This window comes from Momordica charantia, assembly GCF_013281855.1.
Source record: "Momordica charantia cultivar OHB3-1 chromosome 4 unlocalized genomic scaffold, Mcharantia_2.0 BLBB01000004.1, whole genome shotgun sequence".
NCBI classification, from domain to species: domain Eukaryota; kingdom Viridiplantae; phylum Streptophyta; class Magnoliopsida; order Cucurbitales; family Cucurbitaceae; genus Momordica; species Momordica charantia.
In genome coordinates, this window is record NW_028275162.1 from 20,109,569 (window position 1) to 20,243,066 (window position 133,498).

Genomic DNA, 133,498 nt, shown 5'->3' on the forward strand with positions numbered 1-133,498 from the left:
GTCAACGAAAATTGGAAAAAACTTCCAATTCATGAATAGTATCGACAAGTTCAAGGCCCAAAACCAGTGGCAGGAACCAAGCACTAAAATCCAGAATTAGATCAAAAGCTTTTGGTAGAAGCCCTGTGCGTTAGCAACCTTCTCATTTTTAGCCATTGATATACAACGGTCTTGTGATAACGACAAGCGACAAGTACTCTCAAAACAAAGATCTTTACACAATTATTCGTCTTCTGTTTTGAGAGTGGGGGCCATTGTTATGGAGAACAAAAACGACCCGAAAAGGGACAAGGAGTTAAAGTCTGAGATCATTGATTGGGGGAGACCGGCCCGTGACGTAACGGGCCGGCCCAAAGAACGACCTAATGCTGGGACAAAGAACGAGGAAAGCGACTGGCGGAGAACTAACCTGGCCGAGAGGGCTCGGTCCCGACCTGGGGCTCGGTCCCGACCCGGGCCTCGGTCCAGACCCGGGGCTCGGCCCACGGTCCAGCCAACGATCCCCCATCTTCGATCGACGATTCCGCCCAGGCCCTACAATGGTGAATTAGGGTTAGCTATGGAAAGTTCTGGAACAACTACACGCTATAAGTAGCGATCCAGCCTTAGAGTTAAAAGGGGCGAAGAAGTGGTCTGCATTTACCTTGTTCTCTTACTAACTTAAGCATCGGAGCCCGTGTGACTAGAGTTACACCGGTTTAGCTCGATTTGGTTTTGCAGGTCTTAGTCCCGGATCAACAAGTTTGGTGGGTGCGAGGAGGAGAACCGGAGGACCGAAATCCACGCATCAACACCGTGTAACTAATTTTGAAACGGTGGTAACAGACCAGAGAAGTGGTTGACCAATCACCCTCTGCTTATAAATATGAAAATCACTTCTGTAAGCAGGTATTTGATTCTAGTTCATCGTTTGGAGAGCTATATAGATCGAACCCTTGCTAACTTGAGTGTTGGACTATTTGTTCTTTTTGTGCATGTCTTTCCTCACATACCTCGCTTCAAATAGTTTGGTCCATCCATTCCTTATGTGCTCTCTTAATGATTATATTTTGGTATAAACAATAGTATAATTTTAGCATTAAAAAAAACATTAAGACAAGTTATTAAATAAGCCCTAGACCTTGCTTTTTTTAAAAAAAAAAGGCAATTTCGAAATCTTTAACTAAATTTTAAAAATGCACACAATTATTTTTTTCTTTTTCAAAATTATTTCTCTTTTTTAACTTCCAAAATCTCCTACATGCTTTTAGAACCCAAAAAAAAAAAAAATCATTATCAACCAGACTCAAAACTTAAATATTGAGTTTATATATACACAAGGAAATTGGGAGTATTTTTTGTGGTAGCTAGCTAGTTGGGCCAAGATATAGAATTTTTTTTTTTTTTGAAAAAAAAAAACCTAATCATTTGGGTAAAACTCTTTTCATAAAAGCAAAGAAAACAACGAACAGAAATAAAGGTAGAGAGTTAGTTGTCCTGAAAGGAATTTAGATCTCATATCATTTTAATATAGTACTGATGTGGTAAGTAGTGAATCGAAAGGAATATAATACTTAATACTTCCGGTAGTAGTAGAATTTTTTCTCGAGCCAGTTGGCGAATGAGTCCGTCAATCAAATTGAGAAACAACAAAGAGGCATTGAGAGGTTGTTGTTTGGAGTGTTGGGAAAGTTGATGGCAGCAATCAAAGAAATTACAAAGTAGAGGATGAGTATGAGTATGAAGATCCCCATGCACACGTGACCCAACCAAGGATTTTGAAGCTTGGGGGCCTCCGTCATGTGCCTGTGAGACCCCTAATAGGTTCTTTTAGAATCAATGGTGGTAGTGTGGTGTGTAGTTTTGTGCATCATTATTGCAACCTTGTGGGGGACTCCAAAAAGATTAGAAAAAGAGAGAAGAAGGGAAAAAAGGACTAATATTATATACATACTTTTCGGGTTTTTTATTTATTTATGCAAGAATTTGTACAAGGTCTGACCTGTTTAAGGTCGGACTCGGAAGCTTGCTGGCTTGGTATGCTACGGAATGATTTGCACGGTCAATTCTCCGACGCTCAAATCAGTAAAATAGATCGGACTCAATAATAAATTCGATCCGAGTAGAAATTTGATACTTAGTGTAGAAATGGTGTCCTCTATTTATATGTTTGGAATCCGTCAAATCCTCCAACCGACAGTTATTCATGTCGGATGACAGTTCAGACATGTCATGAGGCAGCTCGAACCCTTAATAAAGAAAATGGAGAAAAATGATTAAGTGATCCACCTCGGAAGGTTCGAGGTGGACCTATTCCGAAATTGCCCCTCTTGTGGGTGGTTCTCTGTCCTCCACGTGGAATGGTGATTTTCCTTTCCAAAAAGTATTTATACCTCCTGTTTTTATTCGTTTTGGTCTATGTAGTTTCATTTTTGTTTATTTTAGTTCCTATACTTTAAAAACATCTATTTTGTACCCTTTACTTTTAAAAAGTGAATGACTATTTTGAAATGTAGTCGTAAGTTTGTATTAATTAAAATATTTTTATTTTGTAAACAATGTGTTAAAATTTTACAAATAACGACCTAAGATGGAAGTTGCTAAGGACAACGGTAGCTCAAGGTATGATATTGTCGGTTTTGGGCATAGTCGTCAGCTTTGCTTTTGGTGAAACTTTGTTTGCATACACCTTACGAACCCAACAAAAATTTAAAAATTAGTAAAGATATTAAAATGAACAAAACTTAAAAGAATACTGCACTAAAATAGATATTGTGAGAGTACAGCGACTAAAATAAATCAAAATCAAAGTTGAAACTAGGATCCTCAAAATTATATTTAAAGCTTTCATCTTTAATGTCTCCGCGTCATTTTGGTGTTGGGTTCACTATTTGATTTGGTTGGAGTTGATGTTGCATATGCTTTTTGCATTTTATGCTTGTTAATTAGAAGACATGTGTGCTTATTTATTAACAATAATTTCCTTTATGGTCTAAACTACTTTCGAAAATCTTTTTGAAATCTTCAACTAAAAGTTTAAAAGTAGGTTTTTCGAGAGTATATGTATCTGACTTTTTTGATTTAGGAATTTAACTAAGATTTCGAGAGTCTTCTAAAGGAACCCTAAAGATTCTACATTAGGTAAAAATCAATGTTTCTACTAATTATTATAATATTCATTCTGTCTTCTTCATTTTACATGTTACCGAAAAAAAAAAAAGTCATACATTTTATTATTCAACAAATGAATATCGTAATAGAAAAACTGATGTCAATATTGTTGATACAAAAATTTGCCACAGTACGGTAAAGCGATGAGTCCTGACGAGCAATCCAACGCTCAAGTTAGTTTATAATTCAAGCGACTAACTTCAGACAGATTCTCATGCTGGAAAATTTAAAACAAATCCTATTTCATGATTATTTTAAAATAAAAGACATAATAATCAAGACCAAGGATCTAAGCACGGAAGAAAATCAAAATCTATAAAGAGATTATAATTACCTTAAATCATTAGATAGATTGACCATGATTTGCAAGAAGTTGTGGTTTCACTACAAGAAATTTGGGATTCGGCAACAAGTCTTCGGTGACGACATCCAGATTCGTCGCCGGAAGTAGTTTTCGGCGACGAAACAAATTTTCGCCGCTGAAGGTCTCGCTTTCAGCGACGAAACGACATATCGTCGTCGAATGTTCAGCTTTCAGCGACGACAATAGAAGTGGTCGCCGAAAGCTAGAACTTCGACGATGACATTTAATATGGTCGCCGAAAACTAGACCTTCGGCGACGATTTTCTAAAATCGTCGTCGAATGCGTACGTTCCAGAACCTCGACAAAGGTTCTGGATTGACCTTCGGCGACCAATTACATATTTCGTCGCCGAAGCTCAGCTTTCGGCGACGAAAGACAAGTTTCGTCGCTGAAACCTAAAGTGGTTTCGGCGACTAAACATATAATTGGTCGCCAAAAGCAACTTTCGGCGACCAATTTTCTATTTCGTCGCCGAAAGTAGTTTATTTAATTTTTTGGCGGGTCTTTTCAGTGACGAAATCCTGATTTCGTCGCCAAAGGGTAAATTTGAATTACCTTTCGGAGACGAAATGTGGACCTTTGGCGACCACTTTAAAATGCGTCGCCGACCGTCGCCGCTTGCTCCAGCCCCGCCGTCCGCCCGCTCCAGCCCACCGTCCGCCTCTGATCCGACCGTTTCTAGACTTTTGGGTTACTCCTTTTCGGTTCCACCGCCTGCTACCGCTGCACCTCCGTCCGCTGCGCCCGCCGTTGCCCGCCTGTCGCCGCCGCTCGTCCGCCGCCGCCTGACACCCTAAGGTAATTTTTCCACTTTATTTATGTTAATTTTTTAATATTATAATATACTTATTTAGGTCATGTATAATGTGGTTTTGGATGATTTTGTTGAATCTGTGAAATGAATTGGTGATTGTTGATGTTTTACATAATAAAAGCAAGTTTTGAGAATTTGAAGTTTGAAGATTAGTTTTTCTTAACTTTGTGGGGTTTTATACGTACCTTTCCTTTAGTTTGTATAATTTGAATTGAAGTTAATGAGAGTTATATGGACATGAGAGAGTTGTGTGTGTGTTTTGATAGTGAGACTAAGTTTTGTGCATTTTAAGTTTGTTTGGGAGAGTTTTTATTAGCTTTGAATATTTGAGAATGTTGGGGTGGGGGGGGGGGGGGGGGGGGTCCTTATTAAGTGTGTTTGGATAACGTTGTTGAATTTTAAGTGAATTGTGATCGAGTTTGTGAGAATGTTTTTTAGAATTGGTGAGAGTAAGCTTTGTGAATTTGAAAGTTGTTTTCATGAGTTTTTGTTAACTTTTACTACTTACTTTGAGTTCATGCATGCAAAGCTTGAATAACATTTTTGGTTCATGGCATGTGCAAAACTTGAATTTTTTGTTTGACATGTGGAATGAGTTAGAATTGAAGGTTTGTTTGAATGGGAGTGGTGAGTTTGTTTGAAGTGTTGAGTTATTAAGTGTTTTTGGATAACGTTGTTGATTTTTAAGTGAATTGTGATAGAGTTTGTGTGCATGTTTCTTAGACTTAGTGAGAGTAAGTTTTTGTGAATTTGAAAGTTGTTTTAATGAGTTTACTTTTAATACGTACTTTGAGTTCATGCATATGAAGTGAGAATAACATTTTTAGTTCATGACATGTGCAATTAGTTTGTTATGTGGAATGAGTTAGAATTGGAAGTTTGTTTGAATATAGGTGGTAAGTTAACTTGTGGAAGTATTTGTTAACATGTATATTTGTTATTTATTTTTTCAGGTTCGTTTGATTTCTGTATCGAAAGCTTCTGAAAAGTTGATTATCTCTGGTGAAGAAGTTGATGATATAGGGTCATTATGTTTATGTTTTTTATTTTGAAACTTCTTGTATGTATGAACTTCTTGTTGTTTAATTTTTGTTTGTATGAACTTCTTATACTTTTTGTAAAACTAAATTTTATTTAATATTATAAGTTTTATATATTTTTCAATCTATGGTATTTAGGTTTATTATTGAACAAAAAAGAAAAGAAAAGAAAATAATTTAAAAAAAAAATACACCTTCGGAGACGAAAACAGATTTGGTCGCCGAAGGTTATTACCTTCAGCGACCAGAAGAGATTTGGTCGCCGAAGGTGTCTTCGGCGACCAAATTTAAGTCGTCGCCGAAGATGCCTTCTGCGACCAATTGAATATCTTCGCTGAAGATATCTTCGGAGACGACTACGTATTTGGTCGCCGAAGATGTTTTCGGCAACCAAATCTATTTTCGTCGCCGAAACCCTCTGGCGACAGGACAACGGCGACGATTTTGGCGACGACACGTTTTCGTCGCCAAAGACTTTCGGGGACGAAATTTTACCTTTTAGCGACGAAAATTGTCGTCGCCGAAACTCTAAATTCTTGTAGTGTTTGTGGTCTTTCTCAACTGATGGGGAATAGGAGGCTAAAAAAGCATAGTGTTCAAGAAACATAGTGTACTGTGGATTATAACCATATATTTATAGGTTAATCCTAGGGTTTCCCATAATCCTTAAGATTAATGGGTTGGTCTCTACTTAGCAAGTCACACCACTAAATGAGAAGTTATGGCCCATGATCAAGATCACTCATATGCCCATTAAATAATTCAAATATAATTGCTCTTTAATTTGTTACCCACATATGAGTTAATTATTAAATTAATTCCAACAATCTCCCACGTGGGTAACAATTTTATTTACTAGCAAGTATATTAGTTTATTCTTTAGTGCACAACTCAATGCTATTAAAATAAACTTCCCTTTAATAGCAATCTGGTCCATCTCGCATATCGATAAAGAACCAAAGTGGCTTCTGTCACATGTATAGTTGCGACTCAACCTTCGAAGATCACCACACCAAATATACTCAATGACATGGATCAAGTGTGAAAGAGCAGCATGAGAATTACATGTAATGTGATCTAAAGATGTATATTTTCAACTGGTCCAGCTTTATTCTTTAAAGAGATCAAAATTTATGTTTTATAGCTTTATGTTAAACTACATTTAGAAATAAAATCATTCATAGTAATAAAATAAATCATCTTCTTTATTCTGCAGAAAAGAAAACCACGTGTCTAATTTAAGAAAACACAAACTCTCACTCAACTGACATACCATAATTTTCACATCTCAATGAGCACTATGCTTGTAAAACTTTTGTGAAAGTCCTTAATCAGCGGATTCGCAATGATGGAGTTGCATTTCTTTAAACAAAAATACTCTGAATTTTCTTTATCAATTGAAACTTAAATATTCATACAAAAGCTTTTATTGCTGTAATATGGAAAAATACATATTTTTGTCAAAACAACCTAATGACAAAATTTGCAACCATATTTTTAAGTTCGTTGCCACATACAAAATGCTATAAACACAAACTTTAGTGGTTAAAGGGACTAAAGTGACTCTTTACCAAATAGTAGTATCCTTTAAACTCTTAGTGAATATAACTTCAACGGTGGATCTAGATGGCAACTCAAATTATCAAAATCAAATAGTCTTATGATCTTTAATCAATATGATTTTGATGAGTGAGCATGTAACCTTTTTTTTTTTAACACATTATAACTCTTTAGATCCAATTAAAAGTTATCAAGACTTGCCTTTCATTCTTGATATGAATACTGCAACTGAAGCATATAGATTTGAAGTATGATTTTTTTTTTTTTTTTTACTTTATTATTCAAGGGATCTTTATTGAAAATGAGCTTGTCTCCACTAGTGATTTCAATATCCATAAATCTTTATGTTAGAGAACTTGCAATACCTTTCAACATGGTTCTTTTGTGAATTCTCAATGTTACTTGAGATTGATCTTACAATATCATTTCACAATATAAAAGAGATATGTTCATGCAAGTTTTCATCCTCTAACAAAGCCTTTATTATGTCGCAGACATATTATACTAGAAAAATAAATGTACTCCCACTAAACCTGTAATTCATAATTATTATTCTTATTACCGTCCAATATTACATGTGATAATATCACCATGTAATGAATATTATGAAATCACATATAAAAAATTCTTCATTGAGATCACAAATAAATATAAAACCTTTTGAAACTTTGTGTTACTAGATCAAAAGTCTCCAAAATATACAAGTTTATTGATTTCATAAATTATACAATTTAAGAAACCAATCTTTATATTCATCTGACATAACTCAAAAAAGTTATAAGTATTGTAATTTATTTGAAAGAACCTTTCGAGAAGTCATAGATCTCTAAAAATTAATGTCAGCCTTAAGAATTAAAACCATAACAACTAGATGAGCTTTATATTTGTTAACATTGCATTCTAAAAGCAATATAACAAACTGAAAAATATTTTCGTTGTTTGTTGTTTCAACACATTCTTTATGACATTCATTTTTCTTTTTAAGAGATAAGACTTCGTTTGACGGTAGAGAATATACTCTTTTATAGAACTTAAATCTTTACAATCATATTTCTCATATCTCTCCTACTTAATTTAATGACATTTTTAATGATGCTGAGTTTATTTTACTAAAATGGGGAGAATTTTTATTATTTACTACTAGTATTGTTATAAAGAGAAAATAACTAAATTTCTCTTAAATACAACATTCTTTACTTTAGGTGGGAACTAACTTTAGAAATTATATATATTGAAAGACTAGTGATCTAGAGCGACAACTAAAACCCTCAAGTCCAAGTCTCGTAAAACCTTGAATTGCAACTGATTTTAGTTGATTCTTTATTTGGTACACCACTTAAACTTTTTTATAACAATCTTGAGTGCTTTCTCCAAATAAACTTAGGGTAATGAAAAATGATTTGTCATATTTCTTACCACACTTTTTTGAGTTTTGAATCAAGCAACATATATCCCAGGTTTGCCTGAAAATATACCTTACTTATTAGCTCTTTAAATCCTTAAAGGAGTTAGCAAGCAGTTTTCTCTCGCACAACGTGCTAGCTAGGCATGCCTAGCGTCCTTCTTTAGTGAGACAGCTAAGCCTTCCAAAGTTGGTGTCTCAGCCTCCCAACAAATATATTTATACTTAAATTATTTTTTTACAAATTAAATTTGTGACACTAACCTGAAGTTTTGGATTTGCCACTTAATAAAGTTTAATATATGCGCAATTTCATAACATGAGAAATCGTAAATCACATTTATAAAATGTATTGGATTAATAATTTAACTAATCTAGGAATTTTAAAATTGTATACTGCTGAATTATTTTCTTCTAAATTTTAACAGAAATTGGATAAATGAAAATTCGACATCTGCCACTACCATTAAGCTTACCCACCTCACAAGTCTCATCTTCAAATGGAGTAAAGAAAACAAATTCATTAAAACCTTCTTGTACTAAACTTTCACGTAATCATGCTTTCTAAATATCATTAACAGTAAGAACTCCACCCAAAAAACTTTACATATATAAACAGGTAAAAAGTTGAAATTTTAAAAGGAAAAAAAAAGATAATTGAAGAATGAGATATATATTAAAAACCGAAACTATATATATATAGCCAATCAAAGATGTTGTAAATGATAAAGTGTATTGAAAAAAGTAAAATAAATACCTCTTTAATGTTTTTGGAAAAACGTTTTATTTCTTATTAATTATTTGAACATTACTTAATTAATTAATTAATTTTGTTTTGCAATATTTTAATTAATAAAGTTAAAACGTTTTTTTCTTTTCCCTTTTTAAAATAACTCGAGTTTTCCGATGCTAACAATGAAGATTATGCTTTTGAAAAAAAATTTGAGCGTGTTCTTCAATTTCATCCGACTCCGACAAGTGCACGCCTGAGTTTCGAATTGTGTTAATTTTGGGGAGCAAACCGGCATACATATGATTTAGTACTATGGTCGTGTCGAAATTGTTCATAGCTCAACCACGACACAACAATCGTTTTCATTTAATTTCTCAATTAATTCCAACGAGAGAGAGATCGGAACGAAAGGAAGAAAGGGATAGGGATCAAATCCTTATATAAATTCTGCAGGCTGCATCAGGTGGGGACTTGACCCAACTTTGGCAGAGTGTGTTTGGATTTTAAAGCTCAATCTCTTTGTTCATCTTTTTGCTTTGAATACAGAAGAAAAAGGTAAGTAATTGGAGGGAGAGCCCCAAAAATGGAGTTTTTTGTACACCCATTTTTTCTAAGGTCCCAAGTCTTTTAATTTAATTTAATTTTCTTTTACCTTTGTAAAAGTAGGGTTTGTAACCCCACTCACTGTTTTATTGGAAAGATGAATGGGGTTATAAAGCTGAGCAATGGTACCTTTATCTTTTATGTGTAAATATGATTCATCAGTGTACTATTAGAAATTATTCATCATGATTTGTTTTGTTCCTTTCTGTGCACAAAACTCTTTCTTATTTGACGATATCGCGCTCTATGTACCATACTCTCGTTACACAAAAGCCTTTCTTTAGTATTGATGATATCATGATGCTCTCTCAACAAAATATATACTAGTTGCAAAAGATCTATTGTATTTTATGGGTTTGTGTTGTTCTATGTACCATAGCACGAGTACACCTTTATTTTATATTCGTTAGATTCGTTAGATGCTGATTTCTGGACAATCATTGTGTAAGTGTCACGTATGTGGTGCTAGCACTGATGTGGTGCTTTACTGAATGCACTCGAATACTCAAGTTAAAACTCAAGTTGAGAGTATACCGACCGTATGGAACAAATAGAGTAGAAGGATAGTAATTTTGAGAGTGAGAATCTGCTTAAAATTGTGTGCGTATTCTCACGAGGAGTTGTGTAGGAAAGTCAACTTACATTAATTAGGGTTGCTCTCTTCCTTATATATGGAAAGAGAGACTTCTCCCTTAAGTGTGGGGTAGGCACTTCAGGTAGGTATGCTGCACTTAGGAGTCGTGGGAATCACCGACATCCTTCTTTTTCTTGTGTGTCGTGGGTGGGAGATGTGACGGCGTCTTGGCCAATCTTCTAAAATGTATCATGGTTTTGGTACATGGTGTCAGGACCCTGCTCGCTGGCTATCTTTCATACGGATCGTCCAAGGTACACTCAACCCCAAAATCGATGCGCTCAGCTTATATCATAATACGCGGCACCTTAATTTTACCTCATAACAATATTGATAGGGTGATTCGTAAACTATAAATAGTCACATGGAAACATTTTCTTTATTGATGATTTTATGCTCCATATGACATGCTAGTTGCATCAAAACATTTCTTAACTATTGATAATTATTAGTCTATGCGATATGTACTATTATTGACTTGGTATGAGTTTGGATATTTAGTTGATTTTACAAGCTCTAATACATAATCTCCTAATATGAAGAAGCGGACAACTTTAGAATGTCGTGAACTTAAAATTTTCTAAGTTGATGTGGAGGATCAAAATCACAAATTTCTGGATGAAGATATATATCAATTAACACTAAACTATGCTCGCTTTGGTAATTTTCTATGTTCTCCTATCCACTATCATGTAAAATAAATATGAGACCCAAAAGATTAAACTATTAGATTAATGACTCGTTTAAAATATATCTTCAATAAAAGAAGAATAGAGAGATTTGTTGATGAAATAATATCCGAACATAGTAACATAAATTATATATGAAATTTAAAAAGAAGAAAAAGGCCTTCACAAAGGAACTTGAATAATGAATTATGTGTAACAAAAGGTTGTGGAAAAAAAATGGGGCAACAAGAATGAGCATCCTATGTCGTCCTCGTGCGGGTGGATATATTCTGTATTCTATTATATATACACACACGCATGAAGGACAATTGTACCATTATATACTTAGCTAATTTGATTAATAATAATAATAATAATAATAATAATATATTTTTTATTTTTTTCTTGATGAGGTGCAGTTATCGGATGCTTTGACTAGTTGAGTTGGTGTTCAAATTAGCAATGAGATTTCAATACGATTGTTTGTATGAAAGTTGTGGAAGAAACTACAAAATATCGATAATGTATCCCTTCTATGTAATTAATTCTTATTCAAGTATGATTTTTCCTCGGTTTTAATATTTTGTTTTCTAATACTGATACTTGTTATAGACCTATGCTTTTTTTTTCACTCGCTTTTGTTTGCTTTGTTGGTGAGGATCAATTTTCATTCTTAATGTCTAATGTTCTAAATCTTAGGCTTTGAGATTTCTTTATTTTATAATATACTTAACTAAAAAAAAAAGGAGAGCCAGAAAAAATCTTCATTAATTAAACTTAAATCTATGAAAGGCAATTGATATTTTGTTCTTTCTATTTATAGGAGAAAATTCATTAATTGTTTTATAAACTATTTTACAAATTTTTTCTTTTAATTGGCTAAAATATGATGATGCGTTGGGGGCAAGATCAATATAATGTGAGCAAAGCTAATTATCTTTTTTATTTGGATAATATATTATGTGTGTTATGTTAATATCTTACTTGGTGGATTTTTTGATTTATCGAAACCCATGTCAAAAAATAAAATAAATAAATAATCAAGTTCGTGGGTAGATATTTTCACATTATATTGAAAAAGGTTCCCCTCGTGTAAAAACATTCACCAATTTACCATTCAATTTCAACAATGCTACCAGTGAAATTATCATCATTTGAAATGAGGCCAAAGAAGCAACGTGAATCGAGTCAATGAGGTTGAACCATCGGATCCAAACTAACCAAGCTGGACCACCCAACGAGGACCGATCCACCTAAACTAAACTCAAGAAGACTTCCCTATAAATGAGAGGAAAAAAGTCTGAGATGCGAGTTATATTTACACAACCTACTCTTGGCTACTCTCAACACCACATAGAAATTTGGTTTTCAAACAAGCATCCGATCGAGAAATAGGATGTGGTCACAAATGGCTCGTTTGGTAACGTTCCCCTTTCTTATTTCTCGTTTCCAATTTTCTTGAAAATCTAACCATTTTACAACTAACCATATTTCTTATTCTCATTTTGGTTACATTCTCAAAATTTTATATAAATTTTAGAAACAACCAAAACAAGTTTCTCCTTTCTTGTTTCCATTTCCAAATTTGTTTCACAACATAAACAAAAAAAATTGTTTTATCATACTTGAATTCATGAATGTTTGAGCTATGCAAATCATTTTTCTTTATTAAAAGTGAAGAAACAAAATTATGAACGTTACCAAACGAGCCCAAACATTAGTGAGCCCAAAAGAGCCACTACCTTGATCGGGGGCATGTTAAGGATCCCACATCAAGATTACTACTCCTCTTATCATCAATTGATTTTGAATGAAATTCTATGAATATTGGTATAGTAATAATATTATCATTAGCCCATCGAAAAGAGGAAGAGGTTTAGTTAAATTGATACACAGTTCAACTTACTAAAGCATATATCCTTTAGAGTCGAAGTTTAAACAACCATGTTTGTTAAACTCAAAAAAAAAAAAGATACAAATCTTCTTCCTCTCCATCTCTGTTTCTTAGTTAGATTCACGAAACGCTCCAGTTGAATTTGGCTACTCGCTCATTAATTTCTTTCTTTTACTATGTTTCTACACTTGCAAGCCAGGTAGAATGATTGAATTAGACCAGAAATAAAGTGGTTTTAGTTTGAAGACAAGATATATGGACAAAATAAGGATAACAATGCATGTGAATATCTTGGATGAGGACCAAAACTATTCAAAGCCATTGCAGCTCATAAATAATACTTCCATACAAACAACTAATCAATCCCACATTCTGAAAAAGAGAGCAAGAGAGAGAGAGGTGATGGCTCGTGTAGGGTGAACCACTGACACAAGCTGGGCCAGGTCGAGGGACCAAAACACACACTCACCATTAATGGTGGATTAGGAGAGAGAGAGAGAAACATAGTGAGAGATCCCTCGTGACAAACTAAGTCATGACAACACATACTATAATTTTACTCTTTTTGATTTTCCACATCTCAATGAGAGTTTTCGTCACGTCCAGATGCAAGAAAATTTATTGAGTGATGTTGGAGGTGATTTATCGCTTGCTGCATGTTGATATTATAGGTAATCTTTTACAGAATAATAAGAAGATTTAGCCACACCTTTTCAGGGAGCATACAAGTATTGGTAGCTCGGAAGTTATTAACCAAGTCGAGCTACGTATTGTCTATCGGCCCGATTTTTACCAGGTACGAGCCGACCTTCAAGAACACTCGCAGGCGCGAATACAACAAAGATGTTCTCCAACAACAAACCACATTTCCTGAGATATCGCAGAGTCGTTGGAAAGCTGTCGGAGTTCATCTCTATAAATAGAGATTCCCACCTCCCACGTATGACACACGAAACTATTTTCTCGGTGAGTAATAGATCAGATTATGTATTGACTTGCTTGTCGTAGTATTAATCTTGTTTTCAGGTGCTTCAAACTTCGGTATACCTCATCCGAACTTTACGGATTCCAAGCTTGATCAATTCTGCGATCAAACAAATGAGACCGTCAGTTGTCGTAAAAGATTAGATGTAACATTGTATCCCATCAACTTCACTTTTTTTTTATTAATAACGTTAACATTACCAAAGCAAGAGATTATCATCATGTTTTTAATTCTTATAATGTCATTTACTCCCCATTTAATATTGATTCCCATCTAACCCTAAGATTTCACAACAATATGGTTGTGAATGCAGATTCGAAACACTTTTGTAGTTTCTCTATTGCATATCCAATGAGTATAAAACTACCCGGAACATTATGGCAGTCTCCTCCAATAATTTTTTTCGATAGTCCTACTTCTCATTTCTTATTGGCACCACTTTTTTTTTTCTTTTCCTTTCTTTTTGAGATTCATGATCAGCTCCCTTTTCAATCTCTGTTGAAAGTGGCCCTCTTTAAACGAAACTCTCCTGCCCACATGCACACACCATACCTTTTTCTTTACATTCACAAAACAAGTTACATCAAATGCCTGTATCAACTGTACAAACTTAAAGTCCTCTATTATTAATTCAACAAATCCGGTATAAAATATTAAATACGATGCATGTCGAAGTTTATGTTCGATACTTTTGAATTATAATTTGACATGATCTTCCGTTGATATTTAACCATTCATATATGCCTGTATACTCCAACTTATTATCAAGTTAAGTTTTTCGGGTATGAGGTAATTTAATTCGATAAACTTATTTTGTTGACAAAAAAAGTTCGAACTCACGTACAGCTTGTTTTAGGTATTAGTTTGATTCGACGAGTTGATTCAAATGGTGGATTATTGATATGAAATGAGATAATTGGAAACAATATTTGTAAATGAAGCTGACTAAAACATCCAACCAAAACCAAACCAATTGAAATAGTTTCTATATGAAACCGAATTGATTGACATTTTGTGCACAAAGTGATTAGAATTGACTTGGTCTATGTGATTTCTTTCTTTTTATTTTATTTTATTTTAAGTTGTACTCTTAATTACAGGGATACAAAATTTTATGATCACCTTAATTAACTCTTTTATACCATGTTAAATTATTGTTATACTTAAAAATTTTAAACTATCACCATTAGAAAAAATCTAATTAATAATAATTATCATATTTTTTTCAAGAAAATTTTGATTGGACAGCTTTTTAATTTTAGAAAATATTTCTAAATATGTATTTCTATTAAAGTAATTACGAATATTGCATTAAAAAAAAGTAATTGCAAATATAAAATTTCTTTAAAAATTCATTAATCACTGGACTATAATAATAATAGTCCTACATTCTATTTTTGTAATTAGTGTTAATAGTTGATAAGATACTCGTTCATTATCTTCCATAAAGTTGTCGAATGTTCAATCTCCCACTCTACCGCCTATCGTTGTAAAAAAATTGTTACTAGATTGATAGTCAGACCCGTAATCCCGACCAATTCGAACAAAACCCCACATATCTAAAATGGACTGAAAAAAATATATTCTCATGAAATGGAGTTTAGGTTTAATCAATCAACTTCCAATGAAAGATCTACAAAAACTTGATTAAATTACATGTTCCAATCATGAAGTTCCTTTTTTTTTTATTGGGTGTGGAAATCCAAATGCATTGCATAATTGAACCACCACAGCATAGCACGTGGGAGAGAGCAATAGGGTGATGGGTGGCCAAGCTGGTCCAAATACAATCCAACAAATTTGTGGGTTAGAAAGGAAAAAGAAATGAATTTGAAAGCATTTAAGTAGATTTTGCTTCTCTTTTTCAATTGTGGGCCATTCTCAATATTGCTATTAGTTTCACATCTTTTTCATCTACTTTACTCTTGCTAGTCCTTTGTCACACCCCCTCAATATTTAATGTTGGTCTATCATCAAATGTTGTAATTTTCGGTCCTTGATTGAGGATGAGAAATGATCAAAAATAAGTTCGGGGAAAAATATACACTATATATATAGTTTTTTCTTTCCCGTCAATGTCCTTGCTATCAGAAATGTAAAAGAAGGATGACATGTAAATTTTAGGATGATACTTTATTGTTAGTGGTTAGTATAGCAGCATTTCTACTTATTTCATTTTATGGAAAAACGAGTCGTTTTAGGTAAGATATAATTCAAAGTTAGGTTATAGGAAGTGAGTAGGTCTTTTACTTTATGAGTGGGTCGGGCATTATCATTAGACCTAAAAGATAGGGTATTTATAGCTTAGTTAGTTAAATATATTTCACGCCACATTTATAATTTTGTTGGTGAAAGTAAGGACTTATTTAAAAAATTCAATGTTTTTCAATCTGAGCATAGCTATGCTTAGATATGGCATTTATTATCATCTTAAAAGTCAATAGATCGATTTCTTATTGTGCAATAATTGAACCAAGGAGAAGAATACTTAAAAAAGGAAGTTAAAAGTAAAAGATACGGATAAAATTGAAAATGATAGAAAGCTTTAGGAACAAAATTGGGAAAATTGACAAAATAACTACTCGCATCACATACTTTGTCAAATGACATTTCATGCCCCTCCTTACTTTTTTTTCTCTTCCAGACTCCATCTCTCTTCTCTCTCCTCCTCTCTCCTCCTCTCTCCTCCATTTCTTAAATTTGCTTGATCTTCTCTGTGATTTCTACACAACACACACCAGTTTTTGGCGTCTCCGCTAGGAATTCAACGAGTGGAGGTCCCGTTCGGTTGTCGTCCGCTGCTTCCATCCCGAGCTCTTGCGCCTCCCTGGTGGCCTCTCCGGCGACATTGTTGAACGATGACAACATTGCCGGCGGCGAGAAAGAGGGAGAGAATAATTTTCATATGAAATAAGATAAAAATTTCCTTATTATTTTTCCCAACTCTCTCATCCTCTTTTCTAAAATCAAATTTTCAAGATTTCAAAAACTTTCCTTCTATATCTCTTGCACGTCCCTGTACGGACTATCTTCTTCTCCATGAAACCAAAACCAAATGCGTCGAGGAGGGAGGGGAGAGAAGAGAGAGGGACAAAGCGAGAACGAGAGTGACGTCATCGATAGAGTGAGATCGAGAAGGACAGAGCGAGATCGAGAAAGACGAGAGCGAGATCGAGAGAGAGGTAAAGAAGTGGTGATAATAACGAAAAAAATGGGGGATGGTTAGGAAAAAACGGATTGTTTTCTTTTTCTTTTTTTTTTCTTTACTCCACCAAATTGAGTTAAATTAAATTTTAAATTTAGGATTAAAGGAGCAGATTTATGAGGAGGAGATTAAGGAAAAAACATGATTTTTTTTTATACTTCCACGATTAAAGGAGGACTACCTAATTAAATTATAAATTTGAATTTTAATCCTAATCAAAATTAGGAGAGATATTAAAGGAGAGATTTATGTTAATTTTTCAAATGATTCGTTCAAATAATTAAAAATGAAAAAAACAATTAAGAAAACAAATCTAAATTAAATTTCAAATTTGAATATACTAAAATTAATCCATTATAATTTTAAATTTTAGTTAAAAAAATCTTCAATGCTTAGTATTTTAAATTTGAGATTTCTTTTATCTCCACTCCAATTTTTCTCGCTCAATCTCGCTCTCGCTCACTTATCTCTCGTTTTCTCTCTCTCGCTCAATTGTCTCTCTCGCTCAATTCTCTCTCTCTCAACTTTCTCTTATTCAACTCTCTCTCTCTATCTCCTTCCCCATCCCATCATAACTTTCTTCCTCTCCTGAGCCTCTTTCTTTGACGAACGACCCCCTCGTCGGCTTTGATGCATCCGTTGCCGGCGATTGTTGAAGGTCACGCGAACTATGGAGGCTGCTATTTAAAAAATGGTGAGAGATTTAGGTTTCTTTTTTATGGTAGAGTAAACAAGAAAAAACTCATGTCTTCTGGAGGTAGACAGAAGAAATAAAGAAAAAGAGAAATAAGGGAGGAAAACCTAAAAGGGTAAGGAGGGGCATGGGAGGTCATTTGGCGTAGGTGATGTCAGCAATGACTAGAAAACTTGTGTTTTGAGAAGAGCGATTAAAAAACTTGAGAAGGCCTTACAGGAAACTTATTTTGTCAATTTTCCCAACAAAATTATATATTTAGCAAAATTATATAAATTAAGAGGATAGATCGGTAAGATTCCCATTTCCTTGTGTACTCGTTTCTTGTATTTTTAAGAAAAAACAAAAAAAAAGGTGAAAAATGTATTTGGTAACAGTGTCTTGTATCTTTTTTCACTCAAAGTTTAAACTACAAAATCAAGATTTTACGTGAAAATTAATTTTTAATAAAATAATAGATATTGTTATTTTATATTTTTTTTAATTTTAATTATACGTTTTGTTAGTATAAAATCTATCCACAAAATAAGAATAAGAAACAAGAAACCAAATTTTTACATTTTAAATTTAATTTTTTAAATATTTTCTTTAAAACGAAAGATAAGAAACATGAAACAACGAAACAACGAAAAACATGAATGTTACCAAACAACCTCAAATATTGTTTGTGGTGATTCTTCTCTATTACATGTATTTAATTAAACTTTATATCTCACACCAATACTTTTATGTATTAGAAAATAATTTAACGGTCATACGGTGTTTGATCACGAAAATAATCATTGTTGGAGGGAAAAATACACCATGACAGGTGGATTAACAACTCAATTTGATATCATCTAAGGCGGTTAGCAAAGCTAGTAAGGAAGACCAACCTGACTTAGTACCGAGCTAAACACCAGTATTTGTGAAGACTTGCCCAAAACTGTGCAAGCCAACCTGAGGACTCTGACCTCAAGCCCGACATTCGACTTGGGGGCTCGACAGCCATAACTGTTGGTCGAAGCGGTTACAACGACCTTGTCCCCCCTTGCCCTCCCACCTATAAAAGGAACACTCCACCCCTTGCGTAAGTCGCAATTCTGCTCCGAGACTGACTTATTGTAGCTTACGTTCTTTCTAACTTCAGTGTCGGAGTGTTTGTTCCTTTTGTAGGTCTCTCTTGCTGAAGGTCGCACCTCATCGACTCGTCCTCGCTGCCAGGTGGCCAACCTGCTATAGCTCGGCTGAATCCTACATCAACAATCGTCATAGAGCTCAGACTAGAGAGACCGATCAACACTCAGAACCTGCACATAGAGAGAAAAAGGTTGCAATGACGTTCAAGTCAATCTAAGTTTGATCTATTCTCAAAGAGAGGAATCATATAGCCTAACTAAAAAGTGAGGCTCAACTCTCCATTTATAAGTTTCAACCCAAGAATGTCACTTTCTCAACGATTACAGTTGTTCGAAAAATCACCATGTGTTGTCAAAAAAATGGCTAAGAGCACCAAGGAGTGGTGTCATATCATCGGCTCATCTTTTCGAAGGTTGGCCGTTGAAATCTATATTGGTTGGCTCGAACCTTTATGAAGGCACGTACGACTATCAGACGTGTATTCGTCGGCTTGGCCAAGAAAGGTGGCAGATCTATATATGTTGTTGAATTCTCTAGACTTAGTATCTTTACACTCTCATCAAGGTGACATGACACTTTTTGACCTATGATTCCAACCTAAGTAATATAGTTATAGTATTTTAATGGTATAAAAAATAAGTTCATAATGTTTAGTTATTTTACAAATAAAAATATTAATAATCACACAATGTTAATAAAAATCTCATTATTTACAACATCATATTGATGGGAGTTTGAAATGGAAAATCACCTTGATTAACTTTGATATTGTAAATCGGTTAATTAACATTCGAAAATCTATTTTCTTCCAAAATTTGAAAAATAATTACTCCCGTGTATCCCTGGGAAAAGTAGGTAATGGGCTTAAATCTCAATGCCCAATTCAAATTGGGCCTGAAAGTTATGCAGATAGAAAGTCGGCCCATAATTTGTAAGCCTACTTGAGGGCTCTTGTAAGCCCAGTGGATCTTAACGAAGCTTTCAAAAAAAAATGCAGCCCAATAGGACATAGCACAGTTCAAGTGGTATCATTCATGTAAACGTTAAAACATTGAAAAAGTCAAGTAATTAATATCTAGAATTTTAATTAAAAAAATGCCTTAGAAAAATTTTATTTGGAAGTTAGAATACAACCCCTTTAGTGTGTAATGCTATTTCTATTACCCTAACTTCTTATTAATTTAAATTCATTGATTTGGTGACAACATTACGAGACGAGAATCAAGTTCGTCCATTGCAATTATCTATTTAAATCTTTCTAATGCTCTAGTTTTGTTAGTTAAAACATAAACTATTTTTGTTATAAAATATTTTAAAATATATGTATATATATATAGGAGAATATAGCTCCCAACAAAAGTTATTTCCTTCGAGGAGAACCTCTCCCCCACAAACCCAAAGTACAAAAAGATGATTCCCAAACTAAAAGGTTGGGATGAACAAAATTCTATTTCATCTTTTCCAAAGCTTAAAAGGAGATGATTAATTTGTTAGCTAATAAAAACATGTTGAAATTAGGAAGCTCCCTCATCATTCAACAACTAATAGCGAAAATCTTCTCTTCTTTCTAGTACAATAAATGTACGGTTTAAACATCTGACATAAAAGGAAGAAGTAGTTGTTTTACCTACTGGGCAATGATCATGTTGGCAGAAGAAGTTCTTATCTTAATATTAGATAAGATAAAATTTTACTATAATATTAGATTTCTTTTTTTTTCTTACTCATTACTTTTAATTTTTGAAAGGATAGGTGTGTTTTTATTAATGTTCATGTTTTTAACTTTTAACATATTTTTAGAATTATTTACAATTTTTTAAGACAAGGAACTTTTAGATATTTAAGCATTCCATTTTAAGTTTTCTCGTTTCTGTTTCTTTTTCCAAATCAACTATCACAATGGGTCAACTTTCAACTACTAATTCAACATATGAATATACGCGAATCCGTATCTTATCTATCTTTTAAACTTAAAATTAGGATTTTTAAAAAAACCACAATATGAATTTTGAAAAAAAAAAGATCAATCAAGTATTTTTTTTTTTTGTAATACATTACAAATAAAAGAATAGGTTGAACTTACAACTCATAAACAGAGACATTGATTCAGGTTGGTGAATATTAAAGATAAACTAAAAAATTATTTAAACATCGTTGTATAATCAGGATTTTAAATGGGATAAAATGATAAACATTTCTCAATTTTATTATTTTTATTTTGCAAAGTAGTAAAAAAATAATTGTTACTAATTCTAAAATCAAGTGGTCTAGAAACTTCTAACCCATTTTAAATGTCCAAAACTAACCAAAATAAACACAAACACAATTACAAAAATTAGCCCCCACAAAAATTACCCACCAAGTTATAAGAATTTAATTTAGTCACAGAAAATGAATTAATCTAGAATACTTAATTGAAGCTTCAATTTATTAAAAATTAAAGCATTAAAGTTAAATTTGACTGACTCCCTACAAAAATTAATCATTTCCCAAATATCAAATGCATGTGCTAAAAGATATTTTTATACACTCTCATAATCTATTTGCCATCCCAATTTATCTCTCCATTAATAAATAATAAATGGAGTCGATTTATTTAATAAAATTGACAGATTTAATTCAAACTACCGATATATTACAAATCAAATTAAAATTTTAATAATAAAAAATGAGACCGAAAAAAAAGAGACAAACAAACAAACGACTTAAAACATTTCTAGAATGTAGGAATATAATCCTCATAATTCCTTTTTTTTTTAGTACATTCACATAATTCACAAACTAAGAAATAATATTTATTTAGCCTTCCAAATTTAAGAAAGAGGGAAAGGGAAGATAAAAAAAAAAATTAATTCATTAAATTAAAAAGGGAAAAGCAGCTAGCTTTCCATTACATCAAACTAAAGAAGAGAGAGATAAATACAAATGTTACGGCGGCGATCACGACCCCCGATTTGCGTCCGGCGACGGCGGCGCCACCGTATTCATCGGCCCATTGGTGAGGAGGCTTCTTGAAATAGTAAGGAAAGTACGGCAGAATCGGGTCCGGCGGCGGCGGAGAGACGCCGTAGAAGTTGTTGCCGCCGGACGGCGGCGGGTTGTACGGGTAATATGCAGCCGGCGGCGAGTAGTACGCCGGAGGAGAGTAAGAGCCGGAACCCGTTTGTGACGGCGGAGATGGGATGGCCGGAGCGCCGGTGCCGGTGCCGGTGGGGGGAGGGTAGCAGGGATATGGGCAGGTGTCGTCGGAACTAGTCGCCGGCGGGAGGACGGCGAGGATTAAGGCGAAGAGAATGGCGGCGACGGCTGTGATCGGCGGTGAAGCCATTTTTTGGAGGAAGAGAGGAGGAAGAAAGGAAAAGTGGAGAGAGAAAATTTGGAAGACTGAGAAATGACTGATGAGAAGTGTCAAATTGGGTTTTTGTCAAGAGAGGAAAGGAAGTGCAAAAAGAGGATTTTTTTTTTAAAAAAAGTATTAGAAAAAGGTAAAATAAAGAAGATTATTATTAATTTAAAAAATTAAAAACTATATTATGAAAAGAAGGAGAAATTCATCTCCTTGTAGACAATCTAGGACAAATTCATGTTTTTTATCTTGTTTTTTGATTCATGTATCAGATTTTGACTTACAACTTGAATAAATTTAAAAACTTAATAGCTTCTTAAAATAAAATTTAAAACTTATACATAAATCGACCCATAATAACTCTAGTAGATTAAACAAGTCAATTTAAACATAACTTAATTGGTTAAGACATCTATATCGGAATACAAGGTTGTGAATTTGTCTATATATGTCGTATTTAAAAAAGATAGATTAGGCACATGTTTGTAAAACTAAAAAAATAAAAATCTTACGAATATAACCTCCTATACAGCAATGCACACAATTAGATCAAGCCCTTCATTAAAATTGGGATCTCAATCAAATGAATGACACTAATTTCACCCCTTTCAAATTTAATTGGATAAAATTAAAATTTTAAAGTTAAAAGTTAACGAAGTGAACTAAGTACACAGATTTTTCTAAAAAGAAATGAATCTCTTCCTCTTCTTAATTTTCATTGCATGTCTATTGAGAGATTCTATAAGGAATTATAAGAAAAGAAAAAAAAGAGGAAGAAGATAGAAAACATATTTTAGTTGCTGACTGGTATCATTTTATAGGTTAAACAATTATAGATCGAAGAATCAACCCATCAACCTTTAGAATTGTAACAAATGTTTTATATTCATTTAAACGACGTTGAAATTGACTCCATATTAGTATATTTTATATGTAAAGATGGTGACAACAAAGAAAATCATACCCTTTTGTCATAATAATTTTTAGGTGGAAATTAATAAATTCTAGGGCAATTATAAGGTGGAACTATAAATTTTATTGAATGACAAACGATTGATGTTTCTAAAATGGCTAACATGTCACAATCACAATTTGTCAAAAATCATGAATCTTAGAATCATTACCAAAATAGCATTTTTAATTTAATTTGTTGACATAAAAACAAAACACCAACTTAAATTTTAAATGGTATATAATTCATTCGATCTTCTTTCTATTACATTTTAAAATAAAATTTTGGTATAAATTTATGCAAAAAATATGTCGAGATATCTGAAAGATATTATATGAAAGTTTTTGTTGATAATTGATATTCTTTCCGTCTCCTTCATTAATTTAACTTCCATATCATGTTTTGGTCTTTCAAAATTTACACCTGCTACTTTCAATTTTAAATATTTTATTGATTATTCTTCCGGAAGTTTAATTTGTAACGATTTAGTTACTATACTTTTAAAGTAGTAACAATTTAGTCCTTAATTATAAATTAAAATTTGTAGCAATTTAGTCCTATCATAAAAATTTTCATCAAATTTAAGTGTGTATTTTTATTATAAAACGATTTAGTTTTTGTAGTTTATAAACATATTTAATCCACATCGGTTTAACGATATACATATATAAGAAACTTAACAAAAAAATTATTAATATAGACTAAATCGTTACAAACTATAAATTAAAAGGACTAAATGTTATATACTAAAATCTCATAGACTAATTTGTTATCCATTATTGAATGTATATAGATTAAATCGTTACAAACTAAAGTTCAAAAAGACTAGATCGTTTGTATCATTGAAAGTATAGAGACGAAATTGATCCTTATGTTAAATAATTAATGTGTGCGCATATCCCAGGTGTAGGGGCATAAAGGCTAAAAGGTCGTCGGCTCGTCGATAATAAAAGAGGAAAAAAAGGGTTATTTTAGTTTTTTTTTTTCTTTGACCCAATGACTAAAGCTTCCACTTATAAGTCCCTATTATTGAGGTCTCTTCTCACCAAAATAATGAAGCCTTGATAATCAGTCTTACCTAAAGATTCCATTTGGAAAAGCCCCTCCAATTGATATAATTCTATGTTTCTAACAAACTTTTATTATAAAATTCACCCGAGCTTTGATTGGGTAGCTTTCTTTTTCCCTCTCTCTCCAAACTCTAGCTTGTTCTAGAATCTTAATTCATGGGTTTGAAAAGTAAATAGGTATAATTATTCAAGATTGAAAAATTTAAAGGTATATACTTAGATTATGTAAAAGGAAAAAAAAATGTATCAAAGTCAGTGTTTATACAATTCGAGTTTATTTTATGAGTTTATGATTTATAAGAACTAGTATGTACTATCACACGGAAGGAAAAAAAAAAGCATGACATTTATTAGTTTTTTCTATTTAATTAATTTTATATTATATTAGAAAAAAAAAGATTACATTAACACACGCATGTTGATGACTTTTTTTTTTGTACATGTTGATGACATTTATAACTTTAAATAATAACTTTTGATTGAAAACTTAGATGTATTAACAAAACAAACAAATAAGTGAAAATAATATTTTTAAGCTTAATTTTTAAATACAAAAAATGGTTATCAAACAGAACCTATTCATATTACTTTTTTTAATTTAATAAAAATAAATAACGTCAACTCTAAACTTTCCACCTAAAAATTCCATCAAAACCACTTGTTCTCATAAAATCCATCATCTTTATTATGATCTACAATTTATTTAAAAACCTTAGTATCATTAAAGCCACACTTTTATCCTAACAATTTTCTTTAATTTTCTTGAGTTCAACGGATTTGGAACGGAAAATTGTACATTCAACCTTAGAAGATAATTAAGTATTTTATCCACTAAATTATAGTCCGATTAACGTGCAGTCACAATCAAATCTGTAATTTAAAACAAACAATTCCTCCAACTAATTACACATTTAGACCTAACTTTCTAACTTCCAACCACAAATCTAATAAGTGAACAAAAAAGGTGTAAAAGAAGCCCCAACCCAGATGAACTTTTGAACCAAAATCAAACTCATCATTAACAGAAGGCAATGAAAGGTGCAGTTTGGTTTTTACAACTTTTTTTTTTCTTCTTTTTTAATTAATTTTGCTGAGTTTGGAAGGGTAATTCAATTCCCAATATCCCAATTCTCACGCAAACACAGCTGGAAAGTTGAGTGATTTAGACGTGCAAGGTAGGTTAAGTTTAGTTTAAAAACCATCCCTTAACTAATTTCAGTTAATTCACCTAATAAACTTTAAATTATTCTATATTATAATGATAATTCAACTGTTAAGACAATTTTTTAGATAGAAAATTATATATATATAATTTAGACGAAAAAAATAACAAATAAGGACAAACGGAACCAACGCGAGCGTAGCTCCCACCAAAATGTTGGAAATTCGATCCCACATCCCATAGTGGAATAGTGGGATTTTAATAATTATAAAGTTTGGAAGTTTTTTTCAGAGGAAAAATTTTTATACAAATTTAAAATTAGTAAATAGTTACATTTTCAGTTTTCATTTTTTATTCTCGAAAGTTTGGATTATGATTTATTTGGTCTACCTATTTCAAAAGTAATGGTTTTAGTATCCAACATTTTAGAATTTGTAAAAAAAATATACTTGTTAGTAGTTTTTTATTTTCATTTTTTAGTTGCAATTATGTATAAGTGTATGTGACATATTTTTAAAGATATTTATTAATTCTATAAATATAGATGTGACACTACAATAACTGATATCACATCCATTTAAAAGGAAAGAGTTCGACCCTTTAAATTTAATCAAAGGAAAAAAAAAAAGACAATGGAAATTCGATAATAAAGTTTATTTTAAACTCAACGACATAATTTCCATCTTTCCTTCATCTTTCTGTTTCTCTTACTTCGTTTTCAACGGGGCGAACATGACTTTTAAAATATCCATCAATATCTTAAATAGGAAATATTTGAATCAAATTAGGAAAAAAAATGGAATCAATTTATCCTAATTATATTAGATTAGACATCATGTTAGTGTCGGTGGGAGGAGCATGATTTTGGGTATGAAATTTGTATAAAGTGCTTTTGTCTTCATGATGTGTATAGGAGTTGTTATATCAACCATTGATTCCCCAATTCTACAAAATCTTGTCTTCTTCTTCGAAGTCTTTTCTATATTCATGAATGTTGAATATTCAACCTTCATGAATTTTATCTCTAATATTAATGGTTTTTTTTCCCTCATTTATCACTATAAAGATCTTGTATTTAAAGGAACATATTCTAGTATTTTAGACTCTTACCGTTTTTGTCCCTTGAGATTCTTACCAATCGATCAGTTTTACCTTGTTGATTAAAGAGTAATATGATCACCTAAATCACATAATTTTTTTTCTTCAAAAAAAAAAAAAAAAAACTCCCATAAAGGCACAAATGAAGAGAATAAGATATTAGGTATAAAATGGGCATTTAAAAAAATAGATTTTTTTTTATTTCTCCAAATAGATGTTGTGTGACTTATGCCAGTTGACTCTAATAATTGGAGTCTCCAACTTGAGAATATTATAATTTTAAAATTGTAAATGTTTTTCTTAAAGAATATTATACTACAAATATATGTTTTTTTTAACAATATTATACTACAAATAATAATATTTTAATCAAATCGAGCATAACTAAGTGGTTAAGACTCCTATATCTCTGACCATGGGTTCAAACTCCACCCCCACATATTGTATCAAAAAAAACAACAATATTTTAAATGTCGGGTTTCCTCACCTCGATGAGGGGAAAATCGATTTTCCCCTCTATTGATAATATGTTGTCGAAATTCCAAATTACTAAAATAAGGATTTATTATTTAGAAGAATACAATTTTATTATGCTATTTCGATTGATACTCTATATTAATTAAGTATATTATTTGAATATTTACTCAACAATAGATAGAGAAAAACTAGAGATTCTTATCAATTTAAAAAATGGTGAGTTGAGGCGTCTTTATTAAAGAAAACTAGAAGATATTAATGATATTTTGATGACATATTGAACGTGAAAAAAAATAAAAAAGTATAAAATAAATACACGTCTAAATAACATTGATTCACATAATTATCACTAGCATTGTGTTACGACTAGTAAGTATCGTCCAAGTAATTAAAAAAAGTCCCAAATTCCCTCAAATTATTAATACATAATCAATAATACAAAACTTTAAAACTCTACCCAAAACAGGGAAAAAAAAAACTAATTAACATAATTGTGTCTTGACATCTCTCTCATAGTCTCATGAGTATATTCTTGTATTTAAAGGAAAGAATGGAACATATAAAAGTGAAAAGCTAAAATAAAAGTTGTGAATCTTTGTGAAAAGTTAGAAAATTATTCTTCTATGTTTTCTAAATTAATAAATTTTGGGTGTGAATTTCGCCTAAGAGATCAATTGTTTAAGTAATTATAATTATATAAAATAAATTGTGGTGGAAATTTTGAACTCGAGACTTTTTAATTGGAAATAGATGCTGCAGTTTAAGCTCAGATTCAGGATATATATGTTGTTAGTAGAAATTGAAGAGATCAATTTTAATCAAAGTCCCTCATTTATGTAATTTTATTGTGTATTCTTCTCCTTTTTTTTTTCCTCTTAACTTTCATATTAATCCGTGAACTCGATATTTTTCTGTCTCTCTTTTGGATAAGGCTTTCCTCTTTAGAAAATGTGAAAAATATTCCTTTACATTTTTAGTTACCTTTTATAAAGGGTAAAATATTCTTTTTTTCCTTTTTATAAAAATGTTTTCTTTTTATGTTAATTTAAGATTAGTTTGATGAGCATTTTATTTCATGAAATAGTAGCAATTTTTTTTCTCTTCTAATCTATTGTTTGAAAATACTCTTAAAATTTTAGCTGGATTTTAAAAATTAAACAAAAAGTTTAATCTTTTTATAAAATTTGGCTAGAAATTTTGTAAATTAAAATATGGGTTTGTGCATTAATAGAAAAAATATATAAAATATGGCTTTTCTATTTATAAAAGATAAAAAGAAAAAGAAAAAATAAAAAAATCTTTTACATTTTTATTTACCTTTTGTAAAGGTAATATTCTTTTTCCTTTTTGTAAAAATGTTTAATTATGAATCATATTCAATTGTAGTCAATTTAAGATCGGTTATGATGAGCATTTTATTTCTAGAAATAGTAATAATGTTCTTTGTCTTCTAATTTACCGTTTTAAAATATTTTTAAAATTTCAGCTGAAGTTTAAAATTGAAAAACAAAAGATTAATCCTTTTATAAAAATTGGATATAGATTTTGTAACTAAAATATGGGTTGTGTTTTAATATAAAAAATATAAAATAAAGATAGCTTTCTTTTTTCCACTTTTCAAATATAAGATCTGATATTTTGCGTAAAGAAAAAATAAATAATTTCTTTAGGTATGTCTGAATCTAACCTATGTGATGAAATTATTTATTTTTTGATATGTGAAGAAATTATTTATTTTTTTCTTTTTCTTGAGGCAAGAAGAAATCATGAATTAGTTGTGCCCAATTTTCGAGTCAACAGAGTCTTCCCAATAAAGTTATAAATGAATGTCAAAAATTCTCCCATTAAATAATAATCTTGTGTGTGTATATTATATATACAAAATTATTATTTAATGACATAATAAAATTATGCATTTTAAATATATCAGTATTTTAATATTTTATTAAAACAACATATATTGTGGTTTGTTAAATATGATCAAGTCAGATATTTGTAACTTATTCTTTCAGTTTTATAAATTTCAAAAGTAAATATTATAAATGTAATGTAATACTTTTTAATACGATTTCATTGGGGAGAATCCAATATATAAATAAATAAATAAAATTATACCCTCCACGGATAGGATGTTTCTCTTTATGAAAGATGAAAATATTCTCTCTTTTCTTGGTCATTTTTACTTACCTTTTATAAAAGGTGAAAATATTCTCCTTTTTATTATTATTTTTTTTATTAACAAACAATTCATTTTCAACACAAATTTACAATTCAAGTTTGATGATTTATTGTCACCAATTTAATGGTATAGACTTTAATTATAATAAAGATAGAATCATACAAAATGTTAGCGAAACAAATTTGTCCATCTAAATGTATGTTAAATTATAAATGTTGTACATTGTTCCATCTATTTAGTCCTTAAATTTTAAAATTTTAAAATTATTATCTCTAAATTTTTAATTCTTGATTATAATGAATTAATGTGGTAATTAATGTTGCTAACCCAGTTGTTTAAACATTGGCATGACAGTCAGTAATGATTTTACATGTCATGCAAAGAGTAAGTGAATTATTGACAGCATGTGAACCATAAAGTCTAATGTAAAACATGATTACAACCACTGATCATCAAATTTGTCCATATAATTAGGTGATTTTCTTATACCGTAAAGTGTCAAATCGTCATTTGTTATTTAATCAATGTGTCGTGTCAATATTAAATTAACGATATTAAAGTTTGGAACTTATTCAAATCAAAATAGAAAATCAAAGATATAATTCAAACTTAAAGTTAAAAAATAATAGGCACGCTCTAAGTATACATTTCCTAAAAGAATTTTCTTACACACTTTTACAATCATACTCTTCCATATCAACTCCTGGTTGATGCAAGAAATTTCTACTTTTTATCACAAATGAAATTAAGAGAAATGGAATATAAATATTCGTAGAAGTAGATTAGAGAACAAATTAAAGAAAATTGTTTTGAACACAAAAACGTTATTAAACAGGCCTTAAATAATTACACTGTGAGAAAATAGATCTCCACAAATTGTATGAATTATATCCAAAACGAAAAATAACCCCAAAACATCGTTAATACTTTATAGATGAAGTCACCTCATTTAAACCGTCATTAAAATAAAATAAACGCTCATTAAACATACGACTTTTTAATATGATCATGAAATTAAAAGAGTTCACACACAAAATCATTTTTGTCTACGTCATATTATCGCGTCAATAAAAAAAAAAAGATTCCATGACAAATGTGAAGAAATTATGAAGTAATTGTACCAAAATTTCAACCCAAATTAGTTTAGTTTTTCTTTTGGTCGATGTTTGGCTGTTTCTTAAATTTGGTGTAAGAGGGGAAGTTCCTTGCAACCACCAAATACAATACCCCAAGTCCAAGTTGTTGAAATTAATAGATGTCATCATTTTCCCTTTGAACTTATCTTTAATGGCATCAACACCTTCAAAATCTTATCCTTCTCCCTCCTTCCTCCAACCGAAATATATAATTTGTCTTTAATATTAGAGTATTATTTTTTTTAGTACTTCTCGTGATTTTTATTTCGAGATAGATATCAATTACTGCTGAGCTAAATTCATGTCATTATTTATAAATATTTTTCAAGATATATTATTGGTAATCCAAGACATACTATATGCTAATTTGGCAATAATTATGCCGTTTGTCAATTAAAAGTCTCGTAGAAAAATAACACTTTAGCTTAGTCGCTCACGAGGATGATGAGGGTAGGTTTATTTCTTTTCTGAATTGGTAGTTGAATGAGGACTTATTCAACTCCTAAAACTGAATGAATGATGCTTCTAGTGATGTTATTTGTAGGATATGGAGAGTGAGGTGTATGATTAGGGTATGAGGAAAAAGAAAAGAGATGAATAAATCTAAATACTATTTTTATTCTGAATACGAATTCATTTTTCTATTAATTTTACTTGGAAAATAAAATAGTGCTTCATGTTGATAGATTTATAGTATGCGGGAGAATCTTTTAGCGCTTGACAATTAGTTTTTGATGTTGAAAGAAATAATTATATACAATTGTATGCGTAATTTTAATTTTGGATTCTACTACGAAATTTTGGAGGAGATAGGTAAGTTTGCTATCAAGGACAATATAAATTTAGGTATATTCATGGCCACTTGGAATATCATTATCATTGAGTTATGTCATTGATAATAAATTCTAAAAAATTAAATTTGACATTTCGATTCTTTGAGTTATGTCATTGATAATAAATTCTAAAAAATTAAATTTGACATTTCGATTCTTAAAGTTGAAAATGACCTCATCAAGATAACATACGGTAAGATTGCGTTATCTTGAAATTTTTCTTTACAAGTATAAAATAGATTGTCAAGGAAGAAGATTAAAAGAACATTGCGACAGAAGTATGAAATTTTATATTAATAATAATATAAGATTGATATGGTAAAATAATATATTAATTTATTTTTTCTAGTCCACAGGTGGGGGTGGAAGATTCTCGAACCTCTTGATTAGAATTAAATATCAACTACTGGTGTTTATTTTGACTATATTAATTTATTATTAATGTATGATGTATTTAGGGAAGAAATAAATACTAGATCGGTAACATTTTTCAATGCATAGGAAGAAAAGAGACAATTAAACAAAAAAGAAAAACGAAAAAAAGGTCACTTTTGAGTAAAGGTGAAGGAGGAGAAAGATGAAGAGACATTTGGATAATGACGTGTCATGTAAGAAATAGGAAAAAAAAAATTAGGAAGAGGGGAGAAATCCGGTGGGGCCGCACTTTGGTGAAACCGAAGATGATCATCCTAGGAGTGCAGAACTAAGCCGCCACGTGATCCAATCGGCGCTCCAAACTCTCTGACACGCGATCCAATGGCTCGGGATCCGGTTCCTTTGAAAGTACGATACGCAACTCCTAGCCTCGGAAACTGAACCGGGACGCGTGTTACTACCAGAATCATTTGACCCACTAATCGAATTTACCCTTTTACCCTTCACTCGTTTTGGCCGGTGCTACCTCATCTCTATCTTTTTATACATTATTTCTTTTTAGTTCCATTCCTTATTCCTCCAACCACCGTTTTACTTTTATTCTTCACTTTGAAATGTTTTTGTTAATTCTCAAAATTTTTATTACAAAAACAACCTTTAATCTATAAATTAATCAATTAGTTAATTTGACGAAGAAAACACGTGATTTATTTATTTTAGACACGTTTTTATTTAAGTTGTCGTGCTTTCATTTACTAAATTATCACTTTTATATAGTCAAACTTAATTGATGTAGGAGTGATAGTTAAATTGGTAAAGTTGAATTAATTTAAAGTTTGAATTTACTTAATCCCATTGAGTTATTAATATTTATGCTTAATTGGAAGATGATTTTTCCTTTCGAGAAAACAACACCGTTCTGAATATTTATTTTGTTGGCGATGACAAGTCCCATTTTAACAACCGAGGGACCCAGATGACAAATCAATTTATGGACTCATATCTGTTAATTGGTTTTTTAGATAATCCAAGATTAATTTTATCATTTTCCGAAAAAAAAAATAATTATATATTTTCCTTTGTAGCATATTTCGTTATCAAGTTTTGTTTTCCTATTATTCTGTAATAGACGAGAAATCTCATTAAATAAACATAGACATCTAATCACTTAAATTAGGTTCGCGTTGACTTTTTTTTTAATTATTGACTAAGATCAGTAAAATTTGGAATGAAAAAAATTCGTCACTCTATCACCAAAAAAAAAAAAGATACAACTTAAGAAAAAAAATAGTGCAGGTAATATTTTTAAATCAATAAAAGGCTAGTTTTTTTTTAAATTAAATTAATATACATATGGTTGAGTGATGATTACGATTGAATCCATTCACATCTAGAAAAAGAAAAGAAACAAAAAAAAGTATGATCGCACAAAATAGCTGACCTATTATTTTTTTTATTTTAATTGAATAGGGGAAAAAATAAATTTCCAATTATATGCTAAAACAAAATCAGAAAATTTCTTTTTCTTATCACAAATTTCTGGACAATTTTCAATATTAGTACAATATTACAAAATTATTTGAGAGGAAATGATCAGATTCATATCCATAAAATTAAATTCTAGAAACAAAAAAAAAAAATTCCCAAGAGAGAAATCTCGTAGAGATTAGTTTACCTGACGAGAATTTCAATCGAGACCCCCGGCCCACGTTTAAACCACAAAAAGCCCAACCAAACCGAGCCCAACCACGGCGGCGGCGGCAGCGGAGGTGAGTGTCCGGGCGGCGGCGTTATAATCCTGGTCGATTGGGTACAAGTCGCCGGGGGGGCCGGTTATGTAGGTGAAGGACGGAGGATACGGCGGCGGGGGGCAGTTGTCGTTGTTCTTGGGCTTCTTAGGTGGCGGCGGAGAGTAGTAGGGCAGAACGTCCGGCGGCGGAGGAGACGGCGGGGGAGGAGAGGGGTAGATCGGCGGCGGCGGGGGAGATGGGGGGTTCTGATCGCATGGGGCGCACTTGACGGTTGGGTCGCCGGTGGTGGAAGGGACGGCGGGGGCCTCGTCGAGGAACCTGGCGGCGGCAGAGGCGGCGGCGGTGGCGGAGGGGGAAATAAGGAGGAGGAGATTGAGAAAGAGGAGAGATTTGAGAGGAAGCATTTTTTTCTGTGTTTTGAAAATGGAATTGTTAGGCGGATGCGGATGCGGATGGGTGCATGGAAACTGTGTGAAATTTTGAAGACTTTTTAAGAGAGAGAGAATGAGAGGAGAGAGAAAAAGGGGGGTGTTTGGATTCCCAGCTAAGGACTAAGGAGAGAGCTTTTTTTTCCACAACAAGAATAAGAGTGCATGTGCATGGTCCATGTTGTGGGCCCCACCATTCGGCTATTCATAGCCGTCTGATTCACATTGCTTTTTCTTTTTCTCTGTTTTCCCATATAATGAATGATATGATAAATAATTTGGTAAAAGAAAATACTCAGCTGCTTCTACACGCCCGTATTAATATAACCATGTTATTAAATACCTGTCGACCTGTGGACATTTTTATAGGTCTATATTTTTTACATCAACAATATATTACTTTAAGAAATAATTAAAATATTAAATATATAAAAACACATCGTTAATCTAGATATAATATTAATATTAATTATTCTAAACTTATTTTATAATGTTGTAATGTTTATTTAAATTATTTTTTATCAATCTTTTAATTTTATAACTTTTTCATAAATATTCATCGACATCGATATATTATCGATATTACTATTGATATATCCATAAAATTTAAATCTCGAATTTTTGTTCATATCGATATTTATGGGTAAATTATATATTTTTCTGTTTCTACATTTTTCCACTTGGTTATACTATACTATATATTCTCTCTCTTGTTTTGTTTTTTTGTATGCTCTTATAATTTCAAGTTCTGCCTGGAGTTGCTTTAGTTTAGTTTGATTGATTGTCCCCATTATTAATGAATGAATTTCAATAAAAAATTTATCATAAGTCCTTTAAAATTGTAATATATTTTTAGTACAATAAAGTATGATCGGAAAATTCAAACTTATGACTTCTTGGTAAGTGACAGATGTTAATTATCGCTGAACCAAATTCATGTTGCTAAATGTAGTCTATTTCTAATTTTATACTCACTTAATAAAAGATTTTTAATGCCAAAGACTTAGATGATGTGTTCAAAACAAAATTTTATGTCCTAACTATTTAAAATTTTAAAAGTTTAGAAAATAGAAATTATAGAGACAAGAAAACTTTGAAAATACTTACCTTCTCATATAATTTTTAAGATCTTAAACAAACCAAGAAGGGACGTGTTTCTTCTTCACTTTGCCCTATATATTGTTGGGAGTTCAAAGTGCTGACTAAAAATACTTATCACCTAAACTTCTCAAAACTTAAAACGCGTGATATAGAATGTTTTTAGCCCAAATATAAAGCATCCAAAAACACTTTTAAGAAGTTAGAATATATTAAATCTCAAAATAATTTGTTACCAAGCACTTTTTACTTGTGTATTTATAACTAAAGAATTTTTGTTCAAAGCAATTATTCTCAAATATTTCCAAACACTTTAAAAGAAAAAAAAAAGTACAAAAAGTATTAAGAGAATATATTCACAAAGAATAAATATTGAAAAAACAGCCTTAAAAGAAAATTCCAAAATTTATATGTAGAGACCAAAATTTGAAAATGTATGGAGAGAAAAAAATTAAATGTTTGAGAGTTTGAATCAAACAATTCCTATAAGTTCATATTTATTCGATAAGTAGTAGATTAGATGTTGAACGCTTTGTATCAAACTCGAGCTTTTTCTTTTTTCTTTCAATAAATGATTGATGAAAAATTAACTGGCTTTTTTTTTCAAGATTTCATTGTTGAGTGTTTTTTTTAATTGTTAAATTGATGAGTGTTAAACCTTTAATATATTATTTGTCCCAATTAATTTTTGTTTGCTGAATTGTTTTGCTCTGATTGGACAACTATCACTATCAAATTAGAGGGAGGAACATTTGAGATGCAAATTATTATATGGTGTGAGAGCTTGCTTTTATCATACACACATGATCATGTCTTCTTTTGAATTTGTAGCCTTGCATTTATGGATCTATCATAATTAAATTCAATAATTGAACTGCCTAATTAACATATGAATATTACAAATTTCTTGATATAATATTTTGACCTTAGTATTGTGCAAAATAGATATAATAAATTTTCTCGTATAGAATATCTTTTCGTTTTAAAAAGTATATATACTGTAATATAATTTCAGTCTATAAATTTTACACTTGTTTCTAATTTGGGCCATAAAGTTTTAAAACTTCCACTTTAAACCCTGAATTTGCCAATTTTGATAAAATTCTACATTTAGTCTATTTGCCACCAAAATCTTTATAGATATTTACAAACATTTCTGTTGTCAAAAACTTGTGGTTAGAATTGGTTAAACTTGATTATTAACTTTGCTATTTAATTGTTTAATTTTATTTACGAAAATAATCACATTTTATCACACAAAACACCTACTATTTTAGATACATTTTTAAGCTCACCCAAACGGGATGCTTTTTAATGGATCAAATGATCTACTAACATTACAAAGAAATGTCGAACCCAAAAAAAATGTCTTAAAAAGTATAGCATAAAAAAATCATATTTACAAAAATGTGAATTAGAAGAAACATAAGAGAGGATTGAAGTTCGCCGACATGGGGCCAATATGAAAGGCACAACTAGGGCGGCTAGTGAAGAAGAATTAATTAAAAAGTGAATAGAAAATAAAGATTGACGAATTTTATATGGCCATACCTCTTCTTTTGTCACTATGTCATTGTTAAGTCAATTTCCAAACAACGTTTCTCTTCGTTTTTTCCTAAAGTTTTAAATATCAGTGTCGATAAAAATGTCAGAAGTCTCAGTTCTATGAAATATCGATAAATTACTGATAAAATTGTGAAAATGAAAATAAAATTAAATAAATATTTAAATTAACAAATGAAGGCATTTCAAGAGTTATTTATAGTAGCTATAATTTATTAGTAATAAACTTCTAAAGTTTCATTATTTTCCTAAATATAATATATTTGTGTTTGATACCGTTTATTAATTTACCTTTTTGTTTGTAATAAATTTAAATTTATTTATTGGATTTTGAATATAAATATGAAGAAAATTCAGAAAAAGAAAACCAATTAAATGTTAAAAAAAAAACAGTATCCAATAATTCTGTTTAAAAATAAACATAATCAAATGGATGAAATTTAATATAGAATCTAATAAATTTAGATTAAAACTTTAAATGAAGTACTTAATCTTAATTAAATTAAAATGTCCCGGATTTCAAACATACGACCTTTTAGTTGTGATATATTGAATTAATCACTTGAGCTATGTTTAGGTTGGTTAATATTATTTCTTAAAAGAACTTTAGTTATAACTTTGTACACTATCTTGTAATTCTCAATGATCAAGTTTAATCTCTAGTTTACTACATAATTATTTGAACTTAATTAGTGACATATTTATTTTTCAGGTTTATTTGAAAATATCTATGATGTAATCTTTAACATACTTTATGCTTAGAAATTTCATAAAATCATACCGTTGTTTGTGATTTTATTTCAGGGGTATATTTGTCTAGAATAAAATAGAGAATGTTATGATAATGGTTAGTTAGCCACTATCATAGTATGAGGTATACTTTTCATTATTTTTCAAAACGCGTTATTTTTTATGGTCACGACCCTTTCAGAAAAACTTCGTGTCTCTCAAAAAAAAAAAAAGGAAAGAAAGAAAGACTTTGTGAGGCTCCATAACTTTAATGGGCTCAAATGGGCCGTCGAAGTACAAGTATTTTTCTAAGTGGGCTTTTTTTAAAATTTGAGCTATCTTCCTCAAAATAAGGAAGGAGATTAAGCCCAAAATGGAGGCCCATATAGTAAATGGAAGACAGAAGAAGATCAAAACCCTTGGTCCATCTCCAAAACATAATCATTGGGACTGGTAAAAGATTTTTGCTGCTTTTTGTCGTTTTGAAATGTGGATGCCATTTTGCAACAATCTCATTTACAAAATATTTTTAAGAATAACGTTAAAGTTATTTTTATACAACTTGTTACCGATAATTTATGGTTAAAAATGCAAACTATTCTAAAAGGTAGATCATTCACCAGAACGATTTGAAAGAGATAAAAATCACAACTGTCTAGAATATCTTCAAATTATAGAAGAAATTGAAATATCAACTTATAGAAAAAAAAAAGAAAATAAATACTAAAAGCCTACTACGATTCTTTTATTTATAAATGGAAAAAGATTATGGGAAGTAATTAGAATATAATATTGCAAAAAAAAAAAATCTCTCTTTAACTTCCCAATTGAATTATGTTAGAGACTAAAAGTAAGCATTTGAGAAGACTAAAAAATTAAAGTGCAACATTTTAAAATCTTCGAGACCAAATCAAAACTAAACTCAAAACCTAGGAGGTAAAAGTGTAATATTTCACTCCACATACTAAAAAAAACTGAAATATTTTAAAATTTAAAAACTAAATTAAAACTAAACTGAAACCTTAAAGGTAAAAATGTAATATTTTGAAATTTAGGAAAAAATTAAATTCAAAATTCTAAGGACTAAATACTAAAAGAGTCTTTTTTTTTCTAACTATTTTTTAAGTAGGCTCTTATTTTCACCAAAAATTAATATTTGGATACAAAAATACACCAAGTTCAAATACTTTTAAGACATACTACTACCTTATAAAACTTACAACTTAGATTGTTTTATATTTACACGATAGATATGCCTATTGAGAATATGAAATTGTTCTTTGTTATAGAAAATTGATCTTTAAAATTGAAAGTAATTTGTTAAAATTAGATGCTCCTAAATCATTTACTTGTTTTAATTCACTAATCAATTGAGAAATAATTTATAATTTCATAAATCGAGTTTATCAAACATGTTTTGATATTTTAACACCGGATTAGATCCTTTAACAAATGTTGGGATTCTATAATGATTAGGAAATTCATAAAAATTACTATTTTAAAATTCATATATATTGTTATTCTTTTAATATTTAGTTATTGTATGGGCTTAATTGAAAAAACAAATAAATACATGCGAGAACAAATTAAAAATTTTAAAATGAAAAAAAATACTCGGACAAAAACATATATTTAGACTTTTATTCCGTTTTTGGCCCAATCTCTGGCATGATTTTGGTTTCTTTTTTCAATCTCATTTTAGTTCAAAATTTGAACGTTATGACATTTGGTTTTTAAACTTTTAATCATATGTATTTTAATTTTTGTTATCATTATACCATCTTTGAGTACATCAAGTGATGGTGGGTTTCGAACTCACAACCTCTTGATTGGAGATATGTGCTAATTACCACTGAATTATATTTGTTTTGGCAATTATTCTACCATCTCATAAGAAACTTTCAAAAATATGAATTTTAACAATATAATAATAATTAGATGATTTAACTCTGAAATATGTTTTTTAACGTCGTGACGTGGTTCGTGACGTGGTTCATGAGGTGTATCAAATGAATGAATAGTTATTATGTCAATTTATTTTTTAAATTCTAACCAATTTCAATTAAGTTTTTGAATTTTGAATAATTATGATTTCATATATGTATCACATCAAATGTTGTCATGTTCATTACATCATAACATGACATATCTATCATAGAAATGTTGGTTAAGGATAAGAAGTCCCTTGATACATTGGTTGTATCATCATCTTTTTTTTTCTTTTGTCCAATTCTCTGTCAAATAAATTAAATTTGTCTCATAATCATTAACAAAGATTACATAAATTATAATTCAAAATTCAATAACATAATTTTGGAAGTATAAAGACTAAAGAGAAAAAAACAGTTGTTTTTTCTTTTCTCCACTTTTTTTTTTTTGGTTATTTTGACAAATACAAAAGAATCATAGGTAAATAATTAAATTTATTATTTAGTATATAAAAACTTATGGGTCCAAATCTAATAAAATATATATATATATATATATATATATAGAATAAAAGTGCTTCATTAATAAGAAGTGGCCACATGGGCTACAGAAGAAAACATTTCCTTATGGGTAAATATTTTACAACTAACTTTGTTTATTGTTTCTCATTTTTTGGGAATATTCTCACCAATTGAATAGAAATTTTGGAAACAATCAAAACAAGTTTTTCTTTTCTTGTTCCCATTTCCAATTTGTTCCAAAACATAGATAAAAAAATAAAAAAAAAAACATTGTTTTATCCTACTTGACTTCTTGGAGGTTGAAACCATGCAATATATTTTTCTTCATTAAAAATAAAGAAACAGAAACAAGAATGCTACCAAACGAGCCCGAAATAGATACTGGGGGAAATTATCAAGCCAAGAACAATAGGTCATGGTGTTGAGACCATGCTTTGATAACCAATCTATTGGTCGATTAAACTCCCGAGGGACATGCTCGACGGTGAAATCTCTGAGAACATAAGTAAGCATTTTTATGGCATGTATCCAAATACCCTCTAGACCTAGGGAGAGAGATCGCTTGTGAATGAGGTTAACAGTGCAAAGAGAATCGGAGTGGACCAGAATACTTCGAAAACCCAGTGACTGAGCAAAACGAAGGCCCTCAAGGATGACTTGAATTTCAGCTAGAAGAGGAGATGGAGTTAGAAGAAGCACTTACTGCAAAGATTTTCCCCTTCGAATCCCTAGAATCGCTCCCATTCCCGTTCTAGACTTTCTCCCACATCAAGCAGCATCGACATTAAGGAGGACCCAATCATGAGGAGGAGGCTTCCAAGGTCCGCCAAAACGATCCAACCCACGATGATGAAGAGGATTCAGATGTGAAAAAGTCGGGATCGAACGAGCTTTCTCAGCATAAGAGGTAATCCAAGCACACTTCTCTGAGAAATCCGGAATTTGTTTTTCGTGGACTATCTGATTTCGATCCTTCCAAATTGTCCAGGACAAAATGGCGGTCGCAGGATCTTTGTCCAAACAGCTTTGTGGACTTAGTTCTCCATATGAAAAATTTTATACTATCAATATTTTAGTTTAGTGTTTTTTTCAATTTCATTTATATGTATTTTTCATAAAAAAAAATAAAAAAACTTTATTTATATATAAAAGCTTGACAGTTTGGCCGAGTGGTCTAAGGCGCCAAATTTAGGCTCTGGTCCGAAAGGGCGTGGGTTTAAATTCCACAGCTGTCAATTTTTTATATTATAATGCTCCCTGTTAATGCAACAGGGTGGAGACTTTTTCTCCGTCTCCGAAATTTATATTGGATCTCTTTTTTGTCCAACTCTTTACATAGTGAAAATAAGTCGCATTGAGTTGGTCTTCAGACTAGTTAATTCTTTAAACTAGGGGTATTCAAAAATTCTGACAATCCGACGAATCCAACTCGGGTTGGGTCACGTTTTTATATATGATCTTTGTTATAGAAAATTGTATCTTTAAAATAAAAAGGAATTGGTTAAAATTACATGCTCCTAAATTATTTACTTGCTTTAGTTTACTGTTACAATTGAGAAATAATTTATAGTTTCGTAAATCGAGTTTATTAAACATGTTTTAATATTTTAGCATGAGATTGAAAATGTTGGTATTCTAATTATTGGAAAATTCATAAAAATTACTATTTAAAAATTTATATATTGTTGTTATTTGAATATTTAGTTATTGCAAGGGTTTAATTGGAAAAAATTAATATATGGAAAATATTAAAAAATTAAAAACCAAATTGAAAAAATAGACAGACTAAAAAATGTATTTAGATTTTTATTCTGTCTTTGACCCCATTTCGTGCATGATTTTGTTTGTTTTTTTCAATCTCATTTTGGTTCTTTTTTTTTTTGGGAAGGTTATGGCATCTTGGTTTTTAAACTTTAAACAATATGTATTTTAATTTTTGTTATTATTCTACCATCTATTTTTAGAAATATGCATTTTAACAGTATAATAACGGGATAATTTAACTTTGAAATATGTTTTAATGTCATGACGTGAGTAATGTAACATGTGTCAAACGAATTAATTGTTACTATGTCAATTTATTCTTTAAACTTTAATCGGTTTCAATTAAGTTTTTGATTACACGTTGTGTATCACATCATACATCAAATATTGATTAGGTTGTAGCAAATAGATGGTGAAAGGAAATTAAAGGATTTAGCAGAATAAAGCAGTACATGCAACATACATCTGCCTCTCTTTTAATCAACATCCAAGAAATCATCTTCTTCTTCTTCTTCTTCTTCTTCTTTTTTAATTTCTCTACTTTTTTTTTGTTATTTATCTGTCACATTGTGTTAAATAAATTAAATTTGTCTAATAATCATTTTATATCATTCTTTAGTTAAATGACCTGAACAAAGACTATATAAAATTACAATTCAAAATTCAATAACACAATTTTTAAAGTAAAAAGATTAAATAGACAAAAACATATATGTTAGTTTGTTTTTTTTTCTTTTTTTTTTTTTTTATTTTGACATATCTACCATAATCATAGGTAAATAATTAAATTTGTTATTTAACCTATAAAAGTTTATTGGTCGAAATCTAATAATTGAATAAAATACGTATTAATATTTTAATTGAGTTCCTATTAATTTCAATAATTATCAAAGCTTGACAGTTTGGCCGAGTGGTCTAAGGCGCCAGATTTAGGCTCTGGTCCGAAAGGGCGTGGGTTCAAATCCCACAGCTGTCAATTTTAAAAGAAATTTTATATTATAATCCTCAATAAAAATATCATTAATATATAAACAGATCGAACCCCGGTGGTTTTACTCAAATAGTGACAGTGTAATAGAAAGAATAATAGTTAAGTAAGGTTCCGAGGTGGACCTTGTCTCCACCACATTTATTTTCCAAAATTCCTCCAAGTTACGTACTTAGAATTGAGGGGGAAAAATGTCAAAAAGTTTTTTTACTAGTAAAAATTTTCTATCCAGTCAAAGTTTTATAAACTCCCACCATTATTCTCTTTATTAGGAGTGATATCTATTGAGTTTTAAGCAAGAGGATAAGAATCCTGTGTGGTAATTAAAGCAATAATTTTAACCTACAAAAACTCTTAAATTTTTACACAATTGAGACCAACTCCAAAGGATCATCGGTAAATATTTTTCTCACAGCTTTGTTTTCTGAATCATCCAAAAAGTCTCGTATGAATGGAAATTTTGTCCCTTACTTATATACCATGAATCTTTCACTTCCCTAATCAATGTACACAACTTTTGTCTCATTTTCAACACCTTATGATCAAAGACCACAAACCGGGGTGGATGCACGTTGGAACCAGGGGCACGTGCCCCCTACATTTTTAAATATATTTAATATAGTACACAATATTATTAATAAAATGGTGTGGCCGAGTAGTTTCCTCTTCCTCATGAATGCGAAAATCTATGGAATTGTAAAATTTGCGATGAAAATTACTACACTTATTCAAATATAAGATGCAAATTGATACACACTAAGTTAAAGTTGAATATTTTTTTATTATGCTTATCTATATTTGTGCTCCTAATCTGAAATCCTGGATCCGCCACTGACCCGAGATATAAACTTAGTTGTTCCTTAATGATAAACACTTCATGGCGAATTTATCACACTTACTCGAATGTTTGGAGTTTTCAATCCTACGTCTGAATTGTAAAGAAGGTAACAGCTCTCCATCATCAAAATGCAAAATGCACAAATTCATTTCACCCTTTCCTTCGTGTAGCGTCATTTAACACCATGTATAGAGTTTCTTTCCATCTTTATCCCTTCGATCCTTCCTCAATTGAACTTTATATCACTGCTTAGATGTGAGATTTGAAAGCTAAACGTCCTTGGACTTTGAACAAGTGATTGGTCCTTGGGGCATGACAAGAACATCTTGATTTATATAAATAGGTGTGAACATAGTCTCAATACTACCTACGTCAAAAGTATGGATAATATCAAGTCCATAATATGTAGTCTATGAGTTCGATCTCTCTTATTATATAAGAAATTTAGACAATATCATAGTCTATAAATAAATAAAAAGGATCATAATCATGATTGTCACACTCATAACCATTGGATACATCGTTGTATAGTCATTTGAACCTAATTTTTTCTTACTAATATTCACCTTGATTCAAACTCTCTTTTTCTCGTTTACACGAAGCTTTTTAGAACATAAACTAAGTGATCACTAGTTCAATACAAACTTAGTTCCAGGTTTGGAGCCCTGAAAATAGTTATCAAACTATATAATTAACAAGATTACACAATTTAGTTTTAAGTTTTAATTTGCTTCTAGAAAACTTGAGAGGAACTGAAGAAAAGAAAATCAAGAGAATTGAAAAATATTCACAATCTGCTAAAATTGATCCAAACAGAAGCTCCCCAACATGCCAGAAACAAAAAAGGGCCATTGAAAGTGAGGCTCTCAATCACACTAAAAACTGGCTTGAATCTTGCTCATGATCTTCTGAGTTCCTCCAACAATGAAGTAGCCTTCCGCCTCGCTCTCCCCGTGCCGTTCTCGGCGAGTATCATCAACGGTATCGTTGCGCCAAGCTTGGTTAACCATGAAAGCTTCTCCAAATCTCCCTTGCACAATACAAACATAACTGCAGCTGCATTTTCCTTGCTCCGAGACGCCCCCGTCTTCAGAACCTCGGTCAGAACGAGAAGCGAATTCGCATTCGCCATTGCTGCCTTCGCCTCCGGATGGACGCAAAGAACCGACATTATATACAGCGCTTCATCAACCATGGAGGCATCTGAATCTGAGAGCAATTTCAACAATGGTCTGACTATGCCAGCCTTCACAGCCCTGCTTTTGTTCCCTTGGTACATACACAAATTCAACAGGGCCCTTGCTGCATCTTTCTTCCCTCTTGCACTCCCGATCTCGAGAATTTCCAACAGGCCCGGGATCACGCCCGAAGCCCCGATGACCGCCTTGTTCTCGTCGGCTAACGACAAGCTGTAAAGCGTCGCAGCAGCACACTCTCTCGCTTCCAAGCTCCCAAATTTTAGGACTTGGGAAATGTAGGAAACTGCACCAGAAAGCATAACAAGTCTCTTGTTCTGCTCATGAAGTGAAAGATTCAAAATGCAAGAAATTGCATTCTCTTGTGTTAGAACATCTTCTGAAGTTAAAAGGTTAACCAGCTGTGGGATTGCTCCTGCCTCTGCTATTTCAACTCTATGTTCTGAGCTACTTTTCGTTAGTTTTCGGATCTCTGTCACTGCTGCCTTTTTCTCATGAGCCGACCCGAAAGAGAGGTGTCGAACTAGAGTTTTGACGGGTACCCTCTTTCGAGAACCATCTTCGAATGATCTGTACTTCTTGATTTTTCTGGTGGTTAATCCTTCCTCTAGCTTGACATTGTGTTCTTGGCACCATTCAGAGATCAGTTGTTTCATGAGAAAATTTGGAGTGAGGATCAAAGCTTGGAGCTGCTCCTGAGTTTTTGGACAAGTTTTGTTCCCTTTGTCTATCCACCTCTGTATATTGGATCTCTCATAGGTCTATAAATGGATCATAACTATAGTCAATTCAGCCCCGTTCAGGCCGTTCGGGATCGTAATTTAGTCAAAAAATATTCCATTAACATTTTTTAATAATGAACTTGAAAAGTAGTTTTCTTTTTCTTCCACGTCTTCTCGTAGGATTAAATCATTACTAAACTCAAAAATTTAATATGATAAGTTAAAGTAACACATAGAAAGAAAATAACATAATCGGATTGATGACGATCGTACCTGTCCTGTCGAGATGATGACGGGATCTACCATCAATTCAAAGGAGATGGGGCACAAGAAGTTCTCAGGAATCATAATTTCATCAGACTTCTCAACCTCCTCCTGGCTCTTGGTGGCTTGAACATCTTCCATATCAGATTGAACAACACTTGAACACTCATCCATACACAAATCCGAGGCCTTCGGCTCCTCCGGATCGAAACCGACCTGATAGTCACGGTTCTGGGGACGATGCTGCGACTCGGGAACTTCATAATCAACACTAGACATGCTCGTAACATCATTGTTGACCTTCCATTTTACAGAGCCTTGAGAATGAAGCTTCTTGTTTGCAAGTTCAGACATGGACTCATACTTCTTTTCTGCTCTCCTCAACTGAGCTCTAACCAAATCAACCTGTACCCACAAAATGAAAATGCAAAAGTAAAGCTTAGGAAGCAAAAAGTTTTCCCACGAAATATAATCAACTTGAATTAGGGACAACTATTACTGCTACAATTTTTACTACATTTGACTGACAAGATAATTCATAGGATATTAAATCCTAGATAGGTAGCCACCATGTTTTGAACTCATTCCTTTTAAATCCTTTTCTATTTACAAGGGTCTTTATTGACCACTAGTCATCCATGATGGTTTATTACTGCTGCAATTTGATAAAGATTTTTCAATTTTTAAGGATTAAGTTGACTTCCTCTCAAGTTTTAGTACTTTTTTCCTTTGTTTTAAACACAATTAAATCCTTAACAAAATTTAAAAGAAAATACAAATTTTGACTTAGATTTTTAAAATCTTTTTAAGAGATAGATAAAATAAATACATGAATAAAAATAGTTTAATAAGCTTAAGAAAATAGTAATTTAGTTTTTGGTTTTCTATTTTTTTAAAAATTATGCTTTCCTTCTAAAAAATTTGTATATTTTTCAATGTTTTTTAAAACTATTTTTTTATAGCAAAAAAAAAAAGTTTTAAAATTTATTTTTTCTTTTAGTTTTCATTTTTTTTGTGTGAATTTTGAAAACATTTTTAAAATGTATATAACATCCAAACAAATGAAATACATGGATGAAAGTAGTATTTATCAGCTAAATTAAAAAAAAAAAAGTAGAAAACAAAAAATAAAATGGTCATCAAACAAGGTAAAAATTGTCTACTTTCTCAACCTCTCTACTAATGCTATTATTCCTCGCTCATATTAATTACCAATGGATTTTACCACACCATAGTTTTTAGTATCATAAACTTCTTGAGTCATCCATCTGAACATAGAGCTCAACTAAAGGAAACATTAATCCTCAACCAAAATGTTAAAGATTCGAATCTCCATCTCCACTCTCACATGTTAAACTTAGAAAAAGAATAAACTTCTCGAGATTCGGGTCACCTGAGTTTTGGTTTTACCTGTTCCTGAACTTCATCTGAGATGCAAAAGTGGTCGTATGGCAAATTTGCAAGTGCATTTTGCAATCTGTTTGTCACATACTGAAATTGGTAAACCAATTTTTTGGTAGCTCCATCCTTCCAAATTAACAACATCAAAGAAATTTCAGTGTCCAATTTCTTTTTTCCAAATCATTTATTAATGTATCAATATTTTCATAAATTGAGTTTTAGATTGATATTAAGAGTTAAACGTTTTTTTTAAATTTATATTGTAAATATAATGTTTTAAAATATTAATAATAAGAATTTAAACCTATTTATGAGGTGTGAAGTAATTATTTTTGTTTCAATAGTATTTTAGTTTTTACCTGAAGCCATGGTATAAGAATAAATTTAAGAGTATTGGATAATACTCATAAAGCACTAGAATAAGAAATTTTAGAATTTTTATTTTTATAAATAAAATATTCATTGAGATTTTACTCTCATTTAAATGTAAAATATATAACAAAAAAAATATATAATTGGCTAAAATGTTTCTACAATGATTTTAGGGGTTTGGAAATAATGTTAAAAACTATTTTTGATCTTTCTAAAATAAAATCGTACATTTATATATTGAAAATCAAAATAGTCATTTACGTTTTTAAATGATTTATTTATTTTATTTACTTATCTTATTTTATCAGTGAAAAATCAACATAGGATATAGATTCCATCACAATTTTAGCTATTGGTTAACTGAAACCACTGCGCAAATATTTCATGCTATTCAGTTATATAGTCAAAAAAAAAAAATAAAGATTCTAAAAAAAATTATAAAATATTCCTATAGAAGATAAAATTTTAAGTTTTACTCCAATTAGGTGGGGAGGCAATTTCAACTTTAAACTTTTAATTTCCACCCCTGAACTTGAATAAATTATGTAATTAATACCCCAAAATTAGTTAAGTTCTATTTTCTTTTTCTTTGTGAAGATTTATAGCAGTTATAGACCATGATGCGACAATTTTTGTACGTATTGATTCTTCTAATTGTGTTACATACTATTATTAGTTGGATTTGAACATTCTTTTACTAAATTTAAGCATTTTTTATTTACTCAATTTTGTGGTTAAGTTCAAGTATTTTTGTGGTTGAGTTTGAGAGTTACTTAAATTTTTTTTTTTTTTTACTTTTGTATGATACTAAATTTAGAGTTTAAATTGATAGAACTAAAAAGTTTAAGGTTAAAATTAACTCACTAAGTAAGAGCAAAATTTGAACTTTTCCCTTTAAAAAATATATATATTTAATCAACACTTATTAAAAAAATTGAAAAACTCTCCCAAAATCATTCCAAACTTAAACCCTTAATAATTTTTTTTTTTTAAAAAATATAGATTAATACCACCAAAGTTACTTCATTAAAAATCAATTGACTAAAAAATATCACCTAATGAAACATAGGTAAATGATAAAAGCAGTAAATAAATATTAATACATAATCGATATATAAAACAATAATCAATATATATATTATATAATGAATAAATCATTTTAAAAATAATATCAATCGAACATATTTGGTTCGAAATTGAACAAAACATAAAAAAAAAGAAAAAAGAAAAAAGAACGGAATTGATTCATTGACCTGGTTCAGTATCACGAATGTGACACCACCAAAATAATTTCAAAAGTGTAAGATAAGAATATCTAACATCATAGGATTGAGATAACCTAATTATTTATGTATTATTTTTATTGAACACAAAACTGCAAAAGAAAGAAAGAGAAAAACAAAGGAGGAAGCAGCCAGCACGTAGAAATAAATTTGTCGTAAAATCTAAAGCAAACAGAACCGTTTGGCAGCCGAGAAAATTTGCCAAAACTGCACCGAAAATCATAAACTCAGCATGAACACTTATTACATATATGAATGGAATTTCCACTTCCAGCTTGTAAATTTTCCAATCAGAACACAAAAAACAATTAGAATTTAACCACAAACAAAATAAAAATGAAAGAACAGTGAGGATGATGAACTCACAGTCGAAGCCGCAGAAGCGTCGTCGTTTCCAGAGAAAGTCAAAGCGGCGTAGAGAAGGCGCTTCGCCGCCTGAATGGCTCCGACCACTTCCGAAAGGCAATCCAGAGAACAAGAAGAAGAAGAACCAGACTCATTCAATTCCGCCAAATTGTCGCCGCCGCGGCGGAAGTTCATGATCTCCTCCGCCAGATGAATCAGGAGCGCGATCCGACGGATGAGATCGGTGCAGTCCTTTTGCATCACGTCTCCGGCGCCGGCGATGGGCCTCCCTGACATCAGAACAAAGTCACGTACCAGGTCAAGAAATTGCAGCGCTGTGGCTCGCCGCCGGCCGTCGCCGACGACTTCGTTGCTCATGTTCACCTACGCTAAAAGGTGGTTTCCCCTTCTCTTGCAAAAGCAATCAGAATTTCAACTTCCAAGGGGGAAGCTTTTATTTGTTTCTTCAAAATTGTTTATTACTTTTTAAATTAAGCATAAAAAACATACTTTTGATTTGGGAAGCCAGGAAGGTAATGATTCAGATAGGCTACAACAATGGCCAATCCAAATTCGATTGACTTTGACACTGTCTAATATGATAAATAATGGAACACAATTTGCTTGCTGATGGAATATGATAATTGAACAAACTTTAAACTATGAATTCAGAAGAATATTTATCTTATAAAATATTACAGTAAACACAGTTGTCTCTGTCCATCAAACTCCCAAACACACAAGCCTTAACAAGTATTTACCAAGAAATGTAGCTTTCATCAAATCTTAAATTATATATTTCATTGTTACTTTGACATTTTGTCTGTTTTTAACTATAATACTTTGTATCGTTGGCCAAGAAATATTAATTTCTTATTAACATTGGGATTTATACCCGGGATTAAAACAAAACTTCCAGAAGTACAAAGGCAACCTAACATGAAAGGTAAGGTACAAAGGCCAAAATATAATTTAACCAAATAAAGTCTACCTGGCGAGAAGGAGTCAAACACATGCTTCCAAGCAATAAACTTTGATTTCTGTAAGATAGCTACAAAAAATAACCAAGCTTTGTTGGTGACTTTAATGTATCCTGCAGAGAGCAACGTTCATATTCTGGTCAAGTTCAAAATCCAAGCTTACAAAACGACATTTCGACTTTAGCTATAGCCTATATTAGCACATCACAAATCAAAGTAGACATATTATTATATAACAAATCCCATGAGTGATGATTTGAAATTTGTAAGATACTAGCAACATAAAGATAATTTTTCCTGAATGCCAACTTTTTGGCTGAGTTGAAACCAATATGTCTAGTGGTATTAAGACCCGTGAAAAAAGTACAGGAGTTTTTGAGACATTGCCAAAGATGAAATTCTAGAAATTTTTTGACAACTAAATATTGTAGGGTCAGTCAATTACGTAAGCTAGCTCAAATACTCGAATGATAACTTTTGGGTTGGATGAAATAACATTATAATCATGCTGCACAAGTATCATTATCATATACCTCAATTGAATCGTTGAGGGGCACTTGAAATAGGGTAACCATTAGGAGCCGTAGTGGAAAGGCACTTGGTGTTGTTGATTCCATTTCTTCGTAGGGAATAGGGATCAATTCCTGCCTTGTGAGCTGCTATAACACCTATGGCTTCCCAATAATTTGAGACTTTTACCTGCACAAGATGCTTCATTACTCTCAGTGACGAATATCTTTCTGTAACTTTTGAATCTTAACTACCATTAGGAATTAGGATGATTAAATATGTAGTTTATACGAATTGCGATTGTCTCTTTTTGTTAATGTAAAATGGAAAAAAACTCACACTCTGGGTTTTTCTCTTCTTTTTTACCCCATATTCTCATCAGTCATCAGAGTTTGTAAGATTTTCATTTAGTCCATGAGTTACAGACCAATTCTGTGGGAGAGTTAGGTTAATCACCAAACACTATAGTGACCAAATACCAGAGAAGGAAGATCGTTAGAGCTTGTTTTGGGTTTAAAGGATATATCCTTTTGGGTTCTTTACCCCATTTGCTTTCTTTCTTCAATTTAAACTTTGGCCGGTTTAGAGGGGAAGGAATACAAGATCACTAGAACTTTACTGACTTGTAACTTGCAAGATTATTTCTTTTCAATTGCAGTTTCTTCTGCAACAACCAGAAACATGAGAAGGAAGGAAAAAAGAAGTCACAGAAGTTTTACAATGCGTACCACATCAATGCCAAGTGAGTCCGGAGTATCGCTGAGAACTGTTTCATTTTCCTCAACCGCAATAATAAGTGGCTGTGACAAAGTTAATGTTAATTAGTTAATCTCGAGGAAGTAGTCACTGGTTATATTTTGTTTATAGAAAACCAATAGCCGTACCAGATCCATCTACTAGTTTAAGATTATGTTTAAAAATTTAATACCTTATATTGGTTGCTTCTGGCAAAAGCAAGAGCGCCATCGCCTCCACAAGCATCTATCGGTAGAATGACACTATCAACATCATTTGCCAATATGCAGTCCTTCCACAATGATTCAGCACTCTTGCTCAAGTATTGAGGCGCATTACTTAGCCCAGAAAGTACACATGGTAAGAATGTGTATCCTAACTGTAACACAGGATTGAGGCCTTGGGAAAATGAGAGAGAGAAAGAGAACAAAGACATTTACCAATAAAGAACATAAAATCCCAAAGACAATAAAGCTATATTCAGAATTGATATTGGCTAAAATTGTAGTGAAGTGTTTTTGTCGCTTACCCAGAGAGTGCTTTTACAGCTCGTGGAAGAATATAGAACCAAACATCTAAATGATTTTGTTATTAAGCATTTCTCAGGAAGAAAAAAAGAAAGAATATTTAACTTTTGCTAAAAAGAAATACTCCCAAAATACACCTTAAGCATCCCAGTTCATGCTGCAGCTTTTCTTGTTTTTTCTTTTTCTCAAACGTATCCTACAAACCATTGGTATTTCTGACGTATTGGAGAGAACTATGCACTAAATGATCGTCCCTTGTTTGTTCGTCCACCAAAGTATTGTTGAGTACTTGTAAGAAGAAAAATTGTCATTCTCAAAGCCATGTCACAATCTCGTGGCGATATCTTAGTACTAAGCTCTTTGAACTAGCAAGTAAAGTGTCACCAACCAGAAAGTAGCAAGTTCAAAATTGTCGCCCACCAGAAAGATCATTGTTCTAAGAGTTTCAGAATTGAGTTCTTTATTACACAATTAAAGAAATTAGCAAGTTCATCACTGTCTTTGACTAACAGCTTCTTTTATTATCAGAAAAAAAGACGTTTTCCCAATAAATTAAAATCCAGTACAACAGTAATCTGGAGGAGAAGTCCAGAGTATTACTAACCTCCTCAGCTGCTGATTTTGGAGATAGAGATTTGCATAAGGGAGTAGGTGACAAAGCAGGAGCATGAGCACATGGAACCTGGAACTCCTTCACCACAAGATGGCTAATTACAGCCTCAACCCCTGCCAAAGCATCAACTCCCTTCAAACGACAGATTGCAAAATATCAGATACAAGTAATTAGGCAATGAAGAGAATTTGTAACTAAGGATTCCTTTTGCCTATTAGCATAACTTAAGTTCTTAAAACCTTGGCTATAGAAATGTCGAAAAATTGTCTGATCCAATCAAATCATACAGAGACAATAGTTAACCGACTCATAAAATTTTTAATATCATACATATATAAAGTTTTCTCAACTCAAATCAATCTTGACAAAAAATCTAACTGGAAGGCTTACCTTTTGAAATAATACGAGTTCTAACTACAACTTCAGAGAGTGCAGCAAACCACTGTATGCGTCAACATTTATGGTCTAACTCATACAGAGATACACCGAGAGTACCCTCAATAGCTCACAAAAGTTCGCCAGTACAAGCAGAGAAACCGGTATGACCCGGATTATTTGCCACTTATGGTCTAATTAATAAAGGCTACATCCAAGTATAATAAGCATGGAGCTATCAAGGAATTTTCATACCATCCCTTGTCGATAATTATCTGTCTCTTCAACGTCATCATCTGGGAATCGTCCAACAACAGCAACAGCATTCACCTTTGACCGGTTTATTAATGTCTGCACAGCGCTCAGTAGTGAAGCAGGGTGTCGAATCCGCCCAGTTGATTTCCCAGTTTTTGGATCAATCCATTTCTCTACCTGTCAAACAAGCCATCTCAAGTTCTTACAATCATACATAAAAATTTGAAAATCTTCCAGCTGAGGTACACAGAAATTATCTCAATTTTGAAAGCAGAACTATCAGCTGTTTAGTATTCCTCGAGATCAGAACTAAGAGGTAAAGATATTCGGACTACATGTATTCTAATTCAATTCTTGATTATATTTGGCTTTAATTACTCAGTGGGCGTGAGTAACCCAAAGTTAAATCAGATATCTCACGTGAGTAAGAAGATGATACCACTAAAGGTGTCTCTGTGACAACATACTCCATCACAGGCAATCCAAGAGAAGCTCTAGCAGCATCAGCCACTTGCAAGTGACGAATTCGAAGCTCTTCCTCAATTCCAGCATCAAGAACCAATCCTATCTGATTCATTCAACTCTTATAAGCATACAAATACGTCTCCATGTCGCAGGGAAGGCACTGATGCACACCATAAGACTTTGCAAAGTACAACATATGACATATAGTTCAAAGAAGATAAGCACATGAGTAGCATACCCGATTCTGGTGAACAGGTTTTAGTGCCCATAAACCTTCTGCAAACCGATCGAGTGCATAGCCTTCAACATAAAGCACATTGTGCATTGGCCAGTAAAGCATTGCTGCATTAAGTATCTAAAGGAAATTCCTCGAGTCAAATAAAATAACATTCTTGCTTCAAATAAAAATAACCTTTTTATACATAGCCACACAGGTATAAGTGAGGGGAAGGAGGATTTAAACCTTGGATGAATAAGTCCACTATCCTTTAATGTTTGATGAAATTATTCATTTCTTCATGAAAAGAATATAGAATTAAATTAGTTTAATCATTTTTTCCATTTTAGGTTAAAGTTAAACATATATTTTATCTTGAAATCAGCAAATTGATATATGCTACAAAAGCATGTTAAAAAAATTGGATAGCAGTTATAAATATTATGGGATTGTTCTTGTTTTGGCTCCTGCCCTATAAAAAAGAACACGGTGCAAGATGTTTAACGTATTTTTACCACAAAGATTCTTTTATTAATTAAACTTGATCTATTATTGGATATTTTGTTATTGATTATGCGTTTGAACACGCATTGAAAGTATTAAGTGTATAATACCAGTTATTTTCCCCAAAAAAAATTAACAATGAACAAATAATTGATATATTATACTCTAAATGTATGTTAATTAATTATTAAAATTTAAAAGGAAGAAGTTATTTTATTAATCAAACCTGTAAAACCGTGAAGAGACTAAAGGGAGAAAAATCTTTTTCCAGCAATGAACTAATCTTTTAAAATATGAACCATCAAACACGATAAAGAAATATTCCAGTACTTAGTGAATATTTCATTTGAAATTAAACTATACATCTATCTTTGACACTTTTTTATTAAGAAAAAGAATACAAATTTTACAAAATATAATCAAATAAAAATATTCCAGCAGAAATATTAATGTAGTTATATAACTTCTTGTAATATTATCTTCACTGACCACAACTAAAAGTATATAATTAATACTATTTATCAGTAATATAAGAAAAATCGAACTTATTACATGATTTACTTTGCAAAGAAAATATATTAAAATTGTTCATACTGATTATCAATTAATATATCGATTATCAATTCAATTTCTATGTTTAGGAAAAAAACAAAGAGAGAGAGAGAGAGAGAGAGAGAGAGAGATTACTCTAGTAGAAGAAACTAGAAATTAAAAGCATTTCCTATGTATGTGTTTTTCCTCTATAAATGCCACAATTTCTTACAATAAGTAAAACAAGAATTCAAAACTTAATTTCGTAAGGAATCAAGGCAAGGTGAAGAAGAATTACGTTAGGGTGAGCGATAAGGCAGTCGACGACGGAGGCGAGAGCGCGAGCAACTGGCAGAGCATCACCCGCATATCCACCAATGGCGGCGCCTACGCCCGTCGGTACTATCATCACACTTGTATACTGCCTTTTACACTGCGCATTCAGTTCCAGACACGAATCGCAAACGACTTAGTGCACTACAGAGGAAATTATTTACCATTTGAGGAAGGAAAATTAGAGAGGCGAACTCACTCCGGCGGAATAGCGATTAATGGCGGAGCAGGAGACGCTCGACGTCGCCGCCGATGGCTGAGACTTGGCCCTGAATCCATTCCGGCGGGGGAATATTTGGAGTTGAATTGGATTACTGAGATGAAGGGACATTTTTGGTGGTGGTATCATATGAAAATCCCGCCGGTTTTCTGACCCGATCAAAGCCATCTTTGTTTGGAAGGGAGAGTGCTTAGAAATTAGAAAAAATCTTATCCAGAAAAAATGCTATTTGGGCCGTATATGGGCCCAATCTGACGGCCCAAGGAAATGGGGTCACAAATTGGGCTAGAAAAAGGCTTCTTATTTGATTTTTTTATTAGTAAATTCATGGAAATCATAATTATAGAATGATTGAAATATATAGAATTTACGCTTTTGTCATTACAAATTGATAAATTGGGTGGTTACAATTTAAATTCGTTAAAATTTGCTTAATTATACCTCCAAAGTAAAAAAAAAAATACTAAAACCACAAAAATCTCCAAAATCATCCATTTTCGGAAAATTTGAAACTCCTTCCTCCGACTCTTACGCTTCCTGTGGTTTCTATCCCCGACCGACCGTCTACCGCCGTCTGGGTGCCTCCTTCTCCGATCGCCGTATCTGTTCTTCTTATCATGCCGTTATCTATGTATTCTTGTTCAAAAACTCGTGGTTTTCGTCCGCTCCTTCGTCTCTAATTCCTCTACATTGCCGGAGCAGTTCGTCTTCGTTTATCTCGATGAAAAGGTTTGCATTCCAATATATCCTAATATTTTTCTCATTCAGTTTGTACAATGTTGAAAACTCTGTTGTTCTTTTCTTTTTTTTTGGTACTGTTAAACCCTTTCGATGTTCCTTCCATGCCCAAGTAGTCTCCAACGGTTATTTTCGATTTCTGATTTTGTGTGAACTATTGTATGAACGGGGATATAAGGAAGTTTATATGGAATTTAGTTTATATTCGGATGGATATATCCAAGGGTTGTAGTTGGAGAGTGTGTTGCTAATAGTTATTTTATTTTAGAAGCCCTCAAAAATCCGGATACATCCGAGGTTGTAGTTGGAGAGTGAGTTGGTAACCATGATTTTAGGAAGTTTATATGTAATTTAGTTTATATCCGAGGTTGTAGTTTGAGAGTTAGTTGCTACCAATCCGGTTATATCTAAGGGTTGTAGTTGAAGGGTGAGTTGCTAACGATGGAAGTTGGATATTTTTGTAATTAATAATATTGGTAAATCAAGATAATCAATCCTTTTGAATTAAGGTTTTGAATGGGTGAATTAAGGGATTAATGTTGAAAATTTTGATGGGACCTAAAATAATTAAAGGATTATGATAATAATTTATGGAATTAGATCTTTTATAGTTTAAAAAAAACAAATAACTATAATAAATGTAGGTAAAATCAGAATTAAATTAAAATCCTACCTGCAAAATGTAAAATTAGAAAATTTTAGACATTTGTGTAAATAAGTTTCTAAAATAGCCCTCTAAAGATATTATCTTTTTTTTTAATTTAACGGTAAAGAATAAATATAATCCCCACTTAACTTTAGAATTTGTGTGATTGAATCACCTAAAAAAAGTGAATTTTGTTGAAATAAATAATAACTATCAAATATTTTAACTATTCCTTAACCACGCTTGCGTAGTTTCAACCTCAAGATCACTCTCACTTCACAAGTTGCAATATATATATATATATATTTATTTATTTATTTACAGTAAATAATGCTTTAGAAAATTATGTTACCCATTAAGAAAATCTCATTGACTTTCAATTTTGTTTTATTTTTGTTATTCAAGACTTAAAATATAATCTTTAAATTTTTAGAAAATAATTATTTTGGTCATAGTTATTATTTCTATGTCGATCTAATAGATGGATGCTTTGACTAAAGTTCTTACATGAATATATATTAAAGTCATACAGTCTAGTTGGAGTGAGCATTGGGTGAGGCAAATTTTAAAATTAAAATTTTTTAAATCTTTTAGGATTAAAATAGAAATTTGAGAGCTGTTGGACCAAATAAGATTTAGGTCCTTAATAAAATTTTCATAATTTTATGAAGGGCTATTATTTCATCATTCTTAATAAAACTGATTCAAATCGTGTGATGGTCACATATCTTAAGAATTAGTAATTCTCATGTCTTCATCGATATTAATATAATACGTAAATCATCTACATATATACCTTTCCAAAAAAAAATTCTTAAGAGAAATGACATAGGACATAGGACATAAAAATTATTTAAAAAGGTTAAAAGCACATTTAGACCAACCATGTACGATCACTTATTACACCAAGGATAAAAAGAGATTAAATTATAATCGCCCACTTTATTTTGTATAAAGCTAGTATATTTTAACTTGTTTTTGTGCCCAATTGAAGATATGTTCGTGCAAAATGTTTGAAATGCATAAACTAAGTTTTAACATGTAAAGAGATAACAAAAAAAAACTAATTTTTTATTGAGTAAACTACACATAGACTTGTTTTTCATGCAAGAGAAGAGCCTATTCAACGACTAGATCAGTCATTGGGAAACAATGGTAGAGCACGAATTTCTCAACCGTTCAACAAACTTAGAGTTTCCAATAAATTCAATTTGCTTCATCAAGTTTCATTCTTTCCTTAATCACTTTACAAATTTCTTTAGAGTTATTTTCTAGCATAGGCTCGGATTCTATAGTTTTAAGTTCATAGTCATTTTCCTTACTTGTAAGCGAATTTCCAGCTTAATTCTTATTCCGTGTACTTTTTGCAACCAAAGTTTATAAAATTTCAACATTATCTCATTATTTTCATTCTTGAACTAAGAGATCTATGTAATCACATATATTTATGAAATATAACGAATTCTTACTCCGGAAGCTCGAGAGAGAAAGGGTAAGGTTCATTCGGATGGCAAACTTCTAGCTTTGCTTTTAACAAATTGATTTTAAATCATGTTTACCTTTTTCCCAAACTCTTCATTCTATTTTTCCTTTAAAAGTAATTACTTTTTCCTAGCCCAATTATGGACGATTAATTAAATCTTTAAAACAGGACAACAAGGGTAAAAAGAGTGTTTTTTCACTTTTTCATCACCTAAGTTGTTTTCTATCAAGTTTTAAGTTTAATTCGACCAGTTAAGATTTGAATTAACCTAGTCGATACTGAGAATGTTGACAAGTTTTTACACCTTAAGAATTAAACCCAAGAGATGAAGACTTTAGATATAAAGGTTCCATATTCAAATAGCCTAGATATAAGACCTTAACCCAAGGTTGTGATTATTTTTAAGCCAAAACTAAGAGATTTCCTAATAGATATATTAGGAATAACTTGGAAACTTCAAGATCACTTAGATATAAGCGGATTAAGAAGCGTAACCCTTAAATAAGAAGGGAGATGCCGAGCATCCTGAACTAGTCCCAATATTTTCTAACTAATTGGAATAACTTAGGATTGGGTTTTATGTCATTAAGTTTCAAAACAAATAAACCAACAATCACTTTATTAATTTGTCACCTTAAAATCAATTACAAACTCTCTAATTATTAACATCTTTATCAAAAGGACGATTTTAGTCCCTGAGAGTCGATAATAGGTGTACATTTGCGCTCTATCTTTTTATTTCTAGTCAAAATATCCATACAATTACTCAAGTAACCAAGTAACGATTTAGTCCATAAACTTTAAAAAATAATGATTTAGTTATTGTACTTTAATGCTCGTTAGTTTAAATTTATGTCAATTTAAACTTTAGAGTAATTAACGAATTAACGCACTAGAGAAAGATTCATTCTCTATGGAAGAGCTAGATGAATTAAACCTTCGACCAAATGTTTGGTTTTTAGGAGATTTGTGATCATACATCCCATCATTTTATTTGAGTTGAGTTTGAATAATAGAGGACGAGAAATTCGAATGTCTAACTATTAAAAGAGATCTATAACCTTATTTTTCTTTTTAATTTTCGTGGGAGTGAAAATAAAATACCAATTTTTGGGATGGTAATATTTATTCTATCTACGGATATTTAAGATGATAATAAATGTTTTATCTACGTTATACTTCTCGAATAGGCTAAAAAAAAAATTAAATCCTAATGAGTTATACACAAAAAGGAAAAAAACACACACACACACCTGTTAAACTCAACCAGTACCCCTCCCAAATATTTATCCTTCCTTCACAAGTCCCCCACGCCAAGACATCAAAGCAAGTTTCAAAAAACAAAACAGACAAAACATCCTCAAATTTCACAAAGATCACCACGTCTTTAGAATTAACAAACAATCCACAAAATACACTGAACAAGAGAGAGAGAAAGAGAGAGATCCCCAACACAAAAAAAAAAAACTCAACACCCCACAGCCCCACATCACAGCCCCAACAAAAAACATTAACATGAACACAGACAATAATCTTTGTCCTATTTTCTTCTTACATGATCGAGCAGCTGCTGCTTGTGTTCTCATCACTGAACATATCAGCTGCAGAGTTATTACTATTGTACCCATGCCCATACTGCTGATACACTGCCTCACCATAGCCATAGGGATAGTTTGCCTGGACAGGGCTAGCATTGTAATTGTAGTAATACCCTGTATTTGGGGGAATCAATTGGGCCCTGTTGTACATCATTTGGGGCTGCTGGTTCATTCCCTGCCTGTTTATCATGTTCATCAATGGCTGCTGATGATGATACTGGTTTTGGTTTTGGTTGTAGCCATTAATGGAATTGGAGGTTGGTTGTTGATGATATTGGCCTGTAGAAGCCATGGGGAAGCCTGAGCTTGAAGATGGCTGGTATCCATAGCCATAGCCACTGGATTGTTGAAGGTGAAATCCTTGAGATGGGCTTCTTGAATTGACACCAATGGAGGACGGAGTGGCAAAGTTTAATAGGTTTGCGCCGTTGTTGAATCCCGCCATGTTCATCATCGAATTCAGGTCATTGTTGTTGTTGCTGCTGTTGTTCCCTCTTTTCGCTTCCCCGAGATTGAGACTTCCTCCGACTCCGCTACCGCCATCATTGCCGTTGCCGAAGTGTGGAGGATTGTTCATCCTCAGGGCTGCTGCCATGGCCTTTGGATCAATTCCAGATTGGGGGCTTTTTATGCCCATTAGCTGATTTGGATCTAGTTTCTTCCCATTCCCAGATTTGTTGATGATGTTGTTGTTCATCTTGCCATTTCCCGAGGCAGGCCCGGGAATTTGGCCAATCCCGACAGCGCCTTTCTTGGCGTTGTTTGCTTCGATCGCTTGCTGCCTTAGGAGACCGAGACGTGCTGCTTTCTCCTTGAGGAACTGAAACTCCTGAGCTTCATAACCCTCTCCTCCATCCTCCCCACCAAAACAGTCATCAATGTCATCTCCTTCACAGTTGAATGAGGTGAGTTTCGGCTGTTTCGGTCCCTTGTTTGGAGGCTTATCGTCTTTGTTCTTCGGTTTCGGGCTCGGATTCGGTTTTTGTGACCAAAGCTCAGCATGTTTTCCAGCTCTCACCAGCTTCTTGATCAAAGTTGCAGAATCCACACTTCCTAAAACTGTAACTTTCTCATTCTCTGCATCTATAACCACTTGATAAACCCCTGTTTAAGCCAACATACATTTTCTCATCAAGGGTTGTTTTGTTCATCCTCAAATTCCTCCCCATGTGGAACCAGATCACAAAATTTCCAAACCAAACAGCCCCTTAATTCCACTTCTTTCTTGTTTTCTCTCACTTTCCCAGCAACCAAACAACAAGATGGAACTTAAACTTCATCCCACAACAGACAATTTCGAAAGAGTACTCTGTTTTGCTCTAGACAGAACTCTCCATTGAGGATAAAAAAAAATAAAGAAATTAAACAGGTATCATACAATTTCCCCTTTCCATTTTCTCTCGAAACCCCAGAACCCAAACAAGTTTGACAGAGAAAGTAAACGACATGAATGGAAAGAGATGGGCAGAAAGAAGAAAAAAAGAGAAAGCAATGAAGGGGAAAGGCAAAAAAACAAACCTTCTATCCTCTGAAGAAGTTTCTTCACTTTCTGCCTACACCCATCACAGTGAACGTTCACTCTGAGAACACAAGTCTATAAAAACAAAACAAAGCAAACAACAAATACCCAAAACACACACACACACACACAAAGATTCCTTTAGAAATGGGAGTCAAATTAAAAAAAGGCAACTTTTTTTTCATGGGAAAACAAAACAAAACATTCTGGAAAGTGGGTATTAGAGAGCAAGGGGAAAAGAGAAAAACCTGAAATGGGAGTAGCTTAAAATCCTCTTCTTTGGTCATTTCTTCTCTCTGAATGTCTCTGTTTGGGTCACTGTGTAAAGAGAGAGAGAAGAATGGGAGTAAGGCTAAGGCTTAGGTGGGGTGTTGGAGAGCAGCAGCCATGGGAGGTGGGAGTTAATTTATTGCGAGAGTTTTCCTCAAAGGAAAACAAAAGAGGGAGCACATGGGAGAGAAGGGGGAAGGGGGAGCTGTTTGGAGAGAGAGAAAGTGAAAGAAAAGGAGATTTTTGAAATGGAATAGAGAGAGAAGGGAAGATTCAGTGATGTAGAGGAAAGTCAGCCGATCAGAGGGAGGATTTTGGAAACAGGGGAATTGAAGAGAGAGAGAGACAGAGCTTTGAATTGTGAGATGATGTGATTCAACGTTAAAAACACTGAGGAAACAAATAAAAAGAACAGCGACTTGACAGGCCGACTTCTTTCTCTCTCTGTTTCTGGTTAAACAAACAAAAAGAATGCTTTGTCTGTCTTTTAACTTTGTTGTGATTGTAATCTTAATTTTTAACCAAAAAGATAAAAAGGTTTAAATTTTTGTTTTGTCTTTTGATTATATGAGTTCAAATGTTGTTTTGATTGATCTCCTTTGTTTTGTGTCTAGATTTAGTGTTTTTCATATATTTTAAAAATAGCCTTCATAGGTAGTTTTCAGTCTGTTAATTAACTTGAATACAATAGATTAGTTTAATCCACTTGCTAACTAATCAACTGTAAATAACTAACCCAACAAAACTAATTGCTCAAAACAACTCCATGCTTAATAGTGATATTTAAGAGTGATATGATATTTGTCTATTTAGTAGCTATGATTTTGCCTCTTATATTTCCACTTATCTAGTTAGGTGGGATTTTTGTCGCATTTTTTTCAACTATTGTTAATTTAATCCCCAGTTTAATATTTATGCTAAAAAAAAAATATGATGTTCATACTATCATTTTGCAAGCACTAAAGGCAAAAAAAATGATAATCTGGATCAGCCTACTTCGAACCTGAGTACTGAGTACTATGTTCCAAGTGTAACAAGAAAATAAGTTGTATGTGAAATGGTGCTTAGACAAAAGTGCTATTTTTCATACTTTCTACCTTCAGATTTAGTTATTTCCACGTGGACCTAACATTTTGAGGTCCAATTAAAAAAGAAATAACAAATTATAAACTTAAAATTTAATATTTTAACTTATAAACAAGCGTGTTTTAGTTATTACGTAGAAATGGGGTATCGAATTCACATGGATATATATCACCAAGTAAGTAATAGATTAGGATAGAAAAAAGATGGAATTTCAAGAAGTAAAAAGAATAGTGTTTTTAATTTTTAAGTTTTGTTAATGTTTATGGTGAAAAGGAAGGGTAGAATAGAACAATGACAAAGCACTTGAATGCTGATTTCACATCTCCCCGTGAGTGGTGGGACCAGTCTCAGTTTGCTATTGCTGTTGCTCTGGGTGGGAGTGGAAGCACGACAAATTCGGTTTCAGTTACGAGGACAATGTTTCTTTTTTCAATTTTTTTAATTTTTTTTTTATTTTCACACTGCCAGTCCTTTCTTTTCCCTTTATTCCTCAAATGTTCCCAAAAACTTTCTCTATTAGTGTTTCTCCCCCTTCTTTCTTCTCTACTTCTTCACATGTAAAACGCATCTCAAGGCTCTGTTCTCACAATTCCCATCCCCATTCCCTATATCAATACCCCTTTTTCTTCCACTTCATTTACAACAAAACAATAATAATTAATAACAGTTTCAGTTATCAAATTTCTTGTCTAAATTTCAACTTAATTTCAATTAGAGAACTCAAAATCTTAAATACAGTCAAGTAACGTAATATAACTTGAAAGTAAATCCTAGTAAATTTGTAATTAGAAAAAAAAAAGGTATATATTTCATTCACAAATGCATCAATTCTTTCGGTATAAAGCTTCAATTTGATTAATCACTTTTGGTAGTCTTTTATTATAGTGGGTATGTAGTGCCATCGGCTACATTTGTGGTGCATTATTTTCTTAGAAGGTAATTAATAATATTGATGTGAGGGGGAGAATTCTAACTTTAAACTCTTGAGGGAGATGGTTAATGATGTCTTAATTGTTTGATTATGCTCAACATGGCAAGTGAATCATCTCAACCCAATATCAATCTTTTGTAACACTTGATACCAATATGTAAGTATATATGTGTGTATATAATCACATGTTATATGAATGATGTCGTTGATGCGTAAATTTGGTTTAATCTATTAATCAAATATGGCATTATAGGGACTCCACGTTGACTCGCAAAACAAAGAATATTGAACACCAGTGTGGTACTAGCCACACCTACTTTGATACTTAAGTTGGACTCGGAGGTTGATTGTGAGCTGAAATCTGGTTGACCAGGACCTGGCTGGGCCCGTCGGGCAGTGTTCTATGGTGTTGTTCATCCATCGAGCTTCTAGGTCTCTCTACTCTTATTTCCTTTGACTTTGACCCATCTCGAATCTCCTCCCTACTTGCAGGCTCGTATCCATAATAGAATAACTCAATTAATCAAAGTATTAGTAATCTCCCTTAAAGCTAGTTATAGAATCAAATCTCCACCCTCCCCTCCTCTTATGTTTGAATTGTAATACTAGAGGAGAAAAATAATGAATGTATATTAAATTCAGACTAAGTGAAGCCAAACATTCCTTTAAATATAATGCACAAGAGAAGGGTAAAAATATATGGGGAATTATTTTTTACAGAAGAAAAAAAAAGGGTAAAGTTGGAATGGAAAATGTGTGTGTATATATAGTAGTAATCAGAATAAAAAGTTCCCAATTGATGCACTGTCTGTTGAAGTTGAAGTCTCCTCTATTGACCAACTTTAAGGGGCAAAAAGGAGACTTAGAAAGGAAGCCAAAACAAAGAGTAAAAACCAATAGACTCAGGTCTCCTAAGACCAAAGGGAGGGGAGGAATTGATTACAAAAGCTTTGAATTTATCATAGGTTATTTTAGAATATGCTAAATATACTCAACCAACTCTAGTCTTTTGTGTAATTCTCAATATATTTGGTCTTTAATCTTATAAAATTTTCAATTTTACTTGTAAGGTATTAAAAAACATCAATGAGGTGGATTGATAAGAAAAATTGTTAAAATATGTTAACAAAAGATTATCATTTTGATACCTGAAATCCAACTCACTCATTAATTAAATTTGACGCACTCGTCAATAAAATTCATTTTTAGTAGCATATCTAAATATCGTTTCTTTAGTTCAACTACATATGTGAGGATGAAGCTTTGAACCTCCGATAATATGTCTTAACTAATTGAAAAGTTAGGCATGTTACTTTAGTAAAACAATAATTTAATAACACATCAATTTTTATTGATAAATTTTCAAATTTTTTCATTTTGGAAGATTAAATAACTCATATGAGAAAATTTTAAAAGATTTGATGCTTTCAACAAATAATCAACGGTAAGGTTTTTCTTAATACAACATAAATGGTAAGGATTTGATTCAAACAAATTGAAATTTTATGAGCTAAGTTAGTTGGTGGTTGGAGTAAAATTAGTTTATACTAAACCGAACAAGCCCATATATTTTTTTTAAGTCTCCAACTATGTTATTTTAATTTTTCCATCAACTTTTAGAATATACTTTTAAAAAGTTTTAGAGTATAATTTAAAAAAAAATGTTGGATTAAAGATCAAATATTCATTTTTTTCACAGTATAGACATCAAGTTATCAATCGTAAAAACATAGAGATCAGTTTCACTCTCATTAAACAAATAACTCATTACTCAATGTAACCCAACCAAACCTAAATTCACAGTTTGGATTAAAAAAAAAGAGTCAATTCTTAAGTTATATTAACTCAACCTAATACTAACATGAGAGGCCAACAAAAATGGAGAGTCAACATCCTGATTAATAATCATTTCGGTTTTAATTTTTTGTTTCTAAAAATTAGAATGGTTTTATCGTCATTTATTTGGTGTGTTTCAACTTTCTTAAAAATATATTCAAGTACTTAATTAGCCAAATTATATTTTAAAAAACAATGTCTTTTATTTTTATTTTTTAGTTTTCAAAAGTTGGCCTCGAAATTGAAAGAATTTAAAAAGTAGATAACATAAAAAAAATAAAAATAATGTTTCCAAGGTTAATTTTTAAATTAGAAAATAAAAAATAAAGATTTAAATACTATTTTAATCTGTGTATTTTTTGCTTTAATTAAATTTAGTCCCTATATTTTCAAAACATCCATTTTGGTCCCTTGACTTTTATTTTTATCTCATTTCTTTCCATCACAAATATAACACGACATTCTACTCACAAAAGATCTGTTTGATAACGTCTTCGTTTCTTGTTTTTCGTTTTCTCATTTTTAACGAAGAAAATTTGAATTGCATGATCCCAACACGCATGAATTCAAAAATGAATAAGACTATAACTTTGTTTATGTTTTGGAACAAATTGAAAAGGGGAACAAGAAATAATAAAACTTGTTTGTGTTGTTTCTAAAATTTCTATATAATTTTGAGAATATTTCTAAAAAAATAGAAACAAAAAATATAAATAGTTGTCAAATACTTAGTTTCTTAATAAAATTAGAAATTAGAAACAAAAAACGTAAACATTATCAAACGAGTCCAAAATTTCTTGAAATGTAGCCGACGTGTGTATTAAAGGGTTCCTACCAAAATGGTAACTTTGAAAAGTATAACAACAAAAAAAAAAAGCTTTTAGAGAAAGAGAAATCTCCCCAACATTGTTAGCTCTCTTAGAAAGAGCCGCTAAATGATCGAACCAAATAGGTGTAGGTAGCTTGACCATCCGGTCGATCGATTATTCGATATCCTTTGACTTAACAAAGATGAACACTGTAATAAAAAATTGGCCATGAGAGACCTTGTTTCAAGTATTACAAAAGAGAGACTAGAAGAACGATTCATTTGGATCGACGAGCTTTTTGAACCCTAAAACTAGAATAACGGAATGAATTCTTTGAAGTTTGCAGATAAAGAAGTTGAAAAGACAGTTCATCACTCGAAAATCTAGAGACTAAAACAAATTACAGGTATTTATTTTAGTCTACCTGTGCCAAAATAAACTAGAATTAAGAATACATAGAGTAAAATAATATTTAAATAAAAAAAAAGTTAGTAAGGGGGCGTGGGCGTAAAAGAATGTGGAAACTTGTTGGGTGTTAGAAGTATAATATTGTAACTAAAGGCATTGGATTTGGAATGGAATGTGAATTTTTGTGGCCTCGTGTTCTGTAACTTCCCACGCAAACACAGTAACCAAAAGCCAACTCTAATAAATGCAAACCAAAGAGAGAGACAGTTTTTTTTAGGGTGGAATCATTACTTGCTCCCTACCCCTGCAAATCTTCTGTGCATCCCTTTTTTTTTCTTCTTCAATCTAGCCCTAATTTCCATTAACAATGATTTATTAATTTACACTTGTTGGTAACTATGATCTATAAATATATCAACACGCATTAACAATGCATTTCAAAAAATACTAAAAACAAATAATACAACTCGTTTTTTTTTTATCAAATCATTTGTTCTCATATTTATATTTTCAGATCACCAACTAAACGCACCCTTAGGCAATAAATTTTTGTATAAAACAATTGAATTATTTGTAATTTAAAATTTGTAAAATTTAGTTCCTTTTTTGTAAATATTTTTTTTGTTAAGTTTTTTATAGTGATCAAATTAAAATCAAGCTCAAAATATAGATCAAATTGAAATTTCTAAAAAACTATAAGGAACAAATTCATATTTAACCTTTTTTTTCTTTTTGAAAAACTCAAACTTCTCCATGTAATTATTTATGGTATTTTTACTATCATAATTCAATTAATAGAAAGATCTAATTATATGTAAGTTTTTTTTTATATGAGAAGTAATTAAAAATTGACCTTTTGTGCATATTAGTTTATTTTTAATTTAGCCCAAATTAGGAAAAAAAGGACATCCAACTAATAAATCATTTCTTTTTTTTTTTTTTCGGTTTACATAGGAGTTATAGTCCCAATGTCAAATAGAACTTTAATTACAATAATTTTTTCTTATTTCATCAAAGAGAATCTTTCTACTTCTTCTACCTAGGAGAAACTTAATAAAACTAGATCAGGAAAAACTTAACAAAACTAGATCAATCTATATTTGGAAGATTAAAACCAGAGTTCGACTTTCAACAATTAATTACTTACTCTTTGATTTTCAAATGCTTATTCGTGGCACAATCAATGGAATAATCCATTTTTGTAGCAGCCATCGCTTCAGATCTTCCTTTTCTTCCACCTCTCCTCTCCAATCCTCGATCAAACTTGCATTCTCCAGGACTTGGCTGGAAAGTGTTCTTGCCTCTATCATTAGTTCAGGTAGTAGCCATTTCTGGTGCTTCAGTCACCTTTCAATAGCTCCTTTAATTATGTGCGAGGAATTTCCCTCATCGAGTAAAGTCAATCCACATACTCAACAACGTCTCTATCTAAACTATATAATCGAAACACACTAGAATAACTTCAAACACTGGATCTGCAGATCTACGTACATGAGTTTGGTAAAGCATTCACCTGTCGGTTGTACATCGACCAATCGAAAAACTCAAAACTCTCCCCCATAAGCGTCCTTCTTAGGTCGGCATTTGGGTCTGTGTTCCGACTGTGCAATATGGTGGAGATACAGTGCTTTCTCCGTAGTCTTCCTATTTGATTGTTGTGGTTGTGAGATTTCATTGCCGCCACCCGCCTGCTGGCGGAGCGAATCGAAGTTCTCTTCCGGTCAACTGTCCACCCAGTCAAGTGCAAAAAAATACAGTAGAATCACGCAAGGCACGTAGCTGGTGTGGCTTGCCCCTTTTCTCCTACTTTCATAGAATATCTGTTTTTGCCACGTTCGACAGTGGATCACGAAATCTTGACGATCTTCTCGATCTCATGAATGAAGAGTTTTAGAAGGAGGATGTCAATTGGCTTCAAAGTCTACGGGTATAAGCTTTCGATGGAAGCGCTAGGCCAATTCCATTACTATTCTTTTTTTTCTTCAATTAAGAGAAGAAAGAATGAAAAAAGAAAACAGCAAGTAAAAAAATAAGAATGCCTTCCCAAGAGATTTGGAAATGAAAATGAAAGAGGAGGGCGTATGAGAGTCGACGGCTTTCCCGCGAGTTGCAACATCCCTTGCTTGTTGCTTTCGAGCTCAAGCCTGGATTTTACATAGAAGAAACAAAGTCCACTTTGGGCCACTAATTTGTTGGATCAATTACTTGAAAACTGATTTGATCATTAGGCCCAAATTAGGCCCAACCTGTCCAAAATCAATTCAAATCCACAAATTTATCCCAAAAAACCATTTTGATTATATATATATTTGGTAGTATTTGTATCATTTTTCAATTTGAAGGAATAAATATGGTCAACCACACTAAGTTTCCTTATCTAATTTGTATATTGTTTTTAGGGGATACAGAAAGAAATGTACTTATTTTTCGATTAAGACTTCATTAAAAAGATCTTTAAAGTACTGCCACTTGGGTTACAATTGACCAGATCAAAGACTCTATCCTCTTTACGAGTCAAGAGAAAAAACTAAAAAATCCAAAACATTGAGTTATCTATGCTAAGAGATTTCTTAGCAAGAAGATGAACAATTTCATTAGATTTTCTACTTTTACGTGCATGCATGAGATAGAAAGGAAAGAGTTTTCAGACATCTAGATAGAAGATAGTGCTCCGAAAATGATATTACTCTTTGTTTCCATACTGAATAATATTTTGGTATTTATGTGATCAGTTACATCACACACGTATCAAATGATTTAACCATCTTTTGTGGAATTTACAGAAGAGAGAGATATTTATGAAAAGATTCTGGTCCATCTCCATAATCTTCCTACAAATACTCCCTTTTAACCTCTAGTCCTCTGTTCTCATGTTACATCAGAAACAGAACCAACAACTTAAGAGGATGAACAAAAGAAAGAAATAATCTTAGAGATCCTTGAGAGACTGGAGAGAGCTCTCATGCTCGAAGTAGAGAGAAAAAAATTCTATTGCAAAGAAATGTACTTAGAGATGTGTTAAAATTAAATGAAGCAATAAATTTCAATCTATTACTCATTAATGTAAACTTATAAAGATTAATTTTTTCATGGATGAAAATACTGATTACTGAACCCTTATGAAAATAATTTAACTTGGTTTTTTAAAATCAAACCTAGAAAAGAAACATTGTGAAAAGTTTTCATTATAAATTACTAAAATGTGATTGAACCATAAATATTAAATACTCAACAATATAGGATCATTGGATAATGTTCTGATCCTTGAAAAATTAGAATCATGAACAAGAAAAAAAAATATACTTTATGTTTTCTAAATTTAAATACAATTTAAAGAGTGCTTCTTAGAAATGAAAAGGGAGAAATAAAAAGGGAATTACTAAGGCTAATTTGATAACAATTTCATTTTTTGTTCATGGGCTCATAATTTACTTAGTACATTTTACATTTTTTTGAAAAGCACATTTTAATTATTATCAAATTAAAAAAAAAATAGAAATAAGCTTTTAAAAATTACTTTTTTAAGCTTTCAAATTGTTTAGGTTTAGCATTTTAGAAGAAAACAAGTGAATAGTCGAAGTAGTGTTGATAAGGTTGAGTTTAAAAATTTGGAAATATAAATACTTATAAGAGACGTAAGGTCTCATTTAATAACCATTTTAGTTTTGATTTTCGTTTTTAAAAATTAGGCTAGTAAGCATAACTTTCACCTCTATATTTATTATTTGCATGTACTTTTTAAAGCGGTTTAAAAATCTAAACCAAATTTTGAAAAAATAAATAGTTTCCGAAAATTTGTATTTGTTTTAAAAATTTAAACAAAAAATCAAATGTGTTTAAAAAAAGTTTAAAACATATTAAAGAATTTACTAACAAACCACCGCAATTCTCAAAAATAAAAAAACTAAAAATGAAAGGGTTAAACGAATCTAAATATTTCTGTTTTAGAAAACAGAAAAGGACAAATAGGAACATTATCGATAGGAAGTTTTTTTTTTTTTTTTTTGGGTTAACATCAATAGTAAAGGGTTGATGCCAACTTTTTATTAATGGATGTTGTTGATGCTGGAATTTTGGCCTGCAAAAAATCGAGTAACCCTAAATGGATGATGTTGATGTCTAAGTCAGTTATGAGAGAATAACTAAGCAAGCCATGATATTTACTATGCGTTTTTGCTTATCTTCAATGGTGATTCTCCCCCTATTTATGGTCAATCTTCCCCTCCTAGGGTTTCATTATTCCAACCCTAGGTCATTCACATCGTCAGATTTTTTGGGACGTGAGATGTTTCGTTGCGGGCTCCAACATCATAATAGGATCGAGGTTCTACAAACAACCGTCAATTCAGGACAAGGACCGAGAAAGAAGTCGAGAGGTGTTCTCGACTTCAGTGCCGAGGCGCCGAGGCCTGGTCGGCCTTTAGGTGGGCCGACCCCTAAGTTCTCGGCCGATCCCAATCGGTAGTAATCTTGAGGTTCTTTCTTCTTCTTCTCGGTCCGATTCTCATCCTTGTTTGGACCGTTTCGTTTCCTATAACAGATGACTACCATGTGCTAGCTATATATATTAGAAAAAAAAAAAAAGTTCACATTAATCAAATTGTTAATCCAAATGTTCGGAATTATTGAATGGGTAATACAAGAAAGGGGAAAAAAGCAATACCTAACCATATAGGAATGATGTCACGTTTTTATTCCTTCCTTTTTTTCCCATAAACTTAAGGTCCAACCATTCATACATTAACATAATATGGATTGAAATTTTAGAATATAGTTTAAGATTACTTACCCTTTTTTATAAATATTTGACACACCCACGTGGCTCATTTGACTAAGATTTTCTTTTGGGTGAAGAAAATTGTCTAAAATAATGGGGAAGTTTTGAATGTAACATATAATTTATTGACAAACTTCATAATACTACCAACTTAGAGTTCGTCGTGTCATTTTATTAACGATATTTTTAATCATACCATCTAATCTATCATCCAAAATAGTGTAGAATCTATATAATGAATTTAGTTCTATCGCTTAAGGTAAGTGTAGCATATGAGGATGACAAAACATTTGATTTGTTTTTTCTTTTGAATTTCTTTAAGGAAAGAGATTGATTTCAAAGTGATGCAGGATTCTAGACAAGGTGAATAATCGGCTATTGATTCGAGGTGGGATGTACAAGTAGACGAAGTGATGATTTAGAAATATAACCTTGTACCAATGTATGGTATTCAGACGCGTATGCTCTGAAGCTTAAGTTAGTATTTAATTCGAGCTAATGTTGAACCGAACTTAATTAGGTTTTGTAGAAATTGTGTACTTTTTTTAGAAATAGACCCATTTTTATAGGGGAGCCTTAAGAAATGTTGATCCGCCGATTTGGTACTTGTGTTTAGCAAATTTTATACTGATCACATATGAGTTTTCAGGTCGATATCAGACTAGGTTTTTATTGAATCAGTCAGATGTGACTTTACCTGATCCATCTCGCCCTTGACCTATTCGAGTCAAAGCCCAAACAATGTTTTAGGTGAGGGGGGTCACTTGCTGGATGCTACTATTCTACCAGCAACACATCTCTTGTATAAAAGATTTTGTATAATTATTTTTTAAAAGGAATTCACCGTAATAATAATCCCCTTGAGATTTTCTTTCAAAAAAAAAAAAACTCCTTGAGACGATTTTAGATTTTTTTGACAATGATTTTAGAAACATTTAAAATAGTCTCTCCAAAAACAATTTAACTTTGTATTGAAATATTTTGAAATGATAACACTAAAAATAACAAAAGGTTTCCAAATATAATTGCTAGAGAGTTTCCAGTGGGTAGTGGGAATAGACAATATTAAATTATTATAATATTACATATTGATATTGTTTGAGAAATAGAAAATAATATATTAATATTGTGTCCATTGATTAGGTGGTGTTCTTGGATTTAGATTAAAGGACTTCCAGATTCAATTCAATTTTTCTTGGAAATGTGTTCAATCCAAACAATCTTTAATTTGTTCCTTATTTTTTTAACACACAAAATTGCCTTGGGGTAATTATTTATTATTATTATTATTTTATATAAAGAAACAGAAATATATTGATAATAAAAAGCTTATGAAACCCTAATTAATTCTCCATATGTCACCATGGCCATATATATTTTGCTACATAACCGAACATGCATTGGGATTTTCGTCACTGAACATCACAGTGAGCCTCTCGTCGGGTGCCTGTGCGAGCGGGAACGCTTGAGCGGCGTTCTTGACGTAGCCAGCGGGCGCCTTCTTGTCGTAGGCTTGAGCAACGTAAGGGTAAGCAACCAAGTTGTAGGGGACATAAGGCCAAAACTCAGCCCTCTTTCCTGTGCTTTGAACCTTTTTCAAGACCTTGTTTGGCTCAGCATATCCAACCGCTGTTACCTTGCTTTGTTTCCTGTCCACCTCCACTGACTTCACTCCTAATTCATTCATTGATCAAACAAAACAAGATTAAGAAAAATTAAAGCTCAAAGTTTATGTTTTAATTACTAAAAGAGTTGTGGGTAAATATATCTACTATATTACAGATAAATTAATTAAAGCAATTCATGAAAAATTAGTTGTTGTAACCCCATTTGATAACGTTTTTTTTCCTTCCTATTTTTAATTACTAGTCAAAATTATGATTAATTACTAGTCTTCTTCTTTCTTTTTTCTTTAATATACTTTTCATACATACTTGAAATCTCATATAGTCAAATTTTAAAAGTCCATCTAGTTTTCTCTAGTTTAAATTAGTTTAGATTTTCAGTTTGTATCTTGAACTGATGTCTAGCACACATTTAAACTTTTAATTTTGTGTCTAATTGGTGTCCCTAAATTGTCTTTAAATAAAAAAAAAATCACTGATTATTAAATACAAATTAAAATTGAAAGTTGAGGGTCTTTATTAGACAAAAAATTCAAATTTATGTCCAACAGACTCGTTAATTAAAAAAATAAATATTGAATAGTTTAGGGACCTATTAAATCTAAAATTAAAAGTTTAAGTATCTATTAGACTCAAATGAAAGTTCAAAGACTAAACTTACAATTTAACCTATTTTTTAAAAACTTTAAAAATTGCATGGGATAGGGATCAGAGAGATATTTTTTTTAGAACAACATGTGAATGTGAGGATTCGAATGAACGACTTCTTAATCAGAAATATATGATCGAGCTATGCTCAGATTGACCACGATACACAAAAGAAAAAAACAAAAGAAAGAACAAAGATGAGTGGAGAACCTTTAATGGAGGAGACAGCATTTTTAACTTTCCTCTCACACCCATCACAGTCCATCTTCACCTTGATTTCCACTTTCTGGTTTGGCTTTCGTTTCTTCTTTTTTCTTGAACCCAAATTCTGTGTCACGTAATCAACAAAACCCATTTTCTAATTTTGCTTTAATTTTCTCAACTTACAGCTACTGAGAAGGGTGTTTAAATAACCAAAATATTGCAGCAGAAAAACAGAAGCTTTGAGTGCAAGCACTGAATTCTTACTTGCAAAAACTTATTACTAAAAGCTTTTTGACTTTTCGTTTCTGTGTATCCAATCACTGGAAGACACCTCTGGGAAACTTTTCTGAAATAATCTTTGGGGGATTTAATCCCAAATATTAAATAAAATTATCTTTCATTATTCACCTAATTCGTACGACTGTTTGGATACTGTGTCCTGATTTTGTAGCTTTTCATTTCTTTATTTATAATTTATTTGTTTCATCGAATTTAATTAATTGTGTTGATTTGTTGTCTTGCTCTCCCAGTGACTGATTGAATGGGCCGTGTCATCGCTCAATCTAATTTAATTAGTGTCGGCTTCTTTCTAATTAATTATATTTTATACCACTGATTAACTTTGATTAGTCCAAACAAGGAAGAAATAGTATTAACTTTATCCTTCCTGTTTAATTATCTATTGAATAACTTTAAATGAACCCTTCATTGTTGTTTATTTTTTCTAGAATACAGTCGAATGAATATTCGAACTCATAATATTTTAGTCGGAAATATGTTAAAGTTGGCAATGACTTTACTATAATTATTAAAACCCATTAAACCCATTGAGATGATTTTTTTTAGCTCATTAAGAGAGGGTGCAGTGAGTTTTTTTTTTCTTTCTGGAATCGATGTCTATGACTTAGTCTAGTAGATTCCTATCATCGAGGCTTACCTTGCTAAAGATTACTTTACACCTTAATTAATTCAATTATACCCAGGTTGACATTGGGGAATTTTAATCTTCATTAAGCTCAAGGTCACTCTACTATAAACTTGGAGTTGCACTCTTATGCGTAGTAGGACAAGTTGACGTCCATGGAAATACTTGCTACATGTGAGTCAAGTGTTTGTTGTCATTATACTTGGGTCAAAATTTTGTTTTACTCCTGGAATTACATTTTATACCTTAAGTTCCACTAATTCCTTAATGAGCAACTTTTTATGATTCAAGGGTGTGTTTGATTAGTAATTTGAGAAAAAAAATTTGAAATCAAGGGATTAAATAGAAAACAGAGTTGTATTCATTGCTTTCTTTTCAAGTTTTTGTTTGGTTGTAGATTTGGGATTGAATCTCAATTTTAAAAAATTGTTGAATGTGTATTTAGTAATATATTGGTAAACTAGCGGTAGTTATCAACTAAATATTTAGTTCAATTTAAACTAATATCAATTAATTTATTAATATTTTTGTTATAACCTTCGTAGAATTATTATTTTATAATATTATATCATTTATAATATATTATATTTTACAATATTATATAATTTATAATATATTATATGTTACATGTTTTAATTTTTAAACAAATGAAATGAGTTTATAACATTAAATAGCATATTTATCAAATTTTTTTATCTTTTTTAATCTAGCATTTTTTAAGTTTCAAATTTAAAATCTGAAAACATAAAAAACATAAAAAAAATGTTGTTTTCAAAATTTTTACCATTTGGATTACAGAATCCGAAAAACTGTTTTAAAAAATAAATATATCAAATAGATACTCACTAAATTAATTTGATTAAGTGAATCTGAAAATAAACAAACAGAATCTGGATTGCATATCAAATAGACGTTAAGTTTCTTGTGCCAATGAGAGGATCAGACCTCATCACTTAGGTCTAAAAATCAGTACTTAATGCAACTACTCATCTACTTATCTTATATCTTGTGAAATTATTTCCCAAACTCTCTATTTGGTCTTGTCTTGGAAATGATAGGCCTCTTAAAAAAGACTATAAAATTCACTCTCATTCATGCAAATCAAGGGTCTACTCTTGTATACACGGAGTTCATAACTCACTTCAAAATTGCGATTGACATTTTTTTCCTTTCTAATAGGATTTCTTTCTGCGGTCTAATATTTTTAGAAAAATGTCTAATACTCAAATTGTTTGCCAATCTTCTCTTACATAGTAGGTTAAATACGTACCATCAAATAATAACAATTCCTCAATTTTAAGGGTCCGTTTGATAATCATTTTGTTTTTTATTTTTGGTTTTTAGTTTTTCAAAAACAAGGTTGTTTGATAATCAATTCAATTTTCTATTTTTTGTTTAGTTTTAAAAAACAGTGTTGTTTGATAATCAATTCAATTTTCTATTTTTTGTTTTTATGTAAATTTCAAAAAAAAAAGTAGTTTTCAAAAACAGGTTTTTTTTTTTCAAAATCTCATTGTTCTTCTAATACTCAAATTTTTTTTCTTTCTCATATTTATCTCTAAAAAAATTATTTTTCACTATTTTATTTCTAAATTTCTCTCTACAAACTTTATTTTTCTCTCTCTAAAATTTTCATATTTTGAATATTTATTGTTATTTGTCTCCCTCCAAATTTTTATGTTTTTTTTTGTTTTTTCTAACAGACTAATTTCATTTCTCTCTCTAAAAATTTAATATTTTTCCTAACTTTTTTCTCTCTAAAATTTCATATTTTATAACTTTTCTTTCTCTTTGTAATCTATTTTTTCCTCTAAAAATTATATTTTATTTTCTCGTTTAATTTTCTTAAATTTTATTTATCTTTGTATTTATTTATTTTCTATGAAAATTATATTTTGAATCTTGTTTTTATCTCTAACTTTGTTTCCACTATAATTTTTCTCCTTCTTTATATCTTTATTTTTTTTTCCAAAATTTTTCTCTTGTTGTCTTTAACTTTTATTTCACTATTTTTTTCTAAATATTTTTATTTATTTCTCTAAAATTGATCTTCTCTATTTTCATGTCTCTACATTAGGGGAAGACAAAAATTTCGGTGGGATCGGGTCCCAAAAATAGAATGCATGTCCCGACCCCGTCCCCGATTCTATTTTTTAAATAATTAATATATATTTATTACACTTTTTTTATATTTAAATTCTAAAAATAATTAAAAATAATTATAAAACGATAATTTTTCTCGAGAACATCTCTCGGACCCAAGAACAAGGTGGAGACGGAGACTAAAAATTTTCACGAGCCCAAGAATGGGGGAGAGCATCCTCACTCGCACCCACACCATTATCATCTCTAGTCTACATAAAATTTTCTCTCTCTATGTATTTTCAATTTTCTAACTTTTTAAAAATAAAAAACTAAAAATGGTTACCAAAGTTTTTTATTTTTTAAAAACAAAAAACAAAAAATGGTATCAAACATATATGGTTTTTGTTTTTTAAAAACAGAAAACCAAAAACCAAAAACTAAAAACAAGAAAAACTAAAAACCAAAAACTACAATGGTTATCAAACGGGCACTAAATGATATGTTTCTTTATTCTTTGTATTTCTAAAAATTTCTTGTAGGTGCTTAGGTCTTTCATTGTTGTGTAATTTAGTCCATTTACTTTACAAGTTTTTAACAAATCTTGTAACTTTCAATCTCTTCGTAATCTTTTTTATTTCTAATAGTTTATTGTTATTAAGCTTTACATGAATGTGACATGCTAACCATATTATTTAAAGATTATGCTCGACATCAGCACTCATAATTCTTACCTAAAATAAATATAGCTTAATCACCCTTAAATTTATCACCTAAAAAAAAGATAAATAAATAATGAAAATGAGAATAAATAATCGATGCAAAATTGGAACTTTGAAAGCCCAAAAGGCCCAAATATTATTTCAGTTGGAGTAACTGTCCAACGGACCCCATTATTAAATAACAACCAAATATTTCCCGCGAAATTGCTTTCTCCTGATTTCGTCTTCTTCGTTTGTAATTGCAGAGCACGAAGGTTTTGTCCCATGGCCATGGCATCCTCACTCCTCTCTCTCCTCCTCCTTCTCTCTCTCCTCCCTCTCTTCTCCTCCCTTCCTTCTGAAGCCATCCTCGACGCTTCCGAGATCCTCAAGGACTCCTCCTTCTCCTCCATGGCCCTCACTCTCGAGCTCGCTTCCCACTCCCTCCTCCAGCAATCCTCCTCCCTCACCATCTTCGCCGCCACCGACTCCGCCTTCTCCCGCTCCGGCCAGCCCCCCCTCTCCCTCCTCCAGTACCACCTCCTCCCCCACGCCTTCTCCCTCGAAAGCCTCCGCTCTCTACCCTCCGGCGCCAAGATCTCCACCATGCTCCCCGGCCGCTTCCTCACCGTCACCACCTCCCCCTCTCACGCCCGGATTTCCCTCAACAATGTCACCGTCGGCGCCTCCCCGGTCTACGACGATGGATCTCTCGTCATCTTCGGAATCGAGAAGTTCTTCGATCCATTCTTCGAGAGTTCGGCCGTCGATAGCAGGAGGATCGTCAGGCCGGATCTTGAATGCGGCGATTCCTCCTCGATCCAGAGCGATCCGGTCGGGGTTCTGGCGGCGGCGCTCAGAAACAGAGGGTGGTCGGTGATGGCTTCTTTTCTCGATCTGCAGTTTCTAGGGTTCCATAGACAACCGGCGCTGACGGTTCTTGCTCCGACCGACGATTCTTTGATGAATCGCGTGAGTAATTTCACCGATTGGCGCTCGATCTTCCGCCGGCATGTGGTTCCCTGCAAGCTCCGGTGGTCGGATTTGGCGGATTTCCCGGACGGAACTCGGTTGACAACTTATCTGAAGGGGTTCAACATCAATGTGAATCGAAGTGGTGGGGTTTTGATGCTGAACGACATGTCGGTTATCTTTCCAGATATGTTCTACAGTGAGGGGATTGTCGTTCATGGCATCGGGGGGATTCTTGAGATGCAAAATGAAATAAAAAGACGAGCAGAATCTTCTTCTGAAGTGCCATTCAAAACTGGGCCACCTCCAGAATCTGAGAAGGCTGTAGCACATTACCATTTCTCTGTTTTCAGGTCATGAATTGTTTTTGATATTATGATCTTGCTAGGAATTTGTATCTGTTTGATTCTGTTCTAATCTCACTGTATGATAATATGATTCTGGATCAGATTATATGGGAAATTACTGAAATTTCGGTTTCGACTCGAGTTTTGTGCATTTTCTGGGTCTTGGGGCTTGAATTCTTCAGCTTCAATTACATTTCTGTTGCCTTAGGAACCTTACAACAAAATTTAATTGAACTATAAACACTACAACAAAATTTCTAAGTTATATCCAACAAATTGAAATGGAACTCAAACCACATCTTCTGCGAGGGAGTGTGAGGAGTGGGATTTAAACCTCGAGAATTATTTAGATGAGTGAATTTTTCTGTAAAGATTCAGAACATAGAGGAGATATTCTTATGCAGAATCATCGATCAATAACACAGAGTATTACAGGGTTGGAAATGCCAAGTTATTTTTGAGTTCCTTGGCCAGTCAAGTGTATAAAGATCACTCATATCTTCCTATACCTCACCACACTTTTTTTACTTATATTCGCAGCAAGATCCCAAACAACTGGAAACAGAATGTGAACGGATGAATTCGTATCGGGTTCCTTCATTTTCGATAAGTGAGTTGCCATTTCAAGGAATCATCTCTTCCAAACCATAAGTCCGCACCAAAATGAACCATTTAACTGGCTCTGCTAGACTTTGAAGGCCGTATCAAATAGAATGTCAACCGGGCAATGGTGCCTTTCGTAGTTTATCGATCTTCTGTGCCAAAAGTAGAGCAGTATCCTTTCTGCCCTCATCAAGAAGAGCCTGTTTCAGATTTCCAAACATTGCTGCTGGTGGCCGAATACCTACATCAAGCATCTCTAAAAAGTATTTGCAAGCATCCTCTAACTTGTTCTCCAGGCACAAGCTATTAATCAACGTCGAGAACATGTGCATACCCGGAAGAACTCCTTTCGCCTTCATTTGATCCCAAATTCGAATCGCCATATCGACTCGCTCCTCGTTGCAGAACATTCTCACCATAATTTCATAGGTACTCACAGTTGGTTCACACCCAGGCTCATTACTCATTCTCTGGAAAACAGAATAAGCTTCTTTTGATCTCCGGGCCTTTATCAAGTGATGTAATATGATATCATAAGTCCTCGAATTCGGACCGACGCCAGATTTCCTCATGTCATCTACTGTCCTGTATGCATCGGCCATCTTCATCGACCAGCAATAAGCCCCCACAACAGCATTATAAGTCGGCACCTCTGGGGCAAAGCCGCTCAACTTTGATTGTTCAAAAAACTCCAAAGCCTCGCTCAATCTCTTCTCAGAACCCAAACCATTGATTAAGGTACAGAACACATGAGGCGATGGCTTGACGTTCTTTGCTTTCATTTCGTGAAACAACTTGATCGCTTCATCGTACATCCTCGCTCTGCAATGTGCATTGATAACTATACCGAACGTCACAACATCCGGTTCAAACCCATCATCCCTCATCTCCCTATAAACCTCATTCAACCTCAACAAGTTTTGCTCCTGACCCCATCCTTCCAAAAGAATCGTGTATGACTTGATATCAGGCTTGAACCTTCTGTGTTTCATTTTATCAAACACCTCTTGTGCTTTCCCGATGTTCCTCGATTTGCTCAGAGTATCAATAAGTCTGTTGAAATCCCATACTCCCAGTTGGAATCCAAACTTCTCCATCTTCTCAAATGCCTCGATTGCTTCTTTAACCTTTCTAGCTCGCGCATATCTCCGCGAAACTAAACCGAATGTTTCTCTACTTAAAATCCCTCTCCGTTTCATATCATTAACCAAATTCCAAATCACGTTGAATTGTTTGATCTTACCGAGAGATTCGATTAGAGCGTTGTAGCTCTCCGTGGTGTGTTTGAAACCTTTCTGCTTCTCGGCCCACCTGAAGAACGAAAGCGCAAGAAACCCGGCATTGGTAAGCTTCTTCAGCACCTCCACGAGCAGAGCCGGCGACACCTCCTCCACTGAAGCAGCAGTACCATCGAGTAATGATTCGACGCAGGAATTAGGGTTCTTGGACAGCAATTTACAGATTCTTTCAGCATCCTCGGCGATTTTGGAATTCTCGTCGGCGTCCGTATCCAGTTGGGCATGCTCCGTACCGTAACTGCGATTCGGAATTTCTCCATTGGAACGTTCACTGCAAGGAGATGAAATAGAAATGGAAGTTCGATTTGTAGTGGTTGTTTGGGAACGAGAAAGCGATCTCCCTGAACCAGTGAGAAGAGAAGATGACGATAGCGTATGGAACGAAGTTGGTCTTCGAGATAATCTGCGGAGGAAACTGAGGGATCGACGGGAACCCATCGGAAAATCCGCGGCTCCGAATTGAATTCAACAGCTGCTGGTTTACAGTGAGACGAAGAAGAGAGAAGAGAATAGAAAGTGTAAAGAAATGGAAAATTTAAATGGGTAAAGTCTATTTCCAAACATGTGATTTTTTTTAAGGGGCAATTGTTTATAATTAGCATTTGTATTTTTAGATTTAGCAGAAAATTTAAAATTTTATAAAAATGGTATAACTCAAATAAAAAAATAAAAAAATCATAGTTGGTATACTTTTACTTAGTTAATGGGAGCTAGTTTGGTAGATAAAATGTATATTACTTTTTCTAAGGTTGAAAATCAATTTGATCTTCACCCATATTGATTGGTAGGTGATGAAATTTGAACAAGCGTATTAACAATTAACGTGTTGGCCGTTAAAGACGATGACAAAGTTCAGTTGGAAAAAACAATATCAATACGTTACAAGCATGGATAGAAGAAATCCATGGTAACATTGTAGAAGCAAGCTCTTTTCGTCTTTTTAATTATAAATTTAGTTGTCCCTATGCTTACAATACAATTTTGGTTCATTTTAATGTGTGTGTATGTCCGAACCAACTTGCATGTATCTCAACTAATTGATAGGTGGCCACCATGATTTTGATCTCTATATTTTTAAAAGGTAACCGTTTTGATCACTTAATTTTATTTTTAATCTCATTTATTTTTTCTAAATCACACAATTTCAAAATAACACTATACTCAATATATTTTTAAAAGTACGGAAACTAAAATGAACCAAAGGTAAAATACAAGAATCAAAATAAACCAAGGTTGAAAGAAAGTACATGACCAAAATAGTATTTTAACCGAAAATATAATTACATAACTGTAATCCTTGGACATTAGCATCATTAACAAAATGATGTAGTGTCTATTACACAAACATTGAACAATTGAACACGAAGTGACAAGCAAATGACAAAACGTACTAAACAATTTAGTAATATAGAATGAAACATAATTCGAAAAGGAAGATCGTTACATGTGCCATGTGCCATGTGCCACATTATACAAGGTCCTTAAATACTGCCCATAAGATCATAGCTCAACTCGTTAAGGACAAAAGATTCCAAAGATTTTGAATGTCCATCCCATCCTCTATTTGATCTAAAAAAAGAAGTCCTATATTGTCAACTCATTTAGCCCTCTACCTTTCAATATGGCAGGAACAAAATCTCAATTTCTAGAGAGAGAGAGAGAGAGCAAGAGAAATAATCCGGAGTTGAAGAATGAATTATGACTCCAGTCCTTGATAAAGCAATTCAGAGTCAAGCTGCAAATGGTAGAAAACGCAACAAGTAGGGAAAATGCTCCTATTGTTTGAATAAATTGTGAGTGTGAGGCTCTAAAAATAAATACTAGCCTCCATGAAACTACATTATATTCCAAAACCTCAACAATATGCCTCTTGTTTCCTCATCATCTCTAACCTGTTATGAACATTAACTAAACCCCCCCAAAAATCAAATATTATCATCCGTGTAACGAAACGACGTATCGATTTACCTCGCAGGCTTTCTCAAAATGATGAACCTTACTTGCAAGTGCATCAAGCCTCGGGTCAGACCTTTCCTGATTTGCGTCGCCTTTCATTGGCATTGGTTTGATTGTCCGTTCCAGTCATCGATAAGGTTCTTCATGGACTCTTCAAACTTCTTAGCTTGAGATCCAGGCTTCACGATGTTGACATCGCTCCATTGGGAGCAGGGATCCAGCCACCAGCTCTTCCGACCTGAGCACCATGCTCCAGGAAGAAGTCGATTGCGTCCCCGCTTCAAGAGTTTCTCATCAACCATGTCCAACACAGAGTCATCTTTACGGACCTTTCGAGCAAATGCAGCACCGCTTTCAGCCATGAGATCGAAATTCGATATGTTGAGGAAAAGGGGTTCCATCTTTGGAGGGTTGTCCCAGATCATAAATCTTAGATCACTATTAACAGTTTTGTTCTTGAACTCATTTGAATTGCATATGACAGTGTGAAAGTATCCTTCTTGCGACAAGATGATGTTGTTAAAATACATAAGAAGCGTCCGGGGAAGGTTATCCCAACCGAGAACACAGAATTCAAGAAACGATCGACTCAGGATGACCCAAGGGGAACCTGAAAACCCGTCGGAGATAAGATCTTAGGTACAATATCCTTCAGCAACCATTTTAAATTGAGAAGAAAACCAGACAAGTAGAATGCTGATAGCTATATAAAGAATACATAACAAGCGAAACTCGAAAGAAGAAAGGGGAAAATCAGCGTAACCTGTAAATATCTTGAAAGCATCGGGTGTCGGCCGCTTCTCAGTGGCATGAAATATTTGAGTCCTCCTGGCCAAGTATAACCCTGGATCAACTACAATTGGCCGGACCCTTTGAGATCTGCATTACCAAAAATTGACTATGCTATACTTTAATTCAACTATGATACGGTATAATGCAGAGTGGTATTTGCTTACTCTTTCCACCCGAGGTTGCTTGTGTGATCAAGAAAATTTAGATCTCTTCTGACAGAGGAAAAGACGTGCGACAGATCTGAAAGCACATATAAAAACAAATCATTACTAAATTATAACGCCAACACAAAAATCAGAGAAATTACTACCCCAGGTATTGCCATTCATAAGATCTAAGAGAGGCAGATATGATAGAACAAATACCAGACAAGAACGCTAGAGAGGTGCAAAAAAGACATTATCTACTCTTTTTCCTATATCTAAAATCTCAAACCATAAGTCTTCTCCTTCAACTTTATTATTTTATCATTTTTTAACAATACTGCTGAGGTTTCCTCCTTAGAAGTGCTTTTCTTATTGGATAGCCTCGAGCTGCTGGACCAGTGCATATATATAGTTTGACTAACCTCACGAGACAACCCCTTAACCCTACAAACTTTGATATCGAAGAAACTCGAAAGACATTTATATTCTACGTAGATGACCACTATTGGTTCGAATGTATGACCAAACCATAGATAATACATAGACACTACCTTGCACCATTTGGCATTTACTACTAGAACAACCCATAGTAGTTCATCTATTTGAAAGTTCAGGTTAAATAATGATCAAAATTCATCTTCTAATAGCAAGTATATTTCTATGGGGAACCCATACGAAAAAAAGACTTCAAACTTGGCAAGAAGTTATTATTGCCTTCTTAAAGAAAATGTTCCTGGTTTTAATCTAAGAGGAACCCGATTTGTGATTAGACAAAGCTTTAATTACAAGAAGAATAGATAAGGCAAAACTTCAGCAGCAAGCAGTGCAAAAAAGAAGAGTCAAGAAAACAGAAGACCCAAAACTTCATAATATATCCCCAACTGCTAAGATTTAAAAGAAAAAGAAGCACATTTTCAAACTCCACTGTAGTAAAGCCCAATGCAAGGTAATGAAGAGAATATTAAGTCAGTTGATACGGGTTGTCATGGCAATGTTCGAATGTTCTACCAGAACGTTTAGCCCAAGTTTAGAATATCAGTCAAACATTATAAGAACAGCGAGCAAAAACATCAATTCAAATTAAAGCCAATTCATCAGTTTCTTCATACACAGAAGTTGATAGTGTCCATAATTGTTATCTTTTTTCCTTTTTTTTTTTTTTTTGAGAGGAAACAGAGACATTTCATTGATGAATAAAATAATATGAAAGGGGTAGCCAAAATGGAGTTGCAAAAAAGTCATTCATTTGGCCAAAAGTATAGAGAGGCTAAAATGGGTGGTTACATTTACACCAGAAAAGAGCCATAAGGAGAACAGGATCCAAAAAGGAGTCTGGAGTCATAAGTTTCGTGGTGTCTTTGAAGGAATTGTTTCTTTCCTGCCATAATTCCCATATGAAAGCCCTCACAAGTGAAGCCACAAAGTTTATCTATTACCTTTGAAAGGGTGCCCCGTGAGAATGGAAGAGATAAAGTCATGAATAATGGATGGGACTACTGTCTACAATCTCTAGCAGAGTAATTCTAGAGAACCTACGCAACTTATGGCAACTTCACGAATCAAATGCACAACATAAATAAAGATTCAAGTATTAAAAATTGAACATTTTTCTCTGTTTAAATTGAACCAATGGAGACATTCTACATTACTTGATCACGTAAATAAAATTGGTTTCCTAAGACCGTCCACAAGTCCTCCACTACGCACTATGCACATTAGAGTTTCACTGAACTCGAGCTCGCAGTAAAAAATTCTAAAAACCTTCTCAGTGCAAAATCTTTGTCCTGTCCTAAAAAGATGGCCACAAAGACGAAATGAGAATTACGAGCTTGTGCGAATTGGGGAAAACTCACTACCACCTGAGGTATGGCGGCTTGTGCTGTCCCTCCAAAAAATGAAAAACAAAATACTACTTTCCTTCATCAATTAAACCTTACTAAGTTTCCTCCATTGTCTGGAATCATTAAGAAGTTAAAAAAGCATTTGAGAGCTCTTTAAGGCTACTCTAATCCAAGCTATCATAAAGTTCCAAGGACTTGGTTCACTCATATTTTGGGAAATGCAACAACAAAAATCCAGAGTATCCATCCAATAATCATAACCTAAAAACTGAACAATAAAGCACCATACGAACTCCAATTGGCTAGGCCAATAATAACAACCCAACTAACTCTGTTCGTTACAGGTTAAGAAATCACAATACGGGAAACTCACAACGCTTTCAACGATAAAATATTCCCACATTTACGTCCCCTGAGCGAAGAAGAGGCAAACAAATAGCATAGAACAGTAATTCATAAGCTAAAAAAAGGATGTCAAGAACTACTCCATTTCTCCAATTGGCATATGACATTAAATGCAACAAAAAGAATTACCCAATTGGCATTACCATCCTGACTGATAAGCGGGTAATCCGAGGCACTCAAAGTAATAAACCAATCCCAACCACTCTCAATTCTGAGAAGAATCGCCGCAGCATGAAGAATCGTGGCAATATTAGACGACCCCATGTAGCTGATTCGATCGGGCTTTCCAACAACATCAACATTCTCGAAGGCACGAATCGCCGGCACCGACTTCACCGCCACGGCCAGCTGCAGCCGCTCGTCATTGGAAGCATCCGCCGCGAGATGGAGAAGATACCGGTTTCTTGGGTGGTACACGGCGAGCAACAGCCTGAAGATTCGGTCCTTATCGCCGCGGCCGCCAGTAATGTAGTAGGCGAACGCCGGAGGATACGGAGCTCCGTGGTGGACTACAGAGGGTATGGATCGCGGAGAACTGAAGGCGGAGATGGAAGAGAATAAGAGGAGGAGAAGGGAAAGGAAAACAGCGGAGAAGAGAGTGAAGAGCCATTTCTTCTCTGCTCCCATGACACTGATCCTCCTTTTCTAGTTCTTTTCACCCTCTGGCGATGGGAATTGAAGCGCTGTGATGATGATTCTTCAGCCGGGTGGGGCATATGGGTAACCGTCGATTCCACAATTAGGTTTTGGGAAATTGGGTCAAGCTTAGATCTTCGTTTCTCCGGCAAGAGCTGTTTATCGTGGACGATCCCCAAAACAAAGATCTGGGATTCCAAAAAACACAGTAAAAAGATCGGAAAACTGTGAAATCCACATTCCCCTCTTGTAATTTCACTCTGTTTCTCCCTCCGACTGAGAAATCAAATCCACCCTCCTCCCTCTATTGCTCCTCTTCCTTACAAACCTGTTGGGAAATCGCTAGGGTTAGGGTTTTCAGATCAGATTTGTTTTGTTCGCGATTTGATGAAGAAAATGAAGAAATCGGAGCTTCAGCTTTAACAGGGAAATGGGTTTTTCCGTTTGCCTAGTGCCTACCTTCCCTCTGCCAAAGTTTTCATTTTTCTGCCATTAATCTTCGACGAGATGAAAAAAAAAATCAATCTCACGCGCCTTGAGCGCGACTGAGGTAGAAATTTCATATAATGTGATGCTGATATATATTAATATGAGTTGATTTAAGAATTTAATAAAATGGGAAGACATTTTTCTTGAAGATTTCAAGAATGTATTTGTTGTTTTATGTAACAATTGGGCAATTGCAATTGCATGGTAGTTTAGTTGGTACTTGGTAGATTCTTGGGAAGTTCATCCCAAGGGCAAAAGTGTAAAATTCTGTTCTTTTTTCATTTTTTAAAATGTGTGTGAATTGGGAAAAGACTAGTTTAACCTTATGGTGTTGGAGTTTTGTTTTGGGATAAAAATACACATTTATTTCATGTTATGAAAATCCATGTTAGAAAATGACAATTACAAGATTATGATAAGATAGTTCAGTAGAGACGGCAAAATTTTAAGTTCTAATTATTTGACTCCTCGGTTATGAAAAATTATCAATATATAAGCATCTGTTTAATTGGTAATCTAGAAATAAAAATTTACCCATTTTATTGTTTTCGAATATTTTCTGTTTTTCAAATTTATGTTTGATAGTATATTTGAAAATTGAATATTAATTTATGTTCAGTTGAATCTAAAATAATATTAATTAATTAATATTTTTATTATAAACTTTGTAGAATTATTATTTTACAATAGTATATAATTTATAATATATTATATTTTAAATTGAAGATAGGAAAACACTAGAAAATTTTGAGAATTCTTAATATTTGAATCACATGATCCAAAAACTATTTTCGAAAACCAATATGTCTAACACCAAATCCATTTGATTCAATGAATTTGAAAACAAAAACTAGAATTCATATATATTGCATTAGATTTCAATAGTTACATAGTTCTATACTCGTCGTGATACCCTTTACAACCTTATGCATTACCTCATTAGTGAATAGTGATGACTTGTTTGGACAAGTTTTCCCATAAGGTTTGTTTGCAACCTCTCCATACTACTGAGCAATCTATGTCTAACAATTACTCGATTGGCATCTCGAACAAATCAAACAACAATAATACCACACAGAGAATTACACCTCCAACCACACCTCTCGAAAATGAAAAATTCTGACGAAAAAAGTAGGAGTAGTTAATAATACTTTTATACAACAATAATACCCAAATGAATCATCTAATAACAATTAGAGTTGCTAGAAGAAATTAGAGACACCACACCATGTTTCAGCCCCTAATTTCAAAAGAAAATGTCACACTAGAGGACAAGTTGTTGAAAGATCAATATTTTCATCTCACAAGGTATTGAATATCTTTTGGGAAAACACCCCCACATATGGAATGATAAACAGAACCAATGAATAAATATGAAACTGTGAAAAAATAAAATAAAACAGAGAGATGTATTTATTTGTAGGAAGAAGGGAGCTTTTAACATCTAGCAAACAAGATCTCAAAGTTTGCTCAACATATTGAAACTCTAAATTCATTCTACTTGACCTTTTCTCCCATGTAGAATTTGTTGTGAATATGCTAGGCATCAAATAATTGTCCATGAAATTAAACAAGAAACATAAAAATTTGAAATTTAAAAATTAGAAATGAAAATTAGAAAGATATAAATCAAATTAAAAAATGTCCCTAAAATTTTTTTATTCTTAATTCTCTTCATCTCTTCTCTTCATAACCTCATCGTTGGGCCAAAAGTCTAAAGGTCGACCTAAGTTCAATTGAGGCTCTGTTCAAACTTGACTGTATAACGTTTGATCGGTCTTGCCTAACCTATCTCATCAATAAATTAAATTGAATATAGATTTTTTGTTTTTTTAAATTGGACAAGTGCAAAAGCCCAATGTTATATTGTATATAGTATATTATATTTGTTAATATATAATTAATTGTATTTACTATGATTCTTTATTGTCTTTCTCATTCCTCATTTTATTAAATTTTTGAAAATTAATATAGTAAAAGAAATATAAATATAATAATTAAAAATGATTTATTGCATGGGTCAAATCAATCCAAATAATTAATCAAAGTCTGATCCAACTTTATTTCATTGAATAAGCCTATGGATTTTTCTATAAGCCTGGTTTAGTAGTGAGGCTAGCCTAAATCTAATCCAAACAGTACTAAGGTTTGAGCCCTTTCTTCTTTTTCTTGTTTGGGCCAGTGCGGCCCAATAATGAAGGTTATGTTCATATTTAGCAAAAAAAAAAAAAAAAAAAAAAACCATATTTTAAGATATCCATACAATTTGGTGATACTTATTTACCACTAATTCTTCTATTTACTCTTCTATTTACTTCGATTTTCTTTTTACTTAAAGAGTTCCATTGATGAGAAACAAATTGTACATGAAAGAGAGAAGAGAGGGCGATTTTGTGAGATTGGGGGGAAATTAAAAAAAAAAAAAAAGGTTTATGTTACCATTGAGAAAAAAATGACGAGAGAAATAAAAATATTTCAAAAGATAACAAGGGGAGTGACGAGGGGAGAAATTTAGAGAAAATATTTTGTAATTACTCTATCTTCCTAATTTCCATTTTAAACTTTTAAATTCTTAATTTCAAATTTCAAATTTATTATATATTTTGTGTATTTTTATAACAAATAATAATTCAGATTATTTTTTTTTGTTAATATTTTCATTTTTTGTTTCTGAGTTTTTTTTTTAAATAATGCTTATTTTCAAACGTATTTGTTAAATAATGCTCGAAATATGTTAAATTATATTTATTTATTTATATATGTTTTTTGTGAGGCTATTAAATATATATGTTAAAAGTAAAAAAATTCAATATATTTTTTTTTTAAGAAAACAAAGTCAAATTATTAACTCTTTCTACAAAAAAAAATCAAGATCATGTTTGAAATTATGAAGCCTTTCTCCAAATTTATTTTTGCATGTTATTCGCCTTTCATATATACACATTTTTTTTTAATTCTTAGCCAAATTTTAATAAACAAAATAAGTTTTTTAAAAATTAATTTTTTTAATTTTTAAAATTTGGCTTAGATAATAATATAAATGTTATTTAAAAATTCTTTTCAAACTTCTTCTATTTATTGGTAGACACATCACTATAGAATTTTTAAACATTCACTAAATAAAAATTAAAAAAAATAAACAATAATGTCTCCATGATATAAAACTGTTTGTAGCACTGTAGGACTATAATTTTTCCAATTATTGTTTTTTTTTTTTATGTCAAATATTTTATTGCAAAACTCTAACTTCCATTCCTCAACTTTTGTGGGCTGTGGATAGTGGAGAGGAAAACGACTCTTTTGTCAAACCTCCAGCTAAGACTATTTCACATAATAAATTCAAAATTAATATTGACTCTATATATTTTAATTAACTTGTATAAAATAAATATTATTTATCATAATATAAAGTTGTAAACTATATTTATTTAATTTATGCATTATTGTGAATTAATTTAGTAGTAGGAACTAGATAGTATGTCCTGCAATTACTTTGTTTTAAATAATTGTAGTATATTATTTAATCAAAATTAATAAATAAATATTAATCAAATACAAAAATTATTCTTTTTTTAAGATGGATTTTTATTAAGAGCTAAATGTCACTTGAGGTACATTTGAGGAGTTATTATCCTCTACCATACTCATAAGCCAAAATAGAAAAGGGAGAGTTTTATATGAAGTCTTTTTTGGCAACTTAATGTCTTGTTAACACCAAGAGTTGTTAAATTGTATTGGGGAGTTTATATTAGTAGCGAGGGAGTCTGATTCTACCGAGTGTAATTTGTGGCTTGAGCCAAACGAAGATTTTTTAAAATCGCAAGGGATTCTCGCAAACAATAGATGATATTTAATGAGGATAAAACGAAATTCCGCAATGATTAGTCGAACGGAGATGGATGTTTAATTGTAGATGTCCTAACATTTTGGAAAATTTTAGTACAACAAATGAAATTGGAGATTCATATTTGAGATGGATGTTTATCATAGATGTCCTAACATTGTGGAAGTTAACAAAAAAATATATATATTTTTCTTTTCAATGAAAGTTAACAAAGTACTCCTCGGATCATATTTCATATTAATTCTGGAGAAATATGATTATTCTAGTTGCTATGGTTGTGATCAGCGAAATTCCTCGACATGTTGTGGTTGAAAAATCTCTATCATCTGCAGCTCGCAATCTCTATCCTCTACGACTCGCATTTATTTCCATAGAAATTGTGCCAAAGAGAGCATAGTTTTTTTTTTTACAACATCATCTTCCACCCTCTTAATAAGCCAGAGGGGAAGATGCCCTCCCGGCTCCCGCCCGTGATACAAGAACGAAATTGAGGTGAAAGAGCCAGCAAATTGATGAATATCACGAATTCATGTATCAATTCCATGTTAAAATACAACACTAACTATCTAGAAGCTTATGAGATTTTCCCCATATTTCTCTTAAATGTATTAGTCTTTCTAGATTATTCTGGGAGATCATAAATGTATATATAAAGATGCTCTAGAAATACCTTAAGTTTTTTTCTTAGGCTCCAAGAGATTCTAGAGAAATTCTTTTGGATAAGTATAGATAAAGAATTACCTAGAATATGTAAAGTTTAAGAAGAGCCTACAAATATCGTTTTCCTTAGGTTCCAAAGATCCTTCTGCTATAAATAAGAGGGATGTCCATATAGGTGAATCAAGCGAAGATGACGAATCAAGTAGAGTGAGTAAAGTTAGAAAGTGCGGGAAAATTTTCTCTCAAAGAGTGTCCATATTAATAAAATTCTAATAAAAGTTTCTTTTTTCAAGCGATTGTCTCTTTTCTTTTGTGCTAGTTTACTTAACATCTCTTTATTTCAGTCCATCATTAGATTGAGCGTTTTTAAAAAATCTGATTCAATTTAGACCTTCTGTAATTACATTAAAAAACTTAAGCGGATAGGTTGGATAAATTTAATTCATAGATATCTAACAAACATCTCATTATTCTAGTCCATCGTTCCATTGAACGCCCCAATGGCTTCGAAAGAATCTGATTCAATTTGGACCTCCTAATTATTGCATCCTCTCGACCAACGGAATACAACTTGCACCCGGAGGTAGCCATTCTCTGTCTCAACACAAATTTGCAGTATTTTCATAATTAACCGAAGATAAAGGTAAAAAAATATTAGTCTGCATATTACTATTTACAAAAGCAACTATTCTTACTTATTTTTAGATTTATTCTATTTTATTCCTGAACTTTTTATATTTATTAAAAATATCTATTTTGATTCCTATAAAAAATGACATTTTAATCGTAACTAATCTTTTCCAATAAATTTTTTAACTAATGTATGATTTCTGAAAAATATTTATTAACATGTTATATGAAGCCATATAAGTTAGTTGTTAGTTGAGGAGAATATTAAATTTTAAAGTTTTTAATAAATTTAAAAAATCAATATCTAAAAGAGAGTATTTTCTTCCTTTGCGTGAAGATTCGAATTTTCAATCTTTTATCAGGAAAGAAGAAAAACGTTTACATGATGCCACCAACTCCAAAATTAGAATAAACTCATCTGATTGAAAACAATATTTTACTAACTTCATAGTTCATACGTTTTAAAATATCAAACATTTTCAACAAAATTAAAAAAGAAACTCATTTATGGAAAGGCACGTGGACCTGATGCCACGTGGACGAGAGATCCCACGTGGTAGCCAAGTGTCGTTGACCGATTCAACGAGCACGTGGCACGTTGTACTTCCATCCACCATAGAAGAATTTTCTAATGAACCGCCCACCACCGGCCGACACAAAAAATAAGTTGCTTTTAAACTTCCAAAACTGCCCCCACATTTTACAAACTTTATTTTATTCATTACTTCTAAATTTATCTATCAATCAAACACTTAATCATTTCTTTATTCCATAATCAGAACCGGCAACATAATTTCAAGTTTAATTTTGACACATAACATCACTTCCTCGTGATTAAATGTCAGATAATAAATTATATTATATTATGGAAAATTTATTCGAATTTGTTGTCATAGTCCAATCACGATATGGATCTAGGATTTTTTTTCTTTTTTAGTAATGCGTTTTTACAAATTAATTTAAAAAAATATATCTTCCATCAAACTAGAGTCTTTTAAGAAACGACTTATGCCACTTCACGATTTCTAACTTGTACGACACTTTGCTGACACATATATTTTCGTTTTCCTCTTGAAAATCGTTTTGTGGAAGGTATATTGAGTTTGTAAAAAACATTATTAAAAAAAGGTCAAATAAATCTTTCATTTTGGAGATGGAGGAAAAGAGAAAATTTAACATTTTCTCGTATGACTTTTTAAAGTTGTGTTTAATGTAATGTTCAATTTCTTTGAAGAAAAGATTATATTGTTGATTGATTTTTAAAGTTAAAAATTTTTAAAATCTTATCCCTAACTTGATAGGTTGAAACACCTGAATTGAGATCAAAGAAGCAACATGAGCCAAACTATTTGAATCAAACCTACTAGATCAGATCCGACTCGATCTAGACGATACAATCAAGTTAGATCAGACCTACGATCAATCCAACAAACTCGAAGAAACTTTTTCTATAAATAAGAGGATAAACTTAGGGCACAAAGTACCTTCTATAATCATACAACTATTCTCAACTAAATAATTTATCTGACTTAAACATTATAGAATCTATTCAGCTTAGCACCGCACCGAATACAAATCTATTACAGCAGGTGTTTGGTAGAACATTCAACGTTAGAACTCGAATTCAAATCATGCATCAACACAAGTTTTTTTTAATCTGTAGTCTAATTGAGAGTTAGATCTTCAAATTCATTATAAATTCACATTTTTCTCTTTTAACTTTCTCAAGATCTTTCATTGATGGAGGTTGGTGTCCTTTTTTTTCTTTTTTTTTTTTTTGTGGAAATAGCATCCTACGGAATAAACCAGGTTTAATTTGATTATTTATTTATTTATTGTATGAAACCAGGTTTTATTTTAAATATTTTGTTCCATGTCTTCTCTCATATAAAACTATTTTTAAAGTTATACGTCTGTTATTGTTTTTTTCTAAAAATCATATTGAAGGTTATTATTATTATTATTATTATGTATATCTAATTTTAAGTCTTCGCTTCCAATGAAATTATTTTTATTTAGTTCACCTACCAAACTAAACACAATTGAAATTTTGTATGTATATATGATCTCACATATTGAATATTTCCAACTCCACTTGTAAAAAGAAATTCTAATTCAAATTGTAAATTATTATATTGTTGAAATAATAATCTATTTAAAATAAATCTTTAATATATTTGAAGGTTTGCTGTCCGTGTCTTCATTGTTATTTCCGCGATGTTTTTATCGATAAAATCAAACCAAAAACCACGTCGAAATCAAGTTCTTTTTTCCCTTAAAAGAGTTACATATTTTAATAATATATTAACAAATGAAGACCCTTTCGCACTAAAAAGAAATAATAATAAAATAAATAAATGTCATTTCTGCAATATTTTAAAGATTAAAACCCCTTCATCTTTACTCTATTTTTTATATTTCAATTTTGGTTAAATTACAAAGTTAGGGAAATGAACTTTAGATTTTGTAACTAATAAGCTCTTCGACTTTACGAGTGTATAATAAGTCTTTGAATTTTTAATTTCGAGTCTAATAGATCATTGACTCATTTGATATTCTAAAAAATTCATGCACCTATTAGATCAAAAATTGAATTTCATATCTAATAATATCATGACTTTTCAACTTTATGTCTAATTGATCTATAAATCTTAAAAAAAAAATTTTATGGATCGAAAATTTATTAAACATCACATTGAAAGTTAAAAAATCTATCAAACACAAAATTTAAAATTTAAAAGTTAAACTTACCAGATTCAGCTCTAAAAGTTCAAGAACTAAAGTTGTAATTTAACTTTAATTTTTTATACGTTCTACGTTTAGAAACAAAACATTTTATCACTTTTGTCGAGACTCTTTACAACTTACACAAAGTTGGTCTAATAATTAAAGGGGTAGCTGGAGATTGACTGAAAAGGCAGCCAACCAAACTGACAAACCAGAAAGAAAGTGTGATCGTAGATCACAAGCTAACTGTACCTTGAGTCACTCATTTCCATGGGGCAAACTTTGACCAGTTTTCTTTTCCCGCCTAATTGGAGAGAGCAGGAGGTTTGAATGAGTGAGGAGGGCTGGAGATTTGAATAAGTTACTCCCAGTTTTTAGTCAACACCAAGCAAAGCTTCACTTTAACTACACCTTAACTGTGTATAAAGTACGTGTGAAAGCTCTGACGGTACGACTCATCATTCTTAAAGGTCTTAACAAGGAATATTACATTGGGACAAACAAAAACCCAAAACAAGATACATCAAAAAAAAAAAAAGTTCAAAAGCCTAAAATATGATATAAATCTTGTTTTAAATTGCTAGAATAACATTTAACTCTTTTTAATAACTTCCCATAATGGATCTTAAAATCATATGTTTATACAAGGATTTTAGTTATTAAATGGACACTATCCTCTTATTTGTCTTTAATAGATGATTTTATTGAATAATATATATCCATAAACTATCCCACTAAATTAAAAGCTTGAAATTAATAAGACTTTAATCCATTAAGATATAAAGTAATATTTTGCAAGATTAGTTGTTAAGCTCATGAGTTATTCCATCGCCAAATCTATCAGTTTAGATTAACATTTTTAACAAATTTAGAAGAATAAAAAATAGATGATGAAGGTAACTTGCCATATAAAAAAACATTTGTATGTATTTGTATTTGATTTATGCCAAAATAATATCGGTTTTGAGACTTCAATAGAATGAAGTGAAGGCAAAATCATGACAAAGTGGCTAGCACTCGAATGAAGAATGAGTAATTTTAGGGTTCAAGCAACTTTGTAGAGATTGAAAATATTTAGGAGATTGGACAATTGCCAAAAAGAGTTATTGTGTGCTACTCATGGATCAAATAATTAGGTCGCCAAATTTGATTAATTTGGATCCTTCTTATGCCAACTCATTTGAAAAGATCTTAAAACGTGTTAATTAAGTAGGTAGGACTCGACCAGAATGAATCAGTCTAAATTATACATGCCGATCTTTGCTAAGAAGTATCGTACCATTGACATGCAATGTTCACTGTCATAGGACTAGTTGTCGCATGAGCCTTGTTAAAGCAATGACTCAACTACAAGCGCTCGTCTCAAAAATCTCAGATAGATGCACCTCTATATATATATATATATATAGTCAATTTCAACACGCCATTAAATAATTTGAAGAGTACTATTATATATTTTTAACCTTGTTTCCAAAACAATTGATTAGGAACCTTAGAAATCAAGATTAGAATGATGATTATTAGTCGTTGAAATTGATTAATTTAATTGGATAACAGCAACGATTAACTTAATTGGATAACAGCAATGTAACAAGTGTTTTGTTGGATTAATTAATTAATTAATTAATGGTGAAAATTGAACAACGTTACGACTCCACTATAATCATATATTATAGATTCATAGAACCCAATTTGTTTCTTTTGGAAAAAAGAGGTGCCTTTCAAATCAATCCATCTAAATTTTTAAAGTACTTATTATTTACCGAAAAATAGATTCTGTTCATCACGATGTCCAATATTTCATCCCTGTTAATTCTGGCTGGCCCCACAATGAACTGTTTTTTTCTAATAATACAATGTTAATTTATAAATATTTGTCTATTTAAAATGACAAATGCTATCCGTTCATGAATTTGCTTTATCACAAGTGTAGAATGTCAAAATTTAATATAGACAATAAGAAAAAGTTGTCTGGTAAAAGATCTTCTTATTACTGTAAATGACTTGACTTTATTCAGTAAATCAAATTAAAAGAATTTTGAATATTTAAGCTAAAATGATCAATAAAAAATAAAAAGATATAATCTAATTAATTTATAAAATCATGCAATTAATTTTCAATTATTCACTCTCATGATTTGTAGGTAAAAGTTCTAATTTATATAATAATGTCTCTCCCAAACAAAGTTAGGTCTAATATTGAAATTGATTATGAACAAAAAAAAATTTTATGCCTCTCATAAGGAAGATCTATCATCTCTCCATATATATATATATATATATATATATATATATATATACACTATAGAAAGAGAGGTGATCAATACGACATGATATGAAAATAAGTCATATTAAAATAAGAATCTAAGAACGCCAAAGCGAGCATAACTCAGCGGTAATTGACGAATACCTCCAATCAAGAGGTTGTAAATTCAAATTATCTCTCCAACATGTTGTACTAAAAAAAAGAATCTAAGAACAACGAGTAAAATAAAATAAGAAGGAAAAACAACACTACAGGTGACCACGTACCACAATCAGAATCATGAAGGATCGATTGACATCCGATGGGGAGATTCTCGACACACGACACCCGACCACCATCTGCCGTGACAGAAACCATCTGGAAAGAAGGATTTTCTTGAGAAATTGACTCCACAACAACAAGAAAGGTCTCTGGTAACAATATCTTTTATTTAGTATTTCTAGACATCATCATTAACAATATGTTGATATGATAAATCATATTAATAAGATTAGGAATGCATTTATAATTTAATCTTTAAAGTATATTTTTTAAAAGAATTTTTTTTTTAATTTTTACTTGATTGAATGAGCTAGATATGTCCTTTTGAGTCTTCATTTTATCAAATAAACTAACTTTCAAATTAAATAAGTGTTAAACGTTAGTATATCTTATCAGTTAAGTTGGTGTCTTTTCCAAACTTTAATGACTACACATGGGCGTTCTTGCAACTAGATGAGACAATTATTTGTAAGTGCCCAAATTTTGTAGTTGAGTTGATCATTTATTGTCACCAAAGCTCGATTTCTTTTTTCTTTTTTAAATACAATATTGATAGAAATAAAGAATTCAACCATCAGTTTACCTTGTCCATTAAACTACATGGGAGACTCGAGTTCCACCATATATATGCATTTTTTAACTACGATGAACTACTTGAATTTTAAGTGTTTGGTGGAGGTTTAGACTATTTTTTTAAAAAAGAAATTAGTTAAATGGTATAAAATAAATTTGTATTTATAAAAATATTATTACTTTCCGTTTTTTTTAATCTTACAAAAGTGACTTTTGGTTGGTCTCTTGTGTTATGGTATAAACCAATAATTTATGTGATGGTATATATAAATACATATTTCATTTTGTACTATTTTAATAATTCTCTCTTTTTTAAAGCTAATTTATTAGCTTTGTTAAGGGGATGTATTTAATATCATCACTTGATTATAGTTGATAAATCAAAATTTTAAGATTAAAATTGATTTTAATTACAAGAAAAAATAATCCTATTCTTTTATGATAAAAAAATTTGTCATTTAATTGAACTATATTTCTTTCTTGTTTATATTTTCACACAAATTTTAATTTGTTCAATAAATTTTGTCTATGGTGTTAAAAATGAAGTTATCTTATAAAAAATAATGACTTTATTTACTATTTGAAAATAAAATAAGTTTTCAAGATCTGTATTTCACAAAAAAGTGTAATAGAAAATAAAAATCATCAAACTAAAAATAACATAAATGATTATTAAAAATACATGAAGGAAAAAAAATGAAAAATAACTTTTTTATTCTCATATAAACCCTAGCATTTCTGTCATCTTAATATAACAAAAAAACAATGTAATATATTGACATGACTTTTTTGTTTTTTAAAGTACATAGAGTGACATGACTTGGTTTGTCAACCCAATCTTACTTTATTATTCTTTATTTTATTATATAATATAGAACCCAATCTCTTTCTTTACTTAGTAATGGTTAATGTAAAACAATAATAATAAAATAATATTGGCCCTTCCAAAAAAATAATAATAATCTTATTTTATTATTATTGTTTTTTCCTAAAACAAATACATTAACCATTACTAATTGTATAAACTAAAGAAAGAGATTGAAATGATCATTTTCCTTTTTCAACATTATTGACGAATTATTCAAACTAATTTAATGTACATTAAAAATTTCAAAGTCAAACCTGTTACAAAGTTTAGCTAAATTCCATGTATATAGTTTCTAGTCAAACTAGAGGTTTAAATGTACATTATTTAGCTAATAACTTCGTTTCATAATAGCCAACAAAAAACTTTAAAATAATAATAATAATAGCCAACAAAAAAAGGATGCCTTTATTGCGAGTGGAAAAAACAAATTACAAAATTTATTTGTCATTAGGTATTTATTATCATATAATTGTCATATATATATATATATATATATATATATGTGAAAACTAGATCTAGATTCAATGAATATAGGTTAAGAAAACTCTTTTATGTTTATGATGTGGACGTCCTACGAAAAGTACTGTGAGATTGAGGCCGGGAAGACTCCCACTCCAAATTAGGTGGAATAGAAAAAAAAAATCTAGTTCGATTGATTAAGACACTTATTTTCGATCAAAAAGTCGTGAGTTCAAATCCTTACCTCTACATGTTGTACCAAAAATAATTCTTTTAAAGTAAAATTTGAAAAATTTAAACAAGGTCGGTATATATACGTGTATATATAAAGTGACTTTTTTAATTAAATAAACCATAGTTTTTGAGATATTCAATTTCTCCCTTTTGACCAATGGGGTTAACGTTTAAAACCCATCAATTTATTATGCTTTATTTTAGTTATATAGAGAGATCGTGCCCAAATTCAAAGAACAGATTGAGAAATTTTTTTGATAATGTAATAAATTCATTCAATGTTATTAAACCTATTTAGAGAGAGTCTCTTAAATTGTTTTTGTCCTTATAATATAATCACAATGAATTCAAAATTCACCAAAAATATATAATTATTAACCGCTTTTTTTAGTTCATCGGTCTTCCACGTAGAGATTTAAACCTTCAATTTTTTGGTCTATGATATATGTTTTAGTCATTTAAACTATGTTTATGTCGATAATTTACCATTAACAATTGAGCGTGGGAAAAGATAGTGATTACATGCACAGTAACCAGGATAAACCAGGATAAAAGTAGTAGAGCAAGCCCAAATTTGATATTCCCACTTTTTTTTTTCTCTTTTCCTCTTTTATGACAAATGATATTCAAATTTTAAAACTCATCATTGGCATTACACGAAGGTAAAAGAAAAGTTTTACTTTGATTCAAAGAATGGTCGAGAATATTTTCATATAGTAATGAACTCATTCAATGTAGAGGGAACATCTTAGATTTTTTTATATTTTTACTTTATATGCTAATAATGGTTTTAATTCTATTTCATCATAGTTTGCTATTGGTAATTCGGCGTGTAGAAAAAAGCCTGTGGAATACATTCAAAGGGAAAAGGGATAAAGCAAATATTATTTACCCTTTTTTTTTTGGATCAACTATTTATTTTGATTATAATTATGGAGATAGATAGGGAAAGAATTGGATGAATTCTTTTTTTTTTTTTAACGATGCGAAGTCCGTTTATGGTTATTTCTAATATAGATCGAGAATTGGTAAGATCAAGTATGACCGAGCTTGATAAGAAAATATATATACAAGGGTAGCATACACTAGTCTCATGTTCAAGTTAGCAAGGGATCGATCTATGGTCTCAAATGGAGGTTGGATTGCATACTTGAGGTTAGAATGATACTTCTATTTACAGGGAGTTATGTAATAACGACGTCCGACCATTCAGTTATGTTGTTGGAGAATTGATTAAAAAAATGTGTTGATTATGTAGAATTTGTTGTTCATAACACCAATCTGAATGTAGCTCAATTGGTTACAGTATCTATCTGCGATTAAAAGTTCACGAGTTTGAATTTTCACAACTACATGTTGTTGTATTAAAAAAATAATAATAATAATGAATTTGTTGTTGATTATGATTTTGAAATTTGTAAATTACAATATTCTATAATTCCGCATAAAAATATATAATGAACAATATATTACAAATAATATTTATAAGGGGAGTTTAACATTAATTTTTTTTTCTCTAAAAGATAACCTTCACATTTAAAACTCATTAATGATTTTTTACCATTAAGTAAATAGAAAAAAAAAAAGAAAAAGAAAGATAATACTTAGATTCAAAGAACCCATTGAAAAAATGTTTTGATCATGTAATAAACTCTTTCCATTGTATTGTACAATATCCGAAAAGAAATATTGTTGTAGATTATTTTTAACTTTATATATCGATAACAATCTCAAAATCTATTAACCTTTTTATTATTTTACGGTGGCGGAAGGGATTCGAACTCACAATCTTTTCGTTGGAGATATATATCAATTATTGTTAAACTATGTTTCTATTAAATTTTTTTTAACTTTATGAAATGAATAAAATGTATTTGCATAACGTAATTTTCATCATGATTTTAATTTAGTTTAAACAAATCGCATTAGTTTAGTTTCATCTTTAAAAATAAATTGGATTATTTTTTTCAACGGTGGGAGAGTTTACATTAATAGTTAAAACCGCGTAGGTCAAGATTCTTTCCCATTTACCATCAAATTGACACATAAGTAGAAACGTCTAATTAACAAAAAAAAAAAAAAAAAACAAAACAAAACAAAAAGCAAACAAAAAAACAAAAAACAAGAAACATAAAGGAAAAAACAAAAACAGAAACAGAAACAGAAAAAAAAAGTGTCATATATAGAAATTGGTTTAAATATTATTCTAATCCCTCAATTATTGACTTTGGCGTATCTTTAAAACGTTAATTTTTATCCTAGTAAGTTCCACATTTGTTCATTTTAGGTTGCGCTTTCATTTATTTTTGTGTATTTACTTTTAAAAAAGTGACTAACTTTATTTCTATTTATAAAATTTTGACATAAATTTTATATGCAATGAAAACTTTTTGAGACAAATATATGTGGTTATATTCCAAGAAATTAAGGAATTGAGTGTCATGCTAAAATTATGATAAAAAGAAATATGATAAAAATACAAATAAATGATTCAAAATTGTCACATTATAATAGTAGGATAATTAAAATGAACATTTTGAAAGTTTAGGAATTAAAATCAACAAAAAATAAAAGTTCAGGATCTATAAATGAACGTTTTAAAAAGACCAAAATGAATCAAGATGGAAACTAAAATGGTATTTGAACCTAAAAATTTTAGGTTTGTTTTACGGTTTTAATTTTCAGTTTCCTGTCACTTTCCTTTAAAATATATGGAAATTTTATTACTTTTTCTTGTTTATTGCTTAGAAAAGAAGAACACCATCTTAATCGGGGATTGTGTTACAGTAAAGATATAAGCCGGTCGGATAAATTTTGATTTTTGTCGATTTCAACAAAATTATCACTTTTCACCCAGCAAAATTAATCAAATGAATCGGAATAGGAATGTTATTTTTTCGATGTTTAGTAGAAATTTTATGAAATCGTAATCAAAATTTCTTTGATGTTGTTTACTAAAACTGTTTGGAATCCAATCACAATTATTAGTATACCACTTTCTCATTTTTAACTAATTATAAATACATTATGCTAATCTTTTTTAATTACAACACTAATAAATTTTAATTTAATTTATTACTATTTTTATTATAACAATTAATTTCATAATAATAAATAATAAAAATAAAATTACATCAAATAAAATATTTTTTTATTAAAAAAACCATAATTTAATATGTTATATTATTAAAAATTTATTATTCTAATATTTGAAAAAGTAATTTCTATTTTAAAAACTCTATTGATATTAATTGTATAAATTTATAATATTATATAATAAAATCACATCAAGTAATACAGATTAAAGTATAAATAGAGAAGAAACGGTAACAGTATAAACAAAAATTAATTAAAAATTGTTCCGGTCTAATTAATAGATGAGAGAGAAAGAGTATATTTGTAAATTGATTATAATATATATGTGGGGACTACGAAATAAAAAATGTGAATAGGGTTTGAGGTGGGTTCCACCCTTTGATTTTATTCCTATAATTTTGTAAACAATATAAAAAAAGATTGCTTGAATACGATTGCAGGTAAACAAATGAGGCCTAAAACTCAATAAAATTAATGGATAAAAATTAATCGAGTTGAACGAACAAAGACACGATTCTTTTTCATTTTTATAATTTTAGAGGTCGTTTTTTTTAATTGACCAATTGATTTTTATTTATTTATTTATTTATCATTTGCAATCATGTTTTCTTTTTAAAACTTTCTAAAAATGTCTAATACTTAATATCACTGCTCTTATAGTATTTAAAACATAAAAAAAATAGTATTTAAAACATAACTAAAATGTTCCAGTTTCCCTAACTTCACTAATTAAAGTATTATTAGGAAATCTATAAATGCAATGAATCGAATATAGTAAACTTTTTAGAGTCCAAATTAGGATGTGATCAAACATATAACACGTTTGCTTAAAGCAATATCTATAAACATGCGCTTAGTTCAACGGTAATTAACACATGTCTCTAATCAAGAGATCATGAATGTATATATATAGCCTACCAATAATTTTATTTTTTGTGTTCTGTTTTTGAAAGTCGAACTTATATATTCCATTTTCTATGTATGTGTTTATTTGTTTTGTGAACTACCTTTTAAAAGTGTTATCAAAACCTAATAGAACATTAAAAAAATTTAGATAAGAAATTAATAATCCAGGGTTATCGTACCTTCAGGTGTTGAGGTCAAGATTTAGAGTGATTGCACCTGAACCTAGATTTCAACGATATTTTGTAAAAAAAAATATATATTTTAACTAATTGAATTAAATTAAAGTTGTATTTCAGCAGGTTAGGTTGATTAATTCTAGAAAGGAAAACAAGAAGAAAACATAGAGAACAGATCGTAGATGAGGTAGTCACATCATGTGTTGGGGATGATGACGAGGTGCCGACACGTGTCACATTCTTCGAATTTCGTAGGAAATCAGAGCCGTCAATTTAACACGGTTTGGGAATCGGTTGCCTCCCCCATTAAGTAAACTCCTCCACTTTTCCCCCTCCAATACAAGAGCCTATAAATACCAATCCTCGATTCCCAATTCCCAATTCAATTCCCCTCACCACAAACTTCCAATTCCAGTTTTCGCCCAAATTTCCCAAAACTTCCAAATCTCTCTCACCTATACCAACATGGAATCCCTCAATTCCGTCGCCTCCTCCACCAATTCCCTCCGATTCCTCCCCAGCAGCCCCATCTCCGGCGGGCGGCGGCGGCGAGGTCTTCCCTCGAGAGTCACGGCGTCGTCGCGATCTCGAGAGGCGGACAACAGCGGGCGAAACAACCACTACGCTAGCGGGAAGCTGGTGGAGGAGAGCATGATCGTGCTCCGGAAGCGGATCCACGAGATGAAGATGGCGGAGCGGGAGGCGGCGCCACCGGCCGACTGGCTCGAGTGGGAGAAGCGGTTCTACAGGGACTACGATTCGCACGTGTGCGAGGCCCTCGGCTACCTCCAATCGCACCTCATGAACACAAGGCCCAGCGTCGCCTTGGCCTTCCTCACGCTCCTCACTCTCAGCGTCCCCGTCTCCTCCGCCCTCATTCTCCACCGCTTCTTCCACATCGCCGCCGCCCTTCTCGCCGGGATCCACCCCATTTAGCAATGCCCACGCCTAATCCACAATACGTCGTCGTTTCGTTTTCGTTTTCCCTTTTATTTTAGAGGAGTAGTTGTAGTTGGTCTTTCTTTGTACAGTTTGGATCCGATTTTTATTTTTTATTTTTCTGTTATTTAAATTAAACGGTCAAGTTTTTGTTGCTAAATGAAGTTTTAAAGGACGGATATTTGGAAAATACCCCATAAGTCATAACTTTAATTAATTACCTGATGGCGATTTTTCCTTTTTTTATTCCCCCTGCCCTCTCTATATGGATATTAAAAAATGTCTACGCTAAAGAGGAAAGATTATTATTAAATTAAAACAGCCGAACTTATTTTTAAAATTAGTAAAAAATAATAATAAAAAAAAGTCAAGAGGGAAATTATGATTGATCTTATAATATGAGGTTGCTATCATTTGATGTAATCATTGATTCCAATGAAATAAAGATTCCAATTATGCTACGGTGTTGTGTTTGTTTGTTTTCAAATGTTTGAAGTTATCGAGAATTAGTTTTTAGGTATTTTAAAGATTTCGCTTACTAGATATAATTTTACTGGATTTACTTTTTATTATATTAAATTTTATATTGTTTATCTATGTTCAAAGAATCATCTCTTTATTTTCAGGTGTCTTTGTCAAAGTATGATTGAAATCGTGTAGATGGAAAATGATTAATAAAATAATTATTTTTTTCTTTTAAATGTAGTTTGGTAATAAACAAAACAACAAACGTTAAAATGAAACAATCTTACCCTAACTACTTTGTAGTAAAACAAGAATATTTTATTTTAGAATATTAAATTTGCATTAAAGGAGTATTCAAATTCAAGTGTTGCAAAATAAAACTTAGATTAATTAAAATGGTAGAACAATATAGGTTGAGTTAAAAGGGAAGAAAAATTACTTTTAATTTTTGAGTAAGAGAAAAACCTTTTTTTATTACCATTGTGCCGATTCAAAATTATAATTATTGGTTAGATACAGGTACCTTAATCATTGAGTCAACAATAAGAAAAAGAACTTATTTTAAATATTACAAAAATATGAATAATGTCACCAAATGTGATGACTTATTTTGTTTATATAATAAATCATTTTCCTACCTTTAATAATTTTATATTTCATTCTTCATTTGTGGCAATTCTGGTTACTTGCCCTTCATAATATTAAAAGTCAAAATAAATAAAAATGGACAAATTAAAAGGCAGGTTGCCAAAAAACACGTGCCTAATCGAATAAAATTTTATTTATGTCATTAAAGATATTAATGAATACATTCTACGGACTAAATCAAACTATTTTTCAAGCATGGATATCAATATGAAAATTTCTCTAGAAATAAAAAGTCTAATATTTTTTCCCTCGGTCTTAATTTGTAACGTCTGGATTAGGACCAAGATTCGGAATTCGAATTTGGCTCTAATTGCCCAAGCATTCTCGTGCGACCCGGTTGCGCTACCGTCTAGTTCTGAGTTACTTAGAAGAGCATAGACTATCCCTACAAACCATCCTCCAAGTTAAGCACACTTAATTTTGGAGCTCTTACAATTGAGTTACCGAAAAGAAAAGTGCACCTTGTTAGTATAGGTAGTAACTATCATTTCTTTTAAACTTTCTTAACCATGCTTATATGGTTTCAGGATCTGTCTCATTCAGGTGTGGTATCGATTCATTCATATGCCCCTCCTTTCTATTCAGGCGTCACGAAATCTCTACCTTGCTGTTATTAACAAGAAATCTCAATTACTCAAACTACGTAAATCCACTCTAATTACATACAAAATCAATTTGATTAAAAGTAAACATCACTTCGTCTTTGTGGTTGCAGAAAATAGCCCAAATCTCATTCTTCCACCCACATGGAATTAAAAAAAAAAGTCTACTTTTTTCCAATATTAAAACTAATGTTCCCTAAGCATGAATTAAAATATAAGATGACTTTTCAAAAAAAAAAAGATTAAAATATAAGATGAGAATAGATTATAGATAATAATGGGAAAAATGAGACGAATTAAAGAGGGATGGTCCGGCCAATTATTAGGGCAGAAAGGTCGACACAAGTCAACCAGACAACTCTTCACTTTTTTTTGTTTTGGATAATTTATGGCAGTGTCGTGTTTGGTTCGTTGATGTTTCTAGTTCGATGCATATATTTTGACTTAGTTTTTTTTTTCCCTCCCTCTTACTTATTTTGATCTTGTCCTTTGTTTCTAGACTTTTATTTTCTGTCTAGAAGGTCTATTTATTTTGTTTCTAGATTTGTAATATAAGCACGAGTATATTGTGTGTATTTGTTTTATTTAATAAAATATTTATCTTGAAATATTACTAATCAATTTTCATTTATTAGGTCATATTGTCACTTGTTTATTAGGTAGCTAGTTAAATTTTGAAAAATAAAATAAAAATTAAAACTTTGAATGTGTTATAAAAATTATGCTGGTTTTCTTTCCATTTTAGTTGCATATCTTATTCATTATTATTATTATTATTATTATTTTAAATAACCCTATGGGCCAGAAAACAAATTTGTATTTATAAAAATATTATTACCTTTTTTATTAAAAAAAATCACAAACTCTAAAGTTTTAGGGATAAATATAGATATTTTGAAAATTTGTTGACCAAAATGAATAATCTTAAAAATTTATAGATTGAAACGATATTTAAACTTTATTTTTTTAATATTACATCGCACACGAAGAGTTGAGATTTGAACCGCTATAACTCATCATATAGAGAGATATGAATACTTAATTACCATTTGAGCTATAATTAAATTGCTAGAAAGCCATTATCAACTATATGAGGGATGATTTGAACCCAGAAATTTTAACTTTGGTTGTTTAGTTTATGTCATAGCGAGCATAGCAGCGGTAGTTTATAATTTGTCATGTCCACATAATTATTATTAATAAAAATAAATAAATTAAATTTTTGTTACTACAATAAATAACAAAAGAAATTAATATCATAAATCATTTAAACCTATTTATGAAAATCTCTGTTTTAATTAAGAGTGAGAAGTGAAAGGATCAAAACTATAATAATAATTTTTTTTTTGTGTAAAAGAATTGTTATGTTCAAATATGTTTTTACTAAAATTTTAAAATAAAATAGAAAATATTTAGAATTTTACTTTCCAAAAACTCAACCAAATTATATATAAGATTATAAACTTAAAAAATTTGAATATATATGATACTAAAACTTTTGAGTGTGAGCAGTGATTGTGATATATAATAAATATGATGTTTGATTTTATAGTGATAAATTATTATGGAAAATAGAGTATTGGTTACATGCATAGTTTGAATCTTGACCAAAATGTAATTTCATAATGTAGTTAGTTATGATACATGAAAGTGACTATAGCAAGTCAAGATATTTGACCAATAATGCTACACCCAACCCCACCAATTTGTAGCCAACCAATGTTATGGTTCAAGTGGTCAAATTTTAGCGCTTTATTTTTTTAAATATTAGTGCAAGTTTTCAATGAATCATAGGTGTAGAACATTTTTTCTTTATGTTCTGAAAAAAAAAAAAAAAGAAACTTTGTCTTTATTTTCATGGTTATATGAAAGGGTATTTTAAACATGTAAAGTGAACCAAATATGTTACCATTATTTTTGGGCATTCAAAAATTAAAGTTACAAAATTGATTATTTGCTCTTTTTTTTTTTCATGTTGAGTGAAAATGATAAAATGAAAGACATTTGGGTTTGAAAAGTTTTGTCACTCTATAACTATAATTAATTATGAAGATCTTAAAAGTTGTAGAACTTAAAAATTTTTACAACTTAGTTCATGGTTCATAAATTGTAAAGTGCCCCAAGATCTTTCCATATATAATTGGTTTTCTCCCTTTATATATCTCTCTAATTATTGTTTGTTTGTTGTGTGTAGAGTACAAGCAATAGGAAAGTAACACTATCAAGCAACAATAAATATTGTATCTTGATAAAAAAAAAAATTGTTCTAAATACATTGTATCTTACACGACACGATTTCTTAGTTACAACTTACAATACAGCTGCAGACAGGTTTATTATTGTATTTTTCATTAATTGAAAGTACTATTTTTATACCACATTTATCTTTTTGTCCTTAGACCAACTTATTCTATTGACTGTGAACTTGCAAGACAATGACGTTTATTTTAAAAAGTAAGATATATTGTTCTTGATATTAGTTGGCACCTAGCTAGGATGCTTTTTGGCATGAAGTTCTCTATTTTAAATAATATCCTAAATCACACTTTGATTGATCGGCTACTTATGCTATGAATTTGGGAAAAGTAAAGTTTGAAAATTTTGAAATTAATTAAGATTTTGCCAACTTGTGCCAATTAGATCATCTGCACATGGTTAAGGAAAAGTCTCTCTAATCAATTAAAAATCCTCCTTAATTTAAGGTGCTAATTAACTTACTAATAATTTACTCATATTTTGACTATATATAAAAACTTTAAAATTATAACTTCTTGACCTTTAAAGATAAAATTAATTTTGCATTCTAAAGCATATCTGAGTTCAACAAGAAAAATTTAATTGCTCACTCTCTTATTTGTAGAGCCTGCAAAATTTTGTAAGAGAAAAATATTATAATTTTCTATTTTAAAATCATGATTCAAAATAATTTTTATTCTTAAACATTAGAAAGAAAAAACATTTTTTTATGTAACTTCTTTTCCTGCCAGAATAATTTTTAGAAACAGTTTCAAAAGAGAGAAGAGAAAATATAATATTTTATTTTCTTGGCAGGTTTTCTTCTGTATATATTTTATCAATTAATTGGTCTTGTGTTATACCTTGACTAGATGAGCATCCTCGGAGTTATTTTATTTATTTATTTATTTTGACAAATTCGATCTGATTGGGTACGATTGTCTTGCACTTAGAAGAAAATAGGAAATGAATACTCACGTTGATAATAAGTAAATTCAATTTGACAAATTTTAGAAGAAATAACTAGAAGTACATTGGCTTAAAAAAAAAAAACTACATTAACACAAAAGATATTTTATTATGTTTACATAAGTCAATACTTATTTTATTTCTACAATCCTTTTATTTGAGTTGATTTCATTTTTTGAAAAACGTTATATATATTATTTATTGATTAACTCATCAGAATATAAGATGGAGAAATATATCTGATTCAAAGATCAAAGATTTGAATTTTCACTCCATGTTTTGGCCATAGATTTTGTCTTTTTGGGCTGGGTTGTTGTTGTCCTTGTATATGTATTGTTGAACTTAAAAAAAATTAATAATATTTCAAATAATTAGATATGATAGAAAAATTTGTTTAGTAAATAGTCATAAATAATACTATTTGAATAAATATTTACTTACATTACAAATGAGAGTAAAAAGTGCACATAAACTAGTAGAATTTAGAAGATTCACATTCAATTTAGTTCCATTTTAGACCAAATAAATAATCAAATTAGTTAATAATTAATTATGAAGTCAAGATCAATTTAGAAAATTTGAATAGATAGCATAGTTTCTATTGTATATATAAATAAAGTAATTACCAATACAGTATTTCATCCCAAATATTTAGAGAGTATGTATATACACTAATGTGTCCATGAATTTTAAATTTTATTACACAAAATAGCAATTACTCAGTCTCGATACATATGCGTCGAATTTTAAATTTTAATGTAGTATTTGATAGCAAATATTTAGAGGGTATATATATTGATTTAATTTAAAATTTTATGTGTCCATGAATTTTAAAATTTTGATATTGATTTAATTTAGGGAACAGAAATGTTAAATAGACGGAAAAACTAAAATTAATACTGAAAGTTAAAAAAAAACAACCCTTCTAATAAATGAATGAAAAATAAAAATGATAAAATGGGAAGAGGAATCTAAATATAATATAAAAAGAAAATTATAAAAATAGCACAAAAAAATATGTATTTTTATATATAATAGATTTAAAATGTTAAAAAAGATAGGATAAATCCCAAACTTATATAATGAGACCAACCAAAAATCAATTTGATAAAATATTTAAAAAAAATTGTAAAAAGTAATTAATTATATTTTTATAAATACATATTTATTTTATGTTATTTATTAAAATTTTCAAGTATTTATTTTAAAAGCCCACTCAATTGATTCTTCATCTTAGCAGCCCAGCCCAGTCCAGCCCACGTTATCTAAAATTTATATATACTATCAAACAAATTTCAGACCTTGATGAAATGAAATCATTGATAACTGAATTATTTGAAAAGCATCAGACTTCACCACTATTTTCTTATATGCAAAATAGTGTAAAATTTGTTTTCCCAACTTATTTTTTCAAAACAGTTAATATTTGATAGTATATATCTAACAAATAATTTTGTCAATTAAAACTCTCAACTTTCCCCGGTTGATCAATTAAAACATTTCTTAAACTTATGTCAATTTATACCCTTCTCTAAATCTTGTTAATTAATTAAGAGTGCATGTGTGATGTTGTCATTTTATTTTATATTAAAAGAGAGGGAAAAAAACATAAGTAACAAGAAAGTTCTAATGCCCCCAACTATTAGTAAAGAAAAACGAGTGTTGGAGGAAAAATACAAAATGTCACGTGGACCAACCAACTCAGCTTGGTATCATTAAATATGTTCAACTAAGTTAACGGAGGAGACAGACTTGTACCCAGAATCGAACTAAGACTAAAACAACTCAACATTTACGGCTCATCTTTCTTTCAGACAGACTTGATCGGGGCGGTTGCAATGGCCTTATCTCCCCATCGCTAATAAAAAGAACACTCTGCCTCTTTCCTCAGCACACAATTTTGCTTCGAGAACAACTTATCTAGCTTGTGCCTTTTTTAACTTAAGCGTTTGAGTGTTTGTTTCTTTTTACAGATCCTTCTTATTTAAGGTTGTACTTCGTTAACTCATTCTAGTCCCAAACCATCACGCACTTTTAAACCCCTCATAGACTTTAGTACAACTTTATTTATATAAAATACATGAGAAATTATAATACTAAACTTAGTTGAGAATTTTTTTTTAGTACAACATATTGGGGAGGGGATTCGAACTCACAACCTTTTAGTTGGAGGTATATACCCATTACAGCTATGTTCACTTTGGTATATAGTTGAGAATTAATGTCACGGATATAGGACAACTAAATTTATATTATAAATAATAAAACAATTTCTAAACATATTTTCAAAGAAAATTAAAATTGGGCTCCTAAAATTTCACGAGATAAGTGAATTTTTAAATAGTTTAGAAAAATGTTACAATTTTGATCTTCATCAGGCATTCCATTTGAATAATCTCTGAAAAGTATTCTCCCTGTGTTCAATAGATTACAAACAAATGGATGCTTCAAATAAAGATGGCAATACTCTCGACTGAGTTTTATTTAAATTGTCGCTTTGAAGATTTATTTAACTATTTACAATTTACATTTAAGGTGTGTTTGGGAGTAATTTTGGCATGACTAAAATTAACTTTGCCATTGTCAAAATCACTTCTATTTCTATGGATCATGTTTGGAAAATTAAAAATTGATTTTAACAGAGTCTAAAATCACTTTAAATTGATTTTTAATGTATCACTTGGATGGTAATGTTGAAAAATTAATTATTCTCGAATCTCTTTTTTCAAAATCACTCATTCTAGTGTCACTCCCAAACACACCTTTATTTATTCGTTAAAACTTACTTAATGTGTTTATTTATTAGAGCTTGATTTTATTAGAATTTAATTAGATTTTGGACATTTTTAAGGCAACATATCATACAAATAAAAGGTACAAATCACTATATATATACACAGGTAAAATTTTATGAATATATTTTTTTTTGTAATCGTGAGTGTTCGGGCCCGTTTATGTGCACATTGATTAATCTCACGGGATAGCCACCGACTTTATAATATTTGGTGCCATAAAACATATAGGAAATAATTTCTAAGTTAAGTAGCCATCATGGAGTCTAACTCCCTTGAATCAAAAATTTTATGAAATTGAAAGTTGTTTGCTAAGTTCCAAAAAAGTTGATTTTCTTTAAATATAACAAGAAATAATTATTAATAATCTTATTTTAAAGATTTAAGTATCAATCAATTAAATTACATTAGTGCCAACTTGAACCTAACTAAATTAGTTAATGAATCTATCTCGGACAAAAAGAAGTCGGTTCGAATCCTTATCTCACGTGCTATATTAAAAAGAGGAAAAGAAATAAATTAAATTAATGATAAATGAGACGCAAATAGAATAATACCGTAGAGGAAAAACCAAAGTTGTAAGTTAGAACACAAGACACCTCCCAAAGCTTTAAATTTGTACACTGAGAAAGCTACCTCCTCCTTGCGCTCCTCGGGGAATTGCTTTTCAGAATTCAAAGCTGCTTCTGCTCAAATCCCTATCAAACCATACAAATTCAACAGAGAGAAGTCTTCATCAAACATCCACATGAGACTATGGACGTTAAAAAAATGAAAATGAAGAGATCAACAATACCGACCATAGGAGCGGTAAAAAGAATGAAAATGAAGAAATTAATAAGTTTGAGATGCAAAGCATAAGGAAATAGAGAAGGAGCTCCCTTCAGTCCAATACATGACAGCGACGATCGAAAGACTGCTCCTGCATCGATAGGTCAGGAGCCCATCACACAACTTTGACGTTATAGCGGTGGGAATTTTTGTGGATGATGAGCCATTGAGCTAACGAATCAGCAGCTGCGTTTTGACTCTCGAACAGTCTCGGAATGAACTGAAGAGAGCTCCTCTCGGCCCTTTTAAACGGTACTTGGTTTGATTGGGTTAATAAAATGTAAAGTTTAGAATCCAAATTACACTAACTCTTTATGGGTTTGCTTATTATGACACGACCAACGCTGCATAAAATTCTGTTGAATAATTGTTCTTCATTTTTTATTTTCTAAAGTTCATTTTCTTTTATGTCAGTTCTTTAAAATGACTTTTTAATCTAAAATTTAGAAATTTGAAAAAAAAAAGATAACAAAACAAAGAAACATGAAAGTGAGGACAGTTTTTACAAGTTTAATTTTTAAAAATATAAAATAAAAAACAAACGAATGAAAATCACAAATATACTTCTAAAATTCATTCCTAATAAGTTTAAGAACTAAATACCCCAACAATGGGTAAGAACTAAATCAAACCCTTTTGTATCCCCTTTGGGAAACTAAAGAGGAAACTAAAAGAGAAAAATAAAGAGACAGGGAGAGGGGGGTGGGAAAGGGGGAAGAGGGAGGGAGAAGTTTAAATAGGGAAACCTCAGGGGTAGATTTGGAAGTTGGAGTTCGCTTTTGGTTTGATTTGGTAAAATCTTGTAAATGTTCTGATTCATTTCTATCTTAGCTGTGAGGATAGAAAATATTTAGACGTTGATTAGGGAACACTCGTCTATCTTTACGAAAGTTCAAAAATTGACGGAGAAAAAAAAATAATAATGTTTTAGATTTCTCCCTCTTGATGGTATGCTCACCTATCCGCTCGTATTAGGATGCATTCAATGATATAATATTTTAACAATTTTTGGTTGTATATTCAAATATTGAATGAAGTAACAGGTTTTTATCTCCTAACCCTGTTTAGTTTAATTTCTTGTTTTATTTGTTTCTTATTTCTCTTAAGTATTTCTAATTTCTTTCTTTTTTATGAAATATTAGATTAGAAAATAGAGTTTAATTACTTGAAAGTTAATTCTTTTGAAAAAATAAACTATTCAAAACTATTACATCATGAGTTTTTTTTTTTTTTTTTTTTTGGTTCCTTTTAAGATAAAAGGCAATGTTTATAAACTTAGCTTTTTAGAGCAGAGAACAAAAAAAAAAAAAATATTATGAAAGTAAGGTTATACTGAAACATAGTATTTTTACAATGGAAAATTGTGTGGAGTTTAATGCACGTTAACCCTCAATTTGGAAGTTAAAAATATACTATATTTGCTTACGTACCTAGTAAATTAATTCTTAGCATTTTTATTTAAATCCTTTAGATTTGGATTCGCTCCTTTGTTAATTCGAAACCAAAACTATATTTAATTTTTTAAAATAATTTTTTTTTCAAGAAGAGTTATATGAGGAAGTTCATGTTTGAACCAGCTCTCTAGAGAATAGAGATATATTACTAATATCGACGTTCATGTTTATTTGTATTTTTGGAAAAAAGAAATCCATCAAATTTTAATTAAGTGCTCCATTTAAATCACCCAATTAATGGGATTTTTTGTTTTTTGTAAAATTGAGTCTACTCATTTTTAGTTTGTGGGTATGCCTATCTCACAATAGAAATTTAATTTGATGTGTTACATTAACTTAAACACAAACACCTACTTTAAAAATCCACTTCTCATATGTACCCTATTTTTACATATCTATAATTTTAAACACAAATTACACAAATGTAAGTGTTTGAATTTCAATCAATATTTATCTAAGAACTAAACACTTATTTTATATATATATATATATATATATATATATATAGTTAAATAATTACGGGGTGGAGAATCAAACTATCGACCTTTAATGTAATATCAAGACGTGTCTTATCCATTGGTAAATGAAATCATCCTTATACACACAAGATAGAGGGAAAAAAGAACAGAGAAAATTCTTGAGATGGCAAGGAGAGAAGATAAAATAAAAGGGACCCAATTATTGGAAATAATGATGGATTTGAGAGAAAAAGTAAGAATTTTGTGGATGCACCCAAATGTTTATTGACTTTATGAAGGTCCTCCAAATATTCTTATGTCTAGTGGATGCTTGACAAAGCCATTGATAAGCATTTAATTTTTTCCCCCAATAATGAAATTGTAAATGGAATTTGTTCAACTAATAATAATAATACATTGCTGATGTAGCTTGTGGAGGATGATTTCAGTTTGTCTCTCCAAGTTGCATCCCACCTATGCTCAATGATAATGGGCAAGAAAAATTCAAATGAAATTCCTTTTTTGTGTTGGCTAAAGTGAGGGTGAAAAGAGTTTTAAATCCCTTCTTAATTTCAACCCCCCTTTTTTTTTCCTCTCCTAATTATCTTTAATTAGATGGTGATAGTGGGATTTTAGTTTACCAATTTTTGAAATTATATCATGATTGATGATCAACAAATAATAATAAAATTTTATGTATTTTTAGGTGCCTTGATAATAATAAAGTACACGTGTATGTATGTATATGTGTGTTGGAGTGTAGGTCTTATATTAATTAAAAATGAGTAAGATTCGTGTATATAAAAAAAGATAATTATCTACTTTAGTATAAGACATTTTAGGTGAGAAAAAAAAATAGTAAAAGCCACGAGAACTTACGTCAAAAATAGATGATATCATAATATATATTTTGTGGAAATGTAGAGAGGGTTTGTTATCCTTAACAAATGATATCCGAGTAATGATCTAAACTTAGTCATGTTAGTCAGCCTTATAGTCATATGGAATTGTGGATTAATACTTAAATTAGACAAAAAAAATGTTGTGAGTGACAAACAAGTAGAGCTTGTACTAAGTATAACCAAAGTCCCACTAGAAAATGATTTCATCTTGTTCAAATCGTAATAAAAGTAGTAATTTAGTTATAATTTTTGGTACTTTGATGCTCTTTCATATGAGTTAAATTAATTATAATTTAATCGCTAATATATCTATGTTGATCATCAATAATCATTTTATTCTAATACACCCGTATATTTATTTGCAGTAATAACTACCATTTTTCCCTTACCTATATTTGCAATTATTCAACTTTTAATGGTTTTTTTTTTTTTTTTTTTGTAATTATGCTGAATTTCCAGGTGGTTAGATAAGCTGGGCTCAAGGTACAGTGGCGGAACTCTCGAGCTTGGGTCAGGCCTGATGAGATTATTTGGGCCTTTAGCCCATCTTTGACAACAAATCCAATCCCAAAATCCAGGCCTGGCCCGATAAAATCGTGAGAAATATAAAGAAGATTGACTTTAAGGATCCAAACAAATAACCAATAATAGTATAATCCAAAAGTCACATTCACATCAAAAAAGAAATGTCTCCTTGATATTAAATAATAATTTATTTATTATCAGTATTATCAAATAAATTATTTCAAATCGTCTCTTTAACATTTTATATTTTTACCTTGTATTTAGTTGAGTTAGTTAAACTTCACAACTGCAATTAATTTTAAAAAAAAGAAATATATATTAAATTTATCTTAATTTTTATAAAAAATAACTATTTTATAGAATACTACAGTACAGTCCATAGTTCTTCTGCATAAACTAAACCCAATTTTTGGTCCTAATCTTTGCTTTAATCCTCATTTATTATCAGTGGAGATAAAATCCAATTCGTCAGCGTTTTTTGCTTCAACTCTTACCTTCGACCCGATTGAAGCTTCCGGATCTTCTTCTCCAGTGAGTTCTCTCTCGAATTTCTGTTTACTTGCTTCTCTATTTCAATTGATCAGTTTCTGATGCTTCAATTACTTTCAATTTTGCTGATAAATTTCGAAAACCCCCAATTCCCCTTTCTTGGCAACTTCTTGTTCTATTTAGCTGATTAACTCTGAAATCCACTCCCATGTCCTGTTCTTATCTTCCCATCGGTTCTGCTTTCAGATTTTTATTATAAACCCTTTAATTTTTGTTTGATTTACGGCAGAAACGAACGATTGATTGTTCTAGTAGTTATACAAAATCGAGATGGGTGATTACTTCAGTGTCATAGATCGGAGTGGAGTGAGGTCTAGTAGTGAAGATCTGCTTAGTGCAATTACGCCATTGATGAAGCTTCTCTCGCTCACAGCAATAGGGCTACTTCTTTCTCACCCAAAAGTCCAAATGATTCCAAGAGCAACCCTAAGGCTCCTGAGCAAACTCGTTTTTGCCCTGTTCTTGCCCTGCCTCATCTTCACCCATCTGGGTGAGAGCATCACGCTTCAAAACATTGCTAAATGGTGGTTTATCCCTGTGAATGTTTTGATTAGTACAGGTATTGGGTGCCTTCTAGGGTTCTTAGTGGTGATTCTATGCCGCCCCCCTCCTCGGTTGATGCGGTTCACCGTTATCTCGACTGCGTTCGGCAACACCGGAAACCTCCCTCTTGCCATTGTTGGTTCTGTCTGTCATACTGCTGATAACCCCTTTGGCCAGCATTGTCACTCTAGAGGGGTTTCTTATGTTTCCTTTTGCCAGTGGGTTTCTGTTATTCTTGCTTATACTCTTGTTTATCATATGATGGAGCCTCCATTGGAGTTTTATGAGATTGTTGAGGAGGGCACTGAGATTGAAGAATTGGAACAAATTAGTGACAATGATGCTAGTAAGCCTCTCCTGATCGAAGCTGAATGGCCCGGGATTGAAGAGAAAGAAACTGAGCATTGTAAAGCACCCTTCATTGCTAGGATCTTCAAGAGCATTTCAAATGTTTCCCAGTCAACTTTTCCTGACCTTGATCACTCCAGAGAAAGTAGTACTCCTACGTACCCGGAGTCAATCAGGTGTTTGGCCGAACCAAGGGTTGTGAGGAAGATCAGAATTGTAGCTGTACAAACTCCCCTAAAGCACATTCTGCAGCCACCAACCATTGCTTCTTTGTTAGCCATCATTGTTGGGTTGGTGCCCCAAATCAGAGCATCTTTCTTCGGCCCCGATGCTCCGCTATCGTTCATCTCCGATAGTTTAGAAATCCTAGCTGCTGCAGTGGTTCCTTTTGTGATGCTTATGTTGGGTGGCATGCTTGCCGAGGGGCCTCACGAGTTGTCCACACTTGGCCTACGTACTACAATCGGCATAAGCGTTGCAAGACTCTTTGTCCTCCCTATACTGGGAATCGGGATCGTCGTATCCGCAGACAAGCTGAATTTTCTTGTTGATGGTGATCCAATGTACAAATTTGTGCTGTTGTTGCAGTATACAACACCAACTGCCATTTTGTTGGGAGCAATTGCAAGTTTGAGGGGATATGCAGTGAGGGAGGCCTCAGCTCTTCTTTTTTGGGAACATATATTTGCCCTCCTCTCCCTTTCTCTCTATCTTTTTGTTTACTTTAAGATTGTGATATAATTATGATTTTGCTACCAATTGTACAATTTGTATCAAAGGCTGTTTCCTAATCTTACTTGGCATTTATTTTGAGGCAAATAAATGACTCCTCTCTCTATTGTATCATTCTCAACATACCACTTGCGAGCGAACATTTTTATGTGAATTTGTTTATTCTAAGCTATACATAGCTTGGGAAAATCGCATTTCCACGACCAATTTTGTTTTTTAATCATTCTTCTCAAAACACAAGCTTTCTAGTCATCTAATGATATCGGCTTTTGGTGAAATTACGTATTTATCCTTCTTCTACCTCTCTTCTCTTGTCTCCTTTTTCACTTTTCTCTCTCTTCCCTGTCTTATGTTCTCTTTCTTCCCTCTCTTCTCCCTCTTTTTTCTCTCACGAATTATTTCTGCAATTTCCCATTTATCTTTAGATTTTTTTTTACAGATAGATAATCAAAGATTTCGTTGGATCCTGTATTATTTAGAAAATCCTTTCTTTTCGGTGGATCTAGTATTATTTCGAAAATTGTGGGCAATTTTAATTTGTTTTCCAAATTCCTAGTCTCTTTTATCACCAATTTCCATTGTTGGAATCCCCTTCTTCTCGGGTCTTTTAACGATTTTGTCGGTAGTCAATTCTTTTCTAAAGTGGTCAATTCTCGCTCTAGCTCTCTCTCGCTGAAATTCTCGCTCTCGTCGGATCTCTCGCCCTCTCCCTCCCCCTCTCCTGCTAAAATTCTCGATCTCGCTCTCCCTCTCTCGCTTTCGTCGAAACTCCCTCTCTCCCACCAAAATTTATTTTTAACAAATCTATCCCTTTTATTATCTCTTTGTTTTCAAATTTTTTATTTACAAATTGTTGGTAATTAAATTGAAAAAAAAAATCTAAAGACAAATGAGTCTGCGTTTTTTTTATGAAATATGAGAAAAGATTACAAAAATAATCGAGTACGACAAGGGAGAGGGAGGAGAGAGAAAAGATCAACAAATGCCTAAAAAACTTGTGTTTTGAAAATGGTGATTAAAAAATAAAATTGGTCGTGGGAAACACTTATTTATGGATTTTTCTGTATTACCTTGAATTGATTTTCGTATCCTTAGAAGTGATTCTGAATTATTAATGTTTGGTTTCAAAATTGATTTTAGAAATATCACATCCTTAAAAACGGCTTGAAAATTTTAACTAAACAATTATTTAACTCTTTGTTATGATAAAAAAATTATTTATATAATTAAATATATACACGACCTCATAAAAAAAGAATGAAAAAAACGATGTTTCCAGCTTCTCATTGAGCCGGTCATTTTGACCTTGTTTTATGAAAGGAGTGGACCTTCCTCGAAGGAAAAAAACCTCGAACCGAGGCGGTTGATGGGGAGGCATTTTGCTCGTTACTATCCCATCCCAATGTTCAGACGAACGAATGCTGTTGGGAGAGTGCAGAATAGATTTCATTATATTATAAATAATACCATTTAAATTGATTTATTGTTTTATGAATATCTAACTTTGTTAATTTATTTTGTAATTAGATTAAAAAGATGGGTCATTGCTAGTGCTAAATATTAATACCTTGGGATATCTTTTAGGGCAATTTTGGCATCCTAATTTAATTTTGTGATGTGATTCTTGACCATCAATCCAACCAAAATCACTCCGGAACTCCTAGAATCAATTTAAAAATGATTTTTATTTTTATTAAATCAATTTTATTTGTTTGTTAGACATCATATTCTAAATGACATTGCCAAAACGACCATAGTTCAGTGAAAAATGGTAATTACTGGATAAAAATACTATTAAACGGATCTTAAATTACTTTAAAGAACTTGAGAACAGTTGGGGAATATTGTCAACTATGGTGCTGGTCTCAAAACTTTTCCAAATTTCGGAATTGATTTTCAAGTCGGGTGTACTTTTCCACTGAAAAATATCAAATTTATACCACAAATTTCTGCAGCTCTTTTATGAAAAAACTTTCATCTCTAAGCTCCATCTTTCCCAAATCATAAAAAGAGATGAGATGTTCAAATTCCAATGTGAGAGACAAAAACAAAGCAATTAATTCAAATGATTTTTGGAAGGATTCACAAAATGAGAAAGTGACAATGACTATGCACTATTCAATTTGTTCTTGTCATCATGCCCTACTTCTTCTAGAAGAAACAGACACATTCCTTTCATCATGCATTTCATTATATTATTATTCAAACTTTCTTCTTAATATTCCTATGTTTTAAAGCATATTTAATAAAGTTTCATGTATATAAAAATAAATTTTAAATTAAAAGACCAAATTTAATCTCAAATATTTGAAACTTTTTCAATTTAGTCACTATCGTTTAAAATTTAGTCTTTGTACATTTTAATACTTTTCAAATATACTTTTTTCGTTGGTGAGAGTTAAAATTAGTTTATTATAGACTTACATGGTCGAATTGACAAAAAATAAAATTTGGTCACCTCCAAGGAAAAAAAAGTTGAAATAAGTTAACTTACGTAGAAATTTGAAGGAAAAAAATTTATATATAAACTTTAATCACTTAGATAAACTAATCATTCCTCTAAATTTGAGTATGTTAAGTATTATGTTATTTAAATTTGTTATCGATCATTCTTAAGAACAACTAAATAGTGAGAGAGACTAAATTGAAACTTTTAATAAGGATTAAGTTACAAAACATGACCATATCATCTATTTAGATAATAGAAAATTGAAGTGATTATACTAACCCTTAAAAAATATCATTTCTTAATAATTTATAATTTGTAACAAGAAAAATAGAGCTCCTTGTAGATATGAATTGTTTCCATTTTTGCAAATTCTCTTTCCCTATCACTGTCTCATGTTCGATTCTTAACAAATGTTCTGCCATGGGTGTTAAAAGATACGACCTTGAAAAGAGATGAGACTTTACCATGGTTTATAATAGACATGAGCTACTCCTCTCATTGTCAATTGGTTTTGAGATGAAACCCCATGAATATTAATATAGTATAAGAGCCCAAAAGCTCAAACGACATCCAGTCCAAAAACAGGATCCGATCAAGATCAATATTATCAATATTAATAATGGGCAATACCATCATTTTAGTTATCTTAGATTAAAAAAATTAATAACTAAAAAAATAGTTTTTATTTATTTTTTTTTGATCCAACATGTGAAGGTGGGGGGGATTGAATTCACAACCTCGTGATTGGAGATATATTTCAATTACAGTTAAGCTATGCTCGTTTTGGCTAAGAAGTCGGGTGAGTTTTAAGAAATGTGATAGATATATTAAAGAAATTACGAGGAAGCAAACAACATTTTTTTAAACAAATTATTAAATGGACCTAACATTTTTTCTCTCTAATTTTCATTTCATTTGAGATAGTACCTTCCTTATGAAACTTCTAGCTCCAAATTAACTCTTTGATAAAAGTTTTGTTTGCTAAATCTTCCTTCACCCCGTCCACTGAGGAACCTAAATAGAAATTCTTCATCTGGTTTAGGACAAGGTCGTAGGAAAAATGAACATATCTATTATTGGATTATCCTTTTGAGTTGGATCCATCAATTAATTTCATTCATACATTCTAGTAAATACCATTAAATAGAATAATTTCTTGATTCTTGTTCCTTAAAATAAACAAGGTCTCAATTTATACTAATAAAAACACTCGTCCCATAAAAAAAATGTAAAACTCATCGCAAAAATAGGTCTAAGAATTTTTTTTAGGACAATAAATAAGGATTAAACCTCAAACCTCTTAAAAAAAGAACAAAATGTCTTGAACTATGTTTGCTTTAAAAAAAAAAATCTTTGATACAAAAATGGAAATTGGGACAATTCTCACAATTAAAAGTACAAATGAAGTGGTCCATGGAGACTTTATGAGCAAAATCAATGGATGATGATGCTTAGACAAAGATGCCACAACACCCATTGACTTTCAACCTCATGTACTTCCTTTTTAGTGTTATTACTACCAAATACCCAATATAAGATTATAGCCATTCAAATTCGACTTCATTCCTTCATAATTTCATATGTTCCTCTTAAGAAATATAGATATAGAGGACCTGAATATAACGGGTTAAAGTATCTATGTCCAATTGGAAGGTCGTGAGTTTATCAGCACTTCTATCCACGTTGAAGGCGCATGCTCGATGTCACGGTCGTACATTTTTCAACCGTGCGGCGCCATGATCTAAGCTCGACCATGGCCAGCCTAACGAGGAACTCTAGCTCCAATCCACTTTTCGCGCCCCTTTGTGGCTTCGTCGGACCTTAGGCGAGGTTCTTTCTTCCTCAACCGAGCTTCACTTGCAGCGGAATTCTCACTTGTCTCGGCAATGCACGTCGTCCGTACGTGCATTTAAACTCTAACGCGACTTTAGCCGACTTGCCTCTACGCTAGGCTAAGCCCCACTGCTCTACCTTGCCTCTACTCTAGGCCAAGGTCTTCTAAACGAGACGTCGCAACTTGATTTCCACCATCTTGGTTCTCGGCCACTCGGCTGTCCCGCTCCTACGATGAGCCGGGACCTTACAGGGATGAGTTCTGACCCATAACGGGGCCAGAACGCGCTTAAAACGCCAACTGGGTACAACCGGGACATTCATGCCGCTTAACTATGTCAAAACTAGCTTATCGGGCCCATCGGACGCCTCTAAGACCATTCTTGCCGAGAAACTAGTTAATAACGGGCTAAACGGCCTTACCGGGTACTGCCGGGATGATTCCTGCCGACTTCCGGACAAGGAATGACTAAACTTGGCAACCGGGATGAGTCTTGCCGTTTACCGGACCAAGACTAGCTTTTTCTCACTTACCGAGTGCCCATCGGTACTTTAGGATGTCACCCCGAGCATCAGGATGTCATGGGGCTTCGCTGCTCATTTGGGCATGCATACCGAGAACCGACCCATGTGCTTGTCTTAATGATCGGGGCCTTCCGGACATTCAGCCATCCGGACACTATCGTGGCACGACGACTCTTGCGCTCGTGCCGTGTCGTTCGAGCATACCGTACCGCATAGGGACCCCCGTGGTGCAACCTCCTACACATGGATCGAGGCGCAATGCCGGCACACCCGTGCCGCCCGACACTGTCCTCGAGTTTACTATCCTCGACGGAAGTCGCCCAAGACACTCGTCTTGTAGACGCTCGCCCTCGCCATGACACACGCATGTGCCATGGAGTGGCTCACTTAGGTCCTGACATGGCCCAGGGGTGGTGGACAGCCAACACCATGCCTCCCCCTAAGGTACATTCTAAGGCAAACTTGGTCTGGCAGGCATGTACGTCGAAAGTGGCGAGGAGTCACTCGCCAAGGTAGAGCGCACGTCTGAACTCCGATTGACACGAAACTTGGCGTGCTTACATATTTCACCAATATGCATCTAACTCTAAAGCCGCTCGTTCAAACTCTCGACGGAACCCCGACTTCTAGGGTCGTGGCCCGGGGCCTCAACTGGCCCCCGTTGAGCTCAGTCACTGACACCACTGACATCGCCTTTGCCTTGCATTCTGCATACGCCTTCTCTAGGCATTCTTGAGCACATCCATATGGTGTGCTAGGTGATGCACCATCCTCCTTGGTCGCATCACGACACTTCTATCTCGGCCCTCGACATGACCCGATGGGCGACATATGCTTGTCGCTGACACTTGCACACTACGTGGGCGTCACAACCTACTCTCTACTAGTATGATTGTGACACTCGACTTCCCTCTCCGATACGCTGGTCGTTCTTTTTTTGGTGTACTCGTCAAGTGGGGAGGGTCCATCATCTTTCTTCAAGGCATCTGCACATAGTGTCCAGCAGCCTCCCTTCAAACAATTATTATTATTACTATTTTAGATTATTAAACAGAAATAAACAAAAATTAATTGCATATTTTATTCATCCTTCCAACTGACATTGTAAATAAGTATTTAAAACTATATGCAGATCGTTTGTTATCTCATTTTAATTATACATGGTTTTTAAAGCAAAATCTTGGGTCTAAAATAAAATCACAACTATTATGGACCACAAAATCTCTATTTTCTACCATTCGAATTCCCCTTATTCAAGAAATTCAAAAGACAAAATATGTTAATGGCCTTACGATTTTACCTCGGTTATGCTACAAATCTCTACAATATCCTACTGTCCATTATCGACTTCTCCGATTCTGACTTAAGTATCAGAGCTTGTGTGGCAAGAGCCTCATCGATCTTTAGTAATATTCTATTTTGCAGGTCTCGTTGATCCATTATAAAATATTGGTGCGAATTTGACGAGATCTCAAGAGACCAAATTTCTGCATCAACAGTAACATTTAAAACTCTAATAACCAAAATAAAATAGACAATAATAGAAAAGAAGGTTTTAAAAAAAAAGGTAGGTTAGTGCAACACAATGTTGAGAGGGATCAATGATATCAAATCAAGAAAAGTGAAGATACCAATGTGGCTTGGTAATGTCAACCATTGATTTGAGAATATTCTCATTAAAAAGAGAAATTTTGGACCATCACACACTTTGTTTTAAATATTTGGTAATTTATGCATGCCATTCTTTTGGCCCAAAAATCTCACCAATGACTTTTTGGGCCCACCACTTTTAATTCAACCTAATTAATATTTGCAGATCTAGGAAATAGGAATTCAACTTTATGACAAAGTAAGTTATTATTTTCTATTCCAGTGTCATTTTTCCAATTCGGACCATTAATCAGTTTTAAATGTTCTTTTGCTTCTCCATCTGATTTATTTTGGTTTTATATTTTTAAATTTCCTATATTTTAACCTATGTTCTTTCATCTCTCAACTTTTAAAACTACAATTTTGTTCCATTAAATTTCAATAATTTAAGCCTGACATTTCAGTTATTAAATTCTTTAAAATGTAGCTATAAATTTTTATCAAAAGATTTTTATTGTATATAAAATTTATGTTAAAATTTATAAATAGGGATAAAAATAGACGTTTGAAAGTACACGAACTAAAAGAACTAAAGTCAAATGTAAATCCATTAAAATAGTATTTAAACTCTTTTTATTTGTTATACTGGAATGAATAATGAATTAAACTAATTAATTCTTTTAATTGATTGAAATAAACTATCAATATGTTTCTTAATTGTTGATTAATTAATTTTGATATTAAATATTAAATCAAAATAATAATAATACTAAATAATTTTGGTGATGAAAAACTTTTTATTTCTATTATAGGAATAAGCATAAAATAATTGAGAAATTAAAAAGAAACTAACAATAAAAAACACGAGAATTTAGGTAGAAAATTCCAAACCAAAGAAAATTACAGCCGCAAAATAAAAATTCACTATATGAAAAATTATTACAATCACACAAAAAAATTTTAAGAAAATTGTAGTGTGTAGCAAAAATCTTTTTATATGTTTCAAAATATGTTACCTGTTTTTTTTTTAATTTTCAAATATAGCACAAAATTTCAAATATAATATATCAGATACTCATATCAGTAGTATATCAGGCACTCATATCAATAGTATATCAAATGTATATTGTATACATATTGCAAAGACACTTATATCAGTAGTATATCGAATATATATCACATATAAATTTCAAGTATATTAGACACTCATATCAATAGTATATCAAATATATATCAGTAATCAGATATATTATAAATATATTATTAGATATATTATAGATGTATATCATTTGGGTAAAGTTGTCATTTAAACTTGGACCTCCATTTTTTTTATAAAAAAAGTGCTATATTTGAAAAAACTAAACGTAGTTGCTATTTTTTTAATTTTACTAAATGTTTTTGTCATATTTGAAATTTCTCCAAAATTTTATATCACTCAAACATCTAGAGTTAGTATATTAGACAAGTATTTCAACTTAGATGATTAAAACCCGAAGTCATGAGTCCGTTTTATAGCACTTTGAGTACACTCCCTCTATATATTTTCCGATGATAATTGCTCTTCTAATTTTTGCTAGAAATACAAGTATTTTTACAAATATATTTATTAGAAATTTTTTGGATTTAAAATATACTTTAATTATTACTATTATTATTATTATTGGATGTAGAAATAAAATTGTAAATTTGATCATTTGGAGCCGTGGGTGAACCATACACTTGTTTATATTCAAGTCAAGTGAAGAATATGGAAGTTTGATTTGGAAGGATCCTATTTGGTAGATGAGAAAATTCACTTTTTCTTTCTTTTTGTTCAAAATTTACTCATAGAAATATTTTTATTCATCCAATATTTTTATTTTTATTTTTAAGAATCTGTCAACATAATTGAAAGAACTTTATTGTGATTAGGAATGATAAAGAAAATATGATATTGGAGATTGGATTCGGCTTGGTTATAAGTAGTTTTTTTTTTTTTTTTTCTATATGAAATTTCATTTTTCTCCTCTTCCTTTTTGACAATAAGTTTATTTTCTTGATGGAAAACAGTTTTGTGTTCAAAGTCTTCATAGAAGAATTAGATTCATTGGAATAAAGAACTCAATTGGAACTTCTCATTATATATCTCAAAAGAATCCATTACATTAAAAAGTAAATAATAAAAAAAAAGATTGATAAGGAAATAATTAATTTTTCTTAAATTGAAAAGAATACAAATAAATAAATGAAAGTTATAGGACAAAGTTTTCCTACGTTTTGGTCCCAGTATTATTATTTTAATTTTGGTAGTAATTGCATCGATTTAATCCTAATATTAATTATCCAATCAAATTATAAGTAATATTTAATGTGGCACTAAAGTTGACATGATTCCTAATAAATATATATATATATATATATATATATATATATATATATATTTCCTGTTTTTTTAAATAAAAGATTCTTTACTGATATGTTAAATAGTTTTATACAAAGGAAATGAATTTTTATCCTTCTTTTACACTGGATTAGTTTTTTTTCCTCTTTTTTACGGATTAGTCCCAAGGTAAGCAATGTCTTAATCACTAAACTAATGAAGTTAATATATCTATATAAATTTTAAAAATTTTATGAAATGTTATACTAATATTTAGTTCTGCTTCGTGGATTAAAGTGAAATAAATAGAAGTATGATAATACAAAAGATATAAATATTAAAATTGAAAGATTAGAATTGGAAATAATTTCAAGTTTCTAACATTATATTATTTTAAAAACTTTAAAAATTAATTAGGATATGAAAATAATAATTTAAATCAGTAATAAAGATTTTTTTTAACCACAAAAATTATAAGGCTTCGTTAGATTTTTTTTTTCATTTTAAAAAATTAAATTTGTTAACTGCTAACCTAGGGTGACGTGTTCGTTTTTAGCTTTATTTTTGTTTTTGTTTCTTTACTTTATTAAAAATAAAAACACTATTGAAATCTAAATAAAAAAAAAAACAAAATTAGTTTTTTAGTTGTTAAAATATGGCTAGAATTTTATGATTAGTGTTATGGGTAGAATCAAAACCTCCCACGTGCATTGCTAGTTCAAGAACTAAGCCTTAGTTTGGACAATCTACGTGAGATATGTAGAGTCATTCAGAAACTCTGTTCAAAATCGGCTTGAAAACACATATATCAACAGCATAAAATTCGTTGAACGTTAGGTACGGAACATTAGAATGACAAACAACATTTCTCAAAGTCCATCTATCTCTTTCGAAAGTACGCAATCTTTATATAATCTAACTAGACTTGACACCAACTTAAACTAAGTTCTAAATTAAACGACACAATTACGAAATCGAGCACCACACTAATTCAAGCTTTTTATTTGTAGGTGTCCAGAATTAGCTGCATAGCTTAATTTTTAAACTACGTTTGAGTCGAAATTCAAAAACCATTGAGTCGAATTGGTTCATTTCATAAACTAATAATTCGGTTCAATTTTAAATTAATTATGTCATTTTGGTTCGTTTGGCATTATTATTGTGGGGTGGTGGTTTTTTTAATATTAATTTTGACCCCTTTTTTTTTTCCTAAACACACTTGTAGGTCCAATTTTGGCCCAACATCTTCCAATGTACACTCACACTCAAATCATTATCGAAAGACTCTAGAATATAAAACAAAATCTTTATTTATGTTGGAACAAATTGGAAACGGAAAAGAAAAACTTGTTTGTGTTTGTTTCTAAAATTTCAATACAATTTTCTTCAAAAATAAAATTTCAATATAATTTTGAGATTGTTTCTAAAAAACGAAAAATAAGAAACATAAATAGTTTGTCAAAAGTTTAAATTTCTTACTAAGATTAGAAACGAGAAACAAAAAACTAGAAGTTACAAATGTACCAATAATGGTCCATTTGATTCTTTAAATTTTCATGCAACTAGATGAGACACAAAATATTGATGAATGTTAATCTAAACATTGTATATGTAATTAACATATACCTCCAATCAAGAAGTTGTGGGTTTGTTGTAGGAATATAACTTAACCGCAGAGAAAATTACTGTTTTCGTTGAGATGAAATGAAATAAAATATTGATCGTATTTACAAATGATTTTTATTTTAGTTTATTAATATAATGTTATTGTCGAAAATATATGCTTTTACAAAGTTGATAAATTTTCAAATAAGTTTGGACACTCATATGTGGTTGTAAAATGAAAATTTTACCAAAAAGATACCTATACTACTTTTTTTATATAACAAATAAAGTAAGGTATTTAAATTTATTATCTCTTAATTAAAAATAGGTGTAAATTACTAATAAACTAGTATTAAAATGGAACAGAAGGAAAAAGGAAAAAGGAAAGAAAATGGTGACAAAAGCTTAAATTCGCTGAATCGAATCTCAATCCCACGCCGCGCGAAATACGCCAAAAAAGAGAGATTTTATTTTGATTTTCGCGTTTGAACTCCTCAGGGCCACCGCGTTTTTCCCCCTTATAAATAAATCCCCATTTTCCCTCTCTTTCCCGAGAACCAAACAAACTCACATCCAAACCCTATCTCTCTAATACTGCTTCCTATTTTCTCCGCCACAGACTCCCCACCTTCAATTATCTTCCTAGAATTTTGCTTTCTTTTTCTTTCCCCCAATTTCTTCCCCCTTTCAATTTTTCCAAACCCTCGATCGGATTCTCATTCTCCTCCCATTTCTTCCATGAAAGCTCTGTTCGGATTTCCTTTCGATTTCTGCCTCACCACTCAGTAGCTTTCTGTTTTTCCCCTTCTTCTCCCACCACCACTCTTTTTGTTGTTCTAATTTTGCCCCAATAATGGCCATTCCTTATTTCCCCAAATTTATGGGGTCCGACAAATCGCCCATGGCCGCGGGTCTTCTCATTCCATCTTCTGCGCCTCTGTCATCTCCATTAGCTCCTCCGATTCTCACTCAGGACGAGTTGAAGAAGATTGCGGCGTACAAGGCCGTCGAATACGTTCGATCCGGGATGGTTTTAGGGCTCGGAACCGGCTCCACGGCCAAGCACGCCGTCGACCGGATCGCCGAGCTTCTCCGCCAAGGGAAGCTCAAGGACATCGTCGGAATCCCGACGTCCAAGAAGACCTACGAGCAAGCCGTCTCGTTAGGGATCCCCTTGTCCGATCTCGATTCCCATCCCGTCATCGATCTCGCCATCGACGGCGCCGATGAGGTCGATCCCGATCTCAATTTGGTAAAAGGCCGAGGCGGCTCCCTCCTCCGCGAGAAGATGGTCGAATGTGTTTGTAAAAAGTTCATAGTGATCGTCGACGAGTCGAAGCTCGTGGAGTTCATCGGCGGCAGCGGCCTCGCAATGCCCGTCGAGGTTGTGCCGTATTGCTGGAAATTCACCGCCGTCCGCCTCCAGAGCCTCTTCGAGGACGCCGGCTGCATCGCGAAGCTTCGGACCGCCGGAGAAAATGGCGAGCCGTATGTCACGGACAACGAGAACTACATCGTGGATTTGTACTTGGAGAAAGACATCGGCGATTTGAAGGCCGCCAGTGACAGAATCCTGCGGCTCGCCGGAGTTGTGGAACACGGTATGTTTCTTGACATGGCTACCACCGTGATTGTTGCAGGCGAGCTGGGGCTAACAATAAAGAATAAGCAATAGAAAACCTAGAAATGGAAGGAAATTTAGATTACATCTACATAAGTTATAGAAATTTCAGTTTTGGGTAACAAAATTTGGAGAAATTCTGATCAGAGATTGGACTCTGTAGAAGAGGAGAAGAAGAACTTTGGCTTCTTAGAATTGGTTTGGTTACATAGCATTGAAAAGTGGGTCACTCTGACTTTGATCGTTTTAGTCAAATTAGTTGAGAGATTTAGGAAGAACAGTCCAATTTCTGAAGGTTGTCATATCACGTTAGTTTTCTTTACTATGGTAATAACTTACAACAATCTACCCATTATCTTCAGTTTAGTACTGTTCTCTTCTTTGGTCCTTTTTTTCCAATGAATGAGGGTTTGAAAAGTCAATTATTTTCGAGTTGGGTAGGGATGATAACAGAGCGCTTGATGCAATCCTAAGCAATTCTCATTTTGATGCAATCTTAATTTGGTCATTCATGTGTGTGTGCAAGGGGAGCGAAAGATAACGAAGGAGAGGTAAAGTCCTAACTGAATTGTAACACAAACTAATCCAGTTTTGAAGAATTGAAGTTGTTTCGGACATTTTTCACTAAAATTGCAATTATACTTTTTGTATCTCATCTTTTTACTAAATGGACCATTGTTATCTTTTTTTTTTTACAAAGTTTCAAAAATTATAATTTGAATATATATATTCTACTGACTGGATAAATAATTTGGATGACTCAAAATGTTCCATTCATCATTTGTTTTAACAAGGCGTTTATATAAAATAAACATGTATTTTCAAATATATTAGAATGCATAAAGTTTGAAACTTTACCAAAATAACATAATTTGAATCATAATTCAAACTCAAAAATAATGGGAAAAGTCATGGTATTTGAGAAATAAAACAGACAACTTTTTGAGAATACATAAGGTTGAAATTTCTCTCTCTCTTTTTTTTTTTTTTGAATTTTTGAAACTGGATACACGCAGTAGAAGCTAACCAGAATCTCAACCCAATTCAAATCCATTTTAATGTAAGATTAGCTTTAAATACTAATAACTACAGGCCTTGACAAAAAGGAGCAACTTAGATTAGACTCCTTACTTGAAACAGATTAATCTCGTCCTTACACTTATTAAATGTTTCACAAAAATGCAAACTTAAAAAAAAAATTAGTTATCAATTATTAAATGATGGTTTGTCCACGTCTTAAAACAGCCCAATATTTCTCAATATTATATGTTTTAATTTGCTGAATTAATATACCATCCCATCCATAAAATTGAAAATTTATTCATTTTATAGTAATTTACATGACGCAATTTTTTTCTTTTTCATTTTTTAGAAAATTGTCCTGTTAAATGATGGTTTACGATAATGGACAACCTCATAAAAATATATATTTTTAAAGTCATATATCATCTTTTTTTTTTAATATTTAATCATTACGAGGACTTCATTGCGGGTAATTGACACATATCTCCAATCAAAAGATTGTGAGTTCGATTTCCCTCCTCATATATTGTACTAAAACCAAAGGAAAAATGAAAATGAATTTAAAGGTTATATACTAAGTCACTAGCACTTCTTAGTATCTCTAAAAGTTAAATAATTAAAATAATGTAATTCTTTTTATCTTTATCTTTATTATTTTTGTTTTAGATTTATATTACTTATATATGATAACCTCCAATATCTAGCCAAAAAAAGTGCATTATTATTGGTAAATAAGTCAACTCAAGATATATATTCTTGACCATAATGTCCGAGGTTCTAAGCCCTAGCTCCACTAAATTATAAAAAATAAAAAATTATTATTATTCGTGAAAATATTATTAAAAATGAATACTGAAAGAACTGTAGAGTTTACAAGGTCCACAATGTAATAAGCCCATTAGCAGCCCAAAGCTTTTCCTGTTAGGCCTACATCTTTCAAGCTGCTCCATGTCTTACAATCAAAATCCAACTTTTCCCAATAATTATTTTAATTAGAAAAATAATCAGTTTGCTTATTATAAAACCATAAGTTAAAAAAAAAAAAAAAGGCAATCTTGGAAGAAAACTCAGTGACATAGAGTGAGAAATAAGAGTTAGAAAGAGTAAACTTTGAAACCAATTCTACCATTCTTCTCTTGTGATTTAGTTCATCTTTGGCTTCAAAATAAAGAACTCTAATTATTCTTAATAACAATTCCGTCCCTATAATTTTTTTTAACTATTTAGTTTTGGGTAAAATGCATAAATCACCCTTGAATTATAGTAAGTGTTATAATTACACCCCTAAAGTTTCAATGGTAAAAGTTAAACCCTCGAACTTTTATGAAATAAAAAATTAAACCCCTAAATTTTCAATAGTAAAGATTAACCCTCGAACCTTCACAAATAAAATTACACCCTCTAAAATTTTTTATTGTAAATATTAAACCTTAAAATTTTAAAAAATTGGATCTATTTTAGAATTTCACAGCGAAATTTTTCTTCATGTTTATTGAATTTTAATTTCACTAAAAGTTGTTGAATTTGACAACCCAATGGAGAATCCACGAGTTGACTAAACAAATTTCTTCCTCCATTATGCAAATTCCCTTTTAACATCACCATTCTTTTCTGGCAGCCTAAATTCCTAATCATGTTTCTTCCTTCTCTTCTTCCCCACATCTTGGGTCGCCGTCCAAGCCTAGAAGCTTCTCCGCCTTCTCCACCTTCTCCACCTTCCAATTTCCGGCCGGTTCTCCGTTTGGTTCCTCAACATTTCAACTACGTCGTTTGATCTGCCAATCATCTATCTCCGATCAACCGCTCGACAACTCTAACCGACGCACCCTCCGACCTGCTCCAACCAAAACCTTTGACCTTCTAAGAATGTTTTTCGAAACCAAAATTTCACGCAAAAGTTTGATTTTCTCTCTGACATTTTTCAGGCGTCGAATATATTGTGTCAGATTAAATATTTGAGACTCTGTCTCCTGATGAACAGAAGCTGTAGCATTCCCACGCAAACGAGGTTTTCAACAAATTAATTTAAATACTTGAGAGCTTCCAAATCCAACTGCAATGGTGGGGATTTGATCTACA

The 133,498-nt window shown here is 31.7% G+C and overlaps 11 protein-coding genes, 1 long non-coding RNA gene and 1 other non-coding gene across 14 annotated transcripts; 5 read left to right on the forward strand and 8 right to left on the reverse strand.

The window, feature by feature from the left end:
• Window positions 1-21,588: 21,588 nt before the first annotated feature.
• On the reverse strand, window positions 21,589-22,293 carry LOC111020068 (uncharacterized). Its single transcript, XM_022296629.2, has one exon. The coding sequence runs from the start codon at window positions 22,192-22,194 to the stop codon at window positions 21,757-21,759; it is 438 nt and encodes a 145-aa protein (XP_022152321.1). The 5' UTR covers window positions 22,195-22,293; the 3' UTR covers window positions 21,589-21,756.
• Window positions 22,294-42,173: 19,880 nt separating this feature from the next.
• Window positions 42,174-42,253, forward strand: TRNAL-UAG (transfer RNA leucine (anticodon UAG)). The gene has a single exon. It is a non-coding gene; the product is annotated as a tRNA-Leu (tRNA).
• A 1,384-nt stretch (window positions 42,254-43,637) lies between these two features.
• Window positions 43,638-49,773, reverse strand: LOC111020079 (U-box domain-containing protein 10-like). Of its 2 annotated transcripts, XM_022296643.2 has the most exons (5): window positions 49,678-49,773; window positions 48,708-48,976; window positions 46,696-46,812; window positions 45,295-45,690; window positions 43,638-45,060 (listed from the first exon to the last, which is right to left on the reverse strand). In XM_022296643.2, the coding sequence occupies exons 2-5, from the start codon at window positions 48,945-48,947 to the stop codon at window positions 44,002-44,004; spliced, it is 1,812 nt and encodes a 603-aa protein (XP_022152335.1). In that variant the 5' UTR covers window positions 48,948-48,976; window positions 49,678-49,773; the 3' UTR covers window positions 43,638-44,001. The 2 variants fall into 2 exon arrangements, with proteins under 2 accessions (XP_022152335.1, XP_022152334.1); XM_022296642.2 differs by lacking the exon at window positions 49,678-49,773 and having other exon boundaries at window positions 48,708-49,671.
• Window positions 48,939-55,120, reverse strand: LOC111020080 (uncharacterized). The gene is made up of 11 exons (XM_022296644.2): window positions 54,931-55,120; window positions 54,697-54,831; window positions 53,385-53,501; window positions 53,121-53,249; window positions 52,682-52,858; window positions 52,043-52,183; window positions 51,105-51,290; window positions 50,905-50,976; window positions 50,200-50,365; window positions 49,678-49,779; window positions 48,939-48,976 (listed from the first exon to the last, which is right to left on the reverse strand). Exons 1-9 carry the CDS (start codon window positions 55,117-55,119, stop codon window positions 50,201-50,203), a joined length of 1,311 nt encoding a protein of 436 aa, XP_022152336.2. The 5' UTR covers window position 55,120; the 3' UTR covers window positions 48,939-48,976; window positions 49,678-49,779; window position 50,200.
• A 4,046-nt stretch (window positions 55,121-59,166) lies between these two features.
• Window positions 59,167-61,539, reverse strand: LOC111020070 (Heavy metal transport/detoxification superfamily protein). The gene is made up of 3 exons (XM_022296631.2): window positions 61,184-61,539; window positions 60,935-61,010; window positions 59,167-60,520 (listed from the first exon to the last, which is right to left on the reverse strand). The coding sequence occupies exons 1-3, from the start codon at window positions 61,220-61,222 to the stop codon at window positions 59,370-59,372; spliced, it is 1,266 nt and encodes a 421-aa protein (XP_022152323.1). The 5' UTR covers window positions 61,223-61,539; the 3' UTR covers window positions 59,167-59,369.
• A 10,769-nt stretch (window positions 61,540-72,308) lies between these two features.
• On the reverse strand, window positions 72,309-73,725 carry LOC111020067 (heavy metal-associated isoprenylated plant protein 20). Its single transcript, XM_022296628.2, has 2 exons — window positions 73,536-73,725; window positions 72,309-72,726 (listed from the first exon to the last, which is right to left on the reverse strand). Exons 1-2 carry the CDS (start codon window positions 73,678-73,680, stop codon window positions 72,434-72,436), a joined length of 438 nt encoding a protein of 145 aa, XP_022152320.1. The 5' UTR covers window positions 73,681-73,725; the 3' UTR covers window positions 72,309-72,433.
• Window positions 73,726-77,370: 3,645 nt separating this feature from the next.
• On the forward strand, window positions 77,371-78,764 carry LOC111020084 (putative fasciclin-like arabinogalactan protein 20). The gene is made up of 2 exons (XM_088122979.1): window positions 77,371-78,562; window positions 78,659-78,764. Exons 1-2 carry the CDS (start codon window positions 77,523-77,525, stop codon window positions 78,762-78,764), a joined length of 1,146 nt encoding a protein of 381 aa, XP_087979105.1. The 5' UTR covers window positions 77,371-77,522.
• Window positions 78,765-78,840: 76 nt separating this feature from the next.
• Window positions 78,841-81,020, reverse strand: LOC111020083 (Tetratricopeptide repeat (TPR)-like superfamily protein). The gene has a single exon (XM_022296651.2). The coding sequence runs from the start codon at window positions 80,893-80,895 to the stop codon at window positions 79,273-79,275; it is 1,623 nt and encodes a 540-aa protein (XP_022152343.1). The 5' UTR covers window positions 80,896-81,020; the 3' UTR covers window positions 78,841-79,272.
• Window positions 81,021-82,141: 1,121 nt separating this feature from the next.
• LOC111020060 (beta-glucuronosyltransferase GlcAT14A) lies at window positions 82,142-86,754 on the reverse strand. The gene is made up of 4 exons (XM_022296621.2): window positions 85,741-86,754; window positions 83,370-83,445; window positions 83,177-83,292; window positions 82,142-83,023 (listed from the first exon to the last, which is right to left on the reverse strand). The coding sequence occupies exons 1-4, from the start codon at window positions 86,222-86,224 to the stop codon at window positions 82,509-82,511; spliced, it is 1,191 nt and encodes a 396-aa protein (XP_022152313.1). The 5' UTR covers window positions 86,225-86,754; the 3' UTR covers window positions 82,142-82,508.
• A 17,030-nt stretch (window positions 86,755-103,784) lies between these two features.
• LOC111020063 (uncharacterized) lies at window positions 103,785-104,607 on the forward strand. Its single transcript, XM_022296624.2, has one exon. It carries the CDS (start codon window positions 103,888-103,890, stop codon window positions 104,356-104,358), a length of 471 nt encoding a protein of 156 aa, XP_022152316.1. The 5' UTR covers window positions 103,785-103,887; the 3' UTR covers window positions 104,359-104,607.
• A 1,038-nt stretch (window positions 104,608-105,645) lies between these two features.
• Window positions 105,646-113,621, reverse strand: LOC148211994 (uncharacterized). Its single transcript, XR_015790095.1, has 3 exons — window positions 112,630-113,621; window positions 105,936-106,081; window positions 105,646-105,859 (listed from the first exon to the last, which is right to left on the reverse strand). It is a non-coding gene; the product is annotated as an uncharacterized LOC148211994 (long non-coding RNA).
• A 2,992-nt stretch (window positions 113,622-116,613) lies between these two features.
• LOC111020086 (protein PIN-LIKES 2) lies at window positions 116,614-118,528 on the forward strand. Its single transcript, XM_022296653.2, has 2 exons — window positions 116,614-116,773; window positions 117,021-118,528. The coding sequence occupies exon 2, from the start codon at window positions 117,062-117,064 to the stop codon at window positions 118,421-118,423; it is 1,362 nt and encodes a 453-aa protein (XP_022152345.1). The 5' UTR covers window positions 116,614-116,773; window positions 117,021-117,061; the 3' UTR covers window positions 118,424-118,528.
• A 10,778-nt stretch (window positions 118,529-129,306) lies between these two features.
• On the forward strand, window positions 129,307-130,762 carry LOC111020035 (putative ribose-5-phosphate isomerase 2). Its single transcript, XM_022296580.2, has one exon. It carries the CDS (start codon window positions 129,629-129,631, stop codon window positions 130,448-130,450), a length of 822 nt encoding a protein of 273 aa, XP_022152272.1. The 5' UTR covers window positions 129,307-129,628; the 3' UTR covers window positions 130,451-130,762.
• Window positions 130,763-133,498: the final 2,736 nt, after the last annotated feature.

Coding starts and splice junctions, on each gene's coding strand:
- LOC111020080 (XM_022296644.2), bottom strand. CDS start 55,119: ATGGCTTTGATCGGGTCAGAAAACCGGCGGGATTTTCATATGATACCA. Junction 53,502..54,696: donor GCCTTATCGCTCACCCTAAC/GTAATTCTTCTT, acceptor AATTTCCTTTAG/ATACTTAATGCAGCAATGCT. Junction 50,977..51,104: donor CCAGAAGCAACCAATATAAG/GTATTAAATTTT, acceptor ACTTTGTCACAG/CCACTTATTATTGCGGTTGA.
- LOC111020084 (XM_088122979.1), top strand. CDS start 77,523: ATGGCCATGGCATCCTCACTCCTCTCTCTCCTCCTCCTTCTCTCTCTC. Junction 78,563..78,658: donor TACCATTTCTCTGTTTTCAG/GTCATGAATTGT, acceptor ATTCTGGATCAG/ATTATATGGGAAATTACTGA.
- LOC111020079 (XM_022296642.2), bottom strand. CDS start 49,064: ATGAGCAACGAAGTCGTCGGCGACGGCCGGCGGCGAGCCACAGCGCTG. Junction 46,813..48,707: donor ACGCTTCTGCGGCTTCGACT/GTGAGTTCATCA, acceptor TTAATTTGGAAG/GATGGAGCTACCAAAAAATT. Junction 45,061..45,294: donor TCATCATCTCGACAGGACAG/GTACGATCGTCA, acceptor ATCCATTTATAG/ACCTATGAGAGATCCAATAT.
- LOC111020063 (XM_022296624.2), top strand. CDS start 103,888: ATGGAATCCCTCAATTCCGTCGCCTCCTCCACCAATTCCCTCCGATTC.
- LOC111020068 (XM_022296629.2), bottom strand. CDS start 22,194: ATGGCTTCACCGCCGATCACAGCCGTCGCCGCCATTCTCTTCGCCTTA.
- LOC111020035 (XM_022296580.2), top strand. CDS start 129,629: ATGGCCATTCCTTATTTCCCCAAATTTATGGGGTCCGACAAATCGCCC.
- LOC111020060 (XM_022296621.2), bottom strand. CDS start 86,224: ATGGGAGCAGAGAAGAAATGGCTCTTCACTCTCTTCTCCGCTGTTTTC. Junction 83,293..83,369: donor AGCAACCTCGGGTGGAAAGA/GTAAGCAAATAC, acceptor TTGGTAATGCAG/ATCTCAAAGGGTCCGGCCAA. Junction 83,024..83,176: donor TGCTTTCAAGATATTTACAG/GTTACGCTGATT, acceptor ACGGGTTTTCAG/GTTCCCCTTGGGTCATCCTG.
- LOC111020086 (XM_022296653.2), top strand. CDS start 117,062: ATGGGTGATTACTTCAGTGTCATAGATCGGAGTGGAGTGAGGTCTAGT.
- LOC111020070 (XM_022296631.2), bottom strand. CDS start 61,222: ATGACCAAAGAAGAGGATTTTAAGCTACTCCCATTTCAG. Junction 61,011..61,183: donor TTAAGCTACTCCCATTTCAG/GTTTTTCTCTTT, acceptor TTGTTTTTATAG/ACTTGTGTTCTCAGAGTGAA. Junction 60,521..60,934: donor ACTTCTTCAGAGGATAGAAG/GTTTGTTTTTTT, acceptor TGGCTTAAACAG/GGGTTTATCAAGTGGTTATA.
- LOC111020067 (XM_022296628.2), bottom strand. CDS start 73,680: ATGGGTTTTGTTGATTACGTGACACAGAATTTGGGTTCAAGAAAAAAG. Junction 72,727..73,535: donor TGCTGTCTCCTCCATTAAAG/GTTCTCCACTCA, acceptor TGAATGAATTAG/GAGTGAAGTCAGTGGAGGTG.
- LOC111020083 (XM_022296651.2), bottom strand. CDS start 80,895: ATGGGTTCCCGTCGATCCCTCAGTTTCCTCCGCAGATTATCTCGAAGA.